The sequence below is a fragment of the Corvus moneduloides genome, chromosome Z (genome assembly GCF_009650955.1).
Source record: "Corvus moneduloides isolate bCorMon1 chromosome Z, bCorMon1.pri, whole genome shotgun sequence".
Classification (NCBI taxonomy): Eukaryota; Metazoa; Chordata; class Aves; order Passeriformes; family Corvidae; genus Corvus; species Corvus moneduloides.
The window spans coordinates 31077987-31201243 of NC_045511.1; the positions used below are offsets into that span (position 1 = coordinate 31077987).

Sequence of the window (123257 nt, forward strand, 5' to 3'; positions counted from 1 at the left end):
AGTTGGGGGAGCAAAGGATTATGCTGAGATAAACGAGTGAAGGGACATGGTGTGAGATCCCTGAATCTGCAGGCAGTCCCCTCTCCAGTGTTCAAGTGGCTGGGCACCCTGGGCATTATCGACACAGAGGCAGCGCCTTCACCTCAGACCCCCAGCCAAGCAACCTGTGCCAGGGCAGTGCTTCCTGCAGCACCAGCACCATGGAGGTTGCCAGTGGTCCAGCCTGCCCCGTGCCCCCAGAGAGCAGTAAAGCAAGCCCTGAGATTAACTGGGGGGTGAGGTACGGCTGCTGCATTCCTATGTGATTGCTCCACTTTGGAGGATGCAGCACCTGCAAGTCACTCTGGGGAAGAAGACTGAGCCACAGTGGGGGTTAAAGCAAGCCCACACTGCCCTGCCAGCCTTCCCCAGATGAACTGCAAGGTGGGGATTGCTGCTCTACTAAATCCCCCTTCCATGTGGCAGCAGTGCTTATGTTCAAACACAGCCTGTAGAACAAGTCTGAGACTCCACTACAGCCCTCTATTAACCCAGATGGGAAAAACTACCCTGCATTTCTGCTTTGAATTTGTTTTGTTTTAAGCTGCAGCAACTGGGTCTTGTTATCTGTCTGCCTGGTTTACTGAAGAGTCCTCTGTCATCACATCCCTGTTTCCAGCACGTACTTACAGAGTTGGATCAAGTCAGCCACTGGCCACCTGGGTGATAAGTCAAATAAATTGAACTCCCAACTCTTTCATTACAAAAGCAAGTTTCCTGGTCTCCTACTTGTTTTGCTTCCTCTTCTCAGAGCCTCCTCCAAATTATCAGCATGTTTCTGAGCTGCAGGCTCAGGGCTGGACACAGCATTTCTGCTGCAGTCACCCCAGTAGCAAGCACAGAGGCGACACTGTTGCTCCCCTTCTATCCCAATGCTGCTGTCTGTGTCCCAGCCTCACTCTAGGATGCTCCTCTGGGTGAATATCCAGCATAAGCTCTGTCATACTGAATATGGGCTGCCTTCTTCATTGACAAGACCTTTGTCCAAATGATTTTTCTGCACCCAGAAAATGGGTTCCAGGTTCTTTTCTAGAGTAGTGATATACCTCAGTAATTCTTTTCCAATCTGTGTTTATTACAACCTCAGTATTGCAATTTCTTTTATTCTCCCCAATGCCTTGATCCAATCCAGCACCACATCCCACCATTACCTGTCTCCTTAAAGTGGACAGGAGGATCCCTTCTCTTCTTAGAAACAAAGGAAGATTTACCGATCAACGGGTGATGTTGGCACACATCCCAGGCCATGTCAGCGGGTCTTGTCCCATTAGCTGTCAGTCTGAAAAGGGCTCCTGGCTGTGTGCACACCCATGTCACAGTTGTCTGGAATATGGCAAACGAGCCAGAAGAACCTCCTGGAGGAGACAGTTTCTCCAGGGCAGAGTGGGACTCAGCCCCAAGCTCTGCACCTTGTGTAGCAAAAGCCAAGAGCAAGGAAGGAGGGAAGTGGTTCTGTGTCCATGGCCTCACCACCACAGAACAGCAGCATTGCAGGTAGGATCCATGCTCTGGTCCCCTTGCCATGTCTGCTGTGCCAGGCTGCAGCTGTTCCCTGAGCAGTGACACAACTCAGCAATTTCACATCATCATGTGAAGGGAACAGATCCCCCAGATCCCACCATTTTATATTCCTGCATCATGGCCAATGTGGCTGCTAGTCTCCAAACTTGTGTTGTTCCTTCCTCCAGCATCCATCTGCAGCAATGTCACAATCACTGCTGGAAAGTTCAGGGTGGCCCCCTGGAAGGAAAAGAAGGAGCACTAACATTGCCTCTCTCTGCCCAGCTGCTAGAGAAAAACTTGAAGGTATTTCCAGCTGTTTCAGAGAGAGTTTAATGCATGAAAGGGTCTGTCCCCGCTCTGCTCCATAGTTGCATCCTGTCCAAAGGAACAAGAGGGTGCCTGCAACTGCTGTAAAAGTAAAGCTATGCTTGGAAACCTGACCTAAGTCCCCTGGCCTGTCATCAGGGAGTGTTAAAAAGAAAGGACCACTCCATGAAGACAACCAGGGCGTTCCTTCCTCATTATGTTTTCTCCAGGGTACCTATTTACCACAAATTTAAAGATTTTGCTTAGCACTTGTGTGAGCCCAAAACACTCTGAGGCACTGGGGCATGAAAGGCACTGGGAAATGTTTTCTAAACAAACAATTGTTTAATGTCTTTTCATTTAGAAGGCATTTTGATGACAAGTTCCACAGGGATGTATTCAAACACTCTCTCAAGATTCATTTAATGTGGGCCAGGTAATGCATGAGCATAATGGGTTTAAATTTGATTTGGATTAATTTTACTGCCTTTTCAGATCTCTTGTTTGTTAACAAATGTTTGCTGTATGAACTTTTCGAACTAGAAAAGTATTTTAATACCCACCAGAAGCTGTTTGGCACAACTGTTACTCAAGACACTCTCAAAAACCTCACATTTCCTCTGATAAACATGGAGTCACTGTTGCAAGGCACTGAACACAACACAAAGGAGCTTGAGGCCTGAGGTAATTTTCTGTAAGGAGAAAACCTCAAGTGCAGACATTATCCTTCATTTCTAACAGCATATTTGTCAGCTCATTGCATAAGAAAAAGAAATTAACTCAGTAGACTACAGATCATTTTTTAGAATGAATGCAGATCCGACATGTTTAATTTTGGGTTTTGGATGAAGAGCCATGCAGAGCTGGAAAACTCTGTGTGTGTGATATGCTTGCAGTGAATTCACTGACTGAGTAGCAGCCACTTCTGTAAGGAGGTAGACTGAGACAGAGCTGCAGCAGTCCAAGCAGTGGACAGAAGCCTCTGTCCCTCAGGACTGAGAAGTCACAGAGTTATGCCTAAATTGATGGCTACAAGCAGCAGAACAAGCAAGGAGGAAGAGTGTACAGCTTTTGTCATGCTGTGGCTTATGCCAAACTTTTTGTCATGCATGTCTAGGGTTTTGGGGAGAATTAGCACTTTATAAGCACACATTACAGGAAAAGGTCCATAAATGGGGACATGATTGCATAAATAGAGGAAGGTCCATTCTGGATGCTGCAAGAAGAGCTTCAGGGGTGGTCCCATGACTTACCAGAGAAAATGGGCACTAGTTTTATCATGCCTACAGGTTGTCCCTACCTTGCAGTACTTCCTTCTTTTCACAAAATAGCTCCCAGAATCTTGCAAGAATACTCCACATTGCTGATGTTCCAGCCTTTAACACAACTACCCGCCTCTCTTTCTCCCAGGACTCCTTCACCAGATCAGCTGGGGATCCTGAAGCTACCCGAGGTTTTCAGAGAGAAGCAAATATTAATGCTTCCAAAATCACAGGGCTCCCCAGGGGCAGCAGGGTGGCCAAAGCTGTATCTGACAGAAGCTCACCCCTCTGCATCCCCATCCAGTATCACGTGGCTTTCTCTAGCACACAGTCTTTCATCCAAAATAAAGGCACAGGCAAAGGGTTGTTCTCCCTGCTGTGGCAGCAGTGGTAATTTTCCCACGGAAAGGAAAATTTCCTCCAAAAAGAGGAACAGTAACACCAGCTGTATGATAACAAATAACAGTATTTGCTTTAGGTTGGCAGAACTTAGTTTAGCATCTCCATGTGAAGTTCTCAGATCACAGAAATCAACTCTTAGAGTGAATAACTTTTAAATCTGTTATGTATAAATGGATATTAATAATGCTATAACAGTAGGCTGTGAGAGTGCACACATAAACACGTAATCCTAATCCAGAACACATACATGCCTCCAGCTCTCTACATTTCCCACTCTGTATCTTTCAACGGCAAGAATTTCACATTATGATCATTTCCAACTCTAGGTATCTTATTTTGGAAATAATCTCTTCAAAATATGTTAATGCTTTAAGCATCCCACACAGAACTGTGAGCTCTGAGTTCTCCATTATTCTTTTAGCATAGTGAATGCACACTTAAAATTTCCTAATAGGTACTAAGAAGCTCAAGGCAGAAAAAGATTTCTAAAATAACTCATGCTATTTTCAGAGAATCCAATTTAAACAAGTGCCAGCTAAAATATTTCTGGATTGAAAAGTTTTCTATAGTAACTTGCAAACACAAAATCAGTCACCAGGACAGTTCTAGCTGCTATCTTTTTTGTCACAGACCTAAACTTCTGTCCAGTTAAAAATTCCTAGTTTGAAAATAGGAAGGTGTGGGATGAGCAGTGATTTTTATCTAAGCATTTCAAAAACAGATTCATGTTTCTAAACCACAGATTAGGTCACAGGGTAAGTCAATCCAGGGGTTAGTACAAGGCTTGCTCCTGAAGCCTTGGGGAGGAGCTATAGCTTCTGAACACAGGATTGATGGTCAGGCTCCTGCCGGGGCAAGTTTGGGCCAGTTGCGTTCAAACACAGCCTTCTCTGTGGATCTCACGGTCCCTGTGTCGTGGCATCCCAGACAAGTGCATTTTCAGGATCAAGACCAGAAGACCCAATGAACCTACCCTATTTTTCATCCTGGCTCCCCCTTTAAATTCTCACTGCAAAGAAAAGCAAAAGCTAGTTTGTGGCATAAAAGGGGGAAGAACTGGAGCTGGACACAAAAAGGAGGTGAAAACTTGATGTCAGTTACACAAGCCTATTGGGTAGTTCTGTTGTTTGGTTTCCAAATGGTTGCTATTAAAGCCTTTGGGATATTCTCTGCCCACCTGAAAGTCAGGCTGCAGATCTCAGCCTCTGTGTGAGGTTTTAAGTACCTGCCTTTCATCAAGTAGCTTCCAGACTCCAGGCTCTTGTCACAAACTCCTGTGACCCTTACTGTCTGCACCTAAGTCAAAGAATCTGTCAGAAGAAGGTACCGGCTAAGAAAGGTATGAATCATGCGCTTAAATGCCCAGGGGGGCAGGGAAACATGGCACATCCTCTTCGAGATGTGGTGCTGCTGTGGACCCTCCTGTCCACATTGGTGCTGGGCTGGGGAGAGGGCAGCCCCTGCTCAGTGCGTTCAGGTTCCTGGCCACACGCTCCTGCTTCTGCTCTGAACAGCCTGGGGACAGCTTCCCTCACACAGCAGCTCCCCGTGTCACTGCACCACTACCCAAACTCCCCTCCCACTTTTTCATAGCTCGATCTTTCTGTTTAGCTTCTTTACTTCCAACACCAAAGCCTGGTCCCCTGAGACAGCTCTGCAAGTGGAAGCAGCAGATAGAATTGACTGTGTCAAGAAGCAAGCAGTGAAAAACAGCTGCTTTACCCCCAAAGAAGTGGCTGGCAAGCATCTCACCGTCGTAGAGAGATCAAGACTGTACAGGTCTCTAGCACAACATTAGCTGCCACACAGCAGACCCCAGCACACAGGAAGATTTGAAAGCCTGCATCCTAGAAACTCAACGAGATCAATCCCACGGGGATGGGGGAGCCAAGGCAGAGCACTGAATAGCACCCACACGCATCACTTCTTCCTCTGTCTCAGTAGGACAGACAGCACGAGCCATCAGGAAAGTTCACACACTGCTGCTTTAAATAGCAGCTAATCCCCAAAGCCCAGAACTCGACAGAAAGCTGCCTGAGGAAAAACATTCAACAGCCTGAAAATCCCAAATTAATTCATTCTGATCACTGCTGCCAAATAAACTGAAGTGGATTAATGGCAGCAGATAGCAGACAACCGAACGTAAAGGCTGGTTTTTGGCTTGTTGCTCAGCTCTCCAGGAGACATCACAGCACATCTCTACGTGGGGAGTTCCAGCTGCTCTGTCCCCAAGCAGCCTTTGTAACACAGGAGGCCAGGGGCTGGGGCCTGGATTCCACAATGTGTGTGGACATGCATCTGCTTTCAAGGACATGTTGAAAATACACCAAAATCAGGCTGTGGAGGCCCAGGGCTGAGCTTACACATTGCCACAGCAGGACCAGTGCAGCTGCTCACCTTCATACAGTCACAGTGCAACTGCCTCAGCATAAGCACTGAAACCCCCTGGCCCATCCACCTCTGCAGAGGGTGGCCTCCTCACCAAGGATCTCACATATTCCCCTGACCTTCCTGCCACATTCTGCATATGTGAGGCCCTCGAGGTAGACCCTCTTAAGGCAGAAGCAACAGTTACCTCCAGGCAGTGCTGGTGCCCACATCATGGATGTGGGGTTTCTGTCTTCCCTCATAACCCACCTGTGCCAGAACTTCATACCCTCAAGAATGAAATCTCCCAGATCAGCATGTACACTCCTGGGAAAATGGTGGTGTCTTTCTGTAAAGCAGAAGCTAACCACAGAAATCAAGAGCTCTCCATCTTCCATTTCATTTGGGAGTCTCATCCTTGTCACCCCTTGGCTCCTTGAAGAATGTCCCCAAGGAGCTCCACGCTCACCTGTCAGTACCTCATTAACTGACTTCTTGCTTTTGCTGGCTGCACCCGAGAGAGCAACATGCCCAGAAAACTGCTCCCCTCTTAGATTAGACACTGGAGATCCATGCACACCTTCAGATAACTCTGTTCTGGACAGTACACAAGTCCCTTGAAACTCTGTGATGCTTTTCTTTCAGGTTTTTCATCTGGACAAGACAGCACTGCTCACTTCACTCAGTTTAAGAAAGTTTTTGCCTTTTCTTCCCAAATTCTCTTTGAGGTCTGGAAAACAGTTGGTCTTCAGGTCAGTAAAGTCTCCAACAGCTGGAAGGAGCCATTGAAATGTTGTTTCTCATACACCAGAGGAGCAGACTCAACAGAGATGTCATTCCTGTCTAGATCTTAAATGAGCATGGACACTCACAAGTCTGGATGGGACTGCTGAGCCCTAGCTTAAAGGACAGCAGTCTCAAACAGCACCAGTTGAAAGCTTCGCACAGAGCTGCAGGAATTGCCAAGGCCTTTCTTCCACACATCAGATGGGAGTGAGATGTTTCCAGGGCTTTGCCCAGCCACCTGCAGTGTAGTAAGCTGCCTTCTTTCACAAGCCCTTGAGGATGGCCATATCAGTAAATGTCATTAGCTGGGGTTTCTGGAAGGTGGGACATGTTTTCCTTTGGCTTTTCTACCTTTCATCACTGATATTTCCCTCACATGCATATTCTTTGTGCAGACATGCATATAAGAAGAACTTGCTTGATTTTTGTCTTAGCTAATAAAATTTATTCTCTCCCCCTGCAAGCCCTGCCTTTACAAGAAGTCACGTCCTTTGTAGATCTGACCAGCGGAAACTGTCTTTGTGCACAGTGACATCTCACCTGGCTCCCTGCAGGTCACACTGCAAGCTGTGCTGGGGGCAGTGCTCCTTGTTTTCCCTCTCGGTTCTTCAGCTTGCATAATTCATGTAAATATTCATAGCATACAGAGGAAAACAACTCATTAACTGAGGGAGGGACCTCAGCTCCAACACACGCTCAGCTGCTTCATACAAAGGAAAAGAGAGTCAGCAGAAGGGGGTTGTATTGGGTTTGTGTGGACAGCTTTTGTAGCGGGGGGACTACAAGGGTGGCCCCATGTCCGACAGAGCCAATGCCAGGTGGCTCCAGGATGGACCTGCCGCTGGCCAGCGCTGAGCCACTCAGGAATTACAGCAATGCCTCTGTGATAACATACGTTAGAAGGAAAAAAAAGTTACTCTGCAGGTGTAATTGTGGCCAGAGAAGGGTGGGGTGAGAATATCTAAGAGGAACATCTCTGCAGACACCAAGGTCAGTGGAGAAGGAGGGGCAGGAGGTCCCCCAGGCGCCAGAGCTGGGATTCCCCTGCAGCCCCTGGTGCAGCCCGTGGTGCAGGCCATGGTGAAGCAGCTGTGCCCCTACAGCCCATGGGGATCCATAGGGGATGCAGAAATTTACCCACAGCCCATGGAGGAGCCACACGCTAGAGCAGATGGATGCCTGGAGGAGGCTGTGACCCCTTGGGAGGCCGTGCTGGGGCAGGATCCTGGAAGACCCATGCAGAGATGAGCTGGAGCAGATTTCCTGGTACGACTTGTGACCCTGCGGAGTACCCATGCTGGATCAGACTGTGCCTGAAGGACTGCACCCTATGGAAGAGTGACCCACATTGCTGCAGTTCATGGAGAACTGTCTCCAGTGAGAGGGATGCCATGCTGGAGCAGGGGAAGGACTCCTGTCCCTGAGCAGCAGCAGAAACAACATGCAATGAACTGACCCCCATTCACTGTCTCCCTGCTCCTCTGGGAAAGGAGGTAGAGCTGGGAAGGGACAGGGGGAGAGGAGAGGAAGATTGTTTTTGAAGACTTACTTTATTTCTCATTGTCCTGCTCTGATTTTGCTAGTAATAAATTCAATTAATATCCTCAAGCTGAGTCAGTTTTGCCCATGACAGTATTTGGTGAGTGATCTCTCCCTTATCTCAACTTATTAACCCTTTGTTGTATTTTCTTTCCCCTGTGCACTGTTGGAGTGAGAGAGTGCCTTTGGTAGGTGCCTGGCATCCAGCCAGGGTCAAACCACTACAAGGGTAAAAACACACTTCAATTAAAGCTCCTGACTGCCCAGAGCTGAGGGGACTCAGACAACTGTCCCCTCATCTTGGCCATGTTGAAGCTCTAATCAGAGGGCTCTGGAGAAAGACTGCCAGTTTTCTGCTCCATTTTGTGATTGATCGCCAAATTTTCCACTTTAACCATAAAATCAGTGCTGTGAATTCAGCCTGGACTGGGGAAGCTAAGCATGGGTAGAAGCTCATTTTCCTGTGAAAACACTGCAGAGCAGAAGAAAGGATAGACTAAATCTTCCCCTTTTACCCTCCTCATGCCTCCTCCTGCAGGATCAGAGCTGGACCAGCTGCAGTTTCCAGGCCATAGCATGCTGCCAGCCTTACACGTTACCAGACTGAAATACTCGAGTTTTCGTAAGTGTTGTTTCACACAATAGACAGCAGTTATGGAGAGGTATGCAGAAGAGGATGAGTTTGATATCTGTCATTTTATTTGGGAAAGAATTTAATTTGTCATTTAAAGGAGTAGAATCCCAAAACTTCCCCCTGCTGCATTTGTCTACATACCAACAAGGCAGAAATCTCCCTGTGAAAGTAGAGGCACAACACTACTAATCTAAAAGAGCTTCTTCCCTTCTTGAAGTGTAGTTTAGTTTCTCTCAACACAGCGATGTGAATTGCAGCAGATGGACAAACACATACACAGAAAGGCATGCATAAAGTTTTGAGATGCACCCTGAAAGAAGCACATGATACTGATGTTCCCACAAGCTGGCTTGTGTGCAGCTGAGTGGTGCAAGGACTCAGCAGCTGCAGTAGTTAAAGCAAGAGAGGGTAGAAGTTGCCTGAAAGCTAGAAGTGATGACACAGAAACAAGCAAGACAAGCAAAAACAGGTGCTGTCTTCCATTTGGAGCAGTCTTACATGTTCCTGTAAGAGGCTGTGTTCAGAAAATAAGGGATTTCCAGATATATACCTATTCACAGACTTGCTGTGTTTTTCTTTCACCAGTAAAACCCTCTCTCTTTAAAGCAAAGAAATTCTCAACCGCTTTCTAGAATTTTGGCTTTTTCCTTCTTAACACAAGCTTCCCTCCTTCATTCACAAGCTGTGGAAGGACCTTTCTTCAGATGTTACTGTAAGGAAGCAAGCAGCTCTGTGAAGTAGGAGCCATAAAATGAGTATTTTGTAAAACATTCATGCATGAAAAAGGAAATTGCTCAGTACTATCAATTCCAGCAATGCTCAGGGTGCAATGTCTATGGATATTTGTACATGACATTTACAGCTTTCCCGCCCTATTCCTGCTTTTTCATAGCATCATCGAAAGATTTCGCTTGTAAGGGATATTTAAAGATCCTGTGGCCCAAGACCCCTGCAGTCAGCAGGGACATCTTCAACTCTACCAGGTAGCTCAGAGACCTGTCCAACTTGGCCTTGAAAGTTTCTGGGAATGGGGCATTCACCACCTCCGTGGGAAACCTGTGCCATTGTTTCACCACCTTCATCATGAAATATTTGTTCCCTATATCTAGTCTAAATCTCATAGAGTCATAGAATCATGGAATGGTTTGAGTTTGAAGGGATCTCAAAGATCATCTGGTTCCAACCCCCTTGCCATGGGCCTGGACACATTTCAGGAGACCAGATTGCTCAGAGTTCCACCCAGCCTGACCTTGATTGCTGCCAGGGATGGGGCATCCACAGATTCTCTGAGCACCACCCTCACAGAGAAGAATTTTTTCTTAATCCCAAATCCACCTTCTTTTTGTTTAAAATCATTGCTACAGGCTGTACTAAAATGTTTGTCCACATCTTTCTTACAAACTCCTTTTAAGTACTGGGTGGCACTGTAAGTCTTCTTAGAGGTTTTTCTTCTCCAGGCTGAACAGCCCAAACTCTCTCATCCTGTCCTCCTAGAAGTGCTCCTCTGATCATTTTTGTGGCTCTTCTCCGGACCCACTAGGTGGATCTGCTTAGGTCCATGTTTTCTTGTACTGTCTTTCTGCCTCCACTACCTCAAGACACGCTGCTCTGTGCAGGTCTGAAGCTGCGAGGGTGATCATGACAGGATCCCATGAAGTGCTTTCTAGTCAGCAAGCAAGGCTGAAGATAATGAGATCTCAGCACTCTAATATTGTACTGTGGGATGCTGCTCGTAAGAAGTCATCCAGCGTGGAACAGAATGAATGTTCCATGAGATGGAGGGGGAGAGTTCTCAGTAAGAGCAGGTAGTTTGAATTGGCAGTTCTTAAAAATGCTACTGGTCTTCAAACTGGACTGATTTTCCAGCACTGGTCATTTTGTCCAGCCTATGCTTTCAAGCCCCCTTTCATTTTCTCTGCATTTCAATTCAGAAATAGAGTGGATTGAAGTTAGTCACAAGCCCTCAAGAAACACCTTGAAAACAGATTTCAACCTAGCTTTTTCACATTGCCACCGGTAAGTTAATAAGGATCCAATAAGGATTGCTGCCAGACACTGGATTCACATATTTTAGTCTTCCTCTTTTTCCTCTGTTCATTTGCCTTCCTGGTGCTTTCTATGTCCCATCTGGCTACTTCCATCTGATTCCAAACACTCCATCCACACTGCTCTTTTCCTGCCTGCACTTGTTCTCACCACTTCTCTCCTGCCATGTCTCTCCCTCCAAAGACCAGCACTGCTCAGGGATAAGATGCAGATTGCTTCTCCTAGTATCAGTCTGCTACATGCAGAACCCAGCCTTGAAAACAAGAGTAGCTGGATGTCTGTGTCATCCCTTGAGAAGGCCTACTCCACATGCTTAAGCATTTTCAGGAGCTGGATCTTTGATACCCTTGAATGAATGCACCATTCTCTTTGCACAATCAACAGCACTTAAGGCAATTACACTCAGAAAATAATACTCAATATGCATATGCCTACATAAAAGCAGCATGGCATTGACATTTCAAATGCAGAATTAAACTGATTTGGTCTTTATTTTCTAAGAGTACTTCATAGATCTTAAGCAATACAGCATCAAGCAAGTAAGAGATTTCAGTGATGGCAACTGGAAATGATTTGCACATTAGGGGTCTCTTGGTATGAGCAAAATTTCCCTGATTTCAGTGAGAATGAGCAAGGCTCAATTTAAAAGCCCATTCCAGGGAAAGAGTATGTTTAGAGGGGTTTTGGGGGGGCATGTCACATGTAAGCATGTAAGATAATCTAATTGGTCTGATGAAAAGAATCCAGCAATTTGATTTCAGCATCTAACAGCAGGTGAAACCCTTCCAGGGAAGTTACACTTGCTCTGTATTCAGCTAAGACATTTTCAAACCATCACATACCAAAATACAGACTAATTATAGTCTTTGCATAAAAGAGGAAAACTGCCCAATCTCTGTGCTTTTGTTTCATCTAATCTACGTTCATTGCACTCCTCATGCAAATGAGCACATTTGTTACAAATGGAGTAAAATTACTTTGCTAATCAACTAGTATTTTATCATCTGAGTTTCAGGCTTTAAATATCTTGTTTGTGTATACCTGTCTGCTAGCTGTGGTACAGCACATGGTATACTTTTGGTATCAAGACATTCACTCTGCAAAATTCACCCTAGGGCAAGCAAGCAGGCTCCACACAAGTTTTCCACAAAATGCAAAGGAAAGTCAGACATTTATCTGTCTATCTCTGCTGATCTGTGAGCTAAGAGAGTGTTGCATGTCCCTTCAGGTAGCAGACAGCCCCCAGTCATGTCCCTACAGCATTCAGTGAAGAGGAAAAAGCTTTCATTCCCAACTCACAGTCCAAGTCTCAGGCAGGCTACATGACACTCCTGGCTCCCTTTCTGCTGAAATGGGAATCCAGTGCAGACAGTGTCACATACCCTGACAGATGCAGCAGCGTGAAGGAAAGAGGGAAGGGGTGACTCATTTCTATCCTGCACTTGTACTCAGGAATCAAAACAGGCAGCAGCTGTCCAGACTCCATCACAAGGATGCTAAGGCAGAGTTGCAGGTGTTGACCATGGCTGTAGATGAGAGCCTTCATCAAAAGCCCGGTAAAATTCTGATACTGAGGCATGTTTGTCAGATGACAGTCTCTTTAGAGTGAGTAAGGAGGAACTAGTAGGAGCTTCTTCACTTTGCATTTAAATAAGGTTGCTCCAGGACCAGGAGAATGAGCAAAGCCAGGTTTCAACACCTGTTCTTTGCCCAAAGCCCATGTGCATGGACTGGTCAAGCTGCTGTTATGTGGAATGGACACCAGCCAAGTCTTGACTGCCCAGTCCTTACAGAATCACAGAATTTTTAAGGTTGGAAGGGACCTCAGAAGATCATCCAGTCCAGCCCTGCTGCCAAAGCAGGGTCACCCTGAGCAGGTGACACAGGAACATGTCCAGGTGGGGTTTGAATGTCCCCAGAGAGGGAGAATCCACGACCTCCCTGGGCAGCCTCTTCCAGTGCTCTGCCACCCTCAATGGAAAGAAGTTCTTCCTCATGTTGAGGTGGAATTTCTTGTGTTTTGGTTATGGCCATTAATCCTTGCTCTGTTGCTGGCACCACTGAGAAGGGTCTGGCACCATCCTCTTGGCATCCGCCTTGGAGATATTTGTATGTATTGATGAGATCCCCTCTCAGTCTTCTCTTCTCTGGACTAAACAGGCCCAGCTCCTGCTCTCTCTCTCTCTCTCTCCTCTCCTAAGAGACATGCTCCAGACTCCAAACCATCTTAGTGACTCTCCACTGGACCTTCTCCAGTAGCTCCTTGTCTTTCTTGTACTGAGGAGCCAGACCTGGACACAGCACTCCAGATGTGGCCTCACTACAGCTGAGTATGGGGGACAATCACCTCCCTTGACCTGCTGGCCACACTCTTCCCGATGCCCCCCAGGATCCCACTGGCCCTCCTGGCTGCGAGGGCACTGCTGGCTCATGGACAGCATGTTGTCCACCAGGACCCCCAGGTCCTTCTCCGCAGCGCTGCTTTCCAGCAGGTCAGTCCCCAGCCTGTGCTGGTGCCTGGGGTTGTTCTCCCCAGGTGCAGGACCCTAAACTTGCCCCTGTTGGACCCCATTAGGTTTCCCTCTGCCCAATTCTCCAGCCTATCAAGGTCCCTCTGAGTGGCAGCAAAGCCTTCAGGTGTGTCAGCCACTCCCCCCAGTTTTGTATCAGCTGCAAACTGGCTTAGGGTTCTTTCTACCCCTTCACCCCAGTTGTTGATAAACAAGCTGAGTAAGACTGGACCCAGTATTGATCCCTGGGGAATGCCACCACTCCAGGCCTCCAACCGGCTCCCACTCTGCTGATCACAACCCTCTGAGCTCTGCCATTCAGCCAGTTCTTGATCCAGCTCACTGTCTGTTCAGCTAACCCACATTTCCTGAGCTTACCTGCAAGGATGTTATGGGAGACAGTGACAAAAGCATTGCTGAAGTCAAGGTAGCAGAGGCCTGCCCTGGGGACTTTATAATTGAAATATTGTGGATGTTTAGCCAAGAGATATGGCAACTCAAAATATCCTGCGACCTCTGTTTTGCTCCAGGTTTGATTCAAACAGGTCAGCAGTACCAAAAAGGTCACACACATTTTGTTTCCTTCTGTTCCCTTTTCTCTCCACTACCAAAACTCTCTGAGTAGGATGTTGAAATGAAAGTCTATTGGAAGTCAGCTGTTGTGAATTTATATGTAGTTCCAGTCAGGGAACTGTCTTGATTATTGTGGTTGGGTTTCTCTAGTTGAGTTTTGGTTTGTTTTGGTTTTGGGATTTTTGCTTAGTTGGTTTTTCTTTTCTTTTTAATTCTGGAGTTTTCATAAAAGGGATTCATTTTGGCTCACTCTGAGATGCTACATGTGTTGAAAGGGTAGATGGGATTGACAGCAAAGCCCACCCTACAAAAACTACCCCACAACAGAAAAATTAATCTCAGTTGCTCCCAATAACTATGATTCTGTTTTGTCCTTGCACATCCCTTACCACAGCTATACTTTCCCTTAAGTGTTCTTCACATCCCATCAGGATATCATCTCAGTCTCAGAGCCTTGGGAAGGAGCCCCAGTGCCCTCACAGGGGTTCCCCAGGCTGCCCTCTGTGCACCCAGGCCTGCCAGGCATCAAGCTTCTAATCACACACAGCTGAGAGTGGCTCTCCACATATTAATCTTTCACACACTTCACACATCAGACTGTGCTTTGCAAACCAAAGCCGTGCCCCATGCTGCTGTTCACCAAAGGATTTATCACATGCAGGAATCTCAGTGCAAGTGCCAACACTAAGTGTTGTGCTGTGCTTTGGTCCCTGAAGCAGTGCCACCCGTTTCCCTCCCATGGTGGATCTCCACAGGGTTGCCCTGAACGCTTGTGGCAAAGCAGGAGGGAAGCCAGTACTTATGTGCTGTGGCACACTGTTGGGCAGCATTAAACAGGCAACGCTGGAGACTTTCTGCCTACACAGAGCAGAAAGGAGGTGTTCACATTCCCAGAAGCATGTCTTTGTCAGAGCTGTGGACAACAAAACCCCCGTCATAACTGTATCTCCAGCTGTGGAAATCCTCTCTATCCTCTGTCTTTTCTCAGGAGCTGCCTTGTGTTCCAATTGTGAAAGGGAAGGACTAAGGATTTTAGTCCACTGACAAGGCCCCTCCAACATGGCTTTTGTGGAGGAACTAGGCCTTCAGTGCCACTGCCAAAAGTCCTGAGCAATGATGTGCAGGGTGAGTTCATGTGCAGCCAAGATCTAAGAAGCTGTTCACCCACTCCTAAGCCGTTTGCTGCTCTGGGCTGTTGACTCCACTCATGTTAGTCTATTAAGGATTTATTCAAAACAAAAAGTCACCCACAATACAAACAAATATTGCCTCAAAATTTCCTTTCTGTTCCCACATCTTACATTTCTCATCAGTCAAGCACCTCTGGGAGTCTACAGCCAACATGCTAGGACCGAGGCAGAACTGGAACCAGTGGATCCGTTTGTCCCTTTTCCTTTTAACTCCCACTTTTTATTTTCTCCAGAGAATAACATGTTGATTTCTACAGCCCAAGGTATGATTCAGCAGCATGTTTTCTTTAATGTGATCTTGTGCCCAGCCACTGAAAGATCTATGGACTAACCCCGCTCAACAACTGCTGTGCACCAATGGTGACAAACCAACTCGTACCAAACCAGCAAGCCTGAACAACTGCAGGCGCTACACTGCTTTCCAGTGCTGTCCCTGTGACTCAATGACCCCATACAAACAGCCCTTGCAGGTCAGCAAAAGGTTAAGACCAAGAAGGGCTATCATGTGAAGTCCTTCAGCCTCCAAAGACAGCAGCTTTCAGGAGTTTTTTTCTATTAAGAAAAGCTGAGCTCAAGTCTTCCTGTCTTGACAGATATAACCAGCTCTCCGAATAACAGGTGCAGGGTCTTCTGAGTGTTTGGAACCTCATGTCTTCCTGCTGGTGAGCAATACACCAACATGCAGTACTGGGAGCACATTTGCTGTGTAAGTGCAGCTGGGTCAGGTTCTCCATCACCAGTGGTCTTTGCAACAGACATCACCAAATACAACACATTGCAGTAGTAAAATCAGAGATCTAAAAAACGCATAGGGGATTAAATTTTTGCTATGTATAGTTCTTCTTGAGACTAAGTCTGATGCTTAAGGCCCATCTCTAGTGGCTAGCATCCTTAATTCTTCAGATGATAATGATGTCATGCAAAAACAGTGGTGCTTTGAGCAACAGATGGAACATCCCACCGAGTTACACCTTAACCTAGTACCACCTTAACCTAGTACCACACTGAAAATGTGTCCTCAGTACCCTGCAAAGGAGGGGAGGACAATGGTATTACACTGAGTGGGAGAGACAGATGCTGAAGGAACAGGGCTATTTCTCATGGCAACCCAAGCTTTTCATCAAATGTTGAGAGACAGATAACAGGTCCTTTGGGATGACCCTCTGTCCCCCATCAGGCAAAACAAATGGAATTAATGTCCACAGGCCTATTTCTCAATCTGAAAACAAAGAAACAACTTCAGAAAGTTAGTCACCTATGTGTGTCCTACCAAACATACCCAGCATGGACCTGCAGAAATCACAGCCAGGCCATAACTATCACTTCAGACTTGATAGGCAAGCTGAACATTTTGGGGAACCATCTGAATCATAACAGAGGAAATGGCAGAATAGGACACCTTTTGTCATCAAGTCTGGGAATCCTCAAGCTATGGAGGCACTGAAGGGCAGGTGACATTGCAACTAACGTGTAAATGCATGGCTACAGTAAATAAAACCAAAATTAAAAACAGTTTTCAGCTGTGATGTTTATCTCTTTTAAAAAAATGACACAGACATTTTCTTTTTTTGTTGGTTTATTTTTTTAATTTTTTTTTTCTTATGAAATCAATTACAAAGCTTTTTTACTTCAAGAAATAACCTGTGAAATGGTCAGTAACAAATTGCAGAGACAACTTCAAACACAACAAAACCACAGAATCCTTGCCGAACGCTGGCTGGAAGACATCTTTGGAGCACACACAGTACAACTTCCAGCCCACAGCAGGGGCAATTAAATGAGGTTGCTCCAATGTTGGAAGATCTCCCAGGGTGGAGGCCTGGGCCCCATCCCCACAGTAAACACTCAGGTAAGAAAAAAATCTGACCTGGAAACGTATTGTACTGCAGCTTGCGCCTGTTGCCTTTGAGGCTCTCCCCATGCCCTTCTGAGAAGAATTCACCTCCATTATCCCCATGCCTCCCCTCCTTGGAGCTGACTGCAGCCAACAGGTCTCTGATGCTTCCTCATCCCCAGGCTGAAACAAGGCACAAATCACTGTCAACTTAGGTGACAACAGACTGTTCATGATTGCACAAAGGTCAGAAGGGCAAGGACTTGCTGAGGATCTCTGCTAACCTAATTGCTCAATCAGCAAATTATAGTAATTTATTTAGATGACAATATAAATAACCACTTACTAAGCAACTGGACAATTACCCCTGGTGTGAAGTGCACCAAGATTAGTCAAAAAAAGAAACACCTCCCCCTAAATATCTTGCAGACTCAAGGAATTTACTTCCTGAAGGAGCATAGGACTCATGGGATGCACAGGGAAAAGCACTTCAGGATTCAGTAAAACTTACGGCATGTGTTTAAGGGGATTGATGGAACATGCAAGTCATTACATAATACTTAGGGAAGAGACAAAAGGACAGGAAAAGGAAAGACCAAGATGGCTCAGAAAGGAATAAACATGGGAAAGCAGAGGAAAAAGTGGAGAAAAAGTGCTGGCTCCATATAAACAGGCCTCTAGTGTGTGTGTTTCTCTGTGTGAGTCCTTCACTTCATCACTGCTGAGTGCCTCATCCGCTCATTAAATCCTACTTTTTTGTGAGTGCATCCTCTGCTCTTGGTAGGTGTGTGTGAACAGCAGTGACCTTCAAACTGGACTCATTTGTAAGAGAAGAGGTCTGGATACCAGCAACAGAAGCTGGAAACCTCTGGGGTACCCTTGTCTGGGTGACAGCAGTAGGGCAGGCCACTGGGATGTGGGCCAGGTACTGAATAAACACATGGGGGGATGTTTTGTCCTTGAACAATGATGAGCAGGGCAACAGGATCAGGCTGTCAGGGCTGCTCAGCAGCCCATGGGCACCATCCTGCACCATCACCAGCCAGGGGCATGTGCCTAGGCTGTACTGCAGGTTGTCAGCAGCCCACTTCTCCAGTGCTCCCTCCACAGGGTGGTCCCCCCCTCCAGCATATACACCACTCCTCCTATTTTTCATTTCCAGATTTGCTCTGGTCTCTCCCCTCATCCACCTTAAGAATGATCCCAAAGGGCTTTGTCGTAGTATCACATCACTTCTTCTCAGCCAACTAAGGCTCAGACCACTGAAGTCAGAGCCCAGAGATCCAGCCCACCTTCAAGCCCACTCATCTATTAGCTCAGCGTGTTGTGGCCAAGTACACCCTGCTGAAGGCCTTGCTGAAGTTGTCCAACATGCAGTGCTCTTCCCTTCTCCCCAGAGTCTGTCATCTCTTAAGATCAGGTACCAACAGGCCAGGCACAAGTTGTCCTGCAATCTCCCTCAGTCATTTTCCCTCCACCTAGTTCTTGACTAAGTCTCCCTATATATTATCTGCCTGTGGACTGAAGAGAGGCTGTTTCCCAGACTTTCCTTACTTCTGCTGGATGGTGCAATGCCAGGCTCACAAGCACCTCCTGATTACAGTCTTTCATAGTCAGGAGAGTGGGAGGCCTATAATGACACCAGCCAGCTTCTTCTCCTGCCCCACTGATCAGTGGGATCACAGCTTCTTTCCCCTCCTTCTGCTGGTGAAGCAGCCAGGGAAACCTTGATTTTTCAGAGGAAGCCCTTCATGGTAACTTGCAACGATGGCCCCTCCTCCTGCAACTATGCAGTTGTGGAGCTAAATCTTGTTTCGTTTGCAAATGCCTTATGTGAGGGATTCCAGAAACTGCGCTGACCCTTAGAGAGAAAACCACGGAGGAACAGTGGCCTACTACACATGCCCTGCCTGCTGGAAAGGCTGGGGTTCACGCTGTGGATTTTCTGCTCACTTATGTAGAGGCAAGGAAAACAGAGGCTTTTCTTCCTAGAGAGCAGAAATACAGGTATCTAGTATCTGAAATACAAATAGATTTAATAATTTTTTCTTAAACATGAATTCATTTACAAGAATGAAGCTCAAGTTTCACCACTGCGAATCTGTGGGACCATACTGGACATAGTTACAAGCTTTGAGCTGTGCTGACTGATGGTGATCTAGCGAAATCTAGCAGAGCAGGCTGTAAACCACAGTAACTGGATGAACCTGTCTCTGACCCACTGTGAAGGTGCTGAGCAGAAATATTTAACATGGCAAAACTTTATCCAAAGAGAGAAAACATCCCTGCTCAGAAGGTATTTAAGGACGAGTTTGTGCCCGTGCACATGGCACTACCGAGGAAGCTGCAGCCCAGGCTGATCCCACACTGGAGCAGGGACTACAGATGACTTGGACAGAAGAAACTGGTATGCTCAGAATGGCAAAAAACATCCCCAGTACCATTCCTGCTTCCCACGTCACTTGTCTCCTTGTCTGAGGGTTTGAAACATGCTAAACATGACAAGAAGTGAGGTGGAACAACTAACTAGTGAGATAAGAATTTGTGTTCAGCATTTGCTTTCTCTGTACATTCAGATCAAATGCCAAAATTTTATGTAGATTTAAAATAAAATTATTGTAACATAATCCCCCAGTTAAAGCCTGTTTGCCTGCAGCAAGAACTAATTCATTTCTTCACTGCTTCAGCTTTGCAATGCTACAGCCCATAAGCTCATGAAACTAAAATATTATTTCATTGCCTACACCCAAGGGGAAAGGGTGAAAAAGAATAAAAATGTCAATTCTGAAGTTGAAAGCACCATGTTTCTTTCACATATCATGCAAACTCATGAGTCTCCTTGAGACAGACATGCAGTCTCTTCTTCTTCCTTCCTTTCCTGGTCTTGAAGACCTAAATAACAGGTTTCCCAAGCCATTTATTTTATCCTGGATCCAATCTGGACATCTTTCAACTTCAGAGGAGAAGGGGGACACTGATTATTAACTAAGTAATCTGAAAAAATGCAATTTTAATACACACACAGTAGTTTAGATTCCACTATTGGATAAAAGAGATATACTAGAAGAAAGAAAACAAAAAAAACCCAAAAACCAAAACAAAACAAAAAAAAACCAAAACACACACAACAAAAAACCAAACCAGAAGGAAGGAATAAAGGATCTTGTGAATGTCATCCCACATTCATTTAGGATACTCTATACCACAAGCAACTTCTGCTCTATTCCTTCCACCTCTTTATTAGCACCCTTTCTCTCTGACTCAAATATCTTATAAACATACTCTGTATGAATTATAGGGAGGACTGCTTACAAATTAACCATGTAAGTAAACAGAGAATATGTTGACAATGCCAACACAGCTGCTAGCCAGCAGGTAACCAAAAAAATACTGAGAACTGTGAAAATGGTAGATGCACATTCACAAACACAAACTGCTTTAAATAACCATAGTTGGCAGTAAAAAGTGATTTATTAAAAGTATTTAATTTTCAATCCTCCAGCAGGTCACAGTAAATGACATTAAGATCCAGTAATCTCTCCTTCAGGTAAAGAGCAATATGTTGCCAGTGTATTGAAAATTTTGGTTGTTTTATAGCTGAAAAAATATTTCATTATTAGTAATCAAGATGGAGTATTATTAATGTCTAAAAACTAAAGGACTACATTTTGGGATTTCCATTGTCTGAAACATGAAACAAAAAGTGCACCAGTAAATTTAACAACTGTTCTGTCAGCTATATAGGTCTTGAAAGCTTTATTTTTTCATATTTATAACAAAATTTAAAAGTTCTCTGTATGCTTCTCTTCTGATATACCTTGAACACATTTAGACTAACTCATATTAGCTCCTAACATGGACAAAACTATCAGGCAAAAAAACCCCACATGAATACTGATAGTATAGTCATTAACATGTATCTTCTTGACAGAAGCAAGGAAAACAACATTGTTAGAACTTAATTACAGCATTCAAGTGAGATGGCTAGACAGGTCACTAGGGGGATGGTGATGCAAACTGCAAACACACCTTTTGCACCTTTTATTCTGCTGGTAACTTAGTCCATTAAACTGTTTTCCTCTTCACTGCTCACAACCCTCTACCCATGTGTGGAAAACATGATCAAATGTTCAACGTGGCTGCCACCGACCTGATTTATCATTTATACATTGATAAGAAGAAACAACATTTTAGCAGTGAATGGACTTCATAGAAGATTCATTACTCTGTTAGACAATAAGTGTTTCTTATTCAGTGTCTGAAGTGCAGATCGAAATCCATTACACAAAATGACTGCACTCGTCTTACAAAGAAAATGCTGCTTTTAAATAGAAATGCTTGCTGCCTATGCAAAACAAACAAAATCTTTTACCTGGGACGTGTGTACAATAATAATTTAATAATAATGTCAATGCATCCATTAGAAAGAAAACAAACACAAAAACCCCCTGAGGCTAACAGATTCAGGATCTTGCGAACAGCACTGAGAAATCCTGTACATTTTTAGGATTCTGTAGTCTAAGAAGGTAAAAAAAATGTATGCACAAAAGATTTTTTCTGTGCCCATGAGGGACTGGTCTGTATTTATATTAAGATGTATATTTTTAAATTCAAAACATGTAATATCACCATTCTGTTATTTGGAGAGTGCTATAATGCCAGCTGCAGAACAAAAGGTATCAATGAAAAAACAGTTTATTTCAATTCACCGCTTTAGCAAACTCAGTTTTAACACAGGACAGACCTTTCAAATCCTGATCTTGACTAAAATAAACAACCCTTTTAACAATTTACTCTTCAAAATCTGCACAACAATTTAAAGCTGGTATTTTCCTTCTTCCATTCCAGTGGCACACTGGACATTGCAATGCAGAACCACATACCACACACTTATTGTCAGTCTTGCACTCTGTAGGAGTGGTTCTGATCCATTGCTGTGAAGAACAGGCAGACAGCAGCTGTGATGAACACATGCACTCCCTCATACAGCAGCTTTGGCGAGAACACGCTCCATATGAACAGGTGGTAGCGCAGACCTGTTACCAAAACAACGTAGATGGCAACTGGAATTGAACGCATTAGGGCGTAGCAGAAACAGCCATGACCCACTGCTGCAGGATTCCTGGTAACAAAAACAGAGGAGTTCATTCTCAGGCAAACTCAGAAAAGACATTGGAGTTCCCCCACTCTTTAGCATTATTTCACAACACAAGGAGTATTCAGAGATCTCCACTTTGTGTTAGAAAACTGAATGTTAATGCAACAATGAACTAAGTAAGTTTGTTCTTGTCACCTCTATATATCCTAGAATGTGTATGTCGGTGTAAGCATAGCAACTGTCATTGCAATAAAGGTGCCCCCAGTAGTTCACCTCACACTTCAATTGTTCTGTGCTTTAATATATTTTATTCTAATTGTCAAAGTCTCTATTAAGCAGTTTCTAGACAGCTTTGTCTCCTGTTGGCCTTACACTGCCTTTCCAGAGAACCTGAATGGTAAGAGGAAGAGAGGACTTCAATACTCTTCACAAAGCTTCCTAGCCCATTCAACAGATAATCAGAGGGAGTCTGCAACCCCCTTGTAAAGAGCATAAAATTTGTCAGAGTACACTGCTGTCCATAGCCAGCAACACTGTACAAAACAACATAGAAATGGTGCTATTGGAAAACTTTGCAAAGCTAACTAACATAATATTCTCCAAAGAATACCCTATTCTCAGGCTCACAGGAGTGATACACTGCATTCCTGTCACAGCCACTTAGCTTAGCTGGGTCCACTGCATCCCAAGAAATGTCAGCCCCATATGTAACCTACATGGTCCAAATTTGCCACACTGTTTTATTTTGGTGGGTGACAAGAATCAGGTGAAACTGGAAGTGAAAAGGTTTTCTGCACTTTGATTGTCCTCCCTCTCCTGAGGCACCAACTTGAAGCAATGATGCTGGGTTGGCACCTGTTCAATTTCCCCAAAATTCATGTGCAGAGACTAATTTACACCAAATTCAGATGTTTACCCCTTCAAACAAAAGGAAGGAAAAACCTGTTTCACTGGAATAATAAGCAGAACATTTTCCTCTCCCATCAAAATATTTTACATCATCAGTTCCCAAAAGAACACACTGGCAAAGAGTGGAAATGTTTAACAGTGAAATCCTGATCTGAGAATCTGTTCTGCTCCTCTCAGTTTTTAATACTAATCTTGTTCCAAGTAATAAAAATTTAACATGGCTAGCACTTCTGCAAGATGTTAATTAGTCACTTATGACTAAGTAAGCTACAGAATGCAGTATTTTACATAAACCACTAAACTTCTTACTCTTTGAATAAAAATAACTGGGATACAGCCCTATTTTCCAGCAAAGTCAAGATTTAAATTACCAAGGCTTTCAGTAGAAGGAAGAACAGGTCATGAAAGCAGAGTTATAAAATCAAGAACAGCAGGCATGAATGACTGAAAAACATACATTCAGTTCACAGAAAACTATCTCCCTTGCTGCTCAGCCAAGGAAACTGAGACATGGGACTGAACTAGACTGCTTCCTGCTTCTGCATAACTATCTTAATCGTCAGTGAACTTGTATAAATAACCAGCTTTATGTTTAATAACTGAGTCTGTTGGCAAGGATTAAACAAAGTGCAGTTCACTCAGTCTTAGCTGTTTTCATGCTGGTAACGAGTAAAAATAGTATTTGTAGTAAAAATAGTATTTGTAATAGTCAGATGACCACTGAATAAAGACAGGAAATGGCTTTTCACTCAGACAAACAGGCATTTTTTAAACCATTTTCTAGAGTTAAAAAATGCACTTGATAGACCACATAGATGAATCCCCAGGTCAATGATACAATTCCTTCTGTATTCTGGTATCATAAAAATAGCTAACTGCTTTTACTTATAAGGTACCTTTACTTACAAAAGCTCTCAGTACTCACCTCAGCTCCCAAGATAACATCACACCTACCCTTCAGAGGGAAAACTTGGGCAGTTTCACAGTATAATGCAGTGGTGCAATTTAGAGAAGGCAACAAAAGCACACTGTATCCACAAAGTTAAACTGTTAGTGGGATTCAACAACAGAGTAATTGGGTTTATTTCAGAGCTGGTGAAAGCATTCACACATGCATTGCTGCAGACAGATCACTGGAATGACTGAGCACAAGCAGTTAGATCTATTTGGCCATTCTGATCCTAAAGCAACAACTTAACTCTTCAAGCACATCATCACTCTTTCCTCTTGCTTCGTCCAGGGACAAAATTTGAACAGCTAAGAATTATGCCTTTGTGTGCTCCTTCTCCTCATCCCACAGACACAGTAACCACAGCATCTCCAGGCCACAAGGCAGGCAGCAGCCAGGGATCAGGCAGCTACCGATAACATGACCATGACAATCCGAGTTATTCCAAATGAATTCATCAGGAGAACAGAGAAGGCTGGATGTGGGATGCCACTCATGAATCCTAACATTTATGATCTGGATCAGCCAGTAATGAATAACCTTGCAAATTCTCAGTGCTGTTTCAATTAAAATAATGGAAGACTAGAGGATACATCTAAAGTATCAACCTGTAACTAGTCCATACTGAACTGTCTCTTCAGCAATTAATACCTTTCATTATTTAAAGGAGAAGAGCATAGAGAGATATAAACTGCGCACACTACCTCCATGTTCTGACAACACCAGCCCACTACGACGGCCCCTGCACAATGCACGAGTAACAAAAAGGAATATTCAGCCTCTAACATTCAGCTCATTTAGGAAGTTAGCTTTACGGGGAATTGAAAGAGAAATCCATATGTGTTACAGCTGACAAAGCATATCCAAACTTCATGTGAGATACAGGAAAAAACAATGTCTTTGGAGACTTCTGAAGCGAAGAACACTACAGACACAAATCATTAAACATGATGTAATTAGAATGCAAACATTAAGCACGGCCTAGAGAACATACTGGCTTTAAACAAAAACTGCCTCTTTTAATGGAAGATATTTAATATGTACAAAACTATGGCCCAGAAACTGTTACATTAATAGGTTTGCTGCTTCTTTGGATATCCTAAACCCTAATTGTCGATGTTTTGTCAACAAATCTTTCACCTCTCAATCCATCTCTAAGGTGCCGCTAAAATGAGTAAATACAAGGCTTGCAAAATGAAAAATTATGATGCAGAAAGAAAGAAAGAAAGAAAGAAAACTCTTTTCTTGTGAAAACATGTCTCCTAGTTATATAGGATACTTGGCAGCTGATGGCAACAAGTTTTGTAGCTTAAAAATCAAGGAAAAAATCTCCACAGACAGCCCTACAAGTGCATCCATGCGGATTTTAAAATACACTAGTTTACAGTGTTCCAACCCTTCTTCCAACACACCATATCAAATAAACAGTTTAGAAATATGCAAGTATATGAGGGAGGAATACCCCAGTATTGTCACTTTCCTAGGTTGGAGGAGGAGGGTCATGTCTGGAGGGTTTCAGTATGAAAAGTGCTGAATCCTTTCAATGCAAGTTACCCTCCAGCATTTTTGCCCTTACATCCCCCCTTTTCTAGATGAATATCACTGCCTAAGTTATCTCCTACTGGAGATACTGAATTTGCCTAATTGAAGGCAATTTTTACCGTATTAACATTTTCTACAGTATTAAGCATCACTTTTTTTTCTAGGCATTCTGCAGTTTCAAAGATCTCCCTGTTTAGTGCCCTCTGAAAAATACTTGGCATTTTGGTCATCTGCCCTATATATACTTATGAAGGGTTGCACTCAGAAACAAACTCTGTAGCACACCAAATGTTTCCAACATCTTAAGAGTATCTGCAATGTGTAAGAAATTTCTCTCATCTAAGCAAATATCAATCAGTTCAGCAGCAACAATAAATTTGCTATGTCTCTCCCACATGTCCCACTCTCACCTAGTATAATTCTACAATACTATTTTAGATTATAGAATGCAATCCTGGATTGTCATGGAAAAACACTATATTTTTAGCAGTTTCAAGGGAATCAACAGTCCTCTGGAAATTTACATAACCAACTCTAGTAGAGATTACCAATCAGAACAACATTTATAATGCTATGAAGTCACAATTTTTGTCACCACACCCTATCAATGGATAGATGCCAAAAATGGTGGTTGCCAGCAAGATAAAAGGGCTGTAAAGTATATTCTGTTACCATGGAAATTATGGAACTTGGGGATGACTGATTTTTCTCTGCCCTCTCCATTCTCTCTCCCAGTAAGAAAGGCAGAGAAGGTACAACTACCCAAGCAAGGTCGTGTCTGTGGCAGTTAAGTTATTGGGGACTGTAGCCCATGTGGACTGCAGGAAGGGTTCAGCAGGTTCTCACAAAGATTTAGCTGTAAAAAGCTATTAGGACTTGCAACTTTAATTCTCTTCATTTCAGCACCAAGAGTAGGAAAAATAGAATTGTATCAATGTTTTTTCCTGTTCTCACTGCTGGCATAATCAGTTGCACTGTGGGCTTCATGTCAGCAAAATAAGCTAAAAAAGCCATCCTAACATGAAAAACACAAATCTTAAGTACTTCAAAGCCCAGCATTGGGCAATTTTTTGTGAGTACTCTTCCAAAATTCACTTAACACTTCCGAAGTCTTCCAGTAGGAAAAAAACCCAAAGCATTTTACGCTGGTGTCATACATGCAAGGAATAACAAGGAAATTTATAGCTTGATTTTCTGTTAAGGTGCATCTGCAGGCTTTCCTGCCCATCTTTGTAAACAAACAGTTATTCTTCATGATCATAGCTAAAGGGGTAAAGAAAAATTGCATCCAACAATTGTTACTGACAGATGGGATCTGAAGAAATTTAACACAGACTGTTAGTGTCCACGTTATTCAATTAAATTCAGACTTAACAGGTTAAAATATACCAGTATAACAAGACACATCGACAGTGACACAAGGCATTTCTAGAAAGATGAAGCACAATTTTTAAAGTACGGGTAGGAAACTGGCCAACAAGGCCACAAAGGGTGGTGATCTGTGTTTTTTACTCATTGTGGCACCCAGTCACAGGTGTAGGGTCCCACAGTGAATGTTACTGAACCCCAAACTGCTCAACATTTCCATAAATTATCTAGATGGTAGGACTGAAAGCACCTCCATTGATGTGCTGTTGACACTAAACTGGGCGTCAAGGTAGAGACATCAGAAGCTGTCTTACAGTGAGATCTGGTCAGGCTACTGAGACCTGTATGAAGCTTAACAAAGACAAATGCAAAGTCTTGCAGCTGGTCACAATGTCCGAAGGGCCCAGTAGGAGGCCTAGGATGCATGTGGCTGGGGAACAGTGCTGCTGAAAAGGACCTGGGGGTATTGGGGGACAACAAGCTAAATGTGAGTCAGCAGAGCACTGCTGCAGCAACAGGTATCATGTCCTGGGCTGCATCCTCAGGGGCATGACTAGCAGGGAGAGATGTGATTATCCCACTCTATTGAGTGCTTGTTGGGCCATGCCTGTAGTACTATGTTCAGTTCTGGTCCCCACCCTTCCAAAAAGACATGGACAGGCTGGAGAGGCTCTCAAGAAGGACTGGAGAGGATGAAAGAGGATGAAAGACTGTAGGAGTTAAGTCTCTTCTTCATGGAGAAGGCTCAGAGAGACTTCATCACAGCATTCCAGTACTTAAGTACTTAAAGATGGCTACAAAGGATAGAGGTGCTCTCCTCACCAGGTAGTACATGGAGAAAACACAGGGCAATGGGTAAAGTTGCACTGGGAGAGGTTTCAGTGTAAGAAAGACATGTTCTAGAGTGAGAACAATCAAATCACTGATACAATCTTGCCAGGGATATGGTAGAGTCCTCATCACTGCAGATTTTCAAGAAAAGACTGGACAGCATGCTAGATGATCTCATGGAGGCTCCTGCTCCCAGAAAAGGTTGAACCAGATGCTCTTTTAAGGGCATCTCCAACCTGGGGTGCCTTCTTTGGTTCTGTGAAGCAATGCTCACTTTTCTGCACTGAGGGCAGAGTCAATTCTTTCTTGTATTTTTCCACTACAGTAACTATTTTTAAACTTGCGACTTAAATAAAATAACAGCTCTCTCCTCAAATTACTCCTGCCATCCCAGTAACACATACATTCAAGAAGAATTTGTTAACTTCAAGAAAAGGTGTGAGAAAAGATAGAAAAATCCTAGATAAATGCAGAAGGACAGTATCTCATGTACAGTCCTATCCACAGCTACCAGAACCAAGCAGTCAGTTATGTTGGCCATACAGCAGAGGAGAAAGAAAACTAATGGGGAAAAAGGAAAAAACTGTAATAATACTAGGACTAGGCCAATACCAGCAAAAGTACAGGTTACATCTAGAAACATTGCTACAATAAAGAAGTATGTAAGCAAAAGCCTACAAATATGACCCTCTCCTTCCAGAAGTGTTCTTCTGAATAACTCTGCTTCTGCTTGAGCAGCAGCATAAACCACTCAGAGTCCAACATCATCATGCAGCTCTTGCTAATTTAAGAGGGGAAACAAAGTTGGTACTATGCTCCAATCTGTGTCAGAATAAAGAGGAATATGCAAAGTACTGAAGAGAAAGGGGGTAATTTCTTCAGTGCACTGTGTATACTTCATGCATTGTATCAGAATATTGCTCCCAACTTTCTTCACAGCTTTTTCTAGCACAATGCACAGCACATTCATCTTCAGAGACTCTATTCCTTGTGGTGCAATGAGATATCTTCCAGGATTACACAGGAATACTCTTACTAAGCCCAAGCATAGCATCATACACACTTTTTACTTTGGTAAGTTTATAGGAGTGTTGGACTTCTTAGTAATTCAGCTTTGTGCAAATTACTTTTAAGAACAATACTCAATTAGGATAAAGACTGGAGAGCCCCACGTACTTTCTCCTGAAGACAAAATGGATTACAGCATGACCTGTAAACCCATACCCTAAGATCTGTGCAAAGGATGAGATGACTCTAACACCATTACGCATAAAAGGAACAGTAAACAAAAATGGTTTCATCTCGGGAAGTAATTAATCGCAAGACCGATCTGATTTTTGATGAAGATACCTTGATTTAGTAGCTGCAGACCCTCTTCCTCCCTGGACTCTAGCTGAGAAGACAGAAAAATCAGCACAGGATTTTTTACGCCATAGTTTTGGTGATACTGTAATTGTAATCCTGGCTCTGAGACAGAAAACGTAAAGCAGACAGGATACAACTTTCAGAAGACTGCAGATGTTAATTTGCACTTTGAGTAAGGGGACGGACAGACGGACGGACGGACGGAAGGAAGGAAGGAAGGAAAAGAATGGAAAAGAGGCTAATACAAAGGTGGAAAGAATGTGCATGAAGGAAACTACACATGCAATGGAAGTAAGATAAGGAAAGTGGAGAAACTGGGCAAGTGAGAGGGTGGGGAAGAGCACTGGAGGGAGAGAGGGGAAGTTAGATGAGCAAAGGTTGGCATGAGAGGGAGATGACGTGGAGGTGAGGTGGAGAAAGAAGGGAGTGCAGAAAAAAGGGAGAGAGGGACAGATAGGAAGAGAGTGAGGTAAGGAAAAGAATGGATGGCTGTGGGTGACATGACAATGAGTAGAGGGAGTGTGAGAGCAATGAGGGGACTGAGGGGAAAGGAGGAGAGGAGGAGAGAAAACGGGATTGAAAAAGAAGGCACTAAAGAGGAAGATACAAAGGTGTAGTGGAACAGAAATGGCAGAAGGAGCAAGCAAAGACAACAAGATATGCAAAGGAAAGAAGGAAAGTGAGAATGAGAATTTCAGAGACTTGGAAAGGAGCATGTGGGATAGACAGACTGACTGAGATCCAAAGAAACATAAATAGAAGCAGGGCAAAGAAAGCCAGAGTGGAATTGGGAGAGAAGAAAGATCAGACAGAAAAGAGTGAGAAGGGAATAAAGTCAATCAGGCAGAGGGGAAGAAAAGCAAAGGTAAGAGAGCAAGCAAGGTGGAAAAGAGAGTAAGAGGGAAAGGGCAAGCATAGGCAGAGACTGACAGGGGGGAAACAAGAGTGAAGGACACAGAAAAGAGGTAGCAGGTAAGACAGCAAGCATGACATGAGGTAAAGAAGGAAAGTTGCATGAGGGAGACATAAAAATGCCCAGAACAGCAAGAAATAGAAGCAAAAGAGGATGTGCACAGGAGAGAGGAAAGCCCTCACATGCAAGAAGAGGCAAAGAGCTTGACAAAAAGAAGAAAGAGGCACAACAGAGAGGGAGCACAAGAAAGAAAAAGAGGAAAAGTGCATGTAAGAGAAAGGGACAGCATGTGTATGTGCAAGAAAGTGCTCAAAATTAATGAAAAGAACACACAAGAGAGCAGAATTACACAAAACCTGTAAGAAACTATAAAGCAGACACAAGAGAGTCAGAGAGAGCATGCATAAGAGGGGAACAATGCAAGACAGAAAGTACAAGAGATAAACATGAGATACAAGGAAACTCTGACACAGAGAAAGCATGTAAGAAGGGAAAGTGAGACTGTTAACAAAAGAAAGTGGAAGGCAGACAAAAAGCGAGACATCTGGCATGTAACACATGCGAAGTACAGGGGAAGGTGCAGACAGAGCAGGGAAACAGGCAAAGGAAAAAGGGAAAGCATGATGAGACAGCAATTGTAATAAGGCATGTGACAGAGAAAGGATAAATGTGCCTTAGAGAAAGAAATCATAAGAAGAAAGTGCAGGAAAGCATATCAATAAGCAAGCGATGGTGCAGGAGAGAGGACATGTATTGTGTGCCAAGGAGGAAGGAAAAGCTCACACCTTAAAGGAATCCTGCATGACAGAAAAGTGGTTAGAAGAGAGAAAGCGGAAAAGAGAAATCAAGAAATTATTGGAAAGTGTCAAGAGGGTCTGAGAGAGGAAGAGATGCACAGGACAGAGGTAAAGCACATAAGAGAGGACAGGAAACCTTTCATTACAGGAAAGTAGAGAAAGCATGCAACAGGGACTGAAATAGGATCAGACAGACATTGAATCAAGAAGGAAACTATGTGAGAGGGGAAATAGGCACAAGAGGGGAACATATGTTGAATGAGAGACACCAAGAGAACGCAAAAGTGATAAATATCCATAGGAGAGACAAGCAAGGCTTGAGCAAACAAGGTAAAGTGTGTATGAGAAAGTGAAAGAGCCTCTCAGAGAGGGAATGTGCACGATAGAGCAAGAAACCGAGGAAGGGAAGGCACATGAGAGAAGTATGAAAAGTATGAGGGAAGATGAAAAACATCAGGGAAAAAGAGGGAAAGCATACCAGCATACTGAATGTGTCTGTGGGTGTGTGCATATGGGGAAGCAAGAGAGAAAATGAGAGTGTGCACAAGAGAGAGGAAAGGTGCAATGGAAAGAATGAAATGGTGGCAGAGGGGAAAGGCGGGGGAAATGGATGAAAAAATGAGAGGGAATTTATGTATAGAAAAAACAAGATATTTTTATTAGGAATACACATGTGGAAGATCACAAGCATGTGACAGAACAGGAAAGTACACAAGTGAGAGGGAAAGTTACCAAGTCAGCACAGGGAGGAAGGAAAACAGCTGCATAAGGGAGGGAAACTATGCCCAAGAGAGGGAAAGTAAAAGCGAGAGGATAAAAATAATCAATAGAGAGAAAGCAGAAGGCTGTGAGGTGGAGAAAGTATACCAAAGAGGAAAAATACATGCAGAAGAAGGGGGACGTGCTATAGAGAGAGAAGAAAGGCATGGATGCAAGGGAGTGGAAACTTGAGAGATGAGGAAACCAACAACAGAGTATGAGGCAAAGAGGGAGTGGAAGTATAAACAAGGGAGAAAAGTGTACAAGGGCATGGAAGGAAAACTGCAGTAGACAAAAGGAAAAGTACCTGCAACAAAGTAAAGGCATGAGAGAGGGAGTATTCTAGGAACTGAAAACATTAACTAAAAGGAAAGCATAAAAAATGAACAGGCATGGAATGTGTAAAAGAGGGACAGAAGGCACGAGGAAAGAGGAGAAGAGGGGAAGTGAAAGAGCAAGTGAAAGCATGGGGAAGAAAGGGGCAGTGGGCATGAACTTAGAAAAGTACAAGCAAGAGAGACTGGGATATTGTTCAACCGAAACTAAACATGGTAAAGGGAAAGCATTAAAGACAATGAAGCATAAAAGAGAAACAAAATGTGTGAGAGAACCCACAAGAAAAGGAAAAAAAAAAGTAATGAGTGCAGTAGTGATAAGGAAGAGCATATGCAGAAGAGTAGGAGCCAAGGAAAGCATGGTAGAAGGGGAAGCCCTGTGAGGCAAGTGCGAGAACACAAGCAAGCGATAGAGGGAAGTGTGTGAAAAAGTAAAAGAGGGTAAGAGTGTGAGAGATGTCTGATAGGGGGAGCCAAAGGTACAGTGGGTGGGAGGGAAAGGATGTCCAGAGGGGGGTGAAGGGAGTGCAAGGGAGAGGGAAAGACCCGAAGACAGACAGACGGGGAAGGAGCATGTGGGTGTGACAGAACCTGTGTATGCCAGTGAGAGCCAAGGTGCGTGAGAGGCAAGAGTAGGGAAGCAAGAGAGGGAGTGTTACGGCGAGTTTTGGAGGGGAAGTGAGGGGGCATCAAGATGAATAAAATTGTGGAGGAGAGGAACACAAAGAGAGAGGGAACTAGCAAGCAGACAGTGAGAGGAGTGCTACTGAGTGAGAGACACACAGGAAGCACAACCAAGAGTGACAGCATGTGCAGGAGGTAAAGTGCAAGTGAGTTACATGAAGCACGCAAGGGAAAAAACTACAAGATGGCAAAGTGAGAGAGCATGGTAGGGGGAAGAGTGTGGGAAAGATGGGGAAAAACAGGAAAGCATGTGAGAGAGGGAAGGAAAACAGGAGGATGAGAAAGAAATAAAGAAGGGAGAAGAGGAAGCAAGTAGAGATAATAAAAGATCAAAAGAGGCAGCATGAGAGAAAGGGAGGAAAGGAGGACAGGAAATTGAGAGTATGAGAGGAAGTGCAAGCAGAAGAGAGGAGAACTGTGTGCCTTGTACAGCAATGCAAGAAAGCGGGGCAGCAGAAGAGCAAAACAACAGAGAGGGCAAGGGTGTGCAAGAGAAAGATGACACACAATTGAGCGAAGGCATGGAAGTGAGAGATAGCAAGCAAGAGAGGGAGTCAAAGTGCATCCAAGAGAGAGAAAATGCACATTCATAAGAGAGGACATGAACATCCAGGACAGCAGTAAGGGCATATGGCAGAGAGGGAAACATACTGTGAGAGATGTAAAGCTAGAGGAAGTGTGAAAGGCAGCAAGTGGGACAAGGACAGAGAGCAATAGAGAGGGACGTAGCAAGCTAGAGGGGGAAAGCATTACCCAGAGACTAGAAGCGTAAACAAGAAGGAAATCCAAGAAAGAGAAAAAATGTGAGAAAGGTGGGAAAGCATGAGAGAGAAGGCTAGTGAGAGAGAGTGATTTGACATGAGATAAAAAAGGAAACAGTAAAGCACAGGGGAAAGAAAAAGCATGCAAGGGAAGCGACGTATTAGAGAGTGAGCACGAAGTGCATGCCCAAGACAAAAAAAACACATGCCAGACAATAAAACTGAATGACAACAGGAAGGAAGATGTGCACGAGAGAGGGAGTATGAAGATGGGAAAAGGGTGTGAGAAAGTGCGAGGTGAGGAGAACATGACATCAGTTAACCACGGTAAGTTCAGGGGAAGCACATGACAGAGAGAGGCATGGCAGGTGAAAGGGAAGCAAATCATGTGCTGCTGGGAAAGTGTGTAAGAAAGACGAGGCAAGTGACAGAGAGGGTGGGAGTTGAAGAAAGAGAGAGGTAAGGGGGAACTGAAGACAATAAGAAAGAGGGAATGACGAGAGAGAGAAAGCTAGAGAAAAAGAGAAGGAGCAAGATAGAGGGATAGTGACAGCAAGAGAGAGGGAACAATGACACTAGACAAGACACCACAAGTGGCATTGGAAGTGCAAACACGAAGGGTAATTTTGTGAGATAGAAAGCATCCAAGAGAGAGAGGAAGACATAGAAATGAAGAACAGTAATACACGTGAGCGAGGGGAGTGCCAGAGAATAAGAACAGCAAGCAAGGAAAAGCATGCATTGGAGATACTGTAGGCATGACAGGCAGAATTCATGTGAGAGGGGAAACACACGAGAGTGAGGAGGATGCATGTGAGAGAGACAGACAGGCACAAGGTCCACCACACAAGGGTAAAGGGCACAACAGAGAGAAGAAAAGGGTGTGGGAAGCCTGTGAAAGGGAAACTGTGAGGAAAAAGAAGTGCAGAAGAGGGAAAGAGGCAAAGTACAAGAAAGGCAAAGCAAACAGGAATACCAGGAGGTGAAGGGAGGAAAAGAACAGGTAAAAGTGGAAGCAAGAGGAAAATGAAATCAAAAGAGAGAAGTGTGTGAAAGAGGGATGAAGTACATGAGAGAGGGGGATGCGAGATGAAGAGATTAGAACAACAGACACTGAGACAAGGAAGCACCTGAGAAAGAGTAAATATACAGGACAGCAAAGGCAAAAGAAAAATGCCAAATGAGAGAGGCAAAGTGAAAGTGAGAGGGAAAACACTAGAAAGAGTGAGGTAAGGCCTCTGAGAAAGAAGACAGAGAGGTGAGATTCATGAGAGAGACATGCAGATGGGATGATGGAGACATGTGAAGTGTGCCAGTTAGAAAGGGAATATATGTAGGACAATGAAGGGAGAGAAGACAGGTGGAGGGAAAGGAGGAGTGCTGGTGAGCACTGGGGGGGGAAAAGGAACCAGAGAGAGCATGGCAACAGATGCAAAGCAGGAGAGAAAGAAGAAAAGCACATGTAAGAGACTGAAAGCACAGGCGAGAGAGAAATCACATCAGGAATGCAGGAGCAAGCAGGAAATCACATCAGAGAGAGGGCAAGTATGCCAGAGAATGCAACTGCATGAGAGAGAGGCGAAGCAAACCCAAAAGAGCAGGGAAGCATCTGAATGAGGCAAGGCAGGAGCACAGCAGGCAAAGTGCATACAAGAGATGAATCATGTCAGATGGGGTGACCAAGACAGGGGGAATGCTTGAGAGAGAAATCTGTGAGGAAAGGGGAAAACAAGCACATCGAAGAGGAAAAGCATGCCTGAGGCTAATGGGCAAATGATAGAGATGAAAAGAAAGGGATAACAAGGAGAAAAGACAAGGATACTTAGAGAGAAGTAAGGCTAGCAAGCAATGGGAAGAGATGGCAAGCAACAAGAGTAGGGGAAGTATGAGCAAGAGACTGTAAGCATGAGCAAGAGGAAAAGCGCACTCATCAAAGTAGAAAAATATGTCTGAGGTAGAAAAACACCCAAAGGGGAGGAAAGAATGACAGAGAGAAGTAAGAGTGGGAAGAAGGAAGTGCAAAAGAAAGTAACAGCACTCAAGAAAAGCAAAGCATGTGAGAGAGGGGACAAAGGACATGTCAGAAGCAGTGTGAGAGAGGCAAAGAAAGTAAAGAAGGAAGACCATGTGAGAGAGTGAATGCAAAAGGGAAAATGCCTGAGATGGAGTAAAGGGTAAAGAGAGACACAGAGTGGGAATATCAAAGGAGGGATAGAGTGAGGGGGAAGGGAGGGGAGGAAAAAGAAACAAGAGATTGAAAGGGGGAAAGTGAGAGAAAGAAGGGGGTTGAGAAAGAAGGATTGTGGGAGAGGGGGATAGCATGAAAGAAGGTGGGGAAGCACAAGAGGCAAAATATGAGAGAGGCAAGGTACTAGCAGGAGAGAAAGGGATTGTGCAATAGAAAGCATGTTAGGGAGAGGAAGAGAGAGGAATAAGCAAGGGCAAGAGAAAGAAGAAGCACATGCAAGGCTGGGAAACTACAAAGAGATGCAAAGTGCATATGACAGGAAAAAAGCACCTGAAAAAGGGTAAGCTAAGAGAGAAGAAAGCAGACAACTTTGGGAAAGTATGGGAAAGGGAGCAAAAATAAGCCAGGGGAAAGATTATACAGTTGAAAGGTAAGCCAGAGACACAGAGAGAGCAAATGAGGGGGGTAGTAAGAAAAAATAAAAATAAAAGGAAAATAAATCAAGCTGGGAGAGAGAGAAGAGTGTGGGGGAGAAAGGAAGAGAGTGGGTGAAGGGGGGAAGCAAAACAGATATATGGATATAACGGTTATATATAAGGGTTAGCAAGGACTCATGCAAGAAAGGGAAGCACAAAGGAAAATCACCAAGTACAGGAAGCATGAGCAAAAGGAAAACTGAAAGCAGGAGATAGGAAAATTGTGGAACAGGGAGAAAGCATGCAACATGAGGAAAGTGAGACTGGGCATGCAAGGCAGAGAAAGACAAAGCAAAAGAGTGAGAAGGAAACGAGAAAAAGAAACATACAACAGAATCAAAGCACATGAGACACAAAAGGAAAGCATAAGAGAGTGTTAAAAGTATGTGCAAGAAAGTGACAATGCAGCCAAGAGACACACGGATAGTGCGGGGCATGCATGATAATGGACCAAAGAGAGGGCAAGACATGAGAAAGGGAGACTAAAAGTATAAATGAGGACAATAAAGGACGTTTCAGAGATGGAAAAGTATGCAAGGGATGAGAAAAACTTAAGACTGAGCAGCAGAGCAAAAGAGGGAGAGGGAAAGTGAAGCAGAACAAGGAAGAAAAATGCAAAAAACAGGAAAGACAAAATGAGGGGAAGAGTGTGTCCAAGGGAGAAGACAAGCGAAGGGAAGGGGGTCAAGAGAAGGAAAGTGCATGGAGATACAAAAACACACACCACGATGATGCAACATTCAGAGAGGCAGGTAACATGAGAGAGAAGTGAGCCACCTATGAGAAAGGGAATGTGTGTCACGGAGAGGTACAACAGGAGGGGAAAACATGAAAGGGAGCAGAAGCACAAGTAAAGGTGAGCTAGCTGGAATGCGTGCATGGAAGAGAGGAGAGAAGATATGCAAGACAGGGAGAAAGTGAGAAACCATGAGAAAATAAGCATGCTAGAGGGAGTGCTGGTGAGTGTGAGTGCCTCAGGGAGATGAGGAAAGCAGGACAGAGAAGAAAAGCAAAAGCAGGAGGGAAAGCTTGCCAGAGAGTGGGAAAGTATGTCCAATAGAATGGCAAAGCACATCCAAAAGAGAGGGAAAATGTGTCTGAGACAAATGGAAGGCTCAGGAGAGAGTAAACAAGAGAGGGAGGAAGTGAGCAATTGAGAATGAAATAGTGAACAGAGGACAAATAAGAAGCCACAAGCATGAGTGTGAGAGCATGCACAAGAAAACAGAAAATTCTCAGTGATGGAATAGCACGTGAGTCACAGGCAAAGACAGTTTGAGAGAGAGGTACAAGGAGGCGGGGGAACAAGGCAGTTGAAGACAGAAAACCAGGCAAAACGAAGTGGGTAGGAAGGCCAAGGGATGGGGAAAGGGAATGAGAAGATGAAAGGGAAAGAGAGAAAAAAGGGAAACATGAGAGAGGGACAGCAACAGGTAGTAAGGAATAGCACAAGAACAAGAAAGCACAAGTATGAAAGTGCAAGTAAAAGAGGAAAACAGCCAAAGCAGGAACACATTAGAGAAAGAGGAAAAACCTATTCGAGAGAAGGAAAGCACATCTCAGAAAGAAGGGGAATTTGGAGACAGAAGAGAGAAAAATACATAGGTAAAGTGAGAGAAAAAGAAAGAGAAGTCCATGGGATGACAACAGGGAAGAAAAGTGAGGAACACAGAAAAAATAGAGAAGAAACATACAAGAGCATGAATGTTCACAAGAACATAAGAGAAAAGGAAACCAAGAGAAAAACAACATGTGTGTGAAAGGCAACATATGTGAGAGAAAGCAGGTGTGTTTAAAGTTGTAGGAGAGGGGAGGGGTCTGTGAAAGAGAAGGCTGATCAGAATGGGAGAGAAAGCACACCTACAAGAAGGAGACAGAGTTTCTGTGAGAAAGGGGTGACATGGCCAAGAGGGAGGCAAAGGTTGAGAGGTCAGAGGGAACTGACTGAAAAAAGCACACTGCTAAGAGAGAAAACAGGGAGGGAGAGAGACAAGCGGAAGGGCAGAGAGGTGTCCAGAGAAAGCCTAAGACAAGAGAGACAAAGGCAAAAGCTACACAAAGAGAAGAAAAATAAGAGTGAGACTGGGAGGTCATTTGTGAGGAGGGGAGGGAGAAAAAACTCATCTAAGACAAAGGGAAAGCCCAAGAGACAGATGGATAGAGACCAGAAGATGGGATGCCGAGAGCAAGAAATAGCAAGCAGTGTAGGGAAAGCACAAGGGAATGAAAGCATGAAAGAGAGGGAAAGTGCAATGCGAGAATGTGTCAAAGAGGTGAGAAAGCACATGAGGAACGGAGAAAGTGAAAGAGGCAAAGCAAGGGAGAATGTAAAAAGGCAAGCACAGGAAAATACATCATGCGAGAAGCAAAGTGAGTGAGAGGCAAAACATGTCTAGAAGACAAGAAAAGCTGTGGAGCAGGGACACAAATGAGAGAGGAAAAGCCCATCTCAGGGAGAGGGAAAGATAAGACAGAGCAGAAGAAATGAAGGAAGAGAAGGAAAGAGGCCAGAGAGAGATAGATTGATGGGGAAGAGGGAGGCAAAAAGAGATGCAGAGAGAGATGGAAAGTTCAGGAAGGAAAGGAATGGTTGGGAGGTGTGATTGAGAGGGAGGGACAGCGAGCAGAAGGCAGAAGTACAGTGAGGCAGAGAGTGGGACAGCAAGTGAGACAAGGGGGATAGTGAGAGACAGAAAGCTGTAGTGAGAGAGACAAAGTGCAAATAGGGAAAAACTGGAAGATGAAAATGCATGAGAGAGAAGAATGTTAGACACTATAGCAAGAGAGACTAGGAGAGGAAAGTGCCTAAATCAACACATTGACTGCAAAGCACAGAGGACAGAGCTGCAAAATGCATATGAGGGAGACAGAGTGGCAAAGCACGCACACAAGAGACAAAACTCACATGCACAAGAGGTAAGCAAGAGCACAAAACACTGAGGAGAAAGAAGCAGAGAGAAAGAGAGAAAAAAAGAAAGGCAAAGTGCATGACACAAGAAAGCTCAAATGAGGGAACAGCAGAGCATGTGACAGGTAAAGCCCACATGGAAGATAAAGTGTGTGAGAGAGAAGCAACGTGCACATAAAGATGACAACACGCAGAAGGGAATGAAATGTATGTAAGGGGAGAAGTGTAAAAAGGAGGGAAAATGCGTGCAAGAAGAACAATACAAGTGGAGGGAAGTACACACAAGACGCAAAGGTCAAAGCACAAGGACAAAGTGACAGAATGAGAAAGGGAAGTTTGGAATTAGAAGAAAAAAAAGGCACGTGAGAGAGGCCCAGCACAATACACAGGTGAAAGGCAGGAGAGGCAAAACATGCAGGAGAAAGCAAGCATTGGATAGCAGGGAAAGCATGAGAGGGAACATTTAAGCAAAAAGCATATAAAATCTCTTGGGTCGGAAAAGACTCTTAGGATCTTTGAGTACAAGGATGAACTGTCAAGTCCACCCCTAAACCATGTCCCAAAGTGCCACATCTGCACATCTAAATACCTCTAGGGGTGGTGACTCAGCTACTTCCCTGGGCAGCTTGTTCCAATCCTTGACAATCATTTCAGTGAAGAAACTTTTTCTTAATATCCAATCTAAACTTCCCCTGGCACAACTTGAGGCCACTTCCTTTTGTCCTATGACTTGCTACTTGGGAGTAGAGACTGACCCCCACCTTGTTACAACTTCCTTTCTGGTAATTGTAGAGAGCCTCCTTTCCTTTGGGCTAAATAATCCCATTCTCTCAGCTGCTCCTCATAGGACTTGTGCTCCAGACCCTTCACCAGCTCCCTTGCCCTTCTCAGGACATGCTCCAGCACCTCTATGTCCTTCCTGTAGTGCGGGGCTCAGAACTGGACATAGAACTCACAGTGCAGTCTCACCAGTGTCAAGTACACTGGGACAATCCCTGCCCTGGTCCTGCTGGCCACTCTAGTGCTGATACAGGTTAGGATGCCATTGGCCTTCTTGGCCACCTGAGCACTCGATGGTTCATGTTCAGCTGCTGCCAACCAGCACCCCCAGGTCCTTTTCCATCGGGCAGCTTTCCAGCCACTCTGCCCCCAGCCTATAGCACTGCATGGGGCTGTTGTGACCAAAGGGCAGGACCCAGCACTTGGCCTTATTGAGTCTCATACCACTGGCCTTGGCCCATCAATCCAGCCTGTCCAGATCCTTCTGCACAGCCTTCCTGCCCTCCAGCAGATCAACACTCCTGCCCAACTTGGTGTCATCTGCAAATTGACTAAAGGTGACTTGATCCCCTTGTATAGATCACTGAAGATACAGATGAGGAACAGGCAAAGCAAAGCACATGAGAAAAAGGCAAAGCCTATCAGAGAGAGGGAAATATGGGTGCAGAGAGAGAGAAGAAGCCTCACAGTGAGAGGGGGAAGAGATGTGGGAAAGGAATAACAGAGAAGAGGAAGCCACTCTGATTTGGGAAGGACTCAAGAAAGATGAAAGACAAATAGGAAATCTCCAAGAGAGAATAAATGCAAATCTAAGAGGGAGGAAAAGCAGGTTCAACGCAAGCCGAAAGCAGCGTATGGCTGGGGGAAGCTCTACAGATTTAGAAGAACTATAGAGATAGAAAGGACAGAGAACAAGTGGGGAGGAGAAAGCATAAGTGCAAGCTCAGAAGAGGCGGAGTGCATGCAAGAAAGTATGTCTGTCAAGAGACTGGAAAGCATATAGAGGAGAAGGTAGAAGACAAAGAGGCAAAGGGAATGAGGGAGGGAAGTGCTACAGGAAGAAAAGGCATGTGAAAGAAGAAGGGTGGGAGAGGAGGACTCAAGTAAAATATTTACCATTGGACAGAGAGGGAGAGTGCAAGCAATTTGCATTTGAAAGTATTTGAGTGCATGTGAGAGCTGGAAAATCTGTGAAACATGGCAAAGCATGCAAGAAAGGAGAAAAGCCACAGAAGGGAAAGGAAGACACAAAAAGGAAAAACAAGAGACAGAAGGATGCACAAGACAAAGACACAAGAGACCGAACATGTACAAGAAAGCAAGAGAAAAACAAAGCACATTGAAATGAGAGAGGGAGAGAGCATTTGCATGCCTGCAAAAGGGAGAAAGTGCATGAGCAAGGAGAGTTGCATGCATGAGACAGGGAAGCACATAAGGGGAGAGTTGCAAGACGAGAACACACAAAAGAGAAGAGAACTGGGCCAGCCAGGGGAAGAGCATAAAGGTGAGGGAAGCAGATGAGAGAGAGGGAGAAAGGTATGTGAGAGAAGGTAGAAAAAGCACATAAAGCAGGAAGAACATATATGTGAGAAGCATATATGGGAGGTGGAGAAAGTGACCATGAGAAAGGGAGAAAAGCCATGATGGAGAGTCAGGGAGCCATGAAGTGTGAGTGAGGAAGAGCACGGGAAGGAAAGCTCGTGCAGATGCACAAGACGGGGAGAAGCATGCTTGCAAGGGGTCAGAAGCATGAGAGTGACAGGAGTGCACAGAGGAGGAGAACACAAGAGTGGGGAAGCCCATAAGAGAGAGGTAAGCATGGCAAGGACCAGAAGTTCATGCACAAGAGGCAAGAAGCACACGCATGTGGCAAGTGGGAAAAGTCTGCACATTAAAAAGGTGGGAAACCCAACCACGAGGGGTGATGAAAGCACAGCCAGGAGAGACAGGCAAAGTGCACAAGAAGGGCAAGCATCTGACACAGTAGGAAAGCAAGAGGGAGTAACAATTGAGGGGGGTGGACACAAGACAGGTGTAGCACTAGACTGAGAGAGAGAGAGAGACTGGGACAGTGAGAAAGGAGCGTGAACAAAGGTGTTAAACCACATCCAGGTGCCTCAGTTTGACTGGGGCACCTCATATGCATAACTAAATATTTACTCTTGTAATTCTGTGCCTTCCACCTTGGTCTCTCAGTCTACATGGAACAGTCTTGTCTTGATGCAAGTGTGAGAGGGAGAGAGGTGATGCACATGCAAGTGAGACAAAGTAAGAGAAACAGGTACAAAGTGTGTCCAAGAGAGAAGGGAAGTTTGGAAAGGGATGGTGTGGTGGTGGCGAGAGGATAACAAGAGAGGGATAGGAAATCAAGGTAAAGAAAGGGATAGAGAGGAATGAGAGGAGAGATAGCAAGCAAGAGATAATGAAGAACAGTGAGTCAGAGACAGTGGGAAAGCACACAGGAAAATGAAACTTCATTTTACAGCAGCACCAAGCTTCACAGTCCTTCATCTACTATCAGCTGGGCTGACTAATCAACATTTTCTTACATGGCAGTGTAGAAAAACCTAATCCCTTTCATAATAATTTACTAAAATTCTGTTTATTGTGGAATGATGTGGTTTTTGAAAATAACATGCTGCATTACCACCTATTATCCTGCAATTTTGATGAAAGTTAGCTTTCCTTTGTTAAGTTTCAGTAGCCATAGTTCAGTAACAATAGGAAGGACTGCCATAAGTTTATTTACAGACAAAAAACTTAACCAATGTTTCATTATTATCTTTTCAGCTTTTCAAGTCTTTTTAGAGTCCTGCTAACAGTTTCTGACTGGACTGTCATTATTCTTTGAGGATACTCTGTATGCTTACCATTGGAACACAAAATTTCCTCTAGGTTACCCATGTCCAACATTGTTAATACTGATTGTCTTAATGTATTCAGTACGCTCTGCATGTATTAACATTTTATGAACTCTTTAAAATGTTGCTCTTTGTAAGCAACATTTGGAAATCTAACCATACAGGATGGCAGAAAAACACTGTCTCACAACACAGAGGTTCCAAACAAAAATAAAGGACAAATACTATCCTTTTGCAGAGCAAAGTGGTACTGCATACTTGCACTCTAGGTAGTTGCAGCTCTACAGGTGCAATGAGAACTGACAACTCAGCTATGTGCTCTTGAGCATAAGTCACATGAAAACCAGAAGAACAAGAGGAAGAAGACAATGTAACCATGACAACCTCAAATCAGAGCTTGGGCAGAAATCAAAAAGATTTTCAGAACCCTTTCAAATCAGTATTATCCACAAAGAATAAGTGTTAGACTACTTAAATTATAAAGTACAGCTTTTTTGATGTTACTCGAAGTGGTCTCTACCTCAGACTGCAGTTCTGCCAATGAGAATAAATCTCATAGCAATGGCAATAAATAGCACCAGTAAGAGCATTTAAAAGCCAAGTGGATAACTCTACAACAACTTGGGCAGTAGCTAGCACGCTGGAGGACAAGTTCTCAATTAGGGTCATCAGTCACTACTGGAAAGCAAACCTCATGCTGGATATGCTAACTCTACTGAAAATTAGATCATTATTTTTTAAGTTCCAAATCTATTTGGATGCTTACTTTCATCTACAGAAAACAAAAATAACCTAACCTACCCCAAATCTGTGTTTTTATAAATTCTGTGCACACACAACATTCCTTAATATTTATACAGAAAGTGCTTCAGTGCCTAAAATTGGTCCATGGAGCAAAACGATGACATTTACGTTGCAAAAGGCTTTGAAGCAATTTGTTATTTATTTATAACAGAGGCAACCCTATTTTGCTGGATCACTTTCCAATTAGAAAATACTTTCCAATACTGAGAGTCATGGCTGCCTGGAGGAAGTCTCATAGGAAAAGTCAGGGTCTTGACAACATGAAAAAGGAATGAATGAACAGGTATCCATCATAGAGCAGTAACAAAGTCCAAGAGAAATCTTCAGCCATTTATACAATGACAGCATCTCAGGAAAAATCTAAGTGAGTAGAATACTCTTCCAGCTGGTGGCAATAAAACCCCAGCCCAGTTTTAGCCAATCACTTCCAAATTTCCATGCATATCAACAAACAAGTAGATGACCTCTGTATCTTTTTTTAAAATTTATTTAGAGAATGAGACTGCTGGCAGTACAACAGATAACAAGGATTACAATTCTAGAGAATGCAGCAGCATACACTCTTAGATGCAAACATTTTTTTCAGCTTTAGTTAACCAAAGTAAGACAGAATGGAGTTAAATAGAAGAATTAAAATCTACTTGTATAAAATACTGAAGGGTTCAGTGGAAAATGTTTGGATTGTTCCTTTGTATTTAAGGAAGGCTGCACTTTCTACCTAGGACTCAAAAAGAAAGGTATATTGAAACACTCACTGCATGTCCAGCTTACGTCAGAAAGAACAATTATTAATGCACTAACATGGGTAGTGAATGGGGGACTCGATCAATCAAACACATTAGGCTGAAGATGGCAAAAGCTGACGTTAACTGCTGAAATTCCTTTAGCTAGCACACCTTCCTAATTCTGTTTAGATTAGCATTATAAAAGAATTCACAGCAAAATTTAAGTTTGCTGTGCTGGAGTTCTACATTAACAAAGTCAAGGCATAACATTAAAGTTATGCAACTATTAACACCCTCCTGTTGGGCATGCATTCATTTTCGGTATCTGAAAGCCACTTGCTAATGTGAAAACACTGTTACAACATTTGATAACTGAAGAAGAAAAACGAACAGGCACACAGCCTTCTAGTGCTAGGAAACGCCCACCAGTTCACCCTGACACCTAACTAACGAAACCAACTAAAACACAGATTTTAATGTGCTGGTAACCTGAAAACTATCACGATGCCTAACTGAAGAGTGGTAATTACACAACACTGTGAACATCACCCACATGACAATTTTGTTTGGGTAGGAGCTTGGAAACTGAATCCATCTGGAGTGTACGCACAGTGAGGTCATATAATATAGGTCAAATTATCCAACAACATGGCCCTTTTCCAGTCGTAAGGACCCAAAAATCCAAAATTCTACTTCAGACCAGAGCAATAGAGTGGTCACTGTAAAAACTACCTTCTACATGAACCAGATGCTCACGGGAATTTATGCAAGTCACACACAGAACACTTGGTTAAGTTCAGGCATCAGTTTAATCAGTACTCCCCATCTCAAAAATAGTTTCAAGAGTTATTGCACAGTTTCCATGGAGACTGAACCTAAAGAGTTCTTTCTATTTCTGTCTGTGAAAATCCCTTCACATTTATGCTGCCAAGTTTCTCAGGAGAGCCTGAAGGATTAAAAGTGGCAGTAATATCCATGTTAGTGTCTATCACATGCCACTTAATTATTTTAGAAACACATTTACCTTTCCATATGAGGAGAATATCTTATAGTTTCACAAATTTGTTCAGATGAAAGCAAATTATTTAAGGACTTCCAAACTACATTTCCACAGCAAATGTATTATCCAAAAACCTCCTTACGTTCTATTCCACCTTACCATACCGGCAAAATACATACGGGCTACGTGTACCTAATGCACTTTCATCTCACAAGTAGGCTCTTAATGTCTCTCATCCCATCACAGGCAAACGGATGCAATCCAGGCTAGGAAAAGTGGACATTCAGGTGAACTGAAAAACTATTTAGATGCTGCAGAAATTCCATCTGAAGGCCAGTCACCGGTGATCAACCACAGGATGTCACACAGAGGCCAGTACTGCTTAATGTCTTCACTAATAAACTAGGCAATGGGGCAGTGCGCCCTCAGCAAGTCTGCTCACAATGCAGAACTGGGAGGAGCAGTTTGCGCAGGAACTGGGTCTGCAGATGGGTCTGCTGCTACTCAGGGGCATCTTGACAGGCTGGAGAAATGGACCAACAAGAAACTCAGTAAGTTTAACAAAGGGAGACACCAAATCCTGCACCAGAACAGGCTTGGGGTTAACTATCTGGAAAGTAGGTAAGTAGAGAAGGACATACGTCACTCCTGCTGGACAACAAATTGAGCACGAGCAAGCAATGTTCCCATGAACCAACCTAGGGCTGTAGTGCAAAAGGCAGAGCCAGCAGGTTGAAGGAGGTGATCTTTCCTCTCTGTTGAGCAGTTGTGAGTTCACATATGGGGCTCTGGATCCAGTTTTGGGGTCCCCAGTACGAGACAGACATGGGTGTCCTGGAGCAAATCCAAAAGCTCACAAAGATGTCTCAGGGATTGGAGCATCTGACAAAGTGAGAGGCTGAGAAAGCTGGGATTGTTTAACTTGAGCAGAGAAAGTTTGGCAGGGTTCTCACCAATGTTCACAAATGTCTCATGGGCGGAAGTAAAGAAGATGTACTCAGACTCTTCTCACTGGTGCTTATTGAAAGGATGAATGATATACAACACATTCCCCTTAAACACCAGTGAACAACTGTTAACTCCAAGTGTTGCTATATGCTGGAACAAGTTGCTCAAGAAGACCCTGGAGTATCTCTGCTTGCTCTGGCTGACCCTCCTTTGGACAGGAGGGTTGGACTCCAGACTCAAGTATTCTGCGGCTGCATAAATGCAAAGTGCCAAAAGGGGGAATGGTATGAGTGCATACTTGCCCCTAGGCAGTGATGCCCAATACAACGTGGCTTTAAAGAATTTCAGCAAGAAGCTCTGGTAAGCCAACCCAACTGAAGCAGCTGTAAATTACATGGGCTCTGCAAGTGGCTGAAATTCACAAAGACAGCCCTGAAGCCAGGCCTTCCTATCCAGGCCAACCTCCTCAGATGCAACAGCTCTAAAACAGGCTGCAGAATGCAAGGCTTTTTGCTAAGAGTGACACTGCTGAGTGGCTCTGGGCACATCTTCATCTTGCTCTCAGGACCACAGTAAAAAGTAGGGGTTTGAATTCCACTGACCAAGGCACATTGCTATGAAACAGTTAATAAGAAGCTTTTATAAAGAACATCCTAAAGCATCTAGCACATTTTTTTTTAAAGTTCAGTCTCCCATATATTTAACAAAACACATGAAGCAGCAGACCCCCCGCCTTCTGCAGTTTCAGCTTAGGTTCCAAGAAGTAACAACCAAGTAATAAGACAATTATTTGGACAGCAATGGCAAAGCACAAGAGTAAAATAAAAAGCATACAGAGTTCTGAGCAGATTAACATACCAATTTAAGCAAGTCCCAGCAGCTAGAGATTCCAGTCCATATTTATGTAGTTTTGTTGAGGAAACAGCCTAACCACTTGACCCAAATGAACCTTAAAATGGCTACAGACACAAGCTGCTTGATGGAATCTACTTACATAAGTGATGTGGGTGTTACAGGCCATAGCTACCCACTTGAGAGCAGGTTAAGCCAGCACTGTACCTGGCAACACTACTAGCTGAGGTTTAATCTGCAAAAATTCAACCAGGAAAACATCAGAACAACAACCAGCACTACTGTAGAGGCATATTATTTGAAGCACTATTAAACAAGTACAGATACTCAAAGATTTTGTCTCTGAAATTTTTTCATTATTTTGTTAGAAGAGCTTTCCAAAAACATGCTGTATGTTATAATTTTCTCTTCATTGTATGGTAGTGTTCATCACTAGTGTTCATGCAGTCTAGATTTTAAACAACAATAAAACGGCAGTTCTTTAAATTATGGGAGCTCATTTTTTTTTTCTTCTCCTTCCCCATACAATGCCACCAAGGCATTGTTCTCTACAGTGCTCAGAAGCCTCCAAGCTCAAGCAAAAAGTGTCAGTTCCAAAGCACCTACAGTGTAATGATGAAGAACAGAGAGGGGGACCACTAAAAAAAGCCACCACGGCAGAAACACTGATGTAAACAGTTAAATGGCACCGTGCTATTTGAAACAAATCATGGCAGAGGTATACAGGAATTGGGAAAAACAGGACATTCATAGAATGCAAGCAATACCCAGATTCATGGGTCACATATTTACCAGAAAACAAGTAGCAACACTTTTTATATGTACATGGTCACGCTTTTCTTAAATAGAGCAGAAAGAATGGAGAAAACTTGAAGAGTTTGGATACTGGAAAAATTTATTGACTGAGCAAAGCAGTAACTAAAGCTAAATTGGGGAGCATTAGAAACAGAGTTAAAACTCAGTTTGGTGTCAAGTCAGCAGGTAGTAAGGAAAATTCAAGAAAGGGCCTTCTGAGATTACACAAATCAAGACATCAATAACTAGTGTACTCCACATCTACTCCTCCTGAAGCAAAAAAACAGAGTAAAGTCTAGCTTTCAGAAGTATTATACTCAAACACAAGTACTTAGACCGTATCAATCTATTTAAGACCAAAGATGACTTCAGGGTAACTGGCCTCAGACTAAGAGGTAAAGTTCTACAGGGCATCTCAATTTACACTAAGGAGTGCATGAGTAGATCAATGGCCCAGCACTAGGCTGCGTAAATCCACAGCAACCAAGCAGAGCACTAGACATCTTTAGAGAGCCATGTAGCAGACAGGCAAATCAGTAAACAAAGGTTAATCACTGTGAATACCTGTTAAATGAGCCTGTTAATACAGAAAGTGGACACAGTGACTGTGCAGGAATTAGTCTGTTAGAACAGGTGCCTCCTGGCTCAAAAACCTCCACTGGTCTGTGCAGCTTGGTCAGCTGGTGATCCCATCTCCTTACACCATTAATGAACACAACCGAGCTAACACAAGTACACAGTGCAGGCATAGCCCAAAACAAACGAGCAAGAGGAGAAGAGAGAAGCCAGAAAACAAGTCACTGACAGGGTGAGACCAGATGACACTGTGTAGATAAAAAGAAGTCAGAGGTTTAGAGAGGATGAGAATGTGTAAAGCAAAAAGTTGTGATAAACTAAATACTGTCTAAAATCCCACCTGCCAAGCCTACTGCAATATTCTTTTCATCACTAAAAAAAAAAAAAAAAAGTAGATTTAAATTCCACAGATAATAGAGAAAAGACTCTGAGATGGCAAGAATTTAGTCACTGTCAAATGTTAATTCTGTGAAAATACATCAAGTTCTGGCATTTGTGCACTGATACGATACAATATGGAATTCACAATTCTTCTATTTTAACATATTGTATCACTCAGTTTAAATACCCTGAATGATGAGGTAAAAGCAATTTTAGAGAGTCAAATTGGATTTTATATGCATACTCTTAAATTCCATTAGCATTTTACAACTGTCTTCTTAAAATTCCAATGCATTAATTCATTTTACTTTAACTCATTCACCACACAAGACACCCAGAAGTACAAGTATTTTAGCTACAAATGACTGCAATAACCAGTAACATACAATAATGTTAGTACGTTTTATTAATTAAACCTTGCATGTCACTCTGTCAAAGAGGGACATTCAAAGAACATCATGTTAGTTAAATCTGAATTCTATTCTATTACTTTAAAAAGTCCTTCTCAGGTCTCTGACTTAAAAGGTTTCAAGAAAAATGTTTTTAGGCAGAACATGCTGTCATAAAAGCATAAGAAAATTTTAAGTAATTTAGCACAGCAAACTGAGAACTCATTAAGAAACAAAATTAGTAAAACATACATGTAAATTCCCAGAGCAAAACTTCTGCAGATAAAATGAAACTGGAAGAGTTAGGTGATACAAACAAATACCGAAAAAAAGAACATGCATTTTTTTAATACAGAACTAACTTTCAGGGAAAAAGATTATGTGAACAAAAATTTCTTTGAAAAGGTATACATTTTAAGGATGGTATTTATATCTGCAGTACATAGAGAAGTATTACTTCAGTTCAAAAATTATTACCTGCTAACTTCAGAACTCAAGTAGCACAGCAGATGGATGGCCCAAAGCAAAGGTCCCGCATATGTTGCAAATGCTGTGAGGAAGATAGCTGGTATCTCCACATAGCTGTCTAGTCCCACAAAACCTGCTGAAACATCCACAGTAGCAATGCCATTTGAATTTCCCTGAAAATAGGGATAAAATAGTAAATATCTAAATATCTCCAAAGATATATTTAGAATGCATTAGAATAATATTAATTATTGCACCCATTAATGACTTACTCTTTAAATTGCTTTAGTGTACACTGACCGATATTCTTTACATCTGAATTTCCATAAAACAGCTTACCAAACCAGTGCTTTTAGTAACGATTTACAGATTAACAAAGGCATAAACAGCATGCTATTTTGCTTGCCTTATTTTGTCTGCAAGCTAACATGTCCATTGTTTAATAAGTTACATTTTAAAAAAGAATTTAAAATAAACAGCTACACTTCAGTCACATTAATGAAAAGGATGCATTTTTCATCACGCCATGTTCAAATACAAGATTTTAGGCCTGCTGCCTAAAATTACACCAGGAAATAAATATTTCTTGCCCTTAAACACAACAGGACTCTAAATTAGAGCTGTAATGGAACACTACATCACCCACCTGCCTGCCTCACGGCACAAGTTCCCACATGTACACAGATTAAGACAAGCAAATTTAGAGAGGTTTCTCCTTCCCAAGTCTCTGTACCACATAAGGTTGCATTGAAATAGACCAGAAGTCAGTCTAGATAGCCTGAATCATAAATAAAAGGCATTTAAACCTACCAAGAGAAAAATAGAAGGAACATACAGCAATTAAAGTATCAAGAGCTGTCAAAGTCCAGTATGTTTTACCTAGTTTTCTTTTCCAGTGACCAAGACCACTAAATAACAAGGAACAATGTAAAACTGAAGGAAGTGTCTTCCACTGAAAATCCCAAAGTATTTAACTTTACCCAAATATCTAAAGTAGCAAACACACCCTATGAAGGCATAAAATTTCTTAAATTAACAGGTAACAGATAGGTTTCCTCAGACTAGTGAGAAAGCTCTCAGATGTTCTTGCTGTACCGTGAGAAACTGATCAATTTTTGCAGCACCGATATTCTAACAGCCATAAACCCCTCCTTTTCCACCTACAGAATTCCAGAACAACACAAATGTAAGGGCTGTCACCACCAATTGCCTCAGACTCAATCCCAGCAGAGCATATGAGGTGTGGTGGCTCCCCACTTTCTTCAAACCTGACCTCAGCTCACCTTAGTGGCAGCAGTCCTCTTGAACTGCAAGTTACCCTAGCAAGGAAGTGCTATCATCAAATACACACTTCTGTCACAAAGACCAGAGCACACAGGGAACCACAAAAGATAGGTAGCTTTTTCAGCTACACAGCTAACTAGGCACCAGCAAAAAAACTGTTCCTGAAACAGCTCTAAAATCTCAAGAGAAAAAAACCCATCTGTGTTGACAGAACCATTCAGAGCTCATTACAGGCAGCTACTGTCCCCATGAATCCCACCATGAAGGCATCCCCAGAATTTAAGTCGAATCTGAAACTGTAAGAGGGCAATATGGCATGGATTTTACAAAGATATCATACAATAGAAGAATCTTGACTTACGGCAATTAGTCTTCCTCACTTTGACTTTCATCATGCACCACTGTAGTAAATCACTGCACCCGTGTAACCAAATATTGTTAAGCACTTAATGTAATGTCCAGCAATGCCAGGGGAGCAAAGCAAAGCACAACTAAGGATAAGCAGCTAAATAAAAGCATATCTGCGCCCTAGAATCCATACTATGGGACTGGAAAAGAAAGCTGTAAGATAAGGCTACTCCTCAGGTTCAACTCCTCAGGTTTAACAAACTGAGGTCATGGGAAAGAACAGAAAGTTAAGTGTAGCATTGAGTGCTGGGCAGGGTGCTGCTTCTCAACAGCAAGAGTTTGACAGGGACAGGTAGGGAGGGAACCTGCTCTCTTTTCCCCCAGTCCCTGTCCACAGCAGCAGGCCTTTTGCCCATCATATCTATTTATTTTTCATTCCTCTCTTTCTCCTCCGCATGATGCGTGCAGAGTAGAAAAGCTGAGATATCAGGAGATCCTCCCTGCTCATGTCAGGAAGAGCTGAAAGGTGTCTTTACAGTTTACTCCACGGGCACATGCACATGGTTGATCTTTGGCACCTTGAGGCAACTCCCCATCACACTGTATGTGAGAAGACGCAAGAATAAATATAGCACTGCAGTGCATGCCACTGGTCCTGCAGAAAAAGTGCAGGCAAAAAGATGTACTCCTCTCTGGAAGCACGTCAGGACAAAGTAAGGAACCTGGAGGAAGGAACAGTGCTTTCCCCCTTCTCCCAAATCCCTGAGTTGCTTCCCCACAAGGTTCACTCCATCTGGCTTTGACATTGTTTAAAGTGACATAGCTGTGGAACAAGGATGCACACATTTGGATCCACAAACTTACAACTCCAGTCACACTGAGAAGTGTCCAAACATCTTACTCCTACCATGAATCTACCAAGCCTGATGGATACTACTGCCACCAATACTGGAAGAGCTCTGCTAAGTGGTAAGAAGCAGTTTTTCTTCACATTAGGTATCTTTCTCCAAGACAAATCCGTGTATTTACACTAAATTTTCATAGCTTATAAACTCTAATACTCCACACAATGCATAAATAACTGACAATTCAGAGTGCCTCCTTTTATTTTAACATATCACTCTAGTATTTCAGAAAATGTTGGCCAGAAAGGTTCTCTGCCTCTGGACAGACCTTGGAGGTTTCAACACCCTGTGACCTCACAGCTGATGCTGTTGTGAAAATGGGACTGAACTGTGAACCTGCTGAAGTCCTTTCCAATGTAAATTATCCTACAGTGCTTTGAAATCATAACAAGAAAAAGTTAACGTCACTTTAAAATGTCACTCAGTCCATCTCTTTACCTAAAGGCAAGATGAATTAGATATAAATGATTCTAAAAATGTACAAATCTATTCTGGTTTCCTCCAGTGATAAAAACCACCAGAAACTGGAACTGTATTTTCCTTCTCCCGTTCTGCAGATACACTGCTCTAAGCATGGCAACAAGTCCCCACACGACTAATAAATAAATACATGGCATTTTTGTTCATTTATGAGTTTTCATGCAAGGTAATGAAAATATTTTTAGCAATATTTACTGCAAAATAAATTTTTTAAGAGCTGGTTTATTAAAGAGGAACCACCAAGTTATTTATTTCTATTCTCACTGCATTTTAAGGACAAATAGTAATGATAAAGATACAACATACTTTTGGGAAATGACTGCTGAGTTATGAGACACGGACAATTCAGGGCTTAGGAGAAGACAATCAATTATTCAAGCTCATTGAAAAATTCATCAAGAGATTCTCAAGTTTGCAATAATATCCTGATAAATAAGTAGCATTCTGACTAAATGTATTAATTTCATCTATTTTTGACAATACTGGAGTATTTTAGACTTTGCTTCTCTTCATCAATTTACACAAAGTGATAAATAAAGCAAAGACCTTAATTACTAAAACAAGACTAGAAAACAAATTGGGTTTACCCAGCTTCCACATTAATAACACAGCACTTTATCCAGACAATCTCTAAAAACCTCTAAGCATGAAGACCGCACAACCTGTGTGAGCAACCTTTTCCTCTGCTTACTATTCACAAAAATCTTGCTAAAATGCTGGAAAAATGACATCATGCATAGTCTACCCATTTAAGTTAAAACCGTTTAATAAATTTGCCTTTTAGATTCAAATTGTCAGCAGAAAGGGACAGCTGGTTCTGCCAAGGAAGGTAAGCTGGGAAATGAGTGTGAGAACAAGGCAGGTGAGAGCACTAAGTCAGGATTCTTCAGTGGCATGTCCAGGTCAGGGCTGGATCCAGACACAGTGATCAGGGCTAGATACAGTCCAGGAACTGCAAGTCTGTAGTGACAAGGAAAGTCCAAGACTAGGCCAGAAAGGCCAGCCACCAGGTCCAGGTCCAGGTCCAGGCCAGGATCAAGAAACAACAAGATAGGCACACACATACCTGCTTACATAGCTGGGATACAACACAGGCAGTAAAGCATCGGATTAAAGCAGAACCAAACAGAAAGAAGGGCGAGGCCCCTCGCTCTGCTTTTCTCCCATCGGCTCCTCTCTCAGTCAAGGAGATGACCTTGAAGTCTGCCAACTAAAGTCTGAGACAGGAGAGGCACTCAGGGTTCTGGCACAGTGAAGTGTAGAATGCAAAACCAAGTGTAAGATCAAGGCATTTGTTTTCAACCCACCCTTAATTTTTTTTTTTTTATACTTACATTCAAAATCAAAAGATTAGCTTCCACACCCAGGCACTTCATTTCTTTCCCCATGTTCATCAGCTACAGCAACGGACTAATGAAGAGTAGTATCCATTCCTATCAGCCTTGCCCACTCTGTACACTTAAGATTTTCACAGATCTACTTCCATAAAGTCTTGAAGGACCCTACAAAACTTTTTTGAAAGAACAGTGCCTCATTCATTAAATATGCTATCCTGAACGAGGCTATTTTTACTATCTTATTCAAAAGGCCATCACTTACAAGCCACACACAGCAAGACAGAGTTACTGGTTTAATCATTATGTACCGTATTGTCTACCAAGATTTAATAAAGGCTCAGCAACATGGGCAAGTCTCATTTTCTTCATAATCACACCAAGATATGTACAAAAAGTAGTTCTCCAAACCTCTCTCCTATTTCCAGATGGAAGTGTTCCACATTTCATTTATATTTCTCTTCTCTTGCCTCATTTAGCTAGCACAGTTTAAATTTAGTATCCAATGTGATCTGTATCACCAACAAATTTCACTGGTTTTCAATTTTTGTATTTCAGCCATAAGCCTGCTATTTTTTTGAATGCTACATTAGGGCTTTACACCTGTCTGGAAATTAAAACCCTAGTACCACTCTGAACCCAGGCAGTTTAATAGTGATAGCTCTAGTGGCCACAAAACTTAAAGAAACAAAGTCAGGGAAGACATTTAAATCTATGCCACCAGTACACATCATGCCTAATAATACAGTTGTGCTTCCTTCACATCTCTCCTCTAGAATTTTAGCATAGATATTGCTCGCTCCTGAGGAAGTAAACAAGTGACAATCTGTTACCAAGACAAGCTGAACAGAGGTCAATATGAAGGTGAGAATTTGATGGACTGCTCCAGCAGAAACAGCCCAGATGTGCTTCCTTAATATTTATTCAGTATCTCAGAACAAATCATACATGCTTTGTCTGAAACACAACCCTGTCCTAAGTCAGTCAAAATGTAAGCACCCAGCACTGATGGTCATGGACAGGACAGGTAGTTGCTAAACCTGGGACACCTGAACTTTACTCAGTAAGCACAGTGTCACTTCACTGGAAGGCACAGAAGTAAGGCAAGGATCTGGAAGCTGTCATCAAGAAAAGACCTTCCTGGTTTTCCCACAACGTAAAGGAAAAAGATTAAATGGCTTATTCAAACAATTAATATCTGTTACTAAACCAGTATGGGTACATCCAGAGCTCCACCGTTCATCACTCACTTAAGGAAAAGCTGGAAAATGTACACAACCATGCAGAATCATCTATAGCTTCACCTGAGTCACTTGTCTATGGTACTCTTGAGATATATAAAGACTTAAAGCTTGAGTGCCTGCACTTGTCACAGGAGCTGTGAGTAAACAGGGAAATCTGCACTGCCATGAGAAGAGACTGAAACACACCTCAAGGGGAGAGATTACCTCCACGTGTTTGGGAGACGGGTGTCCCAGTGCAGGGGAAAGGGGTTTTTTTTGTGCATGTACACATTGGTAAAAGTTCACCTGTAGTGAAAAAGTTCGATCTGGTATGGGTCCTGCATCTATAGTTCAGTGACTGACAGTTAATTATCAATATATAGTTGTCAGTTAATTATGTGTTACTAATAAACCAAAGAAACATTTCAATCCTGATTTTAAGTTATACAAACTGAGTTTTCCCTTTGCAACAAGTCGTTCATACCCCAGACAGAACTCAAAGGAAAGGGAAGGAGATACTTAAATATATTTTTAAAAAACCAATAATGAAGAATTCGGTTTTGTATGTTGTTAGCTTTTTGATTTTCCGAGATAATGCAGATCAGAATGCCACATACTGAGAAAAACAACATAAAAGAGGAACGAAATTACACATCATTTCTGGAAGAAGTTCCTTCAGCCCTTGGAAACACCACCCCAGACTGGAAAAGCTATTCTCAGAATAAAATGAGAGAAATTTATGCATTGAAGAGAGAGCATTAATTAGATTTTGAGGCACCTCTGTAGCCTCTGTAATTTATGAATTATCAGCTCAGCCATTCTACTTTTCTATGCTAATATTTTGTATATCAGATAACTGCTTTCAATTGTGAAATGCAAAAAAAGAGGTCCGTGCTAGCTTTGTATGATTAGATTTGTTTCTTTCCATACCTTCAGAACAGTTTTTTCATCAGAGAACAAAAGAACAAGCTAACATCTAAAGACAGGTATTTTTGTCAAACTCTTAATCTCCATCCTAAAAAGTCATCTAATATGAAGGTACTTACAATAATTTTAAAAGAGAATCAAAAACTTGTTCTCTAAGGAGTGGGGGGAGGGATTGTGAAAGAAAATTCCATCTGTCAACTCTTAAAAGCACTTTTTTCACTAGTAGAATTGATTTCTCTATTTCTGAAACATTTCTAAGATATTCTGAAAATAGAAAAATAAAAAGAGAAATAAAGAGAGAAAATATGGAAGAAATCCTTCCTGTTCTATTATAATTCATTTGTCATTTTAATCAGTCTTGGGCATGGTGAACATGCACACACCTTGATTTTTCAAGTGGAGAAACACACAAAAAAATTCTGGAAGACTGTTAGCATGTTCTTCCGCAACTGATACATTTTTAAAGGTCCTGTGCTAAAATGACTTCTCAGAATTTTTGCTAAGCCATTGCTAATTCAAAATAATCTTTTCAAAGCTGGAGCTTTGGGACATGTGATGGGACAAAAAAGGCAGCTTCTTATCTGGACCTTTTCTATTTCATACAAACCATCATGGGAGACAACATGGGGGAAAAAGCTTTGCTGTGCTTCTAACAATAGTTCTGGTAAAAAACTATCACCCAGATCATTTTCCAGATCTTACAGTCTTACAAGATGCAGAAATCTGGCTCATAACAAAGCAATGGAAAATTTCTCTTTTACAAGGTTTGGATGCTGTGACTTAGCAACACATTACATGGAAGAAATTCCCTTGTCAGAACTAATTTTTCAAATATCCTAAAGTTTATTGAAATCTGTATCATACTGGAAGTTATTATTTCCAAAGGAAGCACTTCTAGAAGAAATGTCAAAATTGCCAGCAGAGTGATGGGGCCTAGCCAGATGCTCTGAAACTGCAGGATATCCAAAAACACAATTTGTAGCCAAGTAAAATGGAAATCACTTCTTCCAGTCTTCTAAAAACAAAAAAAATCCTCAATTGCAAGGGTAGTTGAAATTGCAAAACATTAGTCATGAAAAAGGAAAGTCTTCCCAATAACACCAGTTTAAGACAACTAGAAAGCCAAAACAGATGTTACCAGATCCTGTTACCTTCTATTGGTCTTGCATAAATACATTTTTATTGGTGTAAGAAAAAACCCTTTGACACAGCAGAGTCAAATAGAAAGATGTATCAAGCTCTTGACAACTCTAATAGCTTATTTCTGGAAAATGTTTACAGCTGCTTCAAAGTTCACGTAAATTTTTCCAGAAAATTTAGTACCACATTTATGGCATCATTCAGAGTAGAAAAAACACATTTAACCTGCCACATTACACTTCCAAAACAAAACTATTTCTTCAAGAAGTTCTTATTTTCTATTGCATCACGCTGTACTGGCTGAAGATACATGGGCTACATCTATCTAACGCGCTTTCGCCTCACAAGCACTTTTAAGCATCTCCTCAGGCAAACAAACGGATGCAGTCCAGGCTAGGAAGCTGGACAATCACGTGGACTGGAAACTGCTCAATTGTTGAGCTCACAGAGCTGCCATCAGCAGCTTGAAGGCCAATCTGGAGGCCAATCACTAGTGATTAGCCACAAGGACTGACACTGGGGCTGATATTAACATCTTTATCAATGACGTGAGCAATGGGACCGAGAGTCTTCTCAGGAAGTCTGCACACAATACAGAAGAGCGGTTGACATAGCAGATGGGTCTGCTGCCACTCAGAGGCACCTCAACAGGCTGAAGAAATGAAATGACAAGACATTCAGAAAGTGCACCAAAGGGAAATGTCAAATCCAGCACTTGGGGAGGAATAAAACCATGCCTTTGGTCACACCAGAAATCAATCATATGAAAAGCAGCTTGGAAGAGATCAGCCAGTCACTGTCCTTTTTGTGCAAAGACCAACAGCACCTGGGATTCCATTAGGGAGAGCCTTACTAGCTGTTTAAGGGAGATGCTCCATTCTCTCTAATAAGCAGTGGTGAGATCCCCATTTGGGTGCCTGGGTCCAGTTCTGGGCTTGACACCACAAAAAACCCATGGGTGCATCAGAAAAAATCCACTGAAGCACCACAGATGATGATGGGAACAAAGCACCTGTCATACAAGCAACTCTCTGGGTCTGTTTACTCTCAAGAGGAGAAAGCTCAGCAGGGATCATAACAACATGTATAAATACCTGATATGGGGAAGTACACAAAATGTAGCCAGACTGTGACTTCCTTGGTCACCCAATAGTGACTAGCAAAGGGATAAAAAGCAACACACAGAAACAGAAATACAAGAAGTTCTAATTAAAACTAGAAAAAGCTTTTTTTTTTTTTTTACTAGCTAGGGTGGTCAAGCCCTGGGATCATCTGCCCAGAGATCTTGCAGTCCTCACCCTTTCAGGTATTCAAAATAGGGAACGGACACAGTTCAGACCAATCTGGTCTGTTTGACCTGCTGTTTCATGGGGTCTGCTTGGATTGAATGATCTCCGGAGACATCTTCCAAATTCAACTCACCAGTAATTTCAGAGTTCTGTGAAATTCTCGGCCAAGTGTACCAAGAATTCAGCATCTCTGAAAACATTTATGAACCATTTGCTGCTTTATGAAAACATCTGAACCATTCTTTATTAGTCTCTTTTCCATAACTAGGATTTTCTTGCCAGCCTCCCCACCATTAAATTTCTGGCAGCTGTTTTAATTTGGTACCTCAGTACAGAGGGCTCCATCTTCAGCATTTTGCCAACTGCACCAAGGAGTGCTCTCAGAAGGCTATAATCAAAGCTGGCTGCCTGAACAGTAACGTTCAAAACATGCAAAAGCCATTCAACCAAGACATGCTATGCCCTCTGAACAGGAAAAGTGGGTAGGAAGGGATGAATCATATGATCTTACCTGCATTAGCAATTCCCTATCTGGACATACACTCTCAATCAAGCCAATCCTCAGTCTGCAGTTACCGGATCAGAAACAGAGTAGGAAGTGCCCTAAGCTTGACCAGAGTTTTAACATCCCCAGCCATGCCTCAGAGTTAAAGTCAACACAGGTCCCACACTGAAATTTTGCAAACCCCACCTCTTAAACCTGATTCCCAACTTAACAAATGCCCTCTTTAGACAGCCTGCTACGGTAAGGTTCCAACAATACTAGAAGCAGAAAGAACCTCTCCAGCTTCAATGCAAAGTAAAATTTTTGTGGAATTGCAACCTTATTTGCAGTGCAGAGAACTACGTTATTGAAGCTAGTAAGGCTTCTCAGGAAAGAAGGTATCATTTGATATAATAAGAAAGAAGATTGGTTCTGGTTCTCATAAGAGGTATTACACGCCACAGAACTTTCCTTCAGTCTTAAACAGTATGTAGACCTACTGTAAGCCTCAAGAACCAGTGACAAAAGCCACCTGCCTTTTACTGGTATTAATCAATTCAGACAACATTTTTAAATTAATTATCACCTGAAAAGTACTTACAAGGCCCATTAACAGACCAAAATCATCCTGGTATAGGTCCCTGATCCTTGTAACACTTTTGGAAATCTACACAGAGGATAAGACACTAAGGTATGCATCTTTCCCTGATTCTGAAAACAAAACATTAGTAAAACATTTAGAAACTAAACCCTTCTGAGAACTCAGTAAAGTTTCCACTGTATAAATATTACAGTTTCCACTGTAATATTTAATTAGCATTTTATTTACAATGGACAATATTTTTTTGAAAAACTATTCCCTTTCCCTCCTAGGCAGCAGAGAGAGCATTCAGCTTACCTGAAAATAGAAGAAAGCTTGGCCAAACCAGTAGTGCATGATAGTAATCTGTGCTGCATCAAATTTCAAAGGTCTCCAAATATATTTTGTCATCATTGTCTGAATCAGCAGACAAAAGAGCAAGACTGGTAAATTGTGAGGTCTAAATAGAAGAGCTGCTAGTAGAACCAATCCGCTATACACTTCCCATAATCCTGTGCTCTTCATGCTGGAGTCTGTAGAAATAACCTGTGACTTTAGTAAATCTTTAGTGCCAGTGAAGACTATGCCAAGAACAAAGACATAAACAAAACGAGCTTCAGTAATCCCCCTAAAGAGAAAATAAAATTGAAAAAAATATTAATAAATAAAACAGGAAAATTAGTTACTTACTAATATCTATTTCAGAGTCTTTCAAGAGAAGTCAAAACCAGTTCTGCCTAACAGGTTAAAATCCAAGGCTAGTATTTTTCAAATGCCTAAGCAATTCCATTACCAAAAAAAAAAAAAAAACCAAACCATGTTTTAAGTTGTAAGAGTAATTAGCAGTTACATTATCTTCAAACCACCTATAAATTCATTTGCCTCTTCATTTCCCGTGAAAGCAAGCTTCTGAAGGAAACACAAAACATTGCCCAAAAAAGCTGACAAGGACAAGGACCAGTAAGCTTAAACACTGTGACCTCATATTCTAGAAGTGAAGGGTCTGAGAAACTAAGACTGAAATGGACTACAGCAAGTTACCTGGTCCAATCTTCCTGCTCAAGGCTCAAGCAGGGTCATCCTAGAGCACATTGCACAGGATTGTGTTCAGACAGTTCTTGAGTATCACCTGTGAGGGAGATCCCACAACATCTCTATGCAATCTCTTCCAGTGCCTGGTCACCCTCACAGTAAAGAAGTTCTTCCTCATATTCAGGTGGAACTTCCTGTGCACCAGTTTCTGCCCATTGTCTCTTGTCCCATTGCTTGGCACTACCAAGAAGAGCCTGGATCCATCCTCTGACACCCTTCCTTCAGAGACATTACTGAGGTTGTCTCTCAGTTGTTCTCTTCTCAAGGCTGAACGGGCCCAGCTTCCTCATAAAAGAGATGCTCCAGTCCCTTAACCACTTTCAGAGTTCAGCTCTGGACCCACTCTAGGACCTCCATGTCTCTCTTGTACTGAGGAGCCCAGACCTGGACACAGCACTCCAGATGTGCCTCACCAGGGCTGAGTGAAGGGGCAGGATCACCTCCCTCAACCTGCTGGCAATGCTCATCCTATTCCCCAGGATCCCATTGGCCTTCCTGGCCCCCAGGACACTGTTGGCTCACAGACAGCTTGCTGTCCACCAGGACCCCCAGGTCCTTCTCCCCAGAGCTGCTTTCCAGCAGGTCAGCCCCCAGCCTGTGCTGGTGCCTGAGGTTATTCCTCCTCAGGTGCAGGACTCTGCACTTGCCTTTGTTGAACTTTGGACACTTCTCTGCCCAACTCTCCAGCCTGTCGAGGTCCTTCTGAAGGGCTGCACAGATCTGCCATTCAGCCAGGACCTCAGTGTCCACTCATCCAGTCCACACTTCTTGAGTTTGTCTGTAAGAGTATTGTGAGAGACAGTGTTCAATTCCCTGCTGAAGTCAGGGTAGACAACAACCACTGCTTTCCCCTTGTTCAGTCTGGTATTTGTTTCATTGCCGAAGGCAGGCAGGTTGGTCAAGCATGATTTCCCTTTAGGGAATCCAGGCTGACTACTCCTGATCATGTTCTTGTCATTCATGTGGATAGAGCTGGCCTCATTTCAGAATGAGGTGCTCCATCACCTTTCCAGGGACTGCGGTAAGGCTGACTTCTGGATCCTCCTTCATGCCCTTTTTGAAGATGGGGGTGACATTTTCTTTCTTCCAGTCCCGAGGCATCTCTCTTGATTGCTATGACCTTTCAAAGATGATCATTAAAAGCCTCACTGTGTCCATCAGCTCCCTCAGCACCTGTGGATGCTTTCCATCAGGACCCATGAGTTTGCGGATGTCAGGTTTGCCTACACGTTCTCTTACCCAATCCTTCTTGACCAAGGGAAAGTCTTTCTTTCAACATTCTTTTACCATGGTCTCCTGGGTCAGAGATCCCTGGCTGGTCTTGTCAGCGAAGACGAGTACAAAGAAGGCGTTCAGTAATTCTGATTTCTCTACGTTCTCTGTTACAGGGGCCCCTGCTCCATCTAGTACAGGGCCCACACTATCCCTGGTTTTTCTTTTGTTTTTCATGTATTTGAAAAAGCCCTTTTTGTTCTCTTTGACGTCCTCAGCCAGTTTTAGTTCCAGATGAGCCTTGGACTTCCTTTCTCATTTCTACCTTCTCTGACAACCTCTCTATACTCATTCCAAGTGGTCTGACCCTGCTTTCACCTCCTGTGTATTTCCTGCTTACACTTCAGCAACGTCAGGAGTTCCTTGATCATCCACACAGGTCTCTTACCCTATTTCCCCAATTTCTTGCTCATCAGGATGTGTCATTCTTAAGCCTGGAGGACATAACCCTTGAATATCAACCAACTCTCTTGGGCCTCTCTTCCTGGCATGGCCTGTTCCCATGGGATACTTTCAAGAAGATCTCTAAAGAGGCTAACATTAGCTCTCCGGAAGTCCATGATTGCTTGTTGCCCTGCTTCCTCTTTGCCCAACACTGAACTCCACAATCTCATGATCACTACAGCTAAGGCTGCCCCCAACTTTCACATCTCCAACAAGGCCTCCTCTGTTTGTTGTTAGGAAGTTGAGTAGCACACCATTCCTTGTGGGATCCTCCACTACCTGTGTCAGAATGTTGCCATCAGTGCTTTCCAGAAACCTCCTGAACTGTTTGTGCTTTGTTGTGTTGCTTATCCAGCAGATGTCAGGGTAGTTAAAGTCCCCCACAAGAACCTGTGACTTTGAGGCTGCTTCAAGCTGCCTGTAGAAATCCTCATCCACTTCTTCCTGATCAGGTGGCCTGTAGCAAACACCCACAACAAAATCATCCTTGTCTGCTCTTTTATCCTGACCCATAAGCTCTCGATTATCTCAACATCCACCCCAGATAGAGCTTGATATATTCCAAGTGTTTCCTCACATAGAGGGAAGCTCCACCAATGCACCTTCCTGGTCTCTTTGATAAGCAACCTGTGGCCCTTCATGACAATATTTCAGTCATGCGAGGTACCCCACCATGTCTTTGTAACCTTATCTCTGCCAAGCCTACATCCACATCTGCCTTCAAATCTAGTTTAAAGCTCTCTCAATGAGCCCTGCTCAATTCTGAGCTAAGATTGCCTCCTTAAGGCAGGTGGACCTCATTTATCATCAGCAGGCTTGGCATCGTATAAACTGACCTGTGGTAAAAACCTTCAGAACTCTGCTGGTAATACCAGTTTCAAAGCCAGGTGTTCATCTGCCTGGTTTTCCAGTTTCTTGCTCCATCAATCCCTGAAACTGGCAGGATAGAAGAGAACACAACTGGTGCTCCAGAGCCCTTGACCAGCTGTCCCCAAGCCCCTGAGGTCCCTTTTGATCATCTGCATCCTTGTTGTTTGGACTTGGTCATTACCCACCTGGAAAACCAGCAGTGGGTAATCATCAGTGGGCTGTAGCAGGCTGGGAAGTTTCTTGGTGATGTCCCTTACCCAGGCCCCAGAGAGGCAACACACCTCCCTACGGATTGGATCCAGCTGGCACATCAGGCCCTCCATTCCTCTCAAAAGGGAGTCACCAATGACTACTCTTCTTTTTCATAGCTGAGGAGGCTGTGATGTGGGGGGTAAGCTGCTGTGCCATAGGCAGCCTCATCAACCCGGATGGACTGTCACCCACATTCTCACTTCTCCAGTCCTCATTTCCCTGCTTCTCAGATTCCAGGGCCTCGTATCTATTGCATATGGACACTTGAGGAGGTGAGAGAGGTCAGGAAGGGTTTCACCTGCCACCCAAAGCAGAAATGCATTTTCGCTCCCCTCCACCCCGAGCTCCTTCTGGCTGGTGGTGAGAGGGTGGGGAGTCCATTGCTTCTTGTGAATTGGATGTCAGGTCTGTTTGTCTGAGGCACGGCAGAGTGCGCCTCCACCAGCCAATCTCTTATTACCAGTCTTCCCTATACGTGAGTAATGAGTGAACATGGTCTCCTACATAGTTAATATAATTCACTCAGAAGTGAGGATTCCTGAGTCATCTACACTCAGCAATATGTAGAGGATTAGACCAGGACTCTAAAAATAGTAAAAGCATAGTTATACTCACATAACCAATGTAACTAACTGATCACAAAAAGATGCCACTAGTCAAAATTTCTAAAAGAAGTTTTATAAATATAATTTTTTTTTTCAGTCTTAGGTCACGATCCTTCTCAACCAATTACTAAAAAATAAGCATGAATTCAATCTTTCTTTTCAAATACAGGAAAGAAAAAGCAAGAGGAGAAATAATAAATGAGCATTTACATATTCAATTTTCTTTTTGCATGTACAGAACCAAGAAAAAAGGCAATACCATGACACAACAGTAATGTGATTTTCCTAAACCTGAATACAGTACACTGTTCTGTTGTTTACCTTTCAAGGGTTCAAAATTATACTTAACAGCCTATGCAAAAGGGCTTTACTATTTTATTCCCTTACATAGCAACCTTTGTAAAAACCCTGTAATGACCATTGCATTTTTCCTTTAGAGAAAAAAAAATAAAGGTAAAAGCTAGTAAAGTTTAGAGAATTCCTGTGTTTCTGGCTAATGCAGAAATTCAGTGCCCCTTTTCAGTGTCTCTGGTAAGTCTGATGTCATTATTACCACATATTTACTTTGTAAGTAAAACTTTAGGAAATAGCTTGGGGTATTTCCCTATTCAGTAAGTTGAGTGAAAACTGGAATTAACCAGTTGATGGTTAATTCAAACTAGAAAAAGTATCCCTCAGCAAATGCACTACTATTATTTTGTTTGTTTTAGTACACTACATACTCATCTTTTTCTTTGTACAGACTACATTTTTTTAAAAAAATAACTGAGGTAAAAAGAAGGCCAAATCACTTCTTCACATTTTTTAATTTACAGGTTTTCTTAGTGTAAGCCACAAAAAACACAGAACTCTTAAAATGCCTCTTCTCCCTCATCCACCTCCCAGCAGTTGTCACATTCAGAGAAAATCTTCAGAGAGGGAACAGAGCTTCAGAGCAAAGATTCTCCATCTTAGAGAAGAATGCACTCACTATGCATGGAAAACACAGTGGCTGCCTACAGCTTTTTCTCATATTACACAAAAATACCTCTACCTTGCACCTGGATCTGGAGCTATTCCAGATCATGAAGACACTGAAGATACCTCTAAACCTATTTAAAGGAAAGTTCTGTGGTTTTGGGGGGCATTTTAAACAGGCTTTTAACACATATATCACATCAACCATCTAAAAAAGACAAGCTAGTATCACTGTGTCAACATGTCACCTATCAATCTACTAAGAGTTGCCTACCATCTCTTTTGACTAAGACTGGGAGCCTTGCTGAAGATAATGTTTGATGAGTCAGTGATCTTGGGCAAACTATGTCTCCTTATCAGGACTTGTACTTTACTCCTGAGAAGCCCACATATTAGCACGAGTGGCCACTGCCAGGGAGCATGCTGGAAGCCCTAAGCCAGCCTGTGCTGTGCACTGGTAGGTATTATGGCAGAGACAATGTTCTGATCTGGCAGGTATAGACACATGAGTTCATTTTGGAATGTTTGCTGGTTCATTTTTATGTGAAATAAAAGGCACCATGGTATGGGAGGGAAGCAGAACCTCTCTTCAGATGGGACCCATGTGCCACAGTGTGCCATGGGAAGGTCCACTTGGGGTTTATATAGAGCTCTGACATAACTTAAGTAAATCACTGTGTTCGTTATTTATTTAATGATAGAAATAATACAAAAAGCTTTGTATCTTGTAATAATTGAGATTAATATGCTGACTATAGAATGAACAAGTTTCAAGTAAATGTTTGACTTCAGTATTTAAGTAAAGCATTTATTTCTCTTATTGCATTTTATTTGTGGCTCAATTTCTGTATTTAATGTTCTGTCCCATGCTGCAAGGACAGTATTATTCTCCAAGGATTTTACTCAAACACAAAGCAAAACTAGAGATCACACTCAAAAATCAGGCATGTTTCAAGCATAGACCCAAATCCTGCACACTAAGTAAAGATTATCATTACTTTCTCATGCAGCATGACTAACACACAAAGTTAACTTAATTCTAGTTGTATACTTGTGTTATCTTCAGTATTTGGAGAGATGGAATGTATGTAAATATATCCAGATACACATACAAACAAATATTTCTTGTAAAAATGCCATGTTAGCAAACCTGATCTTCTTTATGTCCTAACATCTTACCCTGCAGGCCTTTTTCCATCTCTACACATCTTGTGAATCTCTGGCCTCTGACTAAGAAGCTCCAACAGAAACCATTTGTATTGATATAAAATTCAAAACAAGTGTGAGAGAAAGTTTATTACATCCAGAAGACAATGGTTTCAACAGCTTCTCTTCCATAATCTCCTACTTCTCATCAAATTTTCCGACTCTGGAAGTTTTCCACAACTCTTTGACATTTAGTAAACCTTGGGGCTGCAGAGCCAGGTGTAAAGCCACTTATCTACATTCCAGAAGTAGTCATTGGTGAAAGAGTTAATAACTTCCTTACAGTTACTGACTAGTTCTTTAGGAAACATCAAACCAAAAATCCTAGTATGCAGTGTGCTGCACAGGTGAAACCTTGAGCAGCACATGGTTACATCTTGAAAGCCCATGTTATAGAATACTCAACTGCAAAAGCAAGGTATGGAAAAGCAGCTCTCTGAACTACTGCCTAAGCACTTTCGAAACTAAGAAACAGCTACATGAGCTTGGTTTGCGCTCTGCTAGATGTGGCAAGTCCATCTAAAACAACAAGATATGGCACAGTTTCTTTGTAGCAAAAACATAGGGTATAAATACTAGATTTTCCTCATATTAATTCTTATCTGACTGGCTTCTCATCTGTCACAGTCAAAAGACACTTCATGGGGCTTAAAATTAGGCACACATCACAAAAATTCAGTGCTGGTCACCTACACACTACAGTTCTATTCGTAAGAATGTAATTCCAACCTAGAACATCCCATCCACCTCATCCCCTGATAGCCAAAGTGTTCAACACCTCGCTAGAAACAGTTACTTATCTGTTGATTAACTTACTTGGAAATATCTCTGCCACCATGTTGCCATGGAAATATGACATTTCCAATAGCTGCCCGGTAACTGTAGACTCCCAGGAGCCCGAGTGCCATAGCAATTTTTGAAACTAGGGAGCATCTTCTCTGAACCAGAAAGAAGATCATAAGTAGGGAGACTGCAGCCAGGAAGGAGAGTTCAGATTTATGTTCAGAGCTGGGAAAAAACAAACAAAAAAAACCCTTTTTAAAACAGTAATTAGTGCCAAACGCATTTGACAGAGGCTTAGCTACAGCACTGTATTAAATAAACCATATTAATTGATGCAGGAGCAAATTAATCACTGCAGTGGTACCTGTTATGAACTTTCTAAGAGGTACGGTAAAATATTTTAGTATTTTTAGAAAAGCAGTTTTATTAATGAGGTTTTCTATTCGAGCATGCATATTTAAAAGTGTAATTATTGTGTTCCACCATATGCTAGTTATTTTGTTAATTATATAAAAACTGAGATGCATATTGCATAATGGAAAAGAGTCTACTGCTTTTAAACTAGGAGTTTGTTATTTATACATTTTTTTTTAAGTGTGTTTTGCTTATACTACAGCATTTCATTTTCTAGCACAACAGAAAAGATTTTTGCACTACAGGATTAGAACTATTCTGTCTTTTGAAATAACTGCATATGTATTTGTTTAATTTTAGACACATTAGCTACCCTACTACCTATAGAATACACTACCTACCCAAAATGACCAAAAATATACTTACATAGTTTAAAACACACACACAAACTCATTAGCACAATATGATTCCCTTACGCAACTATGGCACCTCGTACTGTGTCAATACATACAAGAGATAGACACAAAATCTGCATCACTGGCAGAGAAGATTACAGATACAGTTTGTTTGTTTGTTCCCCTGCATCCTAAATAGGCAACACTCGTTCCAGAATCAAGGGCATTTCACTGAGCATGCTGCCAGTGTTATGTATTTAAATCTTCAGTAATATGAATTAGCACTGCAAAATGTAAGGGGTAAGGCAAAGATCTGCAACCATCCCCTAACACGTAGTTTCAGTAAGCCTACTGTAGTACAAGAATTGCCAACCCATGCCTCCTGAAAATACTCCCAGTATCCCAAATGATATAAAATCACTAATTTTGTTACATTTGCTTTGAGTTAAGAACATCATGTAGATTTTGAGAGCTAAGGGCTCCATCTTCTGTTTTCCACAACTCAAAATCCCATGATAAAAGATCACTAACTTCAGGAAACTAACAGTGTGCCTGGGCTGTTACCTGCATTGAACCTAATCACACCAAATTCCAATTTTATCTCTGATTTAATAAAAATTACTGTACTTCAAACAGGTTTGCTTTCCTATTCCTTAGTATACACTTTATCAGGAGCTTGATCAATGTATGTTCCAGCTATCGTGCTTGAAAAGTCACAGAGGAAAGGTTGCAGGGCAGATAAATTGTCACATCAGTTCTGCATGCAGGACCCAGTCACGTAGCTCGTACACCTTAACAAGATTCCCAAGAGATGCACTGCTCTCTGAAAGCCAGGGGTGAAAAGTGAGAGGAATAAGATCTAGAATGCTATGAGACAGAAAATGTAGTCTTGATGTTTCTCCTCACAATTGTTCCTCTACAGAAGGAGACAGCAGAAGCAGTGAATAGATTCCTGCAGCAAGCTGTGAAGGTAACTCAAGCACCACCTCCTTTATGATCAAAACATAATTAACTAATCTAGTAGACACTAAACCTTTCAAATGAGCATTACAGAAAATTTTAAGTCTTCAGGTCATATTCTCCTTGGCTATTCATTGTATGAGAGCAAGACAAATCAGGGATAAATAACAGTACATCCTCATCATCATCATCTTTGTCTCTTTATCCAAAAAATTCAATACACTTTGAGTTTGCATACTTGACCCCTAGCACAGGGACTAATACACATCTCATGTCCAGGTTTTCTGGTAACAGTCCTCCGTGATCTCCATTTGGAATTTTTTTGAGCCATACAAAGTTGTTTAAAAAACCCCTACCTGAGTGTTTCATAGCATTTGCTGAAGAAACAAGAAAAGGATTTACAGCAAGCGAAGTCAGGTCAGCACAAATCACCTACAGTTTCAAAGTTTTCCAGCCAAGGTTCTGACACTTAGGCAGCTAAAAGCATATGTAATTAGCATATATTTTGAAAGGAGATGGTAGCTGCTGAACACAGAGTCCAGTCATTTAGCAAAGTCCTAAATGATTTTGATAGTCTGCTCACAAACACATGCACAAACAAGTTACTCTGATCTCAGCTGCAATGTAGTGGGTTTTGCACAAACCACAAAATTGAAAGCGAAGAACCAATAACTTCCTGAAAGAAAACCTGTTGAGAAGTGAAGGAAAAAAGATAACTTTGGCTCTATCTTTCTACTGTAACAGCTTGTGGTCTACATTCATACTTCTGGTAATAGAATGAAGGTTGAAGACATTTTCTTCCACTGCTTGGACTTCACCTCATTACTGTAAATACAAGTAGAGTGAAAGGCATTACAAATGTGCATGATTAATAACTTAGGTATATATGGCCTTTTTAAATTGTTTCTTTCATTTTACAACTGGATACATAGAAGTCACAAGGTGTGCCAGCTTTGAGGGGAAGGGCATTGGGGATGGTTAAGTACATTAGTAAAAGAAAACATTATCATCTTCCCATGCTGATGCTTCTTGTCACTTCTCTTCAAGTTGACACTGCCATGTAGCAGCTCTGACAGCTTTCAAGTATCAGCACTGACCAAGATTAACAGCCAAATAAAGCTGAGTACCAACCAATAAAAAAGAAAACCTGATTTCCAGTGAGATTTAGATTGCATGTTTTCTTCCACTTCATCTACTGTCTGATTTTCTTTTGTTCTTTTTCCCAACAAAGTGTTTTTCAGGTTTCACAGTCTGTCTGCAAATAACAAAAGAACACTTTCCTTATTTCAGCACTGCTGAATACATTCCTAGTAGCCAATTTCAACACACTATAGGTAGGATTGATTTTCTGTGTTTTGATGCTTACATCAAACAGGAAAACCTGAACAACAGGGCCTCTGTCTCAAATGTTGAGCCTCTTAAGCATTGTCTAGTTAAGCAAAATACTAGTCTGAGCATGAGCACAGATGTCCAAAAGATCAATACAGGGGAATAAAAAAAGAGGGCCATTTGTTCATTAGTTTGTCTTTGAAACAAGGCTGGCTAGAAAAGGCCTAAGCAGCCTGAACTCAAACTAACAAGGGCTAAGTAAGGGCTAATGATCTAAGTAAGGTTCTAAATTCTTATTAGCAAAAAACATGCTATTAAGACATAACTATGCCAATTAAACTAATACTAAAAATAGAATAACTATCAACCTTACAGATTAGCAAAGCACTTTGGGAAGAGGAGTAAGTGCTTTATGCAACTCAGTTTATCACCAACTTTCAATTCATGCTACAAGGAAAACACATAATCTCAACCCTGATCAAATCACTAGGGAAACAGACATTTCTACAACCCTGTTATTATGTGAAGGAAAAGGAACACCGATGTTAAAACCTGCAACCAAAGAAAATGCAAGCAAGCTGGCCAAACAGGAATTCCCAGACACTTTACAGACCACAGGATGTGTAAAGATTTAGTTGCATCATTGACTAATCTTTCTAAAGCTTGTTCAGTGAGCCATAACAGAGACAAGAACTCAACTACATCCCATTACTCAAGTCCAAAAACTGTAATACTTCAAATACTACTCATCTTTTAACCCTATATTGCAACTGAAGTATCTGTCAGCATGGAGACATACATAATATTCTCCTGTTAGGCTGAAAACTGCTCCTTTGTTTTAAATCAGGATGTAGCTCCACAGCAGCATGAGCCAACCTGTGCCAGGGCTGCCAGGGTTCCATTCTTTCACCTGCTCCCTAGGCACAGCAGAAGTAGTTACACCTGTCCTGGGTTGCAGTGTATTCTATTACCATTCTCATGAGGTGTTGAAATCAGGTGGGGCAGTGTTTCCTTGCCTCCTCCCCCCAGACTTGCTGTTAACGGCCCATCATTGTCCTGCCGCCTGACTCAGAGATAACTCCCTCCGGACTATCTTCTGTTAATGAGCCTAATCAACACTTTGCCTCATGACTCATTACCCCATTGTGAGATGCTCTACTCAGAGGGAGGAACCAAGCATCCCATCATGGATATAATCTGGGACTCTCAACACCAGAGGGAACTCTTTCCACTGGATTTCCAGAGGACAGGAGCTACACAGCCACCACTAGACCTTCTGAGGAAGAGCAGACCCTTTTTTCTACAGGATCACTTCTCCCAGACTGCTACCACCACCCTGCCTAACAGGGACTCAGGTTGTATCTTGACTCTGTCAGTTTGAACCAGTGTTTTCTTTTAGGTTTTTTCCTCCTTTTTTTAAATTTCCCCATTAAATTGTTATTCTGACTTGGTGCCTCCCACTGGCTTGTTTTCAAACTAGTACACATCAATGGAAGGGAGAAGGCAGAACTGTGACAGTGACAGTCCTAATCACACATCCTCTTATCCTGCCATGGCACAACACTCTGGACTGTTGCATAATCTTTTTAAGCCTCCCAAAGTACAGGGTCGGGAATCACTGCTTCTTTCTCAATTAGATTTGAAAGGCAAGGGGGTTTTTTTAAGGAATGCTTGACAGTGGCAGAAAGAAAAAGCTGTTTGTCTGCAACACTTCAAAAGATCCAGATATTTCCACGTTCTCTTCTTACAGTAATCTCAACAGCAGCACTGCTGACTTGTACACTCTTCCCATCCTGCATTCCTGTTACCAAGCCAGCCCATTTGCCTGTGAAGACTGATGGTAAATCAGAGTGAGAAGTGATCCCACTGAAAGCCAAGAGTTTCTCATGCCATCTTGAGTTATTTTTCCAGACACGTCTATTCAGTGATTTAGTTCACCATACTGACACAGGAACACATAAAATACAGGGCAAGTGAGGCAAGCAGAAAGAGAGCAGGTTCCTTGCCTTGTATGGCAAAAGCTCCTACAGTATACTGTTTTAGCCAAATAATCAGTCATAGCCTAAGAGTATAGCTGTAGAATCTTCTCTCTTCTACCTGCTTCAAGACCCAAGCAAATACACTCAATGTGAGGCCACTTTGATAGTGAACAGAGGAAGAAATTCGCCTGTAAAATCTGATGTTTTTGTTTTGATATCTAGCTGCTGTACTTCAGCCTTACTGAAGGGGGAGGCAGACAGCTTTAATAATAGGGTTGTGATGGCTTTATAAAGGACAATACTTTATCAACCTGACAGATTTTTGTGATGAGATAAACTCAGTAGAAGAGCATAAAGCAGGCATTGTTGTTTCTCTGTGCTTTAACAAGGCTTTTAACACCAGCTCCCGTAACATCCCCATAGGAAATCTCATGCTAGAAAAGTGGACAGTTAGGTGGACTGGAAAGTACTCAAATGATGGATTCACAGGGTTGCCATAAGCAGCACAAAGTCCACCTGGAGACCAGTCACTATCTGTCAACCCCAGGACATACGGGTTGGCCCCCACTGGGGCCTATACTGTTTGATGTCTTCACTAATGACCTGGGCGATGGGGCAGTGCTCCCTCCACAAGTCTGCACACAATACAGAACTCAAAGGCCCCTTGATAGGCTGGAGAAATGGACCACCAGGCATCTTACGAAGTTCAACAAGGGCAAGAAGCAAGTCCTGCACCTTGGAACAAATAGCTACACACATCAGGACAGACTGGGGGCTGTCCAACTTTTCAGAGGTGACTCTGAGTGCCTGGGTGGACCCCAGCTCGACAGTCAGCGCACAACATGCCCTTGTAGCAAAGGCAACCAACAGCATTTGGAGCTGCATATGAAGAACATTACCAGAAGACAGAGAAAGGTTATTACTTACTCTGTGTTCAGCCAGGGGTCCAGTTATGCATTACCCACTACAGAGAAAGATATGGACATAATTCAAATCCACATTAATTCCAATCCACAGGGACAAAAATCAAACACAAAAATAGCCTCCTCCCTTCCTTGTCCCCCCTCCTTCCTCAACAACAACAAAAAAAAACACAGAGTAAGACAGAACAGGTGTAAAAAACCTTGGGTCTACCTGAGCGGGTTGCTTCTACGTTCCTGACAGGCAACAGTGTTACAGCTGGGCACACAGGATTTCCCACTTTTGTTATAAATCAGGAAGCACCTGGTCTACCTGCAGTCTACACTCCACCTGTGTTATCTCCCTGAGGCACCCACAGCCCAAGGCTGTAAAACGTTTCACTGCTCTACAGGCATACTTTGCGCCACAAAATCAGAGGTGGGAGCGTATTAAAGTGAGACAGGATCTTTGAAAGTTAAGTCCATAAATGCACACACAATTATTACAAGTCTGGTAACATTTCCAAGAGTCAATAAACATCTCTGGGGGACCACATGAGTAAAAGCATATATTTGATATATTTGAAACAAACCAAATTTTTCAGCTTTATCAGGTCCTTGTTTCATGGCTTTGTAGCACCAGCACACTCCAAAGAAAAGGACTGACAGTCTGAAGAAAAAATCTGGCTCAGGACATTATTGGGCAAATAAATCTTTCACAGATGCTCAGGACTAATTGTAAAAATCCTCACAGTCACACCAAATTACATCTCATACTGCTCACACATTGGCTTAGCTCACAATGAAGGACTGAGTTACCTATCACACAGTCTTGATGTAGGAAACACAACATTTTTTCCTCATTTCCTCCCCTCAAGAGCAAAAATGCATGGTAAAAACTCTGGTATAGAACAATCGCTATAATACGATAAATTCCCTCATAACTCATGTTTTTCAGCACTCATGCCTGTCACTGCAATTAGCATTTCATCTGTGAGGCTGCCAATAAAAAACAAGTCTCATATTAGTCCATTTGCTCATGTAATTTTTAATGAATGACGAATGACATTTCATCCAGGTATTGTAAGATACTGGCAAGAAATCTATTTATCTTACACAGCAGAGCCTCTTCATCTGCTGTTTCCAAAACCCTGACTAGACAGTCAAAAAGTATTGCTTCTCCATGTACCAACTGAACTACATGAGACAGTTCAAGTATCACTGAATAGTAACTGTAGTTCTCATAAGTACTGAAAGTATTAGAAAAAGCAGAAGCCCTTCTCCGCTGTACCTTCAGTTATAAAAAAGTCCTTTTCTAGTTTATCATATTACATACACTCAAAAAATTCCTTCAGCTTTTCACTCACACATTACAAGCATGTGATAGACAAGGAAGAATTCTATGTGTGGCATCTTCTCCTGTGACTTCATAAAGTTTGGAATTATGCAGAACCTTACTGTCTTAATTTCAAGAGTTTAATTCTATTAAGTGATTTTTAATTTCTCAAACCAGACACTGTTGACTTATGTAAGGAAAATATTTACTTTTTGCTTCTGATAAACCTATCATGTATAATTGGCATTAATTAGGTAAGTCATGGTGCAGGGCAAAGATTATAAACTATTGATAACACACAAGGAATTACTCCTGCATGAAATAGAAATGAAAAATTTCTTATGTCACTTCACTGTTTATCTGTTTTGTATGTCTGCAGCACTTTCTAGTCAGAGACCATACAGAAATATATACATATTTCACCAAATGAAACACACATTAATTTTTAAATGAGGCAGAAAGTGTGACAATAAATCAGATACCCACCTTGTCAACCAGTGTCCAAAGTCTGGCCGATGAGCCCACTGGACACCTGTCTGATTCAAGGATCGAAGCAGCCGACAGCAAATAAGGATGATCCATGGAGTTGCTACACTTATCCACTTATCTGATCCTTTTACGAATTCAGATGAAGAGGTGGCCTTGCCCAGTTTTGAATTACTTGCAGCTGGAATGTCTATATTCTTGTACTCAGAGGTTTCCCCAATACTATCAAAATTTTGTTTCACATTGGTGCTATTTTGAGGGTCACATTCTTTCAGAAGAAAATAATTTCTACAAAGTTCCTGACACAGCACCAAACAAAGAGTATTGATAAGGAAATACCAGGTTTGATGTTCCTCTTCTATAAAACTGCTTGCCCCCAAGCTCAAAACATGGCCAATAGTTCCAGCCAGAATCAGCACATCTATTTCTGACCAGCTAGAACTGGACACAGTAGGATTCTGTAAACAAACAAACAAAAAAGCCATGGTGAAGGAGTAAAAATTTCATTTGTAAGTATTCATAGAGTGCTTACAGCAATGAAAACAAAATATACAGCAGGATAACATTTCTATCTTAAGAAATCTCAAAAATTTATAGAAGAATCATTTCAGTTAAGCATACTTAGCACTACAACATAGTAGTAATTTTTAAAACTGCATTTTGTTTAAGGAATAAAACTTCTCTATGAATAAACATCACAACTGTACAGATTAAGATTCCCTATCACCCTGTAAGTTCATGCCCTGTTGCATATTTGTAGAAGTAAAAATAGAAATCCTGCAGAAATCAAACCTGAGATATAGATAATAGGTAATTCTCTAGTAGTTCAAATCCGTGATATCTTCAACTCAATATAGTGACAGCCTTCACTACTCAAAAGTTAACAAAGTTACTGCCTGATGGCACTCCTTGACCTTGCTTAGCTTGAAATGAGTCTTTCATCATAAAATCTACTTTAAATCTTTACCTTTTTATTATTTATTCACACACCATGCCTATCTAAAACCACAATATTTTTTGTCTAATGCCTCCATTAGGTCAATTTTCTGTTCTCAGCAGCTAATTGGAATTGCCTTATCATCACTACCTTCAATGACAGGGCTTAAGATAAAGCATAAAGGCATGAGGAAGTTGAGAGCACCTGGTTCATTGATGTTATCAGGTAAAGAACCTTTTCAGCACACAGCGAAAGCTATAAAAAGACCACACAGAGACACAACCATGATAAGTAAGCACTAAGGGAGACCATAAAGATGACCAAAACTCTTCAGCCATTAACTGACAGGGCAATAAGAAATCACAGGCATAGCTCTGAAGAGCATCAGTCTGGACTCTGTAACAGGTAAGTGGGAAGTGACAGTACATGGGTGTTACAGATATCCAATGGCACCTGTGGATCTGTACCAACTCATAAAGCAAAGCTTCAAGAAAGCGTCAAGGGTGGGGAAGAGGAGGCGATGAGGAACATGCTGGAAACAGGGGCAAAGTAAGAGGAGAAAGGGGAAAGTTACATATAAGCAGGAGTCAGTGCTCTTTTCTGACTGAGCCCTGTGCCTGGTCTCTGTGGCCTATCCTGTCTTATTAAATCTTCTCCTATCTTTCTGTGCAACTCCACACCCTGTCCCAAATGTGGGTGTTGCGAGACACCACTGCAAGTAGCTGGGGACAAGCCTGCATGTCAGCAACCTGAGACCAGAGCAAGTAAAAGCAGGTGCCAGCAGCTGCAGAGTGATCATGGGTCACCGGACCCACACATCTGCAGTGCCATGACTGCAGCATGTGCCAGAGTCACTGGAGAGGGTACTACTGGCCACCAGGACCGTAAGCCCAAGGTGCCAGCAGCTGGAGGGATCAGAGTACATATAAGACAGATAAGGGTGTCAGCAACGGGAAAAGAGACAGTGGATCACCAAGCTTGTAGGACAGCATTATTAACTGGAGGGCCCAGAGTACACACCTATGTGTGGGCGGTCACAGGGCAACTGACTGGAAACACCTGTCTGTTTAACCTCCCCTCAAAGTCAGAGCCAGAGGTGGGGACAGTGACCCAGGATGGGCATGCACAGCTGTGCTCCAACAGCAAGGCAAGACAAACACCCCAGCCCTAGAGGACAGCAGGAGCTTCCTAACATACCTTAACAAATAGGATAATATACATACTTGTGAAGAATTTTGGGAAAGACACTGTCGAAAATCATACATTACTATTTAATTTTCTCTATTTTTGCTCTATTAGAGAATATCATAGAGCATCTCTTAAACTGGTATTTTAAGCACCTAATAAAACAAAAATTTAAAAGCCAGATCTAAATTACTGCATGCCATTTTTACTCCAGAACAAAGATCTCTGAAACTACTTTCACATTTATTTCTTTAACTGTGTATTTTAACCACATCATCCTCCTACATTTGACCTATGAACAAACTTTAAAAAAAATCTTGAATATTCACAGGGGTAAATTTCACAGAGAACATGCTACATTAAAAGATGCACAGTGTACTAAAATTCCTGCACGGTATAAATCATGTTGAAAGAAAATTGAAACAAACTGACATTTGAGCAGGTAACAAGAGAGCAGGTATAAACAATACCAGTATCTCTGAGCATCTTAGATGCAAATCTCACTTGTGTTTATGACTTACTGACAGCAGCATACATATTTTTGTTCAATAACCAAGAGTATGTAATACAGAGAAGACAACAAATACACAATGCAAGAAGATAGTTAACATTACTAGAAATTTTGCTTTAGGGGAAAAAAACTTTTGCAAAACCGAAATTTTATGAGACATGTGAAAGAATGCAGGAGCTATAGTTACAAATATAAACTATTCACATCTCCTTCATTTCTTGTGCTGTTAAAGAATACATTACACCAAAGTCATTTCACTTAAAAGAAACCAACAACACAAACAAACAAACAAACAAACACACAAACAAAACCCCACAAAACCAAAAAAGTCCCTATGAGGTTACACACAACAATAATGGGGGAAAAAATACTAATAATCTGAAAAAATGCCCAGTTTCAATCTAAATTTACTAGCATTTGAAATTTCTTTGCTGTTCTAAAGACCACTCAGGTTTGTTTAGTATGCTATTCTGAAAAGTAAATACCATAAGCTGGTATTTGGAACAAAAGGACAAGGTTGTCTGTGCAAAGACCAAAGAGCATGAAATTCACAAAGCTGAGACAAGAACAGTACATGACTGATCTTCAGCAAGTTTAAATTCCAATAATTCTACCATGCTGACCTTAAAGATCTTGGCTAACTAAATAAATGAGCATGTAAGCACCATCTGCTTGCAGAGACAAAGGAATCTGAGATCCTAAATAAATAAGAATGAACCAGTCTGTGATATAATTTGTCTTCTTTGTAAGACAAAACATAAAATCTATAGAAGGATTGGTATCTTGTACCTGGTTGCTGTCAGCAACTGATATGAAAACTGAAGAAGTGATGCATTATCAATGGGGAACATACAAAAACCTCATTAAAATGATGGCACTAATGTGAAATGTCCCAGGATTAGAAATCCATATTTCTTGCCTGCTTGTCTCTTACAACTTCAGTGAAAAGAGAAAAAAAATGACTCTTACATTCACATCAAAGGATTAAAATTGAATGACATTTACTGATAAACCACATTTCAGATCAGAGTTAAATCACTACACAAAATTAAAAATTATGATGGTATTATAATCTCCTGAGACTTGATAATCTTAAGAAATTCTGGAAATACCTCCATCAAAGTTTTCTAAATTTATGTCTAATCCCTTATATATGAACTGCGCCTTATTAGGAATGCCATGAGTATGGTGTCATATACAATCTGACCTTAGATTACTTAGATTGTACCTAGTTTTTAGATTTGGTTTAAAGGCACTGAAACGTAGGTCTTACTCTGATACTCACAGCTCTGTTTTCCCAGCTGCTGAACATGTCCAACCCTCACGAACTCAGCAGACACTCCAGATACTAAAAAACCTGTATGACTCTCAGCTTGTTTGGTACCTTGGCAAACAATACAGAATCTTTTGTTTAGAAATTTTTAAATCCCAGGCTGCAAATGATGTAAGCATATCATCTCCCAAACCAAGGCAGCTTCAATAACTGGTAGCACTAGTATTCAAGCAATACAGAAACTGACCTCTCTGCCCTATCTTTGAACATACCTTGCTAGCTTGCAGAAGTGCCAGTACATAAATGATGGAATATATGCACCTTTGACCATTAAATTTTGAAACTTCTTCACTTTGAAATAAGACCTCCTGTAGTCTATGTTCTGAGTCTTATTCCAGTTATCAGGGGTTTTTTTTTGGTTAACCATCCACAGTCAATGCCTGAGAAATTCTGCAACTACATTTCAGGTGAGAAACATTCTGGTTTTCATGCTCACAATTTAAACACTTATCAATATGTTCCCTTCTGATACTTGAGCTCCCAGAACCCAGTCTTGATTCTCCATGATGGTAACTTTTCCATGACAAAGTACTACAGATCACAGATGCTCCTACATTTTCACAGTAGTTTGGGATCATTTTTGAAAGCTATCTGGTAAAGACACCACCCAATCAGCTTTCTTCTCCCCAAGTCAAAAAATGCCAAAAATATTTTAGGTGCAATTGCATAAAAATGTAACATTGTTCAACTCATCAAGAATATCAAACAAAGGAGGAAAACCAAAAATACTGTTAAATGAACAGGTGCTTTAAAATAAACAGAAAGAAGGACATTTTGTAGATGTAATAAAAACCCACTAAAATTCTGCATAATGAAAATTCTCAAGACCTCTACTTGATAAGCCTTAACTTTTGTGTTCTAGTTTCAAAAAAAAAGTTCGTTTTTATTTCTATCAGAAATGGGGGGAAAAAAACCACAACTAGTAGTAGTAAATAACACACTTCAATCAACTACCAAGCAATTACACTGAAACTATGAACAAGAAGTTAAAATTTTTAACATTTTCTGGAATTCATAAAGGGCTGCAAAACTATTTAAAGCCTGAAGTATCATTAAAAGAAGGGACTGGTGCTGCTAGAAACATAGCAATCAGAATCTATAAATAACAGTCAGGAAGCAGATGCTAACACTGCCTGCACTGGTCTTCAGAAAATTCATGAACTTGGTAATCAGTTTCTATATTCAGCCACAGTGGGGAAAAAAAAGCATTACAAATGAGAAGCACTTCAGAGAAATCTCTAGATGTGAACGGAAACAATTTGAAGGAAGAAAGCTCTGAAGCCATTAACAGGAGAGCTTATCTTAATTACTTTTAAAATACCTACATTTTATCGTAGAGCTTCAGCTTAGAAAAGGCTTTTTAGGCTTTTTTTTTTTTAACCAGAAAGACCACGATTCAGGATTCTACTCCCATCATTAGAAGACCAGGGCTTCAGAATTCTTTTAGAAGTCAACCCCACATGCAGATTCACAATGTGGAGATGTACAGGTCACAAAACACTTAGATCCAGAGATATTTTAGCATAAGTGATACTCATAACTCACACCGCAGGCCCTTCGAGATCAACACACAGCATATAAAAACAATCTGTTTCTCCCCCAAAATCTAGGCATTCTACTGGAAAGGTGATGAAAGGCAGAGATGAATGTTTGGAACACATTTGCATTACGAGCAGCACCAGATTTATACACAGCTCCTTTCACCTTCTCCAGACTCCGTTTTTGTCTAAACAGTGACCCAAAACAACCCCACCATAACATTCTACAGCAGCCCTGAGACTGGTAAAAAAATTAATGAGAACCAAGACACTGCTTTTATACATGTCTGGAATTAAGTTACATAGTAACTAAACCTACGAAATATTTCAAGCTTTCTTTGGAACTTGAACAGAGACAGCAAAGCCTCCCTGACTGATGAGATGAGACATACATTCAGAAATTCAGTCACCTATGGAATAGGAGTGAAGACAGGATGACAAAAATGTGTTTCTACAGGTCTGAATACAAAGTCATGTCTGCCTCAATGAGAATTACTATTGCCTATACTTCATAAGACATACTTAAGCTTCCCACATTTTCAGATATATCTCAGACAGGAATATGATCACAGACCAACCGGGGATGGAGAATCCAGTATTTTTTATTTCTATCTGCCCCAGCCCTGAAAAAACAAACACACATACAAATCTGGAAAATGTTGCTGAAAATCTCATTTGTGTATTATCAACCTGAAGCAGATTATCTCAGTGTGGTGAGACACTACAATAGGTTGCCCAGAGAAGCTGTGGATGCCCCATCCCTGGAAGTGTTCAAGGTCAGGCTACACAGAGGTCTGAGCAACCTGGTCCAGTAGAAGGTGTGCCTGCCCATGGAAGGGATTTGGAAGCGGAGAATCTTTCAGATCTCTTCCAATCCAGACCATTCTAACATTCTGTGATTCTTTGAGACTATCCACCTGGAGAAGAAATCTGTTGTCATTGCTCTCCATGCTTTTGAAGTGGAATGTATGTAAATTTTATGCAGGTCTACAAAACTCAACAAAGCTAGATTTTTACTGTTTACTAAAATTAGAAAAACTGGTAACACAATGAAAAACAAGTTTATCTTTCTTAGTTGTGTTTGTTTGTCATTGCACACCAAGTACATGTGAGATCTCTACAGAATACACTGGGACATTAATTATTATTTCAAGGCTGTATTCATCTTCTTTTTCTAAGAAAAAGAATCAGAAATTACAGAAACAAAATTATAATCTGGTATAGTCTGGATAAAAAATATTAGCAACCTTACTTTTAAGAATTTAGACTTAAATCTACACTCAGAAATTACAGCACATATCTGCACAGAGTGAAAAATTAATCTTTACTCAGGAATACTGAAATACAGCTGTTTCTAAATGTTTCTTCCAGTCAGAAAGTTTGTTTTTTATCCTGATGGAATATGTCATCATATCATTAAAGCAATGTACTTGCCATACTTTGTCACACATTTTAAAAAAAGATACTAAACCCCCAAGCATGATTCTAAGAAACACAGGTTGATGAAGGACTGTACTACACAGAGGCTGCACCATCCAACGGAGTACTATGAGCAGTGAAGCTATTGAACATCAGAGACCTTTGAAAACTATGACTAACAAGCAGTAGAAAAAACAGCTAGAAGCTTATTTTGTGGTGTGACTGACAGCTCTTGGCACACTAACATTCACAGTGGAAGAAAGGACATTGCAAATTCTATTTCCTTGGAATTACCTGTATTCTATTCAACATAACAATAAAACTCATCAAGTAACTTACAGAAGGTAACTCCTTGCACTGAGAACGCTTTGACAATGCCGAAGTTTTTAACAAACTCTATTTCTTAAACTTAAAAAGTAGAAAAGACAGATTAAATTAGCTCCCGCTGTTGCATTTTCAAAACTATTAAAAAAAAAAACCCCAAGCATTAATAATACCAATATAAGAAAAGGTATACTGGCAGAACAAATTCTTTTTAGAGCATTACTGTCTGTTGAATATGGGAAAGGACAGATCATCACTGTACTTTGTGCATATTGCTGTAAAGTACTATACATCTTGCTTTAATTACAATTGTGAAATATAACTGTGTAACAGCATAGGATTTGTACACAGCATAACTGTTTCCAATCTCACAAAGTCTACTGAAAAATATTGTACAGTATTTAAAACATTCCTTCAATTATGTCAAAATAAGCACTTCTTAGATCTTCATCAGTAGGCATCATGCCACAGTGAAAGCAGCCCATTTCAATTACAGTTTTAAACTATTCTAACTACTTTACAAATAAGAATTTCTTTAAGCATACCCAGAGAAAACAAAATTTTAACTGACAGTATACCATGAAAAACAAAACCTATTTAACCCTAATTAATGCATGCTCTTACCTTTGGTGGAGGTCTGGAATTCTCAAACATCTTTGCAATAGCAGATAAAATACCACACATGAGCGCAGAAATCAGCATCATCACTCCAACTGCTGTTAACCAGGACATACTGCAGAAATAGCACAAACTTTCTGCTGATGTGCATACAATGACATGAACAGCACACAGCAGCAGACACATCAAGTAAAACAGCAGAGAGAATAGTGGAGGGGAGAGGGGCACTTCAAATTCTGCCCGCTTGCTCAGGGCTTTAGGAACACTGAGCAAAAGCAGTAGCAGAACCTAGGAAAAAAACAGAGGATTAATAAATTGGAGTTAGCTAAAACATACAGTAAGAATTCACACAAAAAAATCATGCTGTTGTCATCCATGTCTCACATAGACCAAGCAGAACTCCAATCTTCCTCTTATGTAAGTGCTGCAACAGAGATGAACAATACAATGAAACTTTCTGCTACTTGTATACAAACCTTTACAAAAAAAAGGGAAAGCTCAGCCACATGCTAAAATGCTTTGCAAGCTGCAGAGATGGAACTAGGACTAGACGGACCTCATCAGCTTGTGCTAGGGCAAGATTAAAACAAATCAAAATAAAAACAACTGTATCAGACCACTGTCGACCTGTAATCTTTCACTGTCACTTGCAATGACCTATGCCTAAAATTTTCCTCACACTACAGTGAGACATAGTAAAGTAGACCAAAAGAAGTCAAATGCTTTGCAGTAGTCTGCTGCTTCTTTATATTCTACTTTGTATTTCATTTAACTATGAAAATATGCAGTTTTGAGTATCATACTGGCTTAAGTCTTACATTTCAGCCCAGCACTTAAAATTAAAACTAAGACAGCACTCATGGCAGGAAAATGCTCAAACTGTAGATATCTACCAGACTAAATTTAGGTCTTTTGAGCAAAAGCAGTGTTATCAGTTCATATCCCAGAGGTATTGTCCTCATGTAAAATACAGGATAATTGGCATTTATAGCATAGCATAGTTTGAAGTGACATGTGTACACTTACTTATTGAGTGAAGGTGGAAAATCGATATTAAGACAAAACATTTTAGAAAGCAAGGCAGTTTCCTGAGTATTGCACTGGAGAAAAGAAAAAACCCCAGCCATTTTGCTGGAGTCTTAACAGTGATGCTGAGCATACACTTCTCAATAGAAATTTCTGTGATTAGTGGCTGCATTTCTTAAATGAAGGCTGATTGCATATAACACCTAAGATTTGTTTTCTAGAAATTATTTCAAGGCTATATATGTAGATGGCTATATATAACCATCTACAACTGCATTCCAGAAAAAAAAGAAATCCAGTGCTTCAGGTCTAAAGTAACTGTAAACACCTTGAATGCACAGGTTCTGAAAACAAAGGACTGAAGAAAGATAAGCACCTTCAGCTTTGCGCCGAACTTCATCCACCTCCAGATCTTTCAGCTCTGGAGCAGGAACAGAACCCACTGTCTCATCTCCCCAAGGGCACCGTGGAACTCATTCCGGTGAAGTGATCAGCAGAGTGACAAACCCCACTGAGCAGTCTACCAGAAAGCCATTTCAGAAGCACTCTGCATGCAGAGACCAGTGCATGGGAGATAAGGCTCAGAGCCCTGCTAGGACAAAGGAGACTCAAATATCAGCTGGCTGCTCACACTTTGTTATTAGTTCTAAGCCCAGAACAGGAACAGAGCTATAGCACGTAGAGTCTTGTACAGAACTACACACATTCAAGGACTTAGTGAAGCTTCTGGTAGGTACTTCCATCCTAGAGAACAGTGTTAGAAAAGCTGGCAATCCTGTAATCTAAAAGGTCAGTACAAACTTTGGCACTTCAGAGTCCAGACATGGTATCATGGCATCCCTTCTGAAAGTTCTCAAAGCATTAATATTTCCAAGCTTTTGAGACTATTTCCAGCACTTCAGTTTTGCCCAAAACATCAGTTGGAGAGATCCTCTTATCCTTGTAACTACAGGAGATATGAAGAGGTGACCCTAAAGCAAGCATTTATTTCAGGGCTCTAAATCTATCAGTACAAAGAACAATTCCTGGAACGGTGAAAGTTTTCCATATAAGGTATTGCCTGTTTGAAGCAGCTATTCTCAATGTTAGATAAAGAGGAACAGCTAGGAATTTACTTGCCAGACCTTTTTTTTTTTCCTAATGCAATAAAGCTATTCAAAAATAGAAGACTAAGTGATATGGGAGTAATTTAAGTTGTAGCACATCTGCATATCTACTGTAACTACCTACACTAAAACTTAAGTAATTAGTGTCAAAAGCACTCTTGAATCATTTTAAAGGCCAGATTTTACTTTTAAAAGAGTATTAATCTCATCCAAGCAGAATGTCAGTCAACCCTAAAAATCCATACGCAGTAATTTTAAAGACCAGTAAGTGTATACATTACATATCCGAAATCAAGATACTTTTACTTTTGTGCACTTAACTTTTTCATAGGAAGATCTATTTTCATACCTCCATAATGATCACAGTCCCCACCATCATCGAATACATGTCATATTGTGCCACTTGTTTGCTTAATGAAGAACTCAAAGTCTTGAGAGCCTCCAAGTATTGCTTCAGGACCTTCTTGCCAAGATTTAAGAGTATTTCTGAATTATTCCCCTCTAAATACAGTTTGATCCAATTACCATGGGATTTTTCTGCTATCTTAAAATGTTCATATCCAGGATCTGAAGAGAAGGGGAGAAAAGAAAAGAAGCAAGAGGATCCATGAACAGAGAAAGATTACTCGGAAATGTGATCGTATTTTTATATTTGCTTGTATAGCGTATAAAAATATATAATTGCTATGGCAGTTGAAACTTTTTTCACAGGTACAAAATTACACTATCTTCCTGCAGCAATACCACTTACTTGGAATAAAAGCAATTAATTCTAATCTAATAAACGCTCAAGACCTCTAACAATTGACGAACTTATTAAAATAACCATTCATTTTTACAGAGGGTTTCCAGTACAAGCAATTCAAATGCTTCAGATACTATGGGGGGAGGGGAAAAAAAGGAAGCAATGTTTTCCACTGGAACTACTCATTATCCAGAACACATTGTGTAAGCTAAGTGGGAAATTATCAAATAGCTGATGTCTAGGGAAAACACCAGAGACAACACATGCATTGCATCACTTGGTAGTGAGGGCTGGATGAGCAGATGGTGAGGTGGACTGAGAACTGAATGAATGGCAGAGCTCAGAGGGTTTTAATAAGCAGTGTAAGTAAGATCTATCTAGTTGGAGGCCTGTTAGTAGCAGTGTCCCCTAAGGGTCAACACTGAGTACACTGTAGTTCAATTTATTCAGCAATGACTTGGATGAAGGAACAGAGGCCTCCTCAGCAAGCTCCCCAATGACACAAAGCTGGGAGGAGTGGCCAGTATGCCAGAGGGCTGGGCAGCCCTTCAGAAGGACTGGACAGGCTGGAGGGACAGGACGGCAAGAACCATCTGAAATTCAACAAAGGCAAGTGCAGGGTCCTGCACCTGAGGAGAAAAAACCCCAGGCACCAGCACAGGCTGGGGGCTGACCTGCTGGAAAGCAGCTCTGGGGAGAAGGACCTGGGGGTCCTGGTGGACAACATGCTGTCCATGAGCCAGCAATCTGTCCTGGGGGCCAAGAAGGCCGATGGGATCCTGGGGTACACTAGGAATAGCATTGCCAGGAGGCTGAGTGAGCTGATCATGACCCTCTACTCAGCCCTGGTGAGGCACATCCCGAGTGCTGCGTCCAGGTCTGGGCTCCTCAGTACAAGAGAGACATGGAGCTCCTGGTGTTGCCTTTCCCTGGTCTTAAAATTAAGAGCCAGACACAGTTAACGGAAAAAGGGGTTTTTACCTTGGTATTTAATAAGGATCCTTAAGGTGCACCACTTTGCCATGGTGGAATGCGTCGAAATGCACCCACATGATAGATCGCATATACAATTTATAGACCTTGCAAATTAGCATATCTATCAAAGATTCCCCAATGAGAAGCTTAAATGAATAGTGTGATACCCCCTCATCCCAAGGAATTCCCCCCTGGATGGGCCTATTTTAGTTTACAGGATGTGTTCTAGAGAAGACCTTGGTTTCTCAGGATAGCATAAGACTTTCTGGCCTCCAACCACGAGCCCTCCAGGATGTTTGGTCTCCTGGCTTAAGAGAATATTAGGACTATGCTAAGTTATTGGACTGAAGGAATTACAAGTATGCATACTAAAAGCACTGAGGATATATAAAAGGTATATTTAAAAAAAGGCAAAAAATCATAATCTAGTGATGCACTGGAGCAGGGCCAGCGGAGGGCAACAAAGATGATTAGGGGACTGAAGCATCTCTCTTACGAGGAAAGGCTGAGGGACCCGGGCCTGCTCAGCCTCGAGAAGAGATGGCTGAGAGCGGATCTCATCAATGTCTGTCAGTATCTGAAGGGAGGGTGTCAAGAGGATAGAGCCAGGCTCTTCCCAATGGTGCCCAGCAACAGGCAGCTGTCTGCCCGTTGACAAGAGGCAACAGGCAGAAAGTGGAACACAGGAAGTTTTACCTAAACATGAGGAAGAACTTCTTTACTCTGTGGGTGGCCAAGCACTAGAACCAGTTGTATGGAGAGGGTGCAGAATCCTTCTCTCAAAATATGCAAAAGTTGTCTGAACACATTCCTGAGTAATGTGCTGTGGGGGACCCTGCTTGAGCAGGGAGGTTGGACTAGATAACCTGCAGTGATCCATTTCTGCTTTATCTAATCTGTGGTTCTGCTTTTCAAATATTGGTCATTGAATACAGTATGCGGTCACAACACAAATTAAGTTTTCCATATAACACGTGGAAAGCAAGAACATAACTTTCAGAAACTTGCATCTCACTGGACATAATGCTATGAATGAATATTCACATTTATCTGCCTTTTTTTCAAAAAATAAATGTTTAATTTCACTTCACACTAATAGTACTTGCTATTTCCCTGCAATTTGACTTGAAAGGTAATGATAACTTAAGTACAAAAGGTCAATTTGGAAATCTTTATATAACTTGCAGCTCTTCCCTTCTTAGCTGAAAGTAGGGTGAAACATTTGCTATGAAGTTTCAGACAAGAAAGGTTACAACAATGACTGAAATAACACTGGTGTCACAAAGATTTCAGTTACAGTTCTTTTTCACTCCTCATAGATGAACAGTACATTCTACTTGGAAAAAAGTCTTTATTTTTTGTTAAGCCTTTTCAGCAAAAGTACATTATTAAATCCAGAAATGTTTTAAATTTTATTTCAAGTGAATGAAGATGAATGAAGTATTTCTATTCACAATTCTTGTATAGTCATGAGGGAATCATGCTTACTATTTCTAAGTCTCTTATCATAAAAGACACTTTGTCATCTACTGTGGACTGAATTCCAAGTGAGGATTTTAAAAGGCAATGTTTAACTCAGAATGTCCAGTCTGTTCTCCCAAGACTTCTAGGCATGCTGATCCTGCTATGCAGGGGGCTTGCAGGGATCTCTAGAAAGTACAATACAGCCAGCAGCAAACACTTGTATATCAAGATAGTTGCCAGTGCACACAGAGGATTTAATTTCCTTCCTGTAATTCTTTGAACTTTCCTGTAAAGTGACTCTTCCAGTATATTTGAAATAAGAGTTAAATATTCATACGTTTGAGGACACCCATAAAGGATCACCTAAAATGAGCTTTAATCAAACTGAGATTTGACATGACACTTTTTCATTATACAGAACACTGAAATGAGTTCAAGCTATATTTTGAAACATAAATAAATTTCCTTCACATCTTCTCCTCTTCTGCTCCCTTTTCATGCTTCTGACTAGTCTCCCTCTTCATTCTTTTTAGCAATTTTATTTCATTCTCATCTACTGCTTGCCACGCTAACTGCTCACCAAAACTATTGTGTCCATGTTATGAAAGATGACTTCTAGTCAAACCCTCATGAGTGAATGATTTAAAGACCTTGCAGACAGGAATAAAGGACCATGGCTGCCAAATTTCATTTGAGAACTCCAGTAATATTGGTTCAGTGGCACATTTATATGCAGGAAGTATAAAATAAGAAGAGTCATGGACACTAAGTTGTTGGAGAAGCATTTTGGTAACAGGCAGGTAATATTGGCAAGTCACTCCCACATGGGATACTCATAAGAAAAGTCAAAATTAAAGCAAAATCCAAAGCGAGCTTCCTCAGATGCACATTTCCCAAAGCACTGGCAATGTTTTACTTACATAATACTACATTAGCAATTTGTGCTTCAGCATCACTACCACCTTATCACAAGCAGATGGATAAGCTTTGCAATCATCTGTTTGACAAAAATTTCACTTCGTTCCACAGTCACAGACAGCAATCATTTAAAAAGTTATAAGAAAAGAATGAATAATGTAAAAGTGACTTCTCCAGTTTCAATATATAAACGTCCCAGTAAAAGTCAAATTATTTCAATCTAATACAAATTCAGGATCAGTCCCAAATTGATAAGCTTGCACTCATTTTAATAACAACACCCAACTTGCTCTCAAGCATGACTCTTCATTCCACTTTAAAACGTCTTCCAAACAAACAGTCCTAGTTTACCATTCAGCTACTACTGAACTATTCCGAACATTCAACTGTTCAATGTTCAGAAGTTCAGAACTTGAGGGAAGCATTGCTAGATACCTAGAGCTGCCTATCTCACACTGAGGTATGAATTTGCTCAAAACCCCAAAGTGTGTTTTTAGATACTTCTTCTTTCAGCTTCTTAATTTTTGTCAGCTATTTTTATCCTCGTTTTTCAGACTTTTTCTTTAGCTGCATGTATCCACATCTATCAAAACTTCATGCCTCACATTATAATTCATTAGCATGTTTCAAAAAGATATGTTTAAAATAATAAAGCCCTTAGTCAAGCTTCTAGTTTCTCATGTAAAATTTAATTTACTTGAAGATAGGTTTAACTGGGAGGATTGTTTTGTACCTCAACAGAGCAAAGCCCAAGTCCCATTAAATGTTGTACACCTCTTAGTTTGAAAACGCATGTTTGTATGAACAAACACTGGGGGGGAAAAAATTACTGACCTGCCTTCATTCTGCACTTCATTAACAGACACTTGAAGATGAAAACAAATTTTTGTGTACTGTTATGGTTTGTTCTTAACATTGGAGCAGCTGGATCCAGGGAACTCTATGGCTTCGTTATGAAACAGCTTGTAAAGGTCATGCTGCCTTCCCATCTGATTGCAATTCAACTCAACTGACATCTGACTTCATCTCACTGTGTTAAGAAGGAAACTAATATTGCACCAAAAATGAATGCGTATGTTATGCTATAGCTCACAATGGGTGAATCTTTTCCTCCTATGACTGACTCAGTCATCATCCTCATAGTCCCAACAGCTGGTGCTCTAACCCCTGTGTGTAAATTACAACACTGGACAGGAATGACATGTTTTCCCCTTCAGCAGAGCTTATTGGTTTTGACCTCAGGAGCTGAAAAAATATATATATTTTTTTTAAAAAAAGGCTTATGCTATCTTTGCAAGTAACTTCAAGTATATCTTTCACTTTAAAGTGAAGTTCCAGTCATAGGCATTTCTCTTAGCATTCAACTGAAATGTTATGATCCACTAGTTGTTACTAGTTGAGAATCTGCATTGAAAAGCTTGAAACTACACCAGCAAATATGAGTGATGTCCAAGTGACTATCTTCTGGGGTTTCTTTCCCTCAAAAAACCTGGCAGCAGACCTTGTCTGTGGAATTCAGGAATGATATAGCCCAAGAGCTGTCAGCACAACTCTGATGAATGTTCAAATGTTCTACAAATAAAGACCAAAAGGCTCTGAGCAGGGTGAGCTAAAGAAGATTGCTCAGATCTGTGTCCAGTCAGGTCTTGAACGTTTCCAGGTATGAAGTCTCTACAACCTCTCTTGCCAACTCATTCTAGTGTTTGACAAACCTCACCTAAAAATGTTTCCTCTAAATTTTTTGTGGGGACCACCAATTAGACCCCAGTTCCCTCTTTTTTATTCCCTCCCATCACATATTACCTACATTGATAAGATCCCTGCTGAACAGTCCTTGCACCCTCAGCCCCTCCTTGTATGATAGATGTTCCAATCCCTTTATCACCTTCATGGCCATGCACTGCACTCACTATGTTATATTCACTAAATTATGGTACTGAGAAGCCCAGAACCAGACCCAAGACTCCTCATGTCGGCTCACCACAGCTGATACAAGAGGAAGGATTGACCTGCTGATGACTGTCCTCCTAATGCCACCTTGGATGTTACTGCCATTCTGTCACGACAGTGCTCTGCTGCCTGATGCTCAACTCGGTGTCTCAGTCACCCCTTGGTGGTTCTTCAGCAAGCTATTTCCAGTCAGTCAATATCCAATCTGCACTGGTATGTTGGGATTACTTCTTCCCAGGTGCAGAATTTGCCATTTCCCTTTGCTGAACCATAAGAGCTTCCTGTCACCCCGTTCCTCCAGCTGTCAAGGTGCCTCTGAGAGGCAGCAGACCCACCTACTGCATCAAGCACTTCTCCAAGATTTCTGTTGTGTCCTTCCCTTGCTGACGGGTCACTTTGTCCCACCGCCCAGATCATTGATGATGATGTTCAACAGTTCTGTCCCAAGTCAAGCCCTGTATTGATCACAAATGAGTAGCCTTCAGGTCAACTTTGTGCTGCTGATCACATTCACATGAACCCAGCAGCTGAGCCGCTTTTCAGTCCATCTCACTGTCCAGTTATCTAGCCTGAAATGCAACAGGATGGCTGAAGCACCCTATGAGAACCATGGATGGTGAACACAGGACTTCCTCTAGTTGTCTGAAAATCTACGAATCCCTTACAATCGGACTGTCTGCACTAGACACCCATAACAATATTGCCCTTGTTGGTCTGTGCACCAATCCTAAGCCAGAAGTTCTCAACTATTTCACCATCCACTCACAGGCAGAGCTCCATGCCTGTCACCACTCTCTCACATAAAGATCAATTTTCCCTCCTCAGATTCCCAATGCACAATCTTAGAATTGTAGAATTGTTCAGGCTGGAAGGTGGCTTTAAAGATTATCTCATTCATCTGCAGCACTGTTAATGGATACATCTTTCACTAGATCACCACTCATTACTGGTTTCCAATTAGACATTATGGCACTGACTTTACAGACATGAAGTCAATTTCTTATTCATTAGAGTCCATTTGTCAAACCATATCACTCTAACAACAGCAGCAGGAATGTTGAGGGAGGCCTTACCAAAGGCCTTACAGAAGTCTAAGTAGATGACACATCTTCTTTTGTCCACTGATGGATTTACTCCATCACAGAAGGACACTAAATTAGTCAGGCACAATGTGCCCTTGGCAAAGTAGTGTCAGGCATCTCTAATAACCTTTTTGTCCTCCATGTGTTTTGATATATCTTCCAGGAAGATCTGTTTTGTGATGTTACCAAGCACAGAGGTGAGGCTGACTGGTTAAGCAGTTCCCAGGATCCTCCTTTTTACCTTTCTTAAAAAGAGGGCAACCTTCTTGAACATGAATCAGATTACTGAATATAATGACTCCTCTGCAAGGTAACCTCTTTCTAGGGGAATCCTGTCAGATGTGTATGTGCCTGTAGTGGAGTAGTGGGATGGCATTTATCTTCACTTAAAAACCATGCAAAATAAATGGCCATTCATGCATGCTCTTAAGTTACATATATTAGTCACTGAGTTAGTGACATTTTCTTTAGTATTTCTAAACCTGAAGTATCCACATCAAGCAAACAACGCTAAACAAACAGAACATACTGTTTCCCTGCCAATCTTAAATGCACAGACCAAAGCATTAACCCACAGTCTAGCACATCTAGAGCACTCCAAGAAAAACAAGGCCCCTCCAAGAAGTCTACAGTGTAGATATAAAAATGCTGCTAGCAAGGATTTTCTTGCTATTTTCTAAGTCCGTGAGAGACTTTTCTCTCTCACAGAAGAGGTAGCAGAGTTATGTAAACAACCAAACACCTGCAACCTTGAGAAGTCTTGTTTATGGTATAGTAGAAAAATATTTTGACAATGGATGTTTTAGGATTTTCGCCAGTCACCCCAGGGGGTGGCTGATCCTTTGTCCAATTAGACTATTAAGAAAAAAGTCTATAAAGGAGTTTGTAAAATAATTAAATAAATCAATCTTGCTGCACAATTCCTGCCTGCTGGATCTTCTCTCCTCCTCCCTATGGCTGCGGGACATGGTGATATACCCTAGGGTTGCAGTAGTACTATAGAAACAGGGGAAATTGACATTAAGACTCTGAAAAAAAAGCTACCATGACTTGGACCTAGACTCGCACCACGTTACTGAGACTTTCAGAAAAGGAGAGAAAGTCACTGTGGATGCTTTACCTCTCAACCTCATCTCAGTAAAGCAGCACCTCTATTAAGTTTGCAGTCACAAGCAAGCAACATAAAAAATTCTCACCTTTTTATCCTCAGAATTTTAACTTTCATTTCTCAGACGAAAGCTACAAGTTAAAAATTAAGCTGCTCCCAGACAAAAAATAAAATGAAAATGAAGATATAAACCAGAAGCTGGCAGAAACTTCAGTCTGTTTCATCAGTGTTTGCAGAAATACTGTCAGATGGAGTTTTGTGATGGCATTTTCAGCAACACAGTCCTGTACCACCCAACAGGGCAAGTTTCCTCACTTGACACAACCGGGTTAAGTGAGGAAATCTGTGCAGAAAAAAATATGAGAAGAGATGGAACATGGGTCCTGCTATATGCATGTTGCTGCAACAAGCAGAATTTGTTCTGTTGAGATTCTTGGACAAGGTTTAATTATGATTAGAAGCAGTGATGTTGAAAGATAATTGATTCTTGACCTACAGCAATCATCTTGCTTAAATTTATGTTGCTATCCACTTTAATTATTCCTAGCTGTAAAACAACTCTGCATTCTCATCTAGTTATTTTAATAATTCAACAGATTATAAATCAATTGACAAGCTTCACAGTCATTTTAAGACAACAACATCTTCTAATGTCAATGGTAAAATATTCTCCTTCACCCCCGACTCAATTTTTTTCACAAAATTATCATATTAACTTCATTATTTAAACTGCAGTTTGTATCACGTTTCCTAATGACATATCACATTTTGCTAGGTTTGGTGTATTTTTTCTACTTGTTTTTTATTCTTTCCTCCAGATATACATACATACACACGCGTTTTTAATAAGCAGTTCTCTAGGTTCTCACTCCAAGTAAATTCATACATAAAAAGTAAAAAGATAACTTACCCTAAATTATCTCCCAGCCTTACTTGAAGCACCTTTTTACTTAAACTAGAAAATTCACTCCATTGTGTTAAGTCTCCAAATAGCTCAGAGTCAGTGCCCTATGTAGGACACCTCACAAAGAGCAGTTATGAAACCACTGAGATTTAACTACACCGGCAGTTTTACTTTAATCTTACTCCATCATTACTTTTGTTCTTTTGCCTACTAGGAATATTACTAGTCATTAAAAAGACCTGTATTCAGAAGCAGTGTATCAAAGTAGGTTGCAGTAAAGATTGAATTCGGTACAATTGCTCTGAATACTGCTCTCAAAAGAATAGCTAATTTGCAGTGCAATGCCATACTATTGAATTTAAAAGTCCAAACTGTTTTATAAACAATCTCCTTTTAGTATATCTGTAACTTTTTTTTTTTTTAGCTAATTTACCTTTTTCGTATGCAAGCGTATTCTGTTGCAGCAATCTGCTAAGCTGGAACCCATTCAAGTGCACAAAACGTAGCTGTTCTCTCATTGTCTTGCCTCCAACAACTGGCAATATGAGGTTCCCAACACTGTTTCTTGAAATTGGTAGACCAAGACCTATTGCCAGTGTGCTAGCTAAATCTGTTTGCTGCACATGTTCAGGTTGGGCCAGAGGACCTAGAGTCAACAACAAAAAACAACAAACAAACAAAACAAAAAAAAAAAACAAGAAAGAAAAAGAGAGAGGAAAAGAAGTATTTCAGTAACAGGCCCATTCTATTTCTCCAGAGACAGCTGGTACCTTATTAGTTTCAAAATTATTTCATTGGTGTTAGATCAGCTGTTTTAAGTGGTCTGCAGAGGGCTGACTGATCTTTTTCAGCTGCTATCCTCTGCTGCTGTAAATCCAAAATTTATTAAATTCTTAGCCTGTTCATGACTCTTAGCCAGCATGACTCTTCAATGCTAACAACTACTGTAAACACAACATAAATGTTAAACAAGTACAAGTAAGGAAACAGATGGTCCACAAGATCACCTTACTATCAAGTTGCAGCCTACATCCTAAGAGAGTTTCATAACTTTTACATTAGAAATAATAGAAAGCACTACAGTAGGCTAATTTAATGTATGAATAAAGAATTAGAATCTAAAATAATGCTGACAGCATTCTAGAAGCTTCTCAATATAATGACAACAACTCAAGATTTAATTAATATCAGGTTGCTAGGCAAACAGAATCAGAGATCAGATAAAGAATGCTGAGGCTCAAAATCCACGGCTACATGCAGGCAAACCCAGTGATTTTTAAAGCGTCCTGTGTAGGATTCCATTAACTTACTGCAGTTACCAGGATTAGCTGTCAGTCCCACAGAAATCTACACACTTTTCGTGTTGAACTAGTTAGGTAGCAATGTTTTTCTATTATGCTGTTATTTCATCCTCTTTGTAACTTCAGGCATTCAGTGTTTTGACTTAAATACTGTATAGAAAGAACTCTATATAGTCTTTATTCCTCTCAAGGCTCCCTTTAAGAGCATTAAAATTTCCCTCATTTCTCATCTAGCTCCGATTAATCCCATACTTGTACAGAATAGCATCTATAATCCGTAAAGCCTCTTTGCATGAGTGCCTGTATGTCAGCAGTTTTCAGATTTTATCGTTAAAGGCAAGTTCTTAACTGGTTAAAAAAAAGCCGAACTACCAAACACATTTAGCCATTCATGGGTGACACATCTCTGTAGAAGGCTATACAAGTAATACTCTGACAGCATACTAAATGCAAAAAGCCCACAGGATTACTATTTTGAGGTCTACCAAATTAACCACAGAACATTTTGTTTACAGGAGGATCATAAGGAGCAGTCAATAGAATCCTGATTACTTTACCGATGAAAAGTAAACTGCTGGATATTTACGAAGGCATCAGAAATCCCAAACTCTCTCCCAAAAGACAGGTAAATATGTCTATTTCACTGTATTGTAAAAACTGCTTGTTCAGTTTAAACCTCATAGAAACTAATTCCAATGAGCAGGAGACTGCATTTGCAGAATCTATACTCTTGTGGTCTGACTGTCAACAACTGCCAGTGAAATTCATAAAATAAAAACTTAGTCAAGAGCTTTGATCCATTCTTGACTTTGTTTTGTTTTCAGATCTGAGAAGAGATCAATGGCTCCTCAAGCAATGCTTCCTATTGCAGCTGGATAACAGCTTTATAAATGACAGAAAAATCTACCTCCACTGTGCTGCAGGAACCTCCAGCAAGATAAATAAATCAAGGTTCTGCACACAGCCTTCAGAAGAAAAGAAATCAGATGGAAATGAGCAAGTGGCAGAATGAAAGGCAGAAGGGAGCATTATTCTGGGGAAAATATTCACTCTTGGTATAATTACATTCCACCGATTCACTCAGTCAAGGAGTTTATTTAAGCACGATTCTACAAAGTAGACCAAAGATTCTCTACCACTCCATTTCTTTATTGCCTCTTGCTTTAACTACCTTGCTTTTATTTTTTATTATTATCTACAAATAGAAAATCAGCTTCAGAAACATGTAAACTCACATCAGTGATATAAAATTAACTGGCCCATACAGTAAACACACTCACGCTCCATATTCTGTCCTTAAGACTTAGTGATTAATAGTCATGTTATCACTGCCATCACCTCTCACACTTTCACAAGAGTCAGATAAATTTAATATTAAAAAATAATGCTATTTTTAATAGTCTTTAGTCTCCCAAGGGCTTTCTTCCTCTTTCTGGTTAACTCTGTGTGAGAAATTGTCATTCATTATTCCTCTAAACTAGCTGTGTGAGAGGGAAAAATGGAGGCCAAGGAAATATTCTGGCCATGAAAGACAAAATTTAAGCTCACTTCAAAAAGGATTTTACATCTAAACCTACTCATTTACAATTAGCCCAGAATCCTGACAACAGATCTCATTACTCTCAAAACTCAGATAGGACAGTGCTGTAAAAGATTATCATCTAAGAAATACACAATTCTCTCAGTGGTTACAAAGCTTGATTCATGGTTTCACCAAGAAACAGATGCTAACTTCGGCTAAAACCAGAGGTTTGGGTCACACGGAATGGGCTTTCCCAAATAGCTGTAGAACAAACCAAAGCACTTTTTCAGAAAGAATTCTAGAATATCATAAATTAGAGTTGCCAGTGTGTTCTTGTCCTGGTTTCAACTGGACAGAGTTACTTTTCTTCCGAGTTATCTGGTACAGGGGCTGTGTTTTGGATTCACTGTGAGAATAATGTTGATAAAACACTGATGTTTTAGCTGCTGGCAAGGAGGGCTTTCTCTAAATCAAGAACTTTTCCACCTCCTGTACTCTGCCAGTGAACAGATGCATGAGGAGCTGGGAGGGAAGGCAGTTGGGGCAGCTCACCAGAACTGGTTAATGGAATAGTCTATACCAGAGAGAATCATAGCCCATATACAAACTGGAGGGAGTTGACTGGGGTCTGTGGATTGTTGCTTGAAGATGGGCTGGGCACCGATCAGCAGGTGGTGAGCAATAGTACTGTGCATCACATGTTTCTCTTGGGTTTTATTCCTCTCCCTCTTAGGTTTTATTCCTCTCTCTCTCCCCTTTCCATTACAATAATGACTACTACAATCTACCTATAATTATTATTGCTGTTCTTGTTAGTTATAGACAGTAGTGTTCTCATCCTATTAGAGTACACTATGCACTGGTATCTACTGGAGCCTTACACAAGTACGATGCAGCCACTCGCTCACTCATATCCCCCATCCTGGTGGGGAGGAGAATCAGAAAGAAAAGGTAAAGCTCATGGGTTGAGACTAGAACAATTTGAGAATTGAAACAAAATGAAATAATAATAATTAAAAAGGGGACAGGGAGAAGAATAAAACCCAATAGAAACAAGTGATTCACAATAAAATTTTAACCACCTGCTGACCGATGTCCAGTCCATCCCCGAGCAGCAACTGGCAGCCCCAGTTTATACCCTAGGCATGATGTTCCATGGTATGCAATATCTCTCTGGCCAGTTCAGGTCAGCTGTCCTAGCTATGCTCCTTAAGGGCTCCTTTTGCACCTGCTCACTGGCAGAGCATGGGAAACAGACAAGTCCTTGATTCAGAGTAAACAGTAAAGTACCTGTGTGTTATCAACATTACTGTCATACTGAATCCAAAAAACAGCCCTGTACCAGCTACTAGGAAGAAAATTAACTCTACTCCAGCTGAAACTAAGATAGGTCTAGGAAAGGTCATGCTTCTTTGATCCTTACCACTTCTCTTTTCAAAAGCAGAGCTGATAAACAGCAGTGGTGTGCGCACTTCTCCTTCTGAAGAACCACCATGACTGCCTGTTTCAGACATCCCGTGATCCCCACAAACAACTAGCAAATTGGGCAGAGAAGCTTCCTCCTGTAAATCACAGGAAAAAAATCTAAGTTATCATACAAACACAATTCATTTATATAATTTCACTATATTCATCGTTTTCAAACATGAGTATGTCTCAAAATAATTTCATTTTTAAAACTTGCTCACAACACCCTGGAGCAGATAACAAGAGATGGCTGCAATTAAGTGTTACTTAGAAGTTAAGACATATACGTCTAACACACTAACAGTACCTTAGCCAAAAAAAAAAAAAAGCACAAAAAAGCTTTAAAAAACCCCTGAATTTATGGAGTCACTAGAAACTCTCTGGAAGATTAAATAAAGGCTATCCCACTGTGAGAAGAAAATCAAGAATCCCAGAACATTAACAGAGAAATATTCTCCCTCTTCATTTCTTCAGCTTCACTAAGTTTTAATATGACATGCTGAACTACTAGTATTGTAAATATTAACATAATATCAATTCAATATTTTAAAATAATCCTATTTCTAAATGTCTAACAGTCAGTAGTTTCCCAAGGGATTTAGGGGTTGAAATCTGACAGTCAATCAAGGCTGATGTTAAACAATGTGTATGCTTCTGAATAAAGAGAATCAGAAACTTAAGTGAGGCCTGTCTAAGAATTTTGAGCTAACAAATTGAAGTGGCAGAAAATTAACAGTCATTCAGCAACAGAGTAGCTTTTTGCCATCTCTAGTTACTACCAGTACCTGTTCTATCCAAAAAGTAAAGTGCTTTTATTATGTCTGTATTCTAAAATGGAGATAAAGGCTTGACTATAAATGGCAAAAGCAAACATACTAAAAAACAGCAGCAAAACCACTGTAACATGCATAGAACTTCCACACACAGGATTTAACCTCTCTTTTCATGTAATAGTATCCAGTTGACTAAAAATACTATTGAAATTTCATGATCAGCTATTCTGAATTGCAGTAGCCAAAAACAAATAACAAAAAAAGCTTCAGGCCACTTGGAACTAGGACTTGGTATTTCAAAACCCAGGCTCCTTAGGTAAGTGACAACCAGTATTTACAAATCTAAAACCAGATTCAGATGTACCACATTTACCATCAAAAAATTGCAGTTTAAGACCACCACTTCCATTTGAATCTACCAAATATCTAAGAATTAGGTATGCTTTCACAATTCTGGACATCAGAGCCATTAGCTACACATGCCCATTACTCCTTCTGCTGAATTTCATTACCAGAAAGCACACCAACAACCATTTTAATTCACAAGTGATGAGAGAATTTTCGCAGGCATTCCTCTCGTCTTCCCACACGCCAGGGGGGTGTTATTTCCCACAGCTGCCCAGAAGAGACAGATGTTACTAAGGTCAACCAGCAAATCCTTAAAAATGTTACACTAGGAAATGGCCCAGGAAGGCCAAGAATGGAATATACACTTTAGTCTAGGAATAAAGAAGCTACCAACAACAACCTGAAAGCATTTTAATGTCAGTCCCCAGCTAACAAACACTGACCCAAGAGGAAGTTGTATTACCTTTGAAAGAAGAGAAATATGAATCTTCTTCACTATGTTATCCATTTCACGAAGTTTTGGTCCCACTAATGGGCTGTTAGGCCCAGTCATATGACCAATATGGTCCAACCCCAGGTAATGCAGAATTAGGAGATCCCAGTCTTCTCTCTTTAACACTCTATCCAAATGTCTGGTAACATTATCATCAACCTCAAAGAAAACGAAAACAACTATAAGGTAAAAAAAAATTCCCTGATGTAAAAAGCACAAGAAAATCAACTACACTACCCATGAAAATTCTACAGAAGTTGATGAGAATTACAGTCACTCATAATGTTAATAAGAAAAAAAAATTGTTTACTTCAATGTCAGGCAGCCAAATATATATGTCTTACAAAATAGGTTCTTCACCCCATTTAATCTTTTCTGGTAATAATGCATCAGCTTACATACAGACAAGGTAAATGGGTTGCCAAGCTTCCACAGAACCTTTTAAATCTGTTTCTAGAACTTTTCAGTCACTTTCATCCTTCACACTCCAGATTATTACTTCACATGTGATACATCAAGTATCACAAGTACAATAAAAAGCCTCAGTTTAGCAATGGGAAGCTCAGGGGTACAACAAACCCTGGTCTTTCAACTCAATTTTTGCTAGTGTGCAAACACAAGAGGAATGTACTTGCTATGAGTAAAAGAACTGATGACATAGTGATAAAGAAAAACTATTTGAAAAGTACTACTTGGGGCCTAACTCACCTGTTTTCCTTCTTAGGTTGACAATACATTTTTAGTTGTGTATATTCTCTTCGGTTATTAAAAATCCCTACAATACTTCACATGTGACATTACTTTGTTGAGTCCGCATATAACTACCAAAAAAACTATAAAAAGCTGTGTTTTTAACAGACCATATTAAGAAAGCATAAGGACTGCATAAAGAGCTTGAGGGCCACATAACCACAGATCCCATAGAACATTTGTCCTTTTCACTCCAGGTTGAAGCTTTTGTAAGTCTTATTAGCATAACCAATTAAACATGTCTTCCAATTCACATTAGACCTTTCTAACTTCCTCAGATAATAAAATACTTCAGTCAGCAGCAGCAGGCCAATGGCTCGAGGTTTTACATTTGCTTTTCTAATGTGACCAGAGCAAGAATTTTCAGAATTTGTTTCACTTACTTTCTATGCTCCCTGTTTGATAACATAAAGAAACACTACTCCCATTGCAATTTTACACAAGTGATGCAATACTATAAAAGTATGCCTCTAAGAGATCAAGATAATGTATCAATGGGCCTCTTACAGATTGCACTAACTAATAAAAATCTGACAGCAAACGGAAAATGTAGATAGTGGAATTTTTCAACAAAGCAACTGGTCTAACTTCCAACCACAACAAGTTTTGTGAGAAAATGGTATGTTTAGGAAAGTTATAGAGTAATACATTGATGATTACTGTATCCTCCCAACACTTCTTACAGTATATGCATGAGGGACTGAAATGCTTAGCTTCACAGTGCCCATACTAAAAAGACATACAAATCCAATTTCTGTTTAATTGCCAGGTACATATTTCAGAACAAGGGTAGCTTTACTCATTCATTCTCAGAAACTGACACTGTTTGTTTGTACTCACTTTATTTAACTTGGGATCATACAAAGCCTCTCACCTCTGTGAAGTCTGACACAAAAAACGATGTTGTTCCATCATATTCCACAAAGTGCTTTGGGAACAATTTGACCCAAGTATCATCGCCGTAAAATATTATTCTTTTCCCAGCTGTTTTTGCCTGCCATATCAAATTGTCATCCAACAGAGCTGGAGAATTTAGGTTCACAACAACATCGATGAAACCAGGTATGCTACCTGTCATCAAAGCCTAATGAAACAAGAAAAGAGACACATTAAACACGAAACTTCCAGTGCTCAGAAGACAGCAGCAATGTAAGTGGGAGGAAGCAATAAGCCAGATGGCAGACAAATTATATTTTTGGTAAGGAAACGTAACGAAGTAAAAGAACACAAGCTCCCTTGCCACATAATCTCATCTGCCACAACACAGTGCTAGTTGATGTCAGAGCTAACTGCTTTACAAAAGATAAAAATAATACTGTCTTAATTAATTGACAGAAAAAAGACTTTCTATGACAGTTGAAATTTGCTTCATTTACAGGTCATTAAACCACCAAAAGACAGTTTAGGTCTAAGTAAACTGACTCAACATTAACAATGACAGTACCTTCAAGACAGTAAGTAAGAAACTTCTAGAAAAAGCAATGAGGTCCACCTATAAAGAGTTACCAGACTGTCTCCCCCTCACTCTCTCACTCACGTGCTAGTTGACCTACCAGTGATCCCTCCCTCAGCTTCTTCAGAGCAAAAGTGTTACTCAGATCTACCACTGACAAGCCTGGACAATCATGCATTTTGATGACACCACCACAACTCATCTTTTAGTTACCTGGAACTTGGCACAGTTTCCTTTTTAAGCTCTTCAAAAACATCCCTGTGACAAAACCATTTTATACTAAACTGGATTTTCTCTCAGAAGTTACAAGAACACGGAGAAATACAATAAAAATATTCCTGGATAGAAGACAACTGGAAAACTCAACAACTAAGAGGCTACTGCCTTCCCATGATTACAAATAAAAAGGCTACGTCAATCATTTAAGCCTGCACTGGGGCCTTATCTGTCCTTAACCTCTTGGCCATTGCAAATCAGGACTCTATGACATGCACTACTACAGCAAAGAGAGATTCACCCATAGATTGCACTAACACCACAAACCTGCCCTTTATACCAACTTCAAGCATGTGAAACAACTCATATTTCAAAAGCTTCTCCAAAGAAACGACAGAAAAGAACCCCACTTACCTTAATTCGAGGCATAGTCACAGTGGGTGGCTTGGCTTCAGCAATGAAACTGTAGGAAGTCCCTTTTTCTACAACTTGCGTAGTATATGGCATGAACTGTTTCCCTTTGGATCCAAACACAAAGTCATCTCTCAAAGCATCTATCAGCACAACGACAACTTTTTTGAAAAGCGGTGGAGGAATCTTGGTCCAGTTAGAAACCATTCCTAAGCAACAAAAACAAGAGTATATAAAAGTCATCAACAAATTTTACCAAAGACTAGACGGAAGTTAAAGGACAACTTCACCACATAAATAAATGTTTTCAACTTCTTTATTAATTTTACACCCAGAAATGAGAAGCTGCAAACAGCAAACACAAGAAGTAATCTGAGGAAGATGAGTTCTTCAAGCCATCCAGCACAGGAATAACACAACAACTCCAATACCACCTCTAGAAGTAAAACAAAATGTGAACGGAATATGTGATGTGAAATTGGGAAAACTAAGGAAAATCTTTGAAATGGAGAGTGTTCAAAGTAATGAGAAGGGATAGCTGCTACCTTCTCTCTTTTTAATTCAGTAAAGCTGAACTAATTGCATCTGACAGACAACTTTTGTTAGAAAAAAGAAATAGCATTCACTTGTGCTAATACCCAATTTTGCACATCACAACATAAACAATGCCTCTTTATCAAATCTCACCACAGGATAACAGGAAGATTACAAAGAAAGAGACAATTTCACTGAAACTTGTATGAAAAAGATTTGTGCACATTCACTCCCTTCAAGACAGAAGACTGTATGCCAGGCTAGTTCAGTGATGACAGCTGCAGGGCAAAAATACAAATCCAGAATTCCCTGGATAGAGTATATAGGTGTACAGAAAAACATGGCTGTGCATCAAGTAGGAGGCAATGTCATGCCTTCAAGCCAACCTCTTCCTTTTGCATGGACTTAATTCTGGCCACAGCAACTCTTCATCTGCAGCGAACTTGGTCCACTTACAGCAGCATTTTTGCCCCAGGCTTTACAGGTCTCATTTCTCTTTCAGGAAAAAATACAGAAGGGCAAAATGGAAGCAAAATGTATCCTACCCACAGACCTCTATCCAGACATCATTGTGTTGAAGCATGCATTATATAAAGTTAGGGTTTTACACATCTTTAGAGTAAACTGCCTAAGTGGTTGACAATTTGGAAATAATGGTGTGTCTAACAAAACAATCTCAGAAACGACCTCAGAAACCGTATTTTGGGGTACATAGATAAGCACAACAAACTGACATTCACAGACTAGTTACTGCTACTGATTTTCCAGATCAGGAAATGGGGGAGGAGGACACAGCAGGGAGAAGGAGGAAATCTCAACAACAAAATGCTAACTGCAAACAATCCTAATTAAACTGATAATTTTGTTTTTCCAGGACTTGAATTATCAACTTAGCAGGCATACTTTGGCTCTTCATGAAAAACAAGAAGGCACCACTGGATGTTCTGTTAGTTAAACCTTTCTCCTATCCACTTGCTTAGTGAAAAAAAGCTTGCTGGACACAAAAAATGTTCAGATCACAAACACATACACCCTACTCCTAACTTCCTCCTGCAGTGTAATTTATCAGAAAGTCAAAAGTATTAAGAAGTTCAAATGAATCTGGAGTCATTTACAAGCCCCGTGAAAATAATTACTATTAAGACAGCTAAAGCAACACATTGTCCAAGTCTTGCCATGCAGCATGCTTATCTACTTCTGCCAGGGTTACTTAGAAAAGTTACTTGAAATGAACCTAGACTTCTGTGAAGAAAACTGTAAGTTCTCTACCAAGAACTTATTACAACAATGTGCTGCAAGCATTCAGTATCACAACCTTCTCACAGCCAAGACAGGATGCACTCAATGGCAGTCAGGACTCACAAAGTAAAAACATTCAGGAGTTACAGAAGAATTCGAGAAATACTATTTTCTGAATATGTCTAACATAGGTTGAAAGCCTTCTACATCATGGTTTAGTAGGCAATTCCCTGCCTTTAGACCTTATCATCCAGACATCACTCTGCAAGCAAATCATAACCAAGAACTACAGAAAGTAAGTATTCTTCCACTGTCACTCCATTTTTGCCTACTACACCTAGGCTTGCTAGTGACATGCCTAAATTTAAACTGCTCATAGAGCCCTGTGGTGCACACTTACACTCTTCAACACAAACCAGTCCTTTCAAAACGAAATTGTCTGACATCTGCTTCCCACCTTAACCGTCTCCTTCTACATTAGTCTCCTGCTAATATCACATGTGAATGCAATACTTCACTCACAGCAGCCTATCAAATATCTGTGACAATCTTGGTAAACTCCAGCTAAAAATCAACCTGCCATTCAGCAGAAACCACTCAGTATGTTAACAGATTAGATTCTTTCAGTGCTCCTGCTTAAACAATACCAGCAAACCACACTCTAAAACCACACTGTTCTCTTCACTGTGTCTCACAATTTAAGTAAGCGTGTCCCCACACGCATCACATCACACACTTCAGAAGAATTAACAATAAATATCAAGCAGCTAAAGACCCAGTTTGGCAGTTAACAGTCCTGTTCCACAAAGTTAACCACAAGTAGGTGTCCCAAGCAAGAGCTTTCTACGAGCAAAATACTACCTGATCCAGCTGTCAAGTGAATCTGAAGTTTGACCCCACAACCTCCAAACACTGGTGGAGAACACTCCCTCAAGTACACAGTCCTCTCCACATTACTTTAATACAATTTGTGAGTGGACATATAAGACAACTACATTATTAGCACATCCTCTACTGACTCCTTAAAAAGAGTCTTGAAATTTCTAGTTTCGCAAATTCATCTATGGAACACAGCAGGACCTGTAAAGACCGTGATTTCACGGAAACGGCGATACTGTGCATATTGCAACGTGCATTACTACCGCATTTGTCAGTAGTGAGGTGTTAAAAGTCTCCCTGAGGTGGCATTAAGACACTCAAACACCACCGAAATATCACGGAAACAATGAATCTCGGGCACAACACACCCAGCGAATTATCACAAGAAACGCGTGAGGCGTTTTAGCTGAGGCGGCATTACTTAATGCAAACAACTTGCCATTAAACAAAACCGGGTATCCCGGCTCAATCAGAGTCCGGGAAAGGGAAATAAAACGACAGGAAAGCGCACCCTTCAAAAAAGTGACAGCTGACACTTGAGGCTTTTTGCGACTGCGAGCAGATTCCCCTGGCTGTGATCCGTAACTACGTGAAAAGTAGTTAAGTTCTAAACTACTCCGGAAACTGGTCTGGAAACACGAGGGCGCTACAGAAAGGTGACCCGCGACGCCGAGCGACGGGGCGCGCCCGGCAGCTGCTCGCGTTACCTGCGCCGGGCGGGGCCGGCTCGGCGGGAGGGTCCGCGCGGGCCTCTCTGCGGGGCAGGGACCTGACGGGCACCGGGAAGAAGCCGCGGAGGAACAGCGCGACGCCCAAAGCCTGCACAAGGAGGCAGGAGGAGGCGAACACCCCCGAGCGCAGCCGCATCCTGGCTCGGCCCCGGCGACAGCAGCACCCACCCGACCCGGCCGGCGCTACGCCGGCTCTGAGGGGCGGCACCTGAGGCGCCCCGCCCCTCCCGCCTCGCCCCGCCCCTGCACGCCGCTGACCAACCAGCGGCCACTACGCGCTTCCGCCAAGCCTCGCTATTGGCCAGCGGCCAGGCTGCCCCTCCGCGAGCGCGTAGCGGCAGCACCGAACCGGAAGTACAGCCCCGCCTCCCGGCTCCGCATCCCGGCTCCGCACCCCGCCTCCCGGCCCCGCCTCCGGCCCCGCCTCCGGCTCCGCATCCCGCCTCCGGCCCCGCCTCCCGGACCGCATCCCGCCTCCCGGACCCGCCTCCGGACCCACCTCCCGGACCCGCCTCCGGACCCACCTCCCGTCTCCCCCGCATCCCACCTCCCGCCCCCGCCTCCGGCCCCGCCTCCGGCCCCGCCTCCCGGCCCCGCATCCCGGACCCGCCTCCGGACCCGCCTCCGGACCCACATCCCGCCTCCCGGCCCTGCCTCCGGACCCACCTCCCGCCTCCCCCGCCCCCCGCCTCCCGGCTCCGCGTCCCGCCCCTGCGTTTCGCCTCTCGGCCCCATATCCCGGCCCCACCTCCCGCTTCCTGGACTCACGTAAAGGCCCCGCGTTCCACCGCGCATCTCAGGTCTGCATTCCAGCCCCTGCTTGCCACTCCCGCATCCCGGTTCCGCGTCCCACACCTGCAACCCAGCCCCGCATTCCAAGCCCTCATCCCACCCCGCGTCCCGACCCGCGTTCCCCGGCGGGAGGGAAAAGGAGGTTTGATGCAATGCTGCAGCAGAGTGCTTGGTAGGTGAGGGAGGAGTCCTGGACAGTGGCTGTTGCAGGTGTTTGACAAGCAGAATCTTTCCCCGCACAAGCACACACACTTATTAATAAAACTGAATAGTGATAGCTTTTAGTCCTTCAATTGGAATGGAAATAAACTGTAGCAGGCAGATCATGACAGAGGAATGAGGAGAAGTAAGTTTTAAAACTTAAATTTTCTGAGAAAGGAAACCAAAGACGCTCTGCAAAGTGAAGCAGAGTTTATACCAGTCTCGTTGTGTTCACTGAAACAGGAAGATAGCCTGAAAATGTCATTCTCCCAAACAAAACTGCTCCTCATTTCTACCCAGGCAGTTTCTGTATGGCCCACCACTGTGCTGGAAAGATGTGGCACATGTTTCTGCAGCATACATGAGTCTGTAGCTTTACTTGTGAGCGGCACATTTTCCCTGAGCCAACAGGCACAGCACCCTGCCGGCTGTGCTTACTGTAGCCGTTGCATTTTACTGCCATTTCCACTGGCCAGCCCGGTTAATTCTGGGCTTTTGCAACACCTGCCACAAGGCAAAGTTGCCGTGATGTGAGAAGCATGTGTGAGTGGGTTCAGGATAAAAGTTCTGTATTTGGCCTTTCCTAGAGTCTCCAAATACAGAGAAAAAAATCAAGGAGACGGGGTCCTGTGGATTCATGCTGTTTACATTTCAGCATCTCTGAGCACTATGCTACCTTTACCACTTACCTAAGTGGTTTTTCTGGCCGCTCTTACCACTTTATGCTTCTACTCAGAATGCTGTTAACATTTTCATTTCTTAAGATGATCCAAAACAATTATGTTAAAAAGAAATTGCATTTTTGCAATTCACTTGTTTCTTTGCAGAAGCATGACTCTCAAGGCCCATGAAAGTTAGTATTCAGTAATTAACTTCAGCTGACTATGAGCAGTGTAATGAAATTCAGAAAAAACATGCAAGGAATGTTGCTTGAATCAGTAGGAAAGGGCAGAAGGAAACTTTGGGCCATTGTATTCAAACTTTAAAATGGCTTTAGGTAATGTGCCTTAAAGTTACAGTATTTGTATGTCCAAGAAAAGCTGTATTTGTTGCTTTTTAGAGGTGTTTTTCCTGTCCTTTAAACCTTGAACTAGTGAGTGAGTCTCTCCAACCAGAAACTAGGAAAGGTTGCCTAACAAATACAAATCACCCTAATGTAGGCAGTGTTTATGAATCACAAAACAGCATCTAAGAAATGTCTGTCTTCTTTTTATTTCAGGCATGAATTTTACTTTTCCTTTCAGAAAGTCGTAATTCCCCAAACTGCATCTTTATCCCATCATTCAAACCTTCAAATTCCCACATAAGATCAGAATTTCTGTGTTCAGGCAAAAGGATTTCTCCACAGACATAAAAACACTGTCTAGCATGTGATTCACACTCCCTGGGTCCTATCACTGGGTATTTACTGAGTACCATCACCATTTGGCAAGTTCTTGCAGCAACATGCTTTGAAGTCCATTACTGTAGCACTTAGCTGCAGGGGTCAAATGCAGGAAGAATCTTGAGCATTGTACAAGACTTTAAGTCTGACTGTCTATGAGTCTACAAGCATGTTACAACATAATATATTGACAATCACTGCTGTGCACTGCTGTGGCCGTTTTACAAGCTCTTGGGTATAACCTCCTCTTTTGTGCGTAACACATTTATGCCCTGAGAGCTGGTCATTTTGTGAGCATTTAGAGGAAATGTTTGTGTGCTTCCCAGTTTGTAAGCGCACAAACAGTGTTGCGTGCATCAATTTATGTCAAGGGGTGCTGGCCGACTTAAAGAGCTTTTGGAAGGTTAAAGGTTCATGTCAGAGTGTCAGGAAAGGTGCAATATAGTGCAATTAATGTGATTCAGAAGGCTTTTGTTTCATTGCAGCCAGCAAGCATTTTGGAGCACAGTACAACCCATCCCTGTGGGAGATGAATTTGCATCTTTTGCAACAAGAGAGCACGTTGCTACTGCTGCTGTTGTGAAGAGCCCCTCAAGCAACTTTCATCTCTGTGTGTTGAGGAAGAAGAAGGAATTTAAGGCTCTGTGCAAAGTCCTCTCTAGAGGCATTGTTCCAAATCTGAGAAATCAGCAGACCGACAGCCATCCAAGCCTTGTCTTCTACAGGCATATGTGCCACTGGTTCCACTAAACCAGTAGGAACGTGTTTTGGTGAGTATCTTTGCAACCGACATTTAAAGCAGCCAGGTGATATTGTTAGTCTCTCTGGCATCCCACAGGTCTTTTCTTTACTGAGGCAACTAGTAAAAAGCAGATACGGTAAAAATTTGGTGTGTCCCGTGAGGGAGGAGCAAACCCCCTTCAAACAGTCTCTGTGTCCTCTGCCAGCACTTAATGAAACACTGCCCATTGGTCAGCACTCAGCATGTCTGCTTCTTCAGCTCCTTTTCTCCTGATTCTTTCACTTCTTATGTTTCACAATTTGGCTAGAAAAACAGGCCCTATCTTCCCTTTTCGTCTAGTTTCAAACACAGACAATATGCAGCCAGTTTTCTCAGGTTTCTTTTCATCTTTCTCATTCTCTTTCTTAGCTTTATTTTGACTGATTCCTTTGCAGTTCTGCTCTCAGGCCTGATGTTCGTAAGTTATGGGGATCTGCAGCTCACCACCTTGCTTTTTGAACTGCCTCGATTATTCTCCCTCTCTGGATCTAGTTTAACAGGATTTCACATCTGAATATGTGTGTTTGTTTGAAACCTGCACATCTCTTCTGACACTGACAATGTCAGATATGTGAACATCCCATGCCAATGGTTTAAACAAACATCTCTTTTCTGTAATCAGTGGAACCTCTTAAACTTGTCTCTAATGCATTTAATAATGTATTGGGGAACACGCAAGTGGAGCAGGAATATGGACAGTGACGAAATTGACATGTATAAGTAAAAGCAACCATTTTTACATACAGGGGGTGTGAGGCAAAATTAATTCAAAATTGAGTGAAGCTGTAATAAAAAACAAGACTTCCCAAGGTGGTCCGATACTCCAAAAGCACTGTGATATAGTTAGAAAATCAGAAGGACACATAGTAATTTTTTCTCTCTTATCATTTCTCCATTCTTCAGTACATGGCAATTCGAATGTATGTCAGGTCTCTGCTGTATTTAAGCCACAGTAAAACATCAGAAAAGGTTATAAAAGACTGTCTGCTGAAGTGTGACTCTCCCTCCTCCATTCTGGTGCACTGCAAAGCCTCCAGAGATTTGTAGTTGCTGAGGCAAAAGACAAAGCAGAAGCACTGCATTGTAAACCCAGCTTCTGAAATCCAAGGCTGAACAGGAATTTCTTCATATAGAAAAAAAACATGTTAAGAAATAATTCGGTAGCTTCATCCACATCAAATAATTGATTATCTATCTTTGTGCACACACGCACATGTGCACACATGCACAGAAGTCTACCTTCAGATTTAGCTATTTTGGAAACCATGCTTGCAGAGTTTATGGGATTTGAGATTGAGGCAACCAGGGATCACTAAAGACGATAACCCCTGATAACCCCTGAGCTGGTGAGCTGTAGGGAGCCAAAGCCTGGATTGTTTCTGTAGACTGCAAACTTGTTACTTGCTGCAGTATGAGATTACTTGCTTTTGAAGGGAAAGCAAAGCTGCAGAGCAAGAACTAATTGAAGAAAGAGGCTGCTTGTTAGTTTCGCCTAGGGCCTTGCACTCAAACCTTACATAGTTTAGTAGTGATATCTGCATCCCCCTTTCTCCTCGCAGGGTTATACAGAGATGTAAATAGTCATTCCTGCTTAGGAAAGCCCTGGCTTTAGAGCTGCATTTGTGCGCTCACCCAGGCCAGTTCTCTCAGAGCTGCAGCCATAAATTGGGATCACTGAGCATGAACCCCATATGTGCTGCTGATTAGAGCAGATCATGGGATGCTGACCCAAGGTTAGTTTTTCATCCAGTCTAAATGGACTGGTTAAAACATGAATGAAAAAGAGTAAAAGCTCAAGGAAAATTTCCAAAACCACTTAAGTAGATGGACTTATTCTGGCAGTACAAGTCTCTGAAACTCCCCCCAAATGACAGCAGGCTCCACAAGTTAGAATAATGCCAGTCATCTAGACTTCAGGGCAGGCATTGAGAGCCAAATCAGGGCTCAGCTGAAACAACATCTTTTCATTACACATGAAAACTAACCATAATCTCTCCTCCCTACAATTTTACCCACTTATCTTGCTGTTCCTTCCTTTGATCCCATTTTCTTTCCTAATCTGCTTCTTCTTCCTAAAGTAAAAGCTTTTGCAGTCATGCTTTATGTTTGACAGTCTCTCTCTTGCTCTTCCTGACAGCCTTAGCTATTTTTTAGAGAGGTGATGAACAGGGAACCCAGTGATACTAGGTTTTTCCATATTTAATGAGAACTGCAAACAGCAATCAGACTTTGTCCATGTCCCCACCAAGGAAACTGTCTATTGTGTAAGATGACTCCTTATCAGGTGCCAAAACACCCCATCCAGAAACATGTGCAAAACCCAAATGTTTGCATCTTAGTTACCAGGGAATCCAGCGACTCCAGCCTGCAACTGCAAGAGAAACTGGGCTGTCCCTTTTCCTGCTTAGCTACTGCTTCTCCATGACGTTAGTACATTGTACTCAGCATGCTGGTGATGACTTTAGCTCCCTCCAGTTCTCCTTGCTTGCCTGATCTGCCTAGTTCTATAGGGCTTTCTTTAGTCACATGGTCTTTGTCCTACTGAGAATTTCTCATGGTGCAGAAATCCTCTTTTCCTGCGTCCCTCTGAGCAACAGTGATAAACAATTACAACGACGAAGTAGGAAATGTAGCTACATTCTTCCATGACATATGACTTTACTAAAATAACTAAATAACCTTCCTAAAATAACCTAGTAAAGCTTCTTTTTATCTTCATAGACTTCTTGCCTCACATCTCTCTGTTCTGTAAGCCCAAGCCTTCTTTTTAAAGTGATTCACCTGCAGGTATCAGATGTTCAGTAACACTGCCTTTATTTACTTTAGGCCTAGATATTTTTTACTAGCCAAACACTACATTGTGTTAAAAAATACCAATGCATAATGTAAGAGCTTCTTGATATAGAAACCATCTTCTTCTCTGACACCTCTTACTGCACTTGTTTCCAGGAGAGAGGTCTTTATGTGTTGCTTTTACTGCAGGGAATTGCCATGCTCTACCAAGTCAGCATCATAAGCCTACTCAGCTTAATGTTCAGATGCTCTTCAGCTGTCCAAGCAGCTAAGAAAGCAGAGAGTGAGGAAGGCTGGCAGGCGTTGAGAGTGCAGGCTGTTGGTGCGCTTGCTAACTGAAGTGTGTACTTTGTCAAATTTCACGCTGAATAGCCAAATCATCGCCAAGGGAGAAGCTGAAACTATACAAGGGGCCTTAATACTATGTGTTAGTGGCTGCAGAGAGGTCAGGGAAACAAGAACCTATCAGCTGGTAAATTATCCAAAGCAAAAGTGTTTGTGAGAGGGAAGGAAACAGCAATTTAGCTGTCTTTAGTCACCTAGGGTAATTAATCAGCATCATCAAGCCCTGGCATCAGTAAATTCTGAAAAAGGTTTTCAAGTGTTTATATTTTCAGGATAAATTTCTTCCAGTGCTGTGTACCTAGAATTTCTTACTCTGATAGTTTTGTCATGGAGGAGCAGCCTGTCATGCAGATGTACCCATTTCCTTCCCTGGGGGAAAAGGTTGGCTGCCCCTTCATGAGCCAGAGTCATCCCACCTGGGCCCTCTCCCCTCCACACCCTGAATCAACTAGCTCTCCAAGAACATTGATTTTGGGGTTTTCCCAGCTTGCTTCTGCAATGGCAGAGTGCTGTGTTTTCCTTGAGGGGAAGCTGTCATTGTTGCATGCCCTGTGAAGGAGCATAGGGGATCAGAGGGAACTTAACCTGCCTGAGTGGTAGCAGGGAGCCAAGCCTGGTGTAGTGTCACCCAATGGAAGTAGGATCCTGAGACAGACTATCTGCATTACCACATTTGAGTCACCTGTCCCTGTGTTCACATCTGACTCCTGCAGCCAAGAAAACAGAGCCAGGCAGAAAAATGAAACCATCTCGGTTTTTTAGAGTTTCATTTCTTTATATGGCTGGACCTCTTGCTTCCCCTGCCTCATAATTGACCCAATTATTATGTCTCATGGATTCCTAAGGTCTAATAAGATGTAAGTTTGCTTTAGTGCTTCTCTTGTCTGGACCACGGACTTCTTCCCTGACGCACAGTGCCAACTCACACACCCAGGTGAGGTATTCCTACCTTTTATTCTGGTTTGTGCAAAGGAGGCAGCAGGGTGGTAGCCCACAGAAGGCTGGCTCCCCAGTCATCAAAACTTTGCACCATTTGTAAATTCTAACAAAGGCACCAGCATTCATTGCTTACAGATTACATGACTTTTTCATTAATTAGTACTCAACACCCTGTTTGCTCATTATGTCTCTTGCTCCTCGTGCTAATCAGTCTGCAGGCACAGTTCTTCCCTCCGTCTGGCCCTGGGGTCTGTTTGGAGGAGGTGATCCTTGAGTTGGTGGTCGAGATCTCCCACTGCTGGAATTACCTTTCTCCCAGTTACTGCTCAGTCCTGACCTTACTCCTGGTGGCTCTCATCCAGACAGCCCATTCATCTTGGGATTGTCTTCCCTTTTCCTTAAAACAAACATTAGCCAAGCATGTAATGTTCACAATGCAATTGCTTAATCATAACTGTCTAGCTACATCTACTGACTGACAGCAACAAAAAAATTTGTGAAGTTTGATTAAGATTTTGAGAGGTTCAAATCTTGAGGGACTCAATATCACTTCCAGCCTTTCATAGGTTCTCGCTACCTTATTCACCCACCCGTCTCCTCAAGTCATGCGACATTGCTGCCTTTCTGCATGTTTCTTTGTACTTGATAAGGGGAATAAAATGTTGAGATGGACTGACAGTGATATATAGAGACATTATAAGCCTGTAAATCCTATTTCAAGAGGAAATCAGTCAAGAACTCCTTACATCTGATTGCAGGCTCCTTATCTTATCTGCACTAGTAAACTGAAAAAGTTTCCTTGTCTGAGCTTTTTTTTTTTTCATTTCCAAAACAGCTTCAGGCATATCCCTCAAATTAAACAAATATTAAGCAGGATTTCTTCCTCACTTAGGCTCTTCTCAGTGCCTGTTTTCTCAGGAGGTAGATGGAGAATGAGACTTGGGTCTCAGCAACACTGGAATTGGCTGAGCTTTTGGAAGATGTTCAAAGATCACCAGTGTTCCTGACAGTAGAAAAAGAAAAAAAAATGTACTGTTTTGTGTCCATTTTAATGAATTTTGAAAGCTTTCAATGAGCACCAGAATTACTATAACCAAGAATCAAAAACTGTCAAGAGGATGAGATTTCTATATAGCCCTTTGTAAGAAAGGTTTTCAATTCCTTGAATGCCTGTATTATTAGGACAGGTATCTGAGTATCCTCTTTTATTGGAGCCTTCCTTACCCACTCCATTTTAAACTGCGACGGACTCTACTGTGAGTTTAATTATGAACACAGGCTGAACACCAAAACTACACAGTGTAATAGGTACAACAGCAGGTCAAGATTTCTTTTAGTTGTTTTTTTCCCCCTCTGTTTTGTTTCTGGAGGATTTTTTTCATTTTATTTTACTTGTAACAGTGATTAAGATCAATCCCAAAAACTCTACAAGGAAGAATGAACTGTGACAAATCACATCTGCTTTTTTCGAGCAAAATGGCACAGGGAAATAGATTAAGAGGGCACACCTTAGACACTGAAACCATCATTTTCCTATCATCTTACATGCTGGCTTCCTTAAACCTGTCACACTCCATCTTGTTGTTATTTGGTCTTTTAGGCGGTTCCAAGAAGATGAATTGCCATTGCTGGGAAGCTATGAATTTCCACCTTCAGCATATTGGTGATCCCTTGTTCATATGCCAGAACTTCATGTCATCCAGCTTAGCTCCTCTCACTCTCACCAGGTTTTTCATCCCCCTACACTGGTAACTTTGTAGAGAACACTGTCACTGCACTTTGACCCCTTTTGGCTGTGCTGCACCCACCAAGATTATAGTTCGTCACACCGGGCCTCATTTCAGTATTGCAAGTGACCAGCGTTGCCCACAGTGTTTTGAAGAAGGCCTCAGTAGGTCCTGAGGGACCCTGAGAGTCTCTTTCCTCTCTGCTGGCTGTGGCCATGATATATCTGAAGATTTCTCCCAGCTGTGCCCCACCAGTACTCTGATCATTTTGTAACTGCCATGCTGTCATGTATTTTGTTCCTCCTACACGACCTCTGATGTATTTCCAGCTGATCACAAAGATTCTAGCCACTGGTTCTCAAGACCATAATCTTATCACTTTAGGTTACTGAAACTCACGTTTGTATAATTGCTCTCATCTCCTTAAATAATCCAGTTCTAGTTCTTGTGCCAAAAATCACCAGTAAAGATGTAAATAAGTTACCATCCACAGGACAGCACAAATCAATCCTGTCTCTGAATGGGCTATTGCAGTCAGCACCTACCACCTTTGACTTCTCTTAATCAGCTGCTCCTCAGAATCCCAAGCTGAGTACCAATAAATCTGTCTCCTTCATTTTGTTGGGTTAACATGACTTTACTGAATAGACATGCTCTTTCTTTCTGAAGCTCATCATTTCCCTTACTAGATGAGGAACTTAATTCTTTCCACCTGAGAACAGGTTTCACTGCCACTATGCCTCCTTCCCTGAATATTTCTGTCCATTGTGTTGCCCTGTTTTTATCTAGTTCTGTGTCCCGTTCCTGAGTACTGAATGCAACAAGAAAAATTATACTTTGGCTTTTTCTCAAAAAAGTACCAATCTTACTAGTTATTAACAGTTTAGAAGTCCTTTATTAGCTTGAAAGTCTGGAGAAAAATGTATCAAAGTCACCTTGGTTTTCTTATAAGTAGCCAAAGTGTGACTTAACAATGGAAGCAGTCATAAAGAAAAGACATTAAAAAAAGTAAAGAAACATAAACACCCTTGGCAGTGTAAGTATGGGAATCTGACGCTGCAAAGAAGGATGGCGGGTTGTGAGTATGATGCTTCAGCATCTACCACCTAGCCAAGTACAGCAGGGCCTTGCTGTCAGCTTCATGCTGCCTGCAATACTTGAAGAACATTCAAAGGCAAGAGAGAAGATCTATCATGGGAGAAAGGGACTCCAGGAGAGCAGAGAACTGTGGAACATTGGCATTCAAAAAGAATTAAGCCATTTCAATGGAGGAGACTCTAAGAACAAGAAGAAATAAATAATCCCATCATCAAGCCACAGCTCCTAGGAAGCAGTCCTTTCCTTCTGTATGAAGGGAATGTATAGTATTTCTTCAAAGACTACACTGCATATGAACTTAAAAAAAAAAAAAAGGCAGACAAGAAAAAATCACATTAAATGGCCAAACAGTGCCATCTGGGGACTACTCTCACAAGAATAGCATGGGTAAACGGCAGTAAAGTTAATGAAAGAGCTGCTTTTTTACTTGGAATGAGCAGAACTTTATTCCATGGGAAGTTTTGATTATTTGCACGGGGCCAGTCTTGGGGTCAGGCACTGAGTGGCACACAGTATTCTATTAAGAGTCAGGACTGCTCCAGGAAAGGAATGCCGACATCTCTAAATTCAAGAGCTGTAGCCAAGCAGCAGCTTTGTTATATGTTCCTGATACAAAGAATTTCTTAATTTGAAGCTTGTAGAAACGGGAAATGACATGAAAAATAAGGAAAGGACAATATGATGTAGCACTGGTGGAGAAATTATTTCAGAGCTTCTTGTTTCACTATGCTATGCAAAAGAATTTTATTTCACAAAGCCTCCAGGGCACAGTGATCCCCCATTTAAAGCAAATATTTTCAAATGAGTGCCTGAGACTTTGCTTAAGGACTGCAGTGAAATCAGGGAATCATATCATCAGAATGGTTTGGGTTGAAAGAGACAGGAGAGATCATCTAGCTCCAACCCCCCTGCCGTGGGATGCAGCGAGCACTACCATGTAGCTGTTTGTACAAGCAGTGGGAATATTCTGCTTTCCAGGATGGTGCAGATGATACAAATGGAAGCGGAGATATCTTGTAAGGACAGCTGTGTCGTTTTCAGAAGTGGCATGAGGCAAAGGAGGGTGCAAGAGCAAAGCACCTGGTAGTGCCTTCAGGCAGACAGGTTCAGTCTGGGCTCCTGCAGGAATGCGAGTTTGATGGCTGCCTGGAAAATGCAGACTTTTCAGCAGAGTATATAGAAAACTCAGAGAGGGACCAAATCTGCTGATTTGGGTGTTGTGCAAACAAAACCAAAGAGCAGCTGCTTTTAATCCCAAGCTGCATATACAAAAAGGGAAGTAGGAAAGTAGCAAAGGCAGTAAATTTTTGCATTTCTTTCAGAGCCTTAGATTTCTTTGAAGGATTATGAGTATTATGTTAAGACCTTCAGTTTAAGCTGGATCAAAGAGGAAAGAGGAACCAGAGAATGTGGTCTTCAGTAAGAAGCTATGGAAATAATGTAGACTTTTTTTTTATTTTTACCCTCAGACTGTCTACAAACCAGGCTACTTCTTGTAAAACCAAAGTAACAAAACTGGGCTGCATCAGAAGTCTGTGCAATGTTTGGCTACCCATCCGTGTTATTTTAACATTTTCAAGATTTCAAAATGTTCAATACTTGTGTATTCTCTTCTGTTACATTTATAGTATTTAAATCACATGCTATTTATTCTATTTATTATTTATAATGCATTCATTTCTATTCACCTGCTGCAATACACAGTTGGTTTTTAATACATAATTTCTAATTTCAGTTTCATTGCAAAGTCTGCTTTCTCTTGAGCTAACCCCTGGAATTGAGTTCTTAGCCAGAGACCACCACCTGGGAAATCTGCTAAAACAACAGCACATGCTCTGCATCCTCATGAAACTGCCTGACATTTAGGGTCACCACCATGTTGATGTTAAGCCTGCTGAGACTGCAGTGAGGACAGTAGGCGCCAACTTCTCTCCCTCTTACCTATGCAAGGGAAGCATAACAAGTCATCCAACCACTACGGTGGAGTGACCCACACTTTTCCACCTTCCTACTCAGTCTGAACAAACGTAAGTGATGTTTTCACCATCTCTGTGTTGTGGCTACACTCACCGTGGTGCATGAAGATACCATGAACCTTACTGGGGACACATTTTTGTCAGAACAGGCACTGGACAACCTGCTCGAGATGAATAGAAATCAAGGCATAGTAAATGAATTCCCTCCAGCTTGCAGCAGTTTCCAGGCACGGTAGGCAGTTCCATGGCACACATGTCATACCAGCACTCAGTAACTCCCTTCAGCCTCAGCCAGAGGCCCCGTAGGTCCTTGGGGAAGTTCCTCTCAGCATCCTCTCTAAGGCACAGCTGTGGGTATGTTCACAGGGGCTCTTATGCTTGAGCTCTCTTGCACTCTCCACTGCTCCTCCTTCTTGCACCAGCTCCCTGGACAGTTTGACACCCCTCCCCTGCAGCACATTGATGCTACATCCTCTGTTTTCTCAAAAGAGTGTTGTTTAAAAAGTGTGTTACCACGGGCAAAACAGATGCTGTACACCAGCTGGCAAAAGGTGCTTTTTGCTGGTAGAGCTTCTTTGCTTGCTGGAGTTGCAAAGTCCACGCAGTGCAGGTATACCAGGGGAACTACACTAACAAGAAAGTTTTAGGCTGCCCGAATATACAGTGTCCAAAAATAAATCATCCTCTGTTTTATTCAGTTCTTCAGGTACAAAAGAAATACATGTTCAGCTCCTTTAGGAATTAAACTATTGACCTTTCTGAATGCCAAAAAGCCTAGAAGTAGGGCAGAGAGAGAATGATTATCATATTGTTGAAACAGAAGAACTCCCAAATCTAATAAATGTTAGACCTGACACTAACTGGGAAAAAGGAGGAAGACAGGATGCTGTTGTTAGAGCAGGATCTGTTGGGGATTGGTCGCACAGATAATCCAGGGTGGCAGAGGTTTCTCTGATGTTTTTGAGGGCATTTGACTTGTTTCAGGTGGCATACAGAAATAAGTCACATCTTTACAACAGTTGTTTGCAAAATGCAGGAAGCAGAATTGACCCAAATCAGGGGGGGTTTCTCCTCGGGGGGACCCTCAGAAATGTGTTTCTGGTAGAGGTGCTCAGGCATGTTTTCTCCTGGACACTGGAAGTCCCCACAATGGTGGGACAGTGGGAGGGGTTCACATATGCTGCCGCCAGAGGACTTTGTCTCAGGGAGATGTCTCAGCTCCAGGCCAGACATTGCAGAGCCTCTCACTTACCCTGGCCCCTGCAAAGCCCCTTGAGAGCACATGCAGACCCCCTCATAGTTCACACCAGGTACACAGGCACCCCGTGACAGCACACAGGCCGGTCGCTTTCCCAGCCCACTGTGCAGGAGGCGTGCACTGGGCATGACTTGAGGACACCACTTCTGCTAACTGCTTGGCAGCCTTTGATTATCCATTTAAAGCCGATTTCCTTCCCAAGGGCTTTGGAGACAAGAGGGCTCAGTCCATACCTGGGGTTCAGGTGGTACAAGAACATGCCTTTTAGTCGTGTGGGTGCCCTCACTGAAGAGGATTCACCAACACTTTGGGAGCAGTAAACAGCCCCAGCTGCAGTGTTCTGCAGAGCCCAGGACAGACTGGAGTGCAGCTGTGTGTGGAGATGAGGACCCATGACATTTTCATTTTGATAGTGTCCCATGTACTGTACGTGTCCTCCAGGACTGAACCACAGCCAAGAGCTAGTCATCATTTATTGATCAGTGGCTTGTGTTTGCTCAACACTGTATTGCCGGTAACCAGGTAACATTAATAAAAGTGACTTGACCTTGTGTTTTGGTTTGGTTTGGGTTTTTTAAAGTTTCTTTTTGCCTTTACTGACACCTGTCCCATGTGAGAAGGCATGTCCTAAACTGGCAGTGACAGCAACAAAGATTTTCACTGGAAGATTTTATAATACTACAATTCATTATGAACTAAAATGATTTTAGAAATTAAGAACTGCTGAAGAATTTCTGTGTCCGCATCCAAAAATAACCCCCAAAACCTGTATTTATACCCCGTGAGGCAAGCCAATTCCTCTACCACCAGTGGTGGGATGCACCATATATTTGGAAGAAACTAGAGTGACCAAATACATTATTGCGTGTTTCTGTGCTTCCAGGAAGCAGAGTGCAGTGTTTTCAGCATACGAAAAGCTGCTTCCCAGGATTTCTGTGAACACAACCCCCTGTCTAAGCTGCAGTCCTGCTAATTTGACAGCAGGCGGGTGTTCACAATAGCAAACTGCTGTGTCACGCTCAAAGGGGCAGAGCTAAGGCTGAATAAATATTCAGACTCCCCTGTGCCTAGTTTAACAACTGACTCTTTGAAAGGAGTTCTCTGAAATACCAGATCCCCTAGAGGAGTCCCTCCAGGTAACAGCTGCTGAATGCCAGGTTCAAAATGCCTGAACCCCTTGTGTCCAGATTCATTGTCAAGCAGCTCCTCTCTTTTTGAAAGTTGCTTTGACTAGGACTCAGTGCCTCCTGCAGTATCTCATATGGTAAGTGCTCAAACACCAGCATAAAACAGAGATCTGAGACCAGCTCTTGCACTCCTGGGAGAGTTTCTGTGAATCTGCTGAGGAACCACTGTGTCTCACAGCACTGCAGTTTGTCTTTATCTCATCTTCTCACTGCCCTCTATTTCCAAGGAAAAAAACCCAAAACCGAGGAAAGCTTGTGATGCAGTCGCAAGGGAGAGGTTGTCCAGATCATCAGTAGTGTTGCATTTGGGTTGCCAAGGCAGAGGGAACAATGTTCCCACATCCCAGAGTGCGTGCAAAAAATACTTTGCATTTGGGAGTTGTGGTTCATGCACTTCTGTGCATTGTAACAGAAGGAAAGATTGGTGGTTACCCAGTCCTAAATAAATATCCATCATTCCTGAGGTCCAGTGGTACCAATAGCTGCAGGTAACCATCTACCAAGGCATATTTCAAGGCAGGTTTATGTCTCTGTGCTGCTATAGTGCCTGAGGATGCCCAGGGAGCCTTTGCGCCTCCCTCTTCTCTCCCTCCCTCTCTCCCAGCTGCGTTTGCTGATCCACTCTGCGTTGCAGCTGCCCAGGGAGAGCGTGGGGAGGGTGCTGCTTCCTACACCAAGATCAGGCCAGGAGCTCATGTAATTTTTGTTTCTGCACAACTAACTCCTACCCAGAAACCTACTGAAAAGGGAGGAAAGAACAAATCCTCTTTATTCCCATCAGCAGAAAGGAGATTTTGTAAGCTACTAAGTAGCAGGTGTGAGGGGGCGGTGAGGAGTTACTACCTGCATAAGATTATTTTTTTAACAGCTGTGTGCTTGTAGCATTGCTTGAAACAAATGAAGACGCGTGTGAGCTCTGCTCACTGGGGCTCTCAGTGGTTAATCCGTGATACAGGGATCCAGAGCTCAGCTAAAGATTTGACTAACGACTTTAAGCTTTTCTTATATGAAGAATAGAAACGATAAGACAATTCACCTCAGGGACTATTATGCTACCAGTACAGCTCTAGACAATTTGAGACCTGCAAACAGCCTCCACAGCAAGAATCAGAACACCAGTTGTGCTCAACGGGGGCTTAGAGGAAAGCTGCCAAGCTGAGGAGGAGCGAGCCTCCACAGAAATGTTTGTTGGTACTGCTGTTCAGCTCACCACTGCCCTCCTTTAGGGAATCCCTTCCCAAGAAGAACCTGGCTGTGTTTGATGGGTGCAGCAGCTTCTCGTGCCTCAAGCACCATCTCAGACACTGTGTTTGTGTAAGTCCTCTGCCGTTCTGCAATGGCATTTGAGGCATGTGGTGAGAAACATGCTGGCCTAAGTTAGTCTCAGGAACTGGTCTCCTGTTTGGCTGTAAAGCAAATCCAGGTCCCTGGGACAAACATTTTCATCAAGCAAGGAGGAGAAGGAAGCGTTGGATCTCATTGGAGGTTTTTGCTCTGCCATCCTGAGGAAAACCTCTGTAGCAGGAACTAGTTCCAAACAGTGGAGGAGCTGGGTCAGGTGCACCTGAGAAAGAAACACTGCTCTGCAATGTGAATTAGCATTAATACTAAAAAACTATACCCTGCCTTCCTGTCCAGCTGAGCTGGACTGAGATACAGCCCGTGGAGGAGGGGTACACAGCTCCCAATGAACTTCTCTGAAGAGACAGACGCTCTACTCCATGTTATCCAAGGCCCATCAGCTCCTTCTTGGTGTGTGGTGGGCTCTAAGAGCCACAGCTCCAATGCAGAGGCTGACAGTGGAGCACTTTGAAGATTAGGCCAGGTGGGAGAGGCCCCTTTTCCTCACTCTGAGAGCATTTAGAAGAAGAGAATTGCCTCACAGACTTGTGAGGCTTCCTTTAGAAGACTTTCATAATGATGAAGATGGTTGCCTCACTTTCCCAGCCACACCCCTGTAGTGTCATTTTTGTATGTTCTGTTTATCTGAGAGGGGATTGAGCTGCAAAAGGGAAGGATGAGGACAGCAAAGCAGAGGATCAAGTAACAGGTTACTGAGGTATGCAGTCAGGGCTGTCCAAGGACAACTTCTAGACAGCTGTGCACCTGAGCACCACCATCTGGAGCAGAAAAATAAACCGAACCTTCTTTCTCATACCACATTTGACTGACTGCAGCCAAGAGGGTGAAGTGGAGTGCAGGGAGTAAGGGAGCACTCAGGACAGACAGATCAAGCATCCCCAGACCCATTCCAGACCTGATGGCCTCACTGTCTTCCTAACACCAACTAGCCTCCTACTGTTATAGTCTTAAATTTCCATTCTCTTGTGTGGACTGCATGAATGCACACATGCTTAACAGCTCCTCACACATGCGTAATCCCTTGGCAACTCCAAGTGCATCTGCAGGGAAGAAGGGAGGCCTTCACAGTGTGAGACACTTCAGAGATCTGTGGTTAGGTTGATCGCGTCAAATGCTGCAATCATATAAAGCCATTTCTCTCAGGTGTAACTTCAAACTGAAACTCTAAAAACAGGTTAGAAGAAAAACAGTCACTGTTACCAAACTCATCAGGAAAGCTGAAGCATGGAGAGGGGAGATTTGCTTGCATTAACCAAGAACAGAAAGAGCAGAGGACCAAAAGGAAACCTGGAGTGAAAACCAGCTGATGAGAGAGGAGAGTGATTATAAAGTCTTTCTTGGATCAAAATGCAAACTGAAGCATTAGCGGCAGCAAGCACCTCTTTAAGTCAGATGTGAAATGTTCCTATTTTCATACACAATTAGCCTCACTAGAGCAGTAAGAGCTGCCTCAAGTTTCCTTAATGTAATCATTGCTTGTGGAAAATT

The 123257-nt window shown here is 41.9% G+C and overlaps 1 protein-coding gene and 1 long non-coding RNA gene across 10 annotated transcripts; one reads left to right on the forward strand and one right to left on the reverse strand.

The window, feature by feature from the left end:
• Positions 1 to 19010: 19010 nt before the first annotated feature.
• On the reverse strand, positions 19011 to 106139 carry PIGG (phosphatidylinositol glycan anchor biosynthesis class G). Of its 8 annotated transcripts, XM_032095477.1 has the most exons (13): positions 105903 to 106136; positions 102547 to 102752; positions 101338 to 101547; positions 99684 to 99872; positions 98056 to 98194; positions 94243 to 94455; positions 85013 to 85230; positions 82538 to 82819; positions 74667 to 75124; positions 66962 to 67153; positions 59766 to 60075; positions 49463 to 49626; positions 19011 to 22113 (listed from the first exon to the last, which is right to left on the reverse strand). In XM_032095477.1, exons 1-13 carry the CDS (start codon positions 106060 to 106062, stop codon positions 21888 to 21890), a joined length of 2967 nt encoding a protein of 988 aa, XP_031951368.1. In that variant the 5' UTR covers positions 106063 to 106136; the 3' UTR covers positions 19011 to 21887. The 8 variants fall into 8 exon arrangements, 6 of the variants coding, with proteins under 6 accessions (XP_031951368.1, XP_031951372.1, XP_031951369.1 ...); XM_032095478.1 differs by lacking the exon at positions 49463 to 49626 and having other exon boundaries at positions 21866 to 22113; positions 105903 to 106137; XR_004237383.1 differs by lacking the exons at positions 19011 to 22113; positions 49463 to 49626; positions 59766 to 60075 and adding exons at positions 69769 to 69892; positions 72873 to 72909 and having other exon boundaries at positions 67091 to 67153; positions 105903 to 106138.
• Positions 106140 to 106623: 484 nt separating this feature from the next.
• LOC116438472 lies at positions 106624 to 119771 on the forward strand. 2 transcript variants are annotated; one of them, XR_004237765.1, is made up of 3 exons: positions 106624 to 106890; positions 108789 to 109073; positions 117722 to 119771. It is a non-coding gene; the product is annotated as an uncharacterized LOC116438472 (long non-coding RNA). The 2 variants fall into 2 exon arrangements; XR_004237764.1 differs by having other exon boundaries at positions 106624 to 106726.
• Positions 119772 to 123257: the final 3486 nt, after the last annotated feature.

Coding starts and splice junctions, on each gene's coding strand:
- PIGG (XM_032095477.1), bottom strand. CDS start 106,062: ATGCGGCTGCGCTCGGGGGTGTTCGCCTCCTCCTGCCTCCTTGTGCAG. Junction 101,548..102,546: donor TGACTATGCCTCGAATTAAG/GTAAGTGGGGTT, acceptor TTGTTTCATTAG/GCTTTGATGACAGGTAGCAT. Junction 99,873..101,337: donor TTGTGTCAGACTTCACAGAG/GTGAGAGGCTTT, acceptor GTTTTCTTTGAG/GTTGATGATAATGTTACCAG.